The sequence below is a fragment of the Gossypium arboreum genome, chromosome 11, assembly GCF_025698485.1.
Source record: "Gossypium arboreum isolate Shixiya-1 chromosome 11, ASM2569848v2, whole genome shotgun sequence".
In the NCBI taxonomy this organism is placed as follows: Eukaryota; Viridiplantae; Streptophyta; class Magnoliopsida; order Malvales; family Malvaceae; genus Gossypium; species Gossypium arboreum.
The window spans coordinates 128,510,739-128,630,654 of NC_069080.1; the positions used below are offsets into that span (position 1 = coordinate 128,510,739).

At 29.6% G+C, this 119,916-nt stretch overlaps 8 protein-coding genes, 4 long non-coding RNA genes and 1 pseudogene across 16 annotated transcripts; 7 read left to right on the forward strand and 6 right to left on the reverse strand.

Moving 5' to 3' along the window:
• Positions 1-4,392: 4,392 nt before the first annotated feature.
• Positions 4,393-5,340, reverse strand: LOC108472170 (uncharacterized). Its single transcript, XM_017773679.1, has 3 exons — positions 4,894-5,340; positions 4,711-4,842; positions 4,393-4,623 (listed from the first exon to the last, which is right to left on the reverse strand). The coding sequence occupies exons 1-3, from the start codon at positions 5,338-5,340 to the stop codon at positions 4,393-4,395; spliced, it is 810 nt and encodes a 269-aa protein (XP_017629168.1).
• A 3,047-nt stretch (positions 5,341-8,387) lies between these two features.
• On the forward strand, positions 8,388-12,096 carry LOC108472172 (probable disease resistance protein At1g58602; annotated as a pseudogene).
• A 1,768-nt stretch (positions 12,097-13,864) lies between these two features.
• Positions 13,865-14,404, reverse strand: LOC108472173 (putative invertase inhibitor). The gene is made up of 2 exons (XM_017773680.1): positions 14,328-14,404; positions 13,865-14,252 (listed from the first exon to the last, which is right to left on the reverse strand). The coding sequence occupies exons 1-2, from the start codon at positions 14,402-14,404 to the stop codon at positions 13,865-13,867; spliced, it is 465 nt and encodes a 154-aa protein (XP_017629169.1).
• A 4,065-nt stretch (positions 14,405-18,469) lies between these two features.
• Positions 18,470-20,737, forward strand: LOC108472709 (uncharacterized). Its single transcript, XM_017774263.2, has 4 exons — positions 18,470-18,994; positions 19,101-19,313; positions 20,200-20,225; positions 20,300-20,737. The coding sequence occupies exons 1-4, from the start codon at positions 18,641-18,643 to the stop codon at positions 20,523-20,525; spliced, it is 819 nt and encodes a 272-aa protein (XP_017629752.1). The 5' UTR covers positions 18,470-18,640; the 3' UTR covers positions 20,526-20,737.
• Positions 20,738-27,632: 6,895 nt separating this feature from the next.
• LOC128283581 (uncharacterized) lies at positions 27,633-29,058 on the forward strand. The gene is made up of 3 exons (XR_008273962.1): positions 27,633-27,652; positions 28,065-28,146; positions 28,800-29,058. It is a non-coding gene; the product is annotated as an uncharacterized LOC128283581 (long non-coding RNA).
• Positions 29,059-36,912: 7,854 nt separating this feature from the next.
• On the reverse strand, positions 36,913-38,991 carry LOC128283582 (uncharacterized). Its single transcript, XR_008273963.1, has 2 exons — positions 38,869-38,991; positions 36,913-37,189 (listed from the first exon to the last, which is right to left on the reverse strand). It is a non-coding gene; the product is annotated as an uncharacterized LOC128283582 (long non-coding RNA).
• Positions 38,992-45,789: 6,798 nt separating this feature from the next.
• Positions 45,790-49,110, forward strand: LOC108470904 (probable E3 ubiquitin-protein ligase ZFP1). 3 transcript variants are annotated; one of them, XM_053020995.1, is made up of 8 exons: positions 45,838-45,864; positions 45,942-45,989; positions 46,127-46,183; positions 46,753-47,602; positions 47,782-48,146; positions 48,248-48,349; positions 48,440-48,607; positions 48,732-49,110. In XM_053020995.1, exons 4-8 carry the CDS (start codon positions 46,789-46,791, stop codon positions 48,876-48,878), a joined length of 1,596 nt encoding a protein of 531 aa, XP_052876955.1. In that variant the 5' UTR covers positions 45,838-45,864; positions 45,942-45,989; positions 46,127-46,183; positions 46,753-46,788; the 3' UTR covers positions 48,879-49,110. The 3 variants fall into 3 exon arrangements, with proteins under 3 accessions (XP_017627913.1, XP_052876955.1, XP_052876956.1); XM_053020996.1 differs by having other exon boundaries at positions 45,842-45,864; positions 46,756-47,602; XM_017772424.2 differs by having other exon boundaries at positions 45,790-45,989; positions 46,756-47,602.
• A 2,271-nt stretch (positions 49,111-51,381) lies between these two features.
• On the forward strand, positions 51,382-54,084 carry LOC108473184 (basic leucine zipper 61-like). The gene is made up of 4 exons (XM_017774721.2): positions 51,382-51,922; positions 52,071-52,161; positions 53,072-53,198; positions 53,858-54,084. The coding sequence occupies exons 1-4, from the start codon at positions 51,447-51,449 to the stop codon at positions 54,016-54,018; spliced, it is 855 nt and encodes a 284-aa protein (XP_017630210.1). The 5' UTR covers positions 51,382-51,446; the 3' UTR covers positions 54,019-54,084.
• Positions 54,085-75,699: 21,615 nt separating this feature from the next.
• On the forward strand, positions 75,700-79,462 carry LOC108473055 (uncharacterized). The gene is made up of 3 exons (XR_001869638.2): positions 75,700-76,224; positions 76,670-77,397; positions 79,133-79,462. It is a non-coding gene; the product is annotated as an uncharacterized LOC108473055 (long non-coding RNA).
• Positions 79,463-83,979: 4,517 nt separating this feature from the next.
• Positions 83,980-88,010, forward strand: LOC108473810 (sodium/calcium exchanger NCL-like). The gene is made up of 7 exons (XM_017775577.2): positions 83,980-84,536; positions 85,499-85,684; positions 86,149-86,330; positions 86,512-86,657; positions 86,763-87,039; positions 87,120-87,428; positions 87,508-88,010. The coding sequence occupies exons 1-7, from the start codon at positions 84,149-84,151 to the stop codon at positions 87,754-87,756; spliced, it is 1,737 nt and encodes a 578-aa protein (XP_017631066.1). The 5' UTR covers positions 83,980-84,148; the 3' UTR covers positions 87,757-88,010.
• Positions 85,278-86,901, reverse strand: LOC128283583 (uncharacterized). The gene is made up of 2 exons (XR_008273965.1): positions 86,455-86,901; positions 85,278-86,267 (listed from the first exon to the last, which is right to left on the reverse strand). It is a non-coding gene; the product is annotated as an uncharacterized LOC128283583 (long non-coding RNA).
• Positions 88,011-89,525: 1,515 nt separating the features above from the next.
• LOC108470395 (uncharacterized) lies at positions 89,526-93,621 on the reverse strand. 2 transcript variants are annotated; one of them, XM_017771682.2, is made up of 7 exons: positions 93,467-93,621; positions 92,554-92,746; positions 90,957-92,379; positions 90,512-90,666; positions 90,324-90,392; positions 90,043-90,213; positions 89,526-89,809 (listed from the first exon to the last, which is right to left on the reverse strand). In XM_017771682.2, the coding sequence occupies exons 2-7, from the start codon at positions 92,644-92,646 to the stop codon at positions 89,771-89,773; spliced, it is 1,950 nt and encodes a 649-aa protein (XP_017627171.1). In that variant the 5' UTR covers positions 92,647-92,746; positions 93,467-93,621; the 3' UTR covers positions 89,526-89,770. The 2 variants fall into 2 exon arrangements, with proteins under 2 accessions (XP_017627171.1, XP_017627172.1); XM_017771683.2 differs by lacking the exon at positions 90,324-90,392.
• Positions 93,622-95,600: 1,979 nt separating this feature from the next.
• On the reverse strand, positions 95,601-99,864 carry LOC108470807 (cold-responsive protein kinase 1-like). Of its 2 annotated transcripts, XM_017772284.2 has the most exons (8): positions 99,478-99,864; positions 98,884-98,943; positions 98,072-98,203; positions 97,729-97,844; positions 97,379-97,589; positions 97,063-97,300; positions 96,757-96,907; positions 95,601-96,298 (listed from the first exon to the last, which is right to left on the reverse strand). In XM_017772284.2, exons 3-8 carry the CDS (start codon positions 98,145-98,147, stop codon positions 95,930-95,932), a joined length of 1,161 nt encoding a protein of 386 aa, XP_017627773.1. In that variant the 5' UTR covers positions 98,148-98,203; positions 98,884-98,943; positions 99,478-99,864; the 3' UTR covers positions 95,601-95,929. The 2 variants fall into 2 exon arrangements, with proteins under 2 accessions (XP_017627773.1, XP_052876957.1); XM_053020997.1 differs by lacking the exon at positions 98,884-98,943.
• Between the last annotated feature and the right edge of the window lie 20,052 nt (positions 99,865-119,916).

Consider the following 119,916-nt stretch of genomic DNA (forward strand, 5'->3'; position numbering starts at 1 on the left):
CATCCATCAAAGAATTGAAACTGGTTCAAGCTATGTTTATGGTTATTTTCCTCAAATTCAATTAATAGAGGTCTGTGGTCAAATTTTAGTCAATATAAAATGTCTAACCTGAGTATTCGAGAACCTCTCACTCCATTAAAAATTGCAAACCACCCTATTTGGTCTCTCTAACCTAGCTCATTATTTCCATGTAAACTTTGGTCCTATGAATCCCATGTCTATCAGAGTACAATCAAATAAAAATTTCTAAAATCTCTCACCTGACATCTAGGACCCTCATATTCGTCTTCAGATAGTATCGCATTCTGTCACCCGCTAAGATCCACAGATGAGCCATACCCCTTACAATTTCACCTAACTGCTCCTATAGTCCTCTCCTAAAATGTTGACAAGGACTCCCATTGACCACCCTCAAGAAAAACGAATCAAACAGACCTATATCTTTAATCTCCATATGGAGAAATTATGTATTATTAGACACAATATCAACTAAAAATGGTTCATTCCAAAGCAACCAAATCCAACCAGAATAGCCTCTCACTTTAATACAATGGCAATATTCTGTAACACCCCTAACCCGTATCCTTCACCGGAATAGGGTTGCAGAGTATTACCGGCCAACTGATTTAATTCAAACACACATTTTCATATAATCAACATTCATCCATAATCATATTATCCCTGAAATGAGCCTACGAGGCCCCAAACATGCTTTGGAAGTGGTTCAAGACTAAACCGATCAATTGAGAACTATCATGAAATTTAAAAAAAATTCTGCAGGGGTTACACGCCCATGTGCCTGGCCGTGTCTCTCACACGGCCAAGAGATACGCCCATGGCTCAGGCCGTGTGGACATTCGAAATGGAATCACATGGCCATGTCTCAGCCCATGTCTGACCCCGTGTAACTTTCTGACTTGCTCACACGGCTAGACCACATGCCCATGTGTCTAGCCCGTATACCATTTGAAATGGCCTCACACACCTGTATACCAGGCCGTGTGGAAATAGGGCATACATACTGACTTGCACCACATGGCCAACCACACGCCCGTGTGATTAGCCCGTGTGAAAACTGGGTGTTACACGGTCAAGCCACACGCCCGTGTGCCAGGTCGTCTGGACAAAAATAGGCTATTTACCAAGCCAATTTTGCCACCCAATTTGTGCATACCTACACAAGCAAAAATTCAACATTTACAACACAATAAACAACCAATCCACAACATTCATACACCTATAATACCAATTTCAAACATGCCCCAAAACTCATTCATTTTAATAACATAATAGGCATTCCAACCAATTCAAATCAAGTTCAATAATACCCATCAAACACCACACCTATTCATGCATATAATACTTCATTTGGTAACTTCTACCTATACTAATTCACATCCATAAAACATTCATATGCCTATCTAATATCAAGACCACATTAAACACTTGCATATATTCATTTCATCTACTACTTATCAAAACACACCATAATTGAACACTTATACATACCAAGTTAGCCAAATCACATGGCTTCATCATGTATATAATAACATGTATCAAAATCACTAATTTAAGTGACCAAAACTATCATCCTTATACTAGCCTATACATGTCATATTTACATATATCCACAAGTTCAAAAGTACCGATCGGCAACTGGATAATGTGATGTGTAACTCCGACTTTGTCCGAATCGAGCGAGCTATCGAACCTCTATAAAACACAAAAAAGAAACAAAGTAAGATTTATAGCTTAGTAAGCACGTATAATTTAGAATTAAACTTACCATTTATACATAATCAAAGCAAATAACTAAAGTAAACTCCATACACTTTCCAAATGCCTATCACAAGCATTCAACCATAGGTTAGACTTGTCAATACATGAAATCATCCATTATCACAATTCAATAATCAATATAACTAGCATTCAACATTTCATTTTCAATCATAAAACCAGTAATCTATTCAATAATAGTACTCATCCGTATAAGCAGAATTTTATGCCCGTTGAAACTATTAGAACTCCAAAGGATATTCGGGTGATAAACATCATTAATCCATCAATTCATTATCATAAGTGCTCTTACGAGCTATGACCGGTAAGCTCCTCCTGAGCTGATGGACAGTAATCTCTATTAAGCTAAAATGCTAAGCTCTGACGAGCTGAAAACAGTAAGCTCCAATGAGCTAAAAACAGTAAGCTCTTAAGAGATAATATATCGATAAGCTCATACAAGCTGTGGTGAGTCCAAAAAAAATGCAGGAGCTCAACCAAAATGGTAACCCTAGTTACATGTCATTCATATCCTATGAATTCATACAGTCCAAACAGGGCTCGATAACCATTAAACCATGTCAGTAAGGTATTTATATTCAAGTATATCAATTACTCAAACACAACATTCATTTCCAATATTTTCAAATATATAAAAGTTCAATTCTAATTATACGAACTTACCTCGTATTGTTCAGATAAAACTATCGGCTATTCGTCAATCTTCCATTTTCCCCGATCTAAACTCGATCTCGGCTTATCTTGATCATATAATGTCAAATTCAATGCATTTAGCATTCAATATATTCAATTTAGTCCATAATTCATATTTTGGAAAATTTACATATTTACCCCTAAATTTTTCAATTTTTACAATTTAGTCCTTATCACATAAAAATTGCAAATTCATGCAATTAACTATAATCCATGGTTAGCCAAATTTAACACATATTACTAGCAGTCCATAATTTCATTTTATTCACACTTTTAACCACATAATTTCATAATTTCACAAATTAGCCCATATTTTGCATTTTTACTCAAAATCACTTTGTAAAATATGTAAAACTATCATCTAGCTTCCATATTTCACATCAATCATCAAAAAGCATGAATATTTATCACTGGCATCTCACAAAATATCCAACAAACTCAAAAATTAGGGCACGGGCTAGCTAGTACTCAAAGTAACGATTACAAAAACGTAGAAATCATCAAAAACCGAACAAAATTCAACCTTAATCAAGCTTCAAAGGTGCCGAAATTTAAAGCTCCCAAAACCCTTATTTCTTTCTTATTTTCAGTTGAAAAACACAAAGATGGACATGTTTTTCATCTTTTGTTTTATTTAATATACCTTGTTTATTTAATTACTAAATTAACCTTAGTTTAAACATTAATAAAACATATAATGGATGGCTATTTATGTCAATTTCCACTATCCATGGTCTATTCACAACATAAGGACTTCACATTTAATCATTCATATCAAATAAGCACTTAAACAATTAGAATGCAACTTTTGCATTTTACGCGATTTAGTTCTTTTGTCAAATTAAACATCCAATCGATAAAATTAATTTACGAAACTTTCACACATGCATTCTAACATGCCATAAATACTAAAATTACTATAAAAATAATTTTTTGACCTCGGATTTGTGGTTTCAAAACCACTGCTCTGATTTAACGAAAAACGGGTTGTTACATATTCAAATCTCGTTTTCCTAACAACATAATCTGCCTTCAACCTGCTAACCTGAGTTTCCAACAATGCAATCATATTTAAACTGAATTCCCTCGTATATTCTCTTAAATATTTATAAAACCTCGGATGTGCACACCCTTAGCAATTCCAAACAAGAAATTTTGTATCCATAATAAAAGGTACGAAAATACACATACCTCAACCCAAGCCGCTAAACTGAATCGCCATCTTCCTTTCCTTCAACCCTTCCCGATATGCTATCACCTTCAAATTTTGTATTAATGGCAGATGCCATTGCATTTAACATTACACCCACCGAAATCATGGCACCTTTCGTATCTCCCATACTCGTATCCACAATATCTGATGGCAGCGATGTTGAACCCCCACCTAACACCAGACACTCTGCCATGGTGTCTTTATACCCCGATGAGACAACCTCCTTCAGCACCATATCAAGCTCATCCAAAACCACCACCGGTTGCTTTGAATTGTCGAGCATTTCTTTCCCTTTTTTGGATGCCCCTCGTAAAGTTATCCCCTTCAAAATACTAGTACCTTATCTTTCTCTTTTTACTCTCCTTTATCACCACTCCTTTGGAAGCCCATTTTTTGCTAAGCCCAAATTAGTCGAGCTTGACCCTATTCTCTGAAATGGTCCTTTCCAAGTTTGGGCTTAGGTCCATTAACCTTCTCAAGACTCGCCCTATTTTCCTCAACCCATTTAGATCCTCATGCTCTTTTTGAACGTCAATACTTCCTATAACCAACAGTTGTGCTAAATCATCTTCTTCATAAATTGAATTTGCAATCATCGCAAATCTTCATCCCATGCCAACCTTTATCTGATCATTAATCTCATACGGATTCCTTCGTGATTGTCTCCTATAATTACGAGTTACGGTCATCTACTCACCATAGTTTGCCGATTTTGCCTTTCTATCAAACTCCACCGCCGTTGATAGTTTAACCCCTAATGATTTCGGCCATCCCATCTCTTCTTCGTCGTTCTCTTCCATCTCCTTCTGCACATTGAGTTTTGGGCATCCATCCTTAACATGGCCAAACCGACCACATTCATAGCATACATTAGGTAAATTTTCATACTCCTCCCTTTGAATTTTATCCTCAATTCTCAACTAAGGCATTTGGAGATTAACACTCACAGCCATACGTGCAAATCTTCCTTTAGCACCATTTTCAATGTTATCATCCACTTTGACTACCTGCCCAATGGTATTCCCTACTGCTTCCAACAAACATCTTTTAAACCACGCCCCCGGAAAGTTTGGTAACCGTACCCATACCACCACCAGCATTGGATATTCCTCCTGTGTACTGAATGACAATGACCAAGGCTGCACAGTCAAATATTGGCCATAAACCACCCATCACCCTTCCGCTAATACCTTCTTATAATCCATCTTGGCTTCAAATTTTACCACATAATAGTCGTTAACAAGATCCATCAATTGAAACGTACGAGTGGGTTTCCAAATTGCATAAAGTTTACTACACAAGCTATTTAATCCAATTTTCCTTCCCAGAGATTTGATTATCACCGACGTAAACATGCTTTTCAGGACCAAAGTATGCACTCTGTCAGAAAAACGGATGTCCGGCATCCCATCAATAGTGGACATAATGATATCACCCTCATTCAAAACAAAGTCATCATTCTCATAGTCCTCCTTATCTTCACCATTCAAATTTCCATTCGCCAATGCAGTTTTAAACGAATGAAAGCCACCTTCACTTTGCGCTCCTTGATCTCCCACATCCGATGGATCTTCTTCTTGACGCCACACCTTTTTCAGTGCCCATTTCCCGCTTGTTGCCTGTGTCTCTTGCTCCATTTTGTAAACTACTAACAACTAACTACAACGTTTTTTAAAAAAATTTATTTAAACTTTATCTATACATATCTTATATAACTTCATATAATCAAAATTGATAAATTTAAATTTTATCTCAATTCCTCATTTTACGTATTAAATTGCAGGTTGATTCAGATTTATTTCAATTATAAATATTGATATAAGTAATACCATCAACATTCATATAAACTCATTCAGCTTCGGCAAATTCATGGCTACACTTATGGCAAATTCATTGGTCAAAGCATTCATTGCTCTTTTTCCTATATCAACAGCCACAGCCGCTAGCGGCCCCCCATTCATCATCGCTCACCAGACTCAAATCTGACACCGAATGCGTCTCCGTCTCTATCGACATCTACAGTCAAAGGATTCGTTATTGTGGAAGATAAAATATTCGCTGTTAAAGTCGTAGAAATTGATCTTGTTACTAATGCTAATTTTTCGTTACTGTTGTGATTATAAGAGAGTTGAATCAAAGGATTCTTTTGAGTGTAGTTCCCAATCAGACTTGGAAGCGAAAATGGATGGTAAGACGGCGAAGGCAGTTAAATTGTCTAAACAAGCCAATGAAGAGGAAGATGGTTTCAAGGTGTGTGATAGCCAATATTTCTAACCGCCTTATACCAAATTTATAACGTGATGCGATACGAATATTTCTAATTAAATATCAAAAATTTTAACAGCATCTTATTATATATCTGGGTTTTTTAAATTTTAGCTAAATATCAAAATTTCTAATGTGATACCAATATTTTCAATGTGATACCAATATTTCTAACATATAGCGAAATTTTTAACATGATATCAATATTTCTAACGGCATCTCATTAGATATTTTGCCAAATTTTCTAACAAGTATCAAAATTTTTAACAATATCTCATTAGATATTTTTCATATTTATTTGAAATTTTAATATTTGGTTAGAAATATTGAGTATTACAAATTTTGTTATTGACTATTGGGTTACATTGGCGGAAAAATACAACTGTAAAAATAAATTTAAGAAAAACATGCACCAACAAAAACAGTATATTTAAATAATATTTATATATGAATTTAATATATTATATTTTGTTTATCATCTATTAATATAATAATTGCTACAAATATTTGTTAGTCTGAACCACTTCTTCTTCTTTTTTGGTATATTTTATACCAAAATTTGAAAATACTGAAATTTTGAAGGGATACAAAATTTTAACTAATTACCATATCAAAATATCTAATAATATATTTTTAGAAATTTCAGTATTTGATTAAAAATTTTGATATACCAAAACATTTAATAAAATATTTTTAAAATTTTTAATATTTAATTAAAAATATTAGTATGATGGTAAAGATTAGTATTTAAACTATTTTTTGCTAAAAGTGGTACTTAAACTATCAATTTCATCTTATTTTATATCAAAAGTATCTGACGTTCAATAAAAATATGTCATGTGTTATGTTATTATTGGTCGGTATTGTGTTTTGATAGAGTAAGACCAAATTAATAGTTTAAATACCGCTTTTGATAACAAAATTTTACCTAGTTGAGAAAAGTGATATAGTCCGAGGGTCAATTTTACATTTGTCTTTTTCTTTTTACCTTTTCATTTTCTCTATAAAAGTTTATCTTCACTTATTGTCAATTAAGGTTTCATTTATTTTAATGTAAAAGTTTTTACGAAAAATATGTTCAGCTTTTTCTGATATTTGTTTCATGTAAAATAGGATGATCAACATAAAATATTTTTCAATTAACGTAAAATTATCACCCGTAAAATGTCTGACCAAGTTTTTTTTCCATAAGACATTTTCCAGACTGATAAGACTTTATTTACTGTAACACCCCCATACCCGACCTGAACATTTGGTCAAAGCATCAAGATGTTACATTATCTACTACATTCTTCACTTATCAAATATTTTCTTATAAACTTTCATAACTTTCCAATTTAGCCCTTTTTGTCATAAAAGTTCAATATTCACTAATTAATCATATTAAATCAATTTTCTTTCTTCTTACATTTTAATCACATAATTTATCTCAATATTTTATTTCACATATCAAATTTTTATGCATTTCACTTTTTTATTTCATCCATATATTTTCTCAAGTTTAACAATTTAGTCCTTAAAAATTCTATATTTTTCTACATTTTCACTTTTACAATACTTTATGCATATTTCATCATCTCATAACACATTCATTAAATTTTTATCATAATTTCATTATTTACATATTAAATTGTTTAGCACTTAAATTTTTGTACATTTTTCAATTTAGTCCCTATTGCCATGTAATTTATTTTTCACCATATAAACATTTTTTAATCAAATAATTCATTATAATATCTTATTTGACATAACAAATTTTCATACATACCACTTCTCTTGTTTTAATTATAATTTTCACAAAGTTTACAATTTAATCCTTAACATCATGAAGATCCATTATTTATTATAATTTCACCTTAATATCACTTTGTCATCAATTCACTATTTCATTTAAACTCTTTATCATAAATTTCAAATGTATGTTTGTTTTATTGAAAACATCTTTTATGAAATATTTTCAAGAAATCTATCAAATAACAAAAATATTTTACATGATTAATCTAAACATTAGAAAATATTAGTTTTTCAAAAAGAAAATCATTTTACAAAATTATTTTTCAGAAACCATTTTCAATGAAACAAATGGAGCAGAATTAAGTTCAAAGCAAATGAGTAAAGTATGGAATACTAACTTGAAACTACAATGTTGTTTTCCAAGATTTGAACATATATTTATTATTTTTGGAAAATACAACAGCATTGCATCCAAACTAAATATTCGAATTATATTTGAAAGTGCAAACTATTAATAAGCAATTAGAGAGATTAATAAAACCTAAAAAGATAAATCCAACTGATCCAACTATAAAAGGTTAAATAGATAGATAAGTTAAAATAAAACCACTTGGGCTGCTACTTTTCCTTCTTTCCACATTTCACGATAAAGTTCCTTTTCTCTTTCCACGCTTCCCATAACCGAAATTAAATTTGTTCTCCAACAACCATTACATTTTGAGCAATACAAACACTGAGAAATCAGTGCTCAAAATATTGAGAAAATCTATGGAATTGTCAGCTATATCCTCTGTTCTCGAAACAATTGGCATGCTAACTCAACAAGTAACGTCCTTGTTGGGTGTCGATGACCAAGTTGAGAGTTTAGAATGGGAGCTGAGATGGATGCAAAGCTTCTTGAAAGTGGCTGGTTCAAGAAAAGCTGATGATGAGGTGATGCGTAACAAAGTTGCTGATATCAGAGACTTGGCCTACGATGCTGAAGATGTGATAGAGACTTTTGCCCTTCAAGTTGCATCCAAAAGGAAAGCTGGTTTTTCGAATTGCATCAAAAGATCGGCTTGCTGCCTTAAAGAGGGATGCTTGCTCTACCAAACCAAGTCTGAGATAGAGAAAATCACAGTCAGAATCAGTGAATTGACTCGACAACTGAAGACATATGATGTAACAAAGTTGGGGGTTGATGGAGAAGGACCAAGTTCTTCAGCTCGAAGGCGAGAGTCGAGACGGCCTTATCCACATATTGTCGATGATAATATTGTTGGATTGGATGGTGATATCAAGACATTGCTGCACTTTTTATCGATGAAGAAAGTGAATGCAGTGTTGTTGCTATTTGTGGAATGGGTGGTCTTGGTAAGACCACTCTTGCTAAGAAAATATATCAACATGACCAGGTTGTCAGTCATTTTAAATACTTGGCTTGGGTATATGTTTCTCGACAATTCCAAAAAAGAAAAATTTGGGAAGACATCTTATCCAAGCTTTCCTCCACCAACGAAAGAGGTAGTAATCAAAGTGACGACGAATTAGCACAGAAGTTGTTTAAGTTCTTGGAGGATAAAAAATGTCTGGTGATACTTGATGATATTTGGAACATTGAAGCTTGGAATAGTCTAAAACCTGCTTTTCCAATTGAAAGGAATAGCAATAGCAAGATATTGCTCACATCTCGAAGGAAAGAAATAGTTTCCCATGCTAACCCAAGATGTTATCGGTGTGCGCTGCGGTGTCTAAACAATAAGCAAAGTTGGGAATTGCTTCAAAAGATTGCGTTTCCTCGATTAGATTTTGCAGGTAATATAATTATCGAATTAACAACTGCAAAATTATTTGATCTTAATATCTATACATATAGGTATGTATCATACCCATTCACGAATCAAGCTATCACTTAAATTTGAAGCCCCTCTAAATTTGAGAGTGATAAAAAATATTAAGTTTTGAAAAATAAACTTAATTTAAAAATTTTATATGTAGATCATAATTTTCTTTTTTTTCCGTTTTTTTTACAGGATATGGAGTTGATGCGAAATTAAGAGAGTTCGGGAAAGATATGGTTAAACATTGTGCAGGTCTTCCATTAGCCATCATTGTATTGGGAGGAATTTTGGCTACAAAGAATAACTCATTAAATGAATGGCAAAAGGTATCCACAAATGTGAAAGCATACTTGAAGAGGGACACAAGTGATGTAAAGGATGTGTTAGCATTAAGTTATGATGATTTACCTCCCTATCTAAGTACATGTTTCCTTTATTTAAGCCATTTTCCTGAAGACTATGAGATACGTAAGGGTAGATTGATTCAATTATTAATTGCTGAAGGTATTGTTTCACCAAATCAAGAAGAAGATTGTGGGGAACTAGCAGAAGATGTGGCAGAAGGTTATTTGATGGAACTGGTGGAAAGGTGCATGATTCAAGTATGTGAAAGAGACATCTCAACCTTAGAGGTCAAAACATTTCAAATGCATGATCTGATGAGAGATTTCTGCATGTCAAAAGCAAAAAAAGAAAAATTCTTTTACATTGTTGATCAGTCAAATGCATGTTCGTCATCCACAGATCAAGGGTTTCGTAGAATTTCTATGCATGAATACTGTCGGATACAGTGCATTAAAAGTACAAAACTTCGATCACTTCTTTTCTTCAAAGAAATTCCAATAGAAGCGCTTCGGCCCCGATCATTGGTAAGTTACGAAGAAGGCGAGAGTCGTTTTTGCAATCCTCTAGCTTCGATTCTGTTTATTTCAATAATTGGTATATCGCTTCTAAAACTTAAAGGAATTTGGACATACATGCTCAACAATTTCAAGTTCTTAAGAGTGTTAGACTTAGAACCAATCAACGATTTTCTTGGATGCAAGTTACCGACTGATATAGGTAATCAACGATTTTCTTGGATGCAAGTTACCGACTGATATAGGTAATCTTATCCATTTAAGATTCTTGAGTCTAAGGGATCTTAGCTTCGTAAGATCAAAGCTGCCATCGTCTTTGGGTAACTTGAGATGCTTGCAAACCTTGGATTTAAGACTTGAACGTGGATCATGTTCACATTCTAATTCTATTTATGTGCCTAATGTGATATGGAGGATGCTGCAACTAAGACATCTATATCTCCCTTCCAAATGTAAAAGCAGAACTAAGTTGAAGTTGGGTACTTTGAGAAAACTCTTAACACTTGTGAACTTCAACACCAAGAGTTGTTATGTGAAGGATCTTATCAACATGACAAATCTTAGAGAGTTGGTATTGGAACCCACCATTGTTTGAAAAGTCAAATGGGGTGGGCACCAAAAGTAGAAAGTAATATTGGTTGGCAAGTTTTAAAAGTTAGCATGGGATAATTGCAATTTTGGTCCTTAATTGTATAGGGACATTGCAAGTTAATCCTTGAACCTCAACTATAAATAGGCCTAACCATTGCTTACTTTCTTCATCCCATAATTGTCATTCTCTACTTAAGGCATTATTCTCTCTCTCTATTTGTAAATTTTACTTGTAATTTTTGAAGTGAAATATATTTGGTAGTGCCCGAGAACGTAGGCAAAATTTGCTGAACCTCGTTAAAATTCTGGTGTTCTTTATTATTTGTTTTGCATATTTTGTGAATGTGATTGTAGTGATTTATTGTGCTATTAAATTACAATAGAGAGATATTCTGGTTAGGAAAGACTTGGTATTTAAGTGATCTTCGTGATCTACCTCTCTTTCCTGGGAATTGAACTTAATGTGATTTTTCAGTACAATAATTTTACTCTTTCACACGCTTCCGCGCAACAGTTGGAGATTAATGGGCCCTTCAAGATTGAAAATTTTAATGAGTTGGACAAGAATCCACCCATCATCCAAGCTAAATATCTTCATTCCTTGTCTATTATCAGCAATGAAATAGATACAAGGCATTTGACCCACCTCCTTTCGTACTGTGGTAACCTACATAAATTGAGATTAGCTGTGGAGATCAGTAAGTTACCAGAGTACCACTACTTGTCTTCAAATCTCGTTTACATAAAGTTGGTAAGGTGCAAGCTTGAGGAAGATCCAATGCCAACACTAGAGAAGCTGCCTGACTTAAGGGTTCTTGAATTCTATGACAAAGCTTTCAAAGGAAAAGAAATGTTTTGCTCTGCACACGGTTTTCCCAAACTCGAGTCTCTAAGCCTTATGTATCTTGAAAACTTGGAGGAGTTGAAGATGGATGAAAAAGCCATGCCTTCTCTTCGGGGATTGGAGATTGGTTACTGCCCAAATTTGAACATACTTCCAGATGGACGGAGGTTCATTACAACCCTCGAAAAGTTGAAGATTGAATCAATGCCAAAGACATTCATAGCTAAAGTGTTGCAAGGACGAGAGCATGTTCCTTTTATCATAGTTCGAGACTGACATGATCCTTGCTAGGTAATTTCTTAATCAGTCATAGGAAATGTTTATATATTCATAGACATTCTTGCTTTTGTTCTCACACTCTGTTTTTCACTCTAATTTGTATTAAGAAACTGAGTTTGTTTTATTGTTATGTTTCAGAAGAAGAATGGGGTTTATTGCCTAATGGGAATGGATGGCATGGAAAAGGTGATATTCTACTGTTCTCCAACTGCTTTATATTAATTAAACATGATTCAGACTTCGTAGCTGTTGACCTTTTTTTTATATGGATTCGTTCTTAAAACATGCTATGTGTATATATATATATATGTATATATATATATATATGTATATATATCCAAGTTCCATTGGGATCTATCACACAATTTCAACTACTTACTTTTTTTTATTAAGAAAGAGTGTGGAAGTGTGCAATTTGGTGTGTTATTATATTGTAAAATTGGATATTTGGAATTATCTATTGGCATGAAATCCGTTTGCTTTATTTCCTATCTATAGTGATAATTAATGTTGATAAGATAGTTATTGTCATTTTTTCTATTAATCTATTAGATTACATAAAGGGTTTATTTCACCATATGTTTTTAATTTATGTGTCAAATTCTAAATTAGGCTTAAACTTTAAATTTTTAATTTCGTTAGCCATGGCAATGGATGATATGTGCCAACAGACCCGTTCACGGATTGGGTTACCTGCTTAGGCTCGAAGGTACGTCCAAAATTTGGGAGGGTTTCAGTAAAATTATTATGTTTGGAAAATGAGTTTGGACAAAAAAAATTAGACCCGTTTAAAATATGAGTCAGACTTAAGTTTGAACATTCGAGTCCCGTGCCCGGTCCAACCTAATCCATTTTAAGTTTATAATATTTTATATTATATTATTTTTATATATTATGTAATTTGCAACACATTAAAAAAATTAGCATATACTAAATATTTAATATTGCTCTAATATAAACATTAAATAATGTTAAAATGACTATATAAAAATTTCAATAAATAAAAAAATTATTAGTATTAAAAGTAAATTGAATATTTTTAAAAAATTATTTAATAATATGGGTGGGCCTAAAATAGGCTTGAATTAATCTTTTGTAAATATGGGCAAGTTTGAGCAAAATTTTAGGTCAATATTTAGGGTCGGGCTAAGCTTAGACAAACATAAAATATGTTAATATCATATTTAGACCTAACTCAAACACAACTCAAACACAACTCAACTCTACCCACGAGCACCTCTATGTGTACTATCTAATTGCAATATATGTTAGTGTGTTTTTTTTTGTTTTCCTTTTATATTTTATTTTTAAAGTACTCTTTAATTTATTCCTTTTATTTCTAAAAAAATTAATGTTATAAGTAAAGTGGTTTTAAATTTTTATAGATTTTATAAAAATGATTTTTTACTTTATATAAAAATAAATATAGAAAGTAAAACAATAATTTATGTACAAATTTTTCTTTTTTTGAATAAAATAATTCTGTAAAAATAAATTAATTATGAAATATAAAAGTTTTATTTACATAACCTAATTAAGAATTTTTATTTTAAATTTATTTACTTTTCCTGTAATTTATTCTAACTAAAATAATGTTTTTTTTCTTAATTTATGTCTTTTATTTAACACCAATTCAAATAGTATGACTCTTCCCAATATTGCATAAAAAAATTAGGAAAATGCAGAGTCTGTATTGAGTCAATAATATTTATTTATTACAACCACGTTCAAATCTTGTATTTTGCTGCTCTCTTCAGTTCACTACCTAAAAATTACTCAAAATCTCTAATATAATCTGGCAATCATTACTAACAACATTCATCTCATCAATAATATTCTTCGGCACAGCCACTGTTGGGCTCTTCTTGGAAAGGTCCGAGCAATATGTAATCATCGGCATAGCATACCGAGTAATAGCTAGCTTCGCCGCATCCGACCCTTTATCACTAAGCATCCGTCCCGCGCTGTCAATATTATCCCGTGCCCCCAGAAATCTCCACCAGCAGTTATCGAGAAGGTTATGAAGTGCTGGATCCTTCGTGTTCGTGTACAAATTATCCGTATCGGTGTATAGTTTATCGGCGTCACGTGTACCGCACGTAATCGATATCGTTGCCAAGCCCTTAACGTCGGCTGTTGCACTTTTCGGATCACTGTGAAGACATGTTTAGCAAAGACTAGGATTAGGTGTTTTGCTGCAGATATTGATTATCATTGCTTCATCAGACATTACATTAAATGGTTGTAATATGACAGTTAATGTGATGAGGGAAAGAGTGAAAAGACAAAGCCTGAAATTCGCCATTGTTGAAGTTTCTCAAGCTACAACTTTACCGCCTTCTTTGTATTTTGATTTAGTGAATGGTAATTTTCTTGTTTGCAAGAACATATTTATATTACTAGGGTTATATGAATGGTTTTTCTTTTTCTACTATCGTTTTTTATGCGTTTAAGTTTCCTTTACAAGTATTTATTAAATTTTTTGTTATTTAATTATGAAAACTTATAAAATCATTACTCAATTATTTGATTTTTTCCTTTTTTATCAAAGTCATTAAATTATTAACACAAACATACTTGACAAGTTTTAAAATTAATATAACAGCAACTTTAACCCTAAAAAATGATTAAAATGAAACTGTAATTCCACGTCATCCCTATCCATTTCTAATAGAAAAATGACAAATCAAATTTTTCCTCCTGATTTTAAGCTTTTTTAGCTAGATTTGAATTTTGTCAGCAGAAAAATACTGAAAATCAGAAGGAAAAATCTGATTTGTCATTTACTTATTGGAAAGGGATAAGGATGATGTAAAATCACAATTTCACACAATCCCTTCTCATTTATGGGATAGGATTGTATGAAACAGTATATGTATCATTTTTTAATAATTTTATGTCACATCAACATTTTTATTTTAAATTTCAGTATTTTCACCATGTAAAAATTATATCCTAATTAAAATCCTAAAATTCAGGATGAAATTACGATATGACATAAAATTATTAGAAAGGGATAATATTATGTTTCATACAATTCTTGGATGAACAAATAGTTCTCTCTCACTCGAATATACTAACCTAAACAAGTCATTCTATATCCATGTTAAATTATAATGAATGTGAAATATCTAATTTCACAGACATAATCTTAAAATAAATCTTCAATAAAAAGTATACTAGTTTGGCTTATTTATCGGAACTGTAATCACATCTTTAACTTAATTTCTGTTCGAATTATCCTCAGCAATAAACTACTAAAAATCTTCAATTTTGTTCAAAACATACGGGAACAAATCTGATAAATAATATCCAAAAAGCTTTTGAAGCACCTAAAATTGATGTGAACGACAAAAGGAAGGGAGAAGGGAATTAAAGCATATTATTATTATTACAACCATGTTCAAATCTTGTATCTTGCTGCTCTCTCCACATGAATCACACTGCCTAAAAGTTATTCAAAATCCCCAATATAATCTGACAATCAGTACTAACAACATTCGTCTCATCAATTATATATTTCGGCACAGCCACTGCTGGGTTCTTCTTAAAAAGTTCCGAACAAAATGTAATCATCGGAATAACATTCCGAGTAATAGTTAACTTCGTAGCATCGGACCCTTGATCGCGAAGAACCCGTCCGGCACCATCTATACCGTCTCGTGCCCCTATAAATCTCGTCCAGCAGTTATCGAGAAGCTTATGAAGTGCAGTATCATTCGTTCTCGTGTACAGATTATGTACGTATCGTTGTATAGTTTATCGGCATCGCGTGTCCCGCATGTGATCGAAATCATTGCCAAGCCCCTAACGTCGGCTGTTTTACTTTTCGGATCACTATTAAGACATGTCTTGCAAAGACTAGGGTCGGGTGTTTTATCGCAGACATTGATTATCATTGCTTCATCTGACAGTACATGAAATGGTTGCAATGTGAAGGTTAAGGTAATGAAGGAAATAGTGAAAAGACAAAGCCTGAAATTCACCATTGTTGAAGTTTCCCAAGCTACAACTTTGCCTTTCTCTTTGTGTTCTGATTGACTGAATGGTGATTTTCTTGTTTGCAACAACTTATTTATACTGCTAGCTAGGGTTTATTGATTTATATTTTATGCCCTGAAAGTGTTGAATTTTATATATATCAAATATAGTTAATTAAATCGTACATCCCTAAATTATAACATTAATTTTAGATTGGGCCCAAAGTTATAAAATATTATAATTACGTATTAAATTATCAATATTATATTAATAAAAAATTTTATTTCTAAAATCATTAATTTAATTATTACATAAGATATCAAATCGTATGTAAAATGAAAATTATAAGGAAAAATAAATATTATAAAGATGAAATCGTATGTAAAATGAAAATTATAAGGAAAAATAAATATTATAAAGATGAATGTGGTAAAAAATATTATGCGATTAAAGTTGCCATATAACCACATACATGAACATTAATAGAAAGAGCTGTAGATTACTGCCTAAGTAATAGTACAGCTCATGTTATGAATTAGACACTTGTTAAACCAGCACATTTATTTGTTTCCCTTTCAAATCAAGGGTTGGTGCATATTTTCTAATAAGTAGATGACACGTACAATGAATGCTTATTTTCAAAATAATAAATATATTTAAACGATATATAATAACTAGTTTTTATATTCGTATATTGCACGTAGGAGTGAGTATTTGATCGAGTCGAGTTGAATCGAGTTAAAAATTTTCGAGTTAGTCGAGTTGACAAATTCTATTTTAGCAACCGAACTCAATTTGAATTTTTTCGAATCGAATAGAATCGAGTCAAAATATTTCGAGTTAAGTTGAGTCGAGTTAACGAATTCTATTATTTATATTTAATGTTGCTTTTAGATGGACCAATTATTTAACTAGTAGATGAATCACAAGATTATTTAACTACATGAAAAATATAATGATTTAGTCTTTTAACTTAATGGGTAAACATTTATTAAAACGACGTAGTTTTACCTTTTAATTTAATTATTTTGAATTTTAACTTTTAAAAAAATAAACATTTATCAAAATGACGTAGTTTTATCTTTTCTTATTCGGATTTTCGGATAACTCAAATTGTGTAATTCATATTCGAGTTAAACCGAAAAACTTAATTTTTTATTCGAGTTGATCCAAATAACTGGATTAACTCAAATAACTCGAACTATTTAATTCAAGTTTTAAATTTTTATCGAGTTATTTGAATCAAATCAATTTTGCTCACCTCTAATTGCGGGTTAATAGTGTTTATTGATATAATTGTTTCTAAAAATAATATAAATTTAATCCTAACATAAAAAAACTAATAATACATTTCAATTATATATATAATTAATATTTTTATTATGAAATTTGAAATATAATATTAAATAAAGATGTTAATTGTTAAATAAATTGAAAAAATTTGGATTTTAAATATTATATTAAAATGTTTATAATAATATTAGATAAGTCCATGTTTTATTATAAATATTTTGTACTAACAAATAAATTAAATTATAAAAATTATATTTTTGTGAAAAATAATTATAATTAATAGTAAAAAATAATTTTATTATAAAAATAATAAAATAAGATTAATTTTAAAAAATCTTATAAACTACAATATAATAGAATAATGGGATAATGTTACATTTGATTCATATACTTTCATAAAATGTCTAATGTGATTAATAAAAAAATATTAAACATATATAAGTAAAAATGTCATTTTTCCGTTTAAATAAATGATTATTTTCTCCAAAGAACTTTTCATTTTAATAATGTTTTAATTTTTTACATAATATTTTGTTATTATCCTTGAAAGTAAACTTAAGTTTATTAAATTATTAATAAATTTATATTTTGACTACTTAATTTTAAAAGTTATAAAATAGTTATTAAATTATTTAAAATTTTCATTCAAGTCACTTGAACTATTCAAAAGTTTTTTATTTAAGTCACAAAGCTATTAAATTTTAAAAAAATTTAACTAGTAAGCTCCAAACAATAATTCAATAATCCATACGGTGGAGTAATACCCATTAATAAATAGATTCATGATATTTAAAGTTATTTCATGAAATAAAATTGAATTGTTAAAGAAAATGAAAAGAAGAATTTTTAATTGATGTAAACTATATAAATAGAAAAAAAAATCATACAACAGAAATTTTAATAGTTAGTGAGCATTTTATATTTTTTTTAAAAAAAAAAAGTTAACTGAGCAAAATATAAACGTACGTAAAATAGATATTTTCTATAAAAAAATGCATGTCAGAGAACAGAACACCTTCAAGCAGTTGGGACCTAACAGTGACAACAACGATAATATCCAACAGATATTTTGCAAACTTCAAACCATTCAGATTTATTTCACTTTCAATTCAGAAGAAGAAGGGAGAAAAAATCCATAAAAGATTTTTGATGACAAACAAATCAAATCAAAACCCATCACAAAAAAAAGGAAAAAGGATTCATCCTTTTTCTTCTTCTTCTTCTTCTTCTTCTTCTTCTTCTCTGAAACTCAAACACTTTGCTGCAAATGCTTCAATCTCTCCTTTCCCTTTCTTCTCCTTCCCCTCTCTCTCTCCCTCCCTTCCATAACCCATCTTGTTCCCCACTCCTCCAAAAATCCACTTTTTTCTCCCCTTTATTTCCCCATTCCAATGTCCATCTTCGCCCATTATTAGCTCTACCTCGAGAAGAACCTGTCACTACCCCCATAGCTGAAGAAAAAGAACAAGAAGAAGAGGTTCCAATTGAGTTACCTACATCTTATTCTTCCTTTTCTTCTTCTTCTCCTCTCCAAACTGCCACCACCGTTTTGCTCTCCGGTGCCATTGCTGCCTTCTTGTTTCGATCCATTAGACGCCGTGCTAAGCGTGCTAAAGAGTTTGTGAGAATCCTATTTAGCTTGTGTTAAATTGGGGTTTTTTTCCCCTTATCTGCCATATTTCAATTTGGTTTCTCTGTTTTTTTTTTTTTTTTTTTGGTGTATGTAGAGACTGAGGTCGAAATCATTGAAGGAAAAGTCATTGAATAGGTTGAAAGCAATGGGATCTGCTTCGATTAAAAACAAAAAATTATCCACACCATCACCTGTTGATGCATTGTTGGGAAGCTTAATTGCTGGTGTTATTGCTGTTTTTCTGTATAAGTTCACTACTACTATAGAGGCTGCTCTTAATCGCCAAACAGTCTCTGATAATTTCTCGGTTTGTTCTTTTTAATTGCCCTGCTTTTAATCATTTCTTGTTACTTTCAGTTGCTTAATTATTTCAGTGATTCATTTGTATTGAAAACTCCATGTGTCTATGTTGGTATGTTGATAGAAAAGGGTTTTGGTTGTCCATAGGCATTATGTGGTGTTGTCCCACAATATTCTTTATTGAATGGAAAAACTGTTGGTAAAAGCTACTCAAAAAAGGCAAATTAGTTACCCTAACATAGATTAAAGATAAATTGGTCTTTCCGTTAATGATTTTATCCCATTCTGCTATTAAAAATTGGTTATTGTATAATAACATAAGGTACACATCACACAAGCATATCTGACTTCTAGTGTAAATCCTTCCATGATACTAAATGACGTAGGCTTCATGTGGGACAATAAGAATATCTTTAAATCTGTTTGATGTACCTTTTGATCATTGGGAGAAGAGGAAAAGGATGTAAAGATTTGAACCTGTGTGTGTTAGGTGCTAAACAAGAGCTTTAACTAATACTCCAAGTTAGTCTTGGCCTTTACAGATGACTATCAGTACCATATATTTACTATATATTCTACATGATAAAGTAAGGTCAAATCATTCACTTTGCCAATTGAGCCTTAACTCGGTTGGCATCATTATTATTGCAGCGGTTAAGAAAATGTGGGTTCGAATGTGCTTAAACATGTTTACAATGATATATAAAATGGAATGAGCTTATGCTTATCAAATTATGGAGTGTAAGTTCATAACCATAGCCTATTACCATTTTGATTTTTGACAAAAAAACCAGAATGGACAATAGAAGACCTCATATAGTACAGGATGCCATTGTTATTTACTTAAAGCATTGTCATTCTTCTCAAACATTTTTCATCTCCATGCTTTGCAGGTTCGTCAGATAACAATAACTATCAGGTAATTCCTTATTATTACTTCTCTTGTCCGTAAATGATTGTTGTTCTTATCCCTTAAACATGTTTTATTTGTAGGACTATTGTGAATGGATTGTGCTACCTTGCAACATTTGTTTATGGCTTCAATTCTCTTGGCTTATTCCTTTATTCTGGTCAACTTGCCTTAAATCCAATCATGGAAGGTTCCATGATTAGTGAAAATAAGAATAAAGATGAAGAGAATGTAGGGTCAGTAAGTTCAGTGAAACAAAATGCTATAGAAGGGAGTGAATTGAGCAGTAGCAGGGAGAGGGAGGATTAGAGTCGAAATGATGAACAAGAATGACAATGTATATTTTCATATATGGTTTATTCATGTTTTACTAGTTTTTTATAGTGTTCAAAATTACTAGATCTAAATATAATCAATTGTAAAGTACAGGACATAGGCTTTTGTATTGTAAACCCATTTACACAGCAGAAAATATTCACAATATTTATTGTAATTATGCAATAGACGGTCCATTGTTACAATTTGATTCTCTTGTTAAGGCTTATAAACTATAGTTTTAGTTAATCTCAGAAAGGCAAATGATATAATCCATGTAACGAAACTTTTAACTGTTCATGGGTTGAGCAGGTAGGCTCGGTTTGATTTGGACTGGATTTGGATTAAGATTTTTATGTTTCGAATTGGTTTCAATCCTAACTCAACCAAAGCTAAATTTATTTTAAATAATAAAAAATATTAAATTTTGAATAGTGAAAGTGAGCCTTTGGGCCAGTTGACCCAAAAATAGACTTGGGCTTGAAACTTTTTAGATTCGAGCAACACTTCGACCTATGAATAGCTTTAACTGAAACTTTTGTTTATAATTTTTAGGGTTTGGAAATCATAAAACAATCGTGAATATATGTTTGAACAATGGGGTGTCATAAAAGGGGAATATATCGTTTGTAAGTTCCCCTAATTTCACTCTCTTTTGAGAATTGAGACAAGTGTCCCAATTACAATCACTTCAATGAGATATGTCACCCTCAAAAAGAAAAATAAAATCCATTAATTACAATAATTATATAATCAATTACACTAAATTTGGTCATTAAGTGACCTTCACGTAAACTTAATTTATACAAATTATCCTTTTGTTATATTTAAATTTGAGATTTTTCAAATAAATAATTTTTTAAAATAAGTATGAGAAAGTTAGTTCTTAAGAGGGGGCTCCATATCGTGTCATCTTATCTTATTGAAGTAATTATATTTTAAGTCATAAATAAAACTTGGAAAAGGATGTTTTCAAAAAGGAAGAAAACAAGGTTTAGAACACCCACCCATAGCACTGGAAGGAATTACAACATAAGTTATACAGAATTAAAGTCTCATCGTCCTTGTTTTTTAAACAATATGAGATATGTGTTTTATATAAACTCATAATTATTTATTTTTTGTTTCTAGTCAATGTATAATTCATTCTGTCTTGACAAAATATTTAAAACATTTATACACAAGTTAAATTTATACAATATAAATAATTAACAAAATATATTTTTTGCAGATTGGTGTTGATACTCAACATAATGCTTACCATATTAAAGGAATATTAGATTAAATCACATATAAAAAATAAATGAAAAAGATAAAATATATATAAAGAAGAAGTTGAAGATAATGGTATAGGGTAGCCTTCAAAATAGACAAAAGACAGCATAATTATCCAACCTTATTTTATGGAACTATAAGAAAGTAAAAAGAAAAGATTGAAGGTCATGTAATGACATAATGTATGATGATGAAGATAGGAGATGGGATATAGTATTGTTAAATATGTTATTCAACCTAAGACACAATATAAAAAGTATAAACCCACTAATTATACCAAATCAAATAAAGAGGGTATGATTCTCTCAATTATTTTTTTTATTTTTATTTAATATATTTAGGGTGAAATTTTTCTATACAGATAACTTTAAAACATTTATCTTTTTTATTTTTATTTTTATAAATATCAATTAAGGAAATGTAACGATTTTTAATTTTATTTGTGGAGTTAGAAAAACATTACTATTATCATATCTAGACCTATTTATAGGCTGAGTTAAGGGCGAAGCAAGAAAATTTTTTGGGAGGCCAATATTAAATTGTATATATTTATCTTTATAATTTGTAAATGATTAAATCATTTTTTTTATCATTTTGGGGACAAAGTGTAATTTTATCATTATTAATTTAAAATTTTACAAATTATAAAGAGGCCTCAATGAAAATTTTCTATCTTAAGGGGCTACTAGGTTGAGCAACTTGTTTATGCCAATAATTAGGTTAGGTTTAGACAAGAATTTTTGTGGGTCGGACCAACTATTTGAATTTAATTTAAATAATTTAAAATATATTTAAAATAAAAATTAATTATAAAATATATTTTTAATTTTTTATTAATTTTTAACAATAAAATGTCCCTAGGCTTTTAAAAAAATAGAGTCAAATCTCATCCCGATCCAATCTATAAACAACACTAATTATATCAAATAATTAGTTTATAAACTCGTGATTCTTGAATTTAATTGTATGTATTAATTAAAATATATTAGGTATATTTATTATTGTTTTAAATGATTGAAAAATAAAAATAATATAATATAAGTGTTTTATACTTGATAATAAAATATCAACCGATTTATTAAATGATTGCATTAAATTTTGGAATGTGTGTGCCTTTTAAACCATTATTTAAGCATCAGTAAAGCTAAAACAATTTTTAGGGGCGAATGAAATTTTAATTTTTATAGTCTATATTTTTGTAAATTTTAAAAGATTAAATTGAATTTTTATAATTTTAAGGAGACCAAAGTACAATTTTACCTTTACTAATTTAAATTTTTTAAAAAATTTAATGGCCTAAATAGTAATTTTTTATTTTAGGGGACCAGGGCCCCTGCCAAATTTCCCTAGATTCGCCTTTATATTTAAGCAAAATAATTGTATTTAATGTTTGGGATAAATCCTAAAATTATACATGAACTATGGTTTAATGTGCAATTATATATATACATGAATTTTAATTTTGTGTAATTTTATATATGAAATTTTAATTTGATCCAATTCTTATAAACTATTAACACAATTATTGATATAACATCATTTTATATTTATATATTGCATACATAAATAATTATATTTATTGAATATAAAAAATTGATATATTTATTTCTTTAAATGTGCATGATTAAATCGAATTAAAGTTTCAAATATACATTTGAATTATAATTAAAATTTCATGTGTATAATTACACCAAATTAAAATTCATATAATTTTGAGATTTATCTCTTAATATTTAAAGATTAACTTTAAAATTGTTACATTTATAAATATCAAATAATTAGTCATTAATCCAGAGAACCCAGCAAATAGTGTGTTACAAATATTAATTAATAATAGTGGTATTTCTAATTTTTAGCTTTTATATTTAATCGTTTTGAAAATATTTTATCCAATTTTACAAGTAAATTTAATAATTAATAATTTTAAAAATATTTAATAATTTAATTGATATATTTTAATTTTAAAATATTTCACCATAAAAAATAATTAATTGATATACTTTTAATCAAAAATAGAACCTAGAATGGGTGAGAAATCTCTTAGAAGTAAAATTATAAACATATACAATATCTTCTTGAATGTAATGTGTAGTATTTTTTTTTGGTTTTTTTAAAATTAATATTTTGAATGTATTTTGTGGGGTGTGCCTCGTATTTTCAGTTAAATAGATAGCGACGTCACAATAAGAAGTGTAACTGCCTAATTTTCAGTGGTGTAGAAAATGGTGATTTGAGATCACTAAATCCGACAAGGTAAGATTAAACAAGATAGCAATTTAATATTTATGAGTCAAGTAAGAATTTAGAAGAATTTTTGAATTGGTGAATTTGGTGAATTAAAAGAATTTATTAGGTCAAACAGGTCAAAAATGAGGTATCGAGACCTCGAATTTGAAAACCAAGCTATAAATATTTTTATAAATATTTATGGAGTGTCATTTAGTTAGTATTAAAGTTTGGTTGAGAAATTTTAACGTTCGGGTAGTCAATTAAATAAAAAGAACTAAATTGTAACAAAAATAAAATTTGCAAGAAGGATTAAATAGCTCAAGTGTTAAAAGAAAGAGGATTTAAAGGGAAATTAAACCTAAAAGTGAATAGGCTGGACAGCAAGGGCAAGAAAATCAGCAGAAAAATAAGGGAAATAAGGGCAAAATTGGAAATTTAACAATTTTAACATATAAGAAAAGAACAAAATTGAAAAATCTAGAGTTCTCTTCATATTTTCTCAGCCAAAACGCCATAGAAGATCTGGAGAAAGCTGGTTTTTCATATTTTTAGATCATGTGAGTTTAATTCTTGCTTTTTCTTGATAATTTTTATGTTTTTATGACTTTTACAATTAGGTCCACTTATAGAATTCATTAGTTTTTTATTTTATGGGTGAAATTGGAAGTTACCCTGGATGGGTAAGAAAATTTTGTGATGAATTATTATGAAATTTAAGTTCTAATTTCATATTAATGTGGTTTTATTAAGTGATTTTGATAGAAAATGGTATTTAGGACCTAATTGTGAAAAAGTTGTGAATTTAAGGTTGGTATTGAAATTCAGGATATCCAAGGTTTTGTAATAGTTTATAATGATAAAATAAAGTGTTAATTGAGAAAAATTAGTTCAATTATGGGTGAATTGAGTAGGGACTAAATTGTAAAAATTGTAAATTTAGGGGTAAAAGTATAATTTTGAAAGTTGATGTAATGACCCGAACTTTAATGTTATAGGAAAAGTGTATTTTCGGGTCTCTGTTTCTGAAAAATGGATTAGAAAATATTTATTAAAAATAATTACGAAGTTAATTGAATAATTAACTAGGCTTTAATTAAGTGAATTTAGCTTAATTAAGAGAAATTAGGAAAAATAATTAAATTGAATAAAGGATGAAAGTTGAATTGTAGATTAAAAAAGTAAAAAGGATTAAAATGGAATTAAGCCATTGACAATAGATGAGGTTTGCAAATGGAAGAAAAATCAAGATTTTTCTTGAATTATGTATATTAAATGTTATAATTGTTATTATTATGGTTTTATATTAAATTATTATTATTATTTAATAGGTGTTATTATTAAATAAATTAAAAGAAAGACAAGTGTATGGCAAAAATAAAATACATGTGTAATAAATATTGTACATACATTTGTAAAATATGTATGTATTTACTTATTATTTAAGTAAATAATTAATGTATTTATTATCATTAAATTAATATTATATGATGAATAAATTAAATAAAGACAAATGTGTGGAAATGATTTGATACAAGTGTATAAATGAAAATATATACATTTGTAATACATGTATTTAATCATTAATAGATATTTATTGTTTATAAAATATATTTACTAATTAATATGATCATATTATAAGATTTTTATGAAATAAATATACTAAATTATGACAAATGTATGGTTATAAATGGATACAAATGTATTAATAATATACACATGAATAAATAAATAATACTTACTATTTAAGTATAAATATATATATAACAAAGTCAATAAAAGAATAGAAAAGAGAATAGAAGGAGACGAAACAGAGAGCAGGGGAAAGAAAGAAAGAAAAAGAGAAAAGAAAGATGAAAAGGGAAAATTCAAGGTTTGAAGCTTGAAGTTTTAATAGGTAAGTCAATTTAGCCCTTTTTACTTAATTTTGATGTTTTGGAAGCTTTGGGACAAGGTTTTGATGAAATTAAGTGAATATTTTGAAAGTTATTAGATTTCTAAATATTGTTCATGTCGAATAAAAAGATGAATTAGCGGTTAGATTGATAGGAATTCAAGTTAGAAATGAAATAAGGATTAAATTGTAAAGTAATTCATAAGTTTTATGTTGTAGGGACTAAATTGATAAAATTTCAAAATTAGGAAAATATGCTGGAAATTTAATAGTTAAGTATGAGTTTGGACAAAATTTGAATAGAAATGAAGTATGAATTGAGGTAGAAAAAGTACGTGAATTTAGTTAAGATTAAATTGAAATTGAATAGAAATTGTATTAATTAGATATAAGTTAGTAGTGAATTAACGAATATGAATTGTTTTAATTCCCATAGCTAACGTTGTCTCGGGAAATCTCGCCTAAGCAAGGAAAAATGGCAAAGACAACAGGAGTTAGCTCGAGAAAATACGATTTGTATTTTTAGAATCCGAACTTAATACTTAAATTGTTGGATTTATTATTTAATATATATATGTAGTAGGTATTTTGAGATAATTATTTGAATTGGATTGAATATTGATTATATTGAATTGATTTATGAATATATGTGAATGTTTGAATTGAAATGAATATTGATGTGGAAATTGAATAATAAATATTTGTTATATTAGAAAATATATGTAGTGGAAGTGTGATGAAATTGATAGAAAATGTGATTATTGTGAAATTAAATATTTATTAGTGAAAAGTGAATGAAACTATATTGAATTGAAAATATATAGTTAGTTAATTAAAATATGAATTAATTGAAAAGTGAAAAGTGAATTAAATACCCTATTAACTAGTCAGGCTAGTCGAATATAGTTGGCATGCCATAGGATGTGGAAGAGTACAGGTTTTGCCGACTTACTAATCAGGCACTTATGTGCCAACTACTATTATCTTACCGTTACTGTTACCAATTCAGCACTTTGTGTGTCGGATATTATTCTTTATTACCAAGTTCTTATTTTGAATTTATTCGATGAGGTACTCTGTGCAACCGTCTTTATTCTTTATTCTTTTTTGGATTTATTCAATGAGGTACTCGTGTACCGTCTTTGCTCTTATTACTATTCTTTATTCTTGTTAAACCGGTAGATGAGATACTACGTGCCGTACTGGTGTGTTGGTTGGATCCGTGTATCCGTTTAGGTCCGAGTCATGTTAATAAGGGTAAATAAAGGAACTGAAAAGATCGATTATTACTGAATAATTTAATTGTTCTTGTATATCGATTTTCTTGAATAATTGATTGTTCTTGGATAACCGATCAATTGATTGATCTTGAATAATTGATTATTATTGAATAATTGATTGTTACCAAATAACGATTATTACTAAATAAATAATTGTTCGATTGACTGATCATTAATAAATATTCTTGATTGATTAATTGCTATTGAAAATAATAAATGATTTTGAATTTAAAGTAAACCAAAACATTGGTTGGAAACCAATGTTTGAATACTCATTAAGTTTGAAAAATTCAATATATATAAATTAATATGTTTTATAATTGCTTAAGTGTTCGATTATAGAAATACCATTGGTATACCTATACTCAACGTCGGTTTGTTTCTCTGCTGAGTTAAGTAAAGATAGAGCGTTGAATCGACATCCAGCCGATCCCGAATTCAATAAGGTAAAGTGTGTTCATTATTGGTAAAGGCATGTACCTAGGGTGTCTTATGTGTGTGTCATTTTGAAATTGTAAATGTAAGGATGAAATAAATAGATTTAAGTTTTGTTATGATATATAATAGAATTTGGTTAATTTGGTATGAAATTGATTTATTTGATGATATTTGATATTTGAATAAAATTAAATATTGAATAATATGTAAATGTTTAAATTTGGAAAATTATGAGTGTATCTGGTTGTGTTGGTATTTATGTGTATATTAATTATAAATGTTCGATAGGTCCGGTAATGTTTCGTAACCCTGTTCTGGGGACGATTTGGGGTTAGGGGGTGTTACAGTTGAAGAGCATAAATTGTGAAGTGAAATAGAAATCAAATAAATGCTAATGAGTGAAAATATTTTATATTATAGATCAAGAATCCAAAGAATAACGAGGAAAAGAAAAAGTTGTGGAATAGTACCTAAATTTCAATATCTTCTACAAATCAGCCGGGTAAGTTCATATGGTTGAATTTAGATGTTTATTCGTGAATGCTTGAATGATGTAATGTGTTATTATATATGAATTTGTTGTGGGATTGTGAAAATTTTATTAATGAAAGAATAAATGTGGAAATGCAAATTAGGAAAAACGTAGGATTGAGTACGTTCGTATCGTGACATGTGATGAATTGACGGATAAGACCATAGTTGTTCCATGGCAAAGTGTGAACTGTAGGTATGGTATCATCCATACTAAGTTGTGAAATGTAGGTATGGTATTATCAAATCCATACTGAGTTAAGAAACGTAGGTATGGCATTTCCCATACCGAGTTGTAAAATGTAGGTATGGTATTTCAATGAGGAAAACCATACTGAGTTATGAATCGTGGCACTGAACAACGACGTACTCAATTTCGTAAGCTGTTTCCTAATTTGATAATAAGTAATACAAGAGAAGTGAACCAAATGTAAAAGATTGAGTAGTTGTTAATGTTGTGCTCAACTATGTGAAGTATTATAACAGTGGTTATGAATGGCAGGAAACTTTAGTAAATGTTTTGGTATTGTTTGGAATTAGTATGTTTGGTAAGTATTACTTTTAACCTATGAACTTACTAAGCTTCAGTAAGCTTACTTGTGTGTGTGTGATATTTTTATGTAGATTGAATTAAAGTGAATTTGGTAGATCGGATCAACACAACAAGGCACACTATCCAGATCAATTCCGGTAGCTTTTGTTTTATGTTTGAAGATTTATATGGCATGTATAGAGTTTAAATGAATTGAAGTAAAGCTGTTATAAACTAGTTAACAAATTTTTGTACTAAAATAGTTTTTGGTTAGTAGCAGTAGTTTGACTTTGAAAATTTACCATAAATTATGAAAATATAATTAGAGGTCGAATAAGATATGAAATTAAAGCCTATTGCATCTAGTTTCACATAGAAGAAATGGTGTAAGCGAAAGACTTTCATATCAGGAGATATTTGAAATTTTGTGAGATAAGGTCAGAGTGATTTTGAGCTCCCCTTTTCTGACTTTTAAAAATTATTAAAAATTTTAAAAAATAATTATGTGACATAATTTGTATGGCTAGATTTCTTAATGAGTCTATTTTCAGGAAAAATAACCGATAACATTATTTGAATTCTGTACAAAGAGAGAATTAAATTTTAGTGAAGAGTGGTCAGAACTGTCGAGCAGTGAAACAGGGGAGACTGAATAAACTGTACTTATTGGCAAAACCAAAAATTCTAAAAATTTTATGTTAGGAAGATACGTGAGTTTAGTTTCAAGGAAAATTAGCGGATCTTAATTTGGAGTTCCGTAGCTCCATATATAAATAATTTAGTAACTCTGACTCAAGTGGACAGCTTTGATGTGAATATAGGTAAATAATGGTTTTTTTGTATAATTGTTTCGTAAACTTCGGTAACATTTTATAACCCTGTTACGATGATGAATGTGGGTTAGGGGTGTTACATTTATTGCTATCAGAGCTTTGGTTTAGTCGATTCTCCGAACGAATGTGATGTGTAAAGTGTTTAGAAATACATGCCATATAAATTTGTGATAGTGTGATGTGAATGATCCGATCTAACTACTAATTTTTGTTATAGATTGTAAAGACGTCTGATAGACCCGAGGGTACTAGTCAAGAATAGGAAATTAATAGTAGAATACAAACTTCTGAGTAGGGAACAAGTGGTAATGTTCCGATTTCTTTGATGAGAGAGGAAGAACTTAAAAATATGATTTACGGGTTAATGAATCAGTGGTATCATGAAACAATACAAAGAAGAAGTTAGGCACAACAACCTCCTTCTCCCCCTACTGTACCACCAGTTACAACCTCGGTTGCTCCTCCTTTAATAGATGAATCTAGTAAAAGAACACCGATTGAGAAACTCAAAAAGTTCGGAGTTAAAGAATTTCGAGGTAGATCGGACGATGATCCAGTTAAAGCAAAGTATTGGTTAAAGAGTTTGGAGAGAGTTTTTAAACAGATGATGTGTTCTCTAGAGGACTATCTGAGGTGTGCGATTTCACTATTGAAAGACAAAGCGTATAATTGGTGGGAAACCATTGAGGCAGTGGTACCTGCAGATAAACTTACTTGGTAATTCTTCCAAAACGAGTTTAAAAAGAAGTATGTGGGAAAAAGATATTTAGATAAGAAGAAGAGGGAATTTCTTGATCTTCGACAAGGGAATAAAACAGTGGCCGAATATGAAAGAGAATTTGTGTATCTCAGTAGATATGCTCGGGATGTTGTACTGACAGAGGAAGAAATGTGTACTAGATTTGAAGAAGGGCTTAATGATGAAATCAGAATGATGATTGGAGGCACAGAGATTCAAGAATTTGTGGTTCTGTCTGATCGAGCTCAAAAGATGGAAGAAGTGTATAACAGAAAGATGCAAAGAGAAAGAAGAGGTAAAAAAGTATACAAAAAAAGTTTCTCTAGACCAATTTCGACTTTTCCAGCTAAAAAGTTCAGAGATGATTCTAGTCGACTTGTTACAATTCCGAAATGATCGAATAAAAGTAAAATAGCTCAACGAGATGTCGGAGTAACTAATAAACCAGCAGCTAGTGCTAGTAGTGTGCAAAATATTTCGAGACCTAGATGCAAAAAATTGTGGGAGATTTCATATTGGTGAATGTTGGGGAAGAACAGGAGCTTGCTATAAATGTGGTGGAACTGATCATTTTATTCGGGACTGTCCTCAATTGTTAAAAGAAGATACAAAATAAGGGGAGATGCAAGTAAATATTCCTCAGAAAAATAAACGTTCGGGTCAAAGCAATGTCTTTGGGAATGTTCTTTTTCGAACGAGAATCTTGGCCTTCGATCGAAACAAGACACTGCAGCGTACATGTGCTATCCGAGCAAGGGAAGAAGCTTCTGCTCCAGATGTGATAGCTGGTAATTTCTATCTTTTTGATGATTCTGTGTATGCTTTAATTGATCCTGGATCTACACATTTATATATTTGCACTACACTAGTGTTAGAAAAGAAAATGATTGTTGAGTCCACTGACCTTGATGTACAAGTCACTAATCCACTAGGGTAAAGTGTGTTAGTTAATTTAATATGTCGGAATTGTCCACTGAAAATACACGGCTGTGAATTCTCTGCTGATTTAATGTTGTTACCTTTCCGAGAATTGATGTTATTATTGGAATGGATTGGTTGATTAAACACGATGCCATAATGAATTGTAGAGAAAAACAGATTGATTTAAAATGTCAGACAGGGGAAATAGTTTCAGCTGAGTTTGGAGAAAAAAAGAATGATGTCAAAATTATTTCAGCCTTTACAGCTCGAAAATTGATTCGGAAAGGTAATAAAGCATTTATGTTCTGAATTGAAGATGGAACCAATTGTTAATGAGTTTACTGATGTTTTTCCTGAGGAATTACCTGGTTTACCCCCAGATCGTGAGGTAGAATTCGTAATTGATGTGATTCCGGGTACAACTCCGATATCAATAACACGGTATAGAATGGCACCGGCTGAGTTAACAGAGTTGAAGACACAGTTGCAAGAGTTATTGGATAAAGGGTTCGTCAAACAGAGTACATCACCTTGGGGCACACCTGTCTTATTTGTGAAAAAGAAAGATGGCTCGTTGCGATTGTGTATTGATTACAGGCAGTTGAAAAAGGTAACAATTAAAAATAAATATCCATTACCTCGTATCGATGATTTGTTTGATCAACTGAAAGGTGCTGCAGTGTTCTCAAAGATAGATATTAGATCTGAGTATTATCAGTTGAAGGTTAAAGAGTGTAATGTGCCAAAGACTGCTTTTCGAACTCGGTATAATCACTACGAATTTTTAGTAATGTCTTTTAGTTTAACAAATGCCCCTGCTACATTTATGGATTAAATGAATCGAATTTTTCTATCTTATTTGTATAGATTTTTGGTGGTATTTATTGATGATATATTGGTCTATTCAAAGATAGAATCCGAACATGCACAGCACTTTAGAATTGTACTACAGACTTTGAGAGAAAAGCAGTTATATGCAAAATTTAGTAAATGTGAGTTTTGGCTTCATGAAGTTGGATTTCTGGGTCATATTGTATCAGCTAAAGGGATTCGTGTGGATTCAAGTAAAGTTTCAGCAGTGGTGAATTGGAAAACACTGAAGAATATAACTGAAGTGCGAAGTTTTCTGGGATTTCTGACACTTGATGCTCTGCTTTAACTTGCTGACAGATCAAACATTTTGGAAAAATTCTTTACAAAACAGCGGTAGTATTCTGCTAATCCCAGAAAACTTCACACTTCAGTTATATTCTTCGGTGTTTTCCAATTCACCACTGCTGAAACTTTACTTGGATCCACACGAATCCCTTTAGCTGATACAATATGACCCAGAAATCCAATTTCATGAAGCCAAAACTCATATTTACTAAATTTTGCATATAACTGCTTTTCTCTCAAAGTCTGTAGTACAATTCTCAAGTGCTGTGCATGTTCGGATTCTGTCTTTGAATAGACAATATGTCATCAATAAATACCACTACAAATCTATCCAAATAAGACTGAAAAATTCGATTCATTTAATCCATAAATGCAGCAGGGGCATTTGTTAAACCAAAAAGCATTACTAAAAATTCGTAGTAACCATATCGAGTTCGAAAAGCAGTCTTTGGCACATCACACTCTTTAACCTTCAACTGATAATACTCAGATCTAAGATCTATCTTTGAGAACACTGCAGCACCTTTGAGTTGATCAAATAAATCATCGATACGAGGTAATGGATATTTATTTTTAAGTGTTACCTTGTGTAACTGTCTGTAATCAATACACAATAGCAACGAGCCATTTTTCTTTTTCACAAATAAGACAGGTGCACCCTAAGGTGATGTACTCGGTCTGATGAACCCTTTATCAAATAACTCTTGCAACTGTGTCTTCAAATCTTTTAACTCAGCCGGTGCCATTCTATACGGTGTTATTGATATCGGAGCTGTACCCGAAATCACATCACTTACGAATTCAACCTCACGATCTGGGGGGTAAACTAGGTAATTCCTTAGGAAACACATCAGTAAACTTGTTAACAACTAGAAATTGTTCCATCTTCAATTCAGAACCACGAGTATCAAGAATATAAGCTAAAAATGCTTCATTACCCTTCCAAATCAATTTCTGAGCTGTAAAGGCCGAAATAATTCTGACATTATTCTTTTTATCTCCAAACTCAGCTGAAACTATTTCCCCTGTTTGATATTTTAAATCAATTCGTTTTTCTCTACAATTCACTATGGCATCGTGTTTAATCAACCAATCCATTTCAAGAATAACATAAATTCTCGGAAAGATAACAATATTAAATCAGTAGAGAATTCACAGCCGTGTATTTTCAGTGGACAATTCTGACGTATTAAATTAACTAACACACTTTGCCCTAGTGGATTAGTGACTTGCACATCAAGGTCAGTGGACTCAACAATCATTTTCTTTTCTAACACTAGTGCAGTGCAAATATATGAATACATAGATCCAGGATCAATTAATGCATACACAAAATCATCAAAAAGATAGAAATTACCAGCTATCACATCTGGAGCAAAAGCTTCTTCCCTTGCTCGAATAGCATATGTACGTGCAGGTGCTCTTGTTTCTAATCGGGCTGCAGTATCACTCATTCCCGAACGAACAGTCCCAGCAGCACTGCTTTGACCCGAATGTTTACTTTTCTGAGGAGTATTTGCTTGCTTCTCCCATTGTTCTCTATCTTCTTTTAATAATTGAGGACAGTTTCGAATAAAATGATCAGTTCCACCACATTTATAGCAAGCTCCGGTTCTTCCCCAACATTCACCAATATGAAACCTACCACAATTTTTTGCATCTAGGTCTCGGAATATTTTGCACACTACTAGCACTAGCTGCTGATTTATTAGTTACTTCGACATCTCGTTGAGCTGTTTTACTTTTATTCAATCGTTCTGGAATTGTAACAGGTCGACTAGAATCATCTCTGAACTTTTTAGCCGGAAAAGACGAAATTAGTCTAGAGAAACTTCTTTTGTATACTTCTTTACCTCTTCTTTCTCTTTGCATCTTTCTGCTATACACTTCTTCCATCTTTTGAGCTCGATCAGACAGAACCACAAATTCTCTAATCTCTGTGCCTCCAATCATCATTCTGATTTCATCATTAAGCCCTTCTTCAAATCTAATGCATATTTTTTCCTCTGTCGGTACAACATCCTGAGCATATCTACTGAGATACACAAATTCTCTTTCATATTCGGCCACTATTTTATTCTCTTGTCGAAGATCAAGAAAATCCCTCTTCTTCTTATCTAAATATCTCTTTCCCACATACTTCTTTTTAAACTCATTTTGGAAGAATTACCAAGTAAGTTTATCTACAAGTACCACTGCCTCAATGGTTTCCCACCAATTATACGCTTCTTCTTTCAATAGCGAAACCGCAAACCTCAGATAGTCATCTGGAGAACACATCATCTGTTTAAAAACTTTCTCCAAACTCTTTAACGAATACTTTGCTTTAACTGGATCATCGTCCGATCTCCCTCGAAATTCTTCAACTCTGAACTTTCTGAGTTTCTCAATCTGTGTTCTTTTCCTAGATTCATCTATTAAAGGAGGAGCAACCGGGGTTGTAACTGGTGGTATAGTAGGGGAAGAAGGAGGTTGTTGTGCCTGACTTCTTCCTTGTATTGTTTCATGATACCACTGATTCATTAACCCGTAAATCATATTTTTAAGTTCTTCCTCTCTCATCAAAGAAATCGGAACATTACCACTTGTTCCCTGCTCAGAAGTCTGTATTCTACTATTAACTTCCTCTTCTTGACTAGCACCCTCGGGTCTATCAGACGTCTTTACAATCTATAACAAAAATTAGTAGTTAGATCGGATCATTCACATCACACTATCACAGATTTATATGTCATGTATTTCTAAACACTTTACACATCACATTCGTTCGGAGAATCGACTAAACCAAAGCTCTAATAGCAATAAATGTAACATCCCTAACCCACATTCATTATCAGAACAGGGTTATAAGATTTTACAGAAGTTTACGAAACAATTATACAAAAAAACCATTATTTACCTATATTCACATCAAAGCTGTCCACTTGAGTTATAGTTACTAAATTATTTACATCTGGAGCTATGGAACTTCAAATTAAGATCCGCTAATTTTCCCTGAAACTAGACTTACGTATCTTCCTAACATAAAATTTTCAAAATTTTTGGTTTAGCCAATAAGTACAGTTTATTCAGTCTCCCCTGTTTCACTGCTCGACAGTTCTGTCCACTCTTCAGTAAAATTTAATTCTCTCTCTGTACAGAATTCAAATAATGTTATCGGTTGTTTTTACTGAAAATAGGCTCATTAAGGAATCTAGCCATAGAAATTATGTCCCATAATTATTTTTTTTAAATTTGTAATAATTATTAAAAATCAGAACAAGGGAGCTCAAAATCACTCTGATCTTATCTCACAAAAATTCAAATATCTCCTGATATGAAAGTCTTTCGCTTACACCATTTCTTCTAAATGAAACTAGATTCAATAGGCTTTAATTTCATATCTTTCGACCTCTAATTAGATTTTCATAATTTATGGTGAATTTTCAAAATCAAACTACTGCTACTAACCAAAAACCGTTTTAGTACAAAATATTGTTAACTAGTTTATAACATCTTTACTTCAATTCATTTAAACTCTATACATGTCATATAAATCTTCAAACATAAAACAAAAGCTACCAGAATTGATCTGGATAATGTACCTTGTTGTGTTGATCCGATCTACCAAATTCACTTCAATTCAATCTACATAAAAATATCACACACACACAAGTAAGCTTACTGAAGCTTAGTAAGTTCATAGGTTAAAAGTAATACTTACCAAACATAATAATTCCAAACAATACCAAAACATTTACTAAAGTTTCCTACCATTCATAACCACTATTATAATTCTTCATATAGTTGAGCACAACATTAACAACTACTCAATCTCTTACATTTGGTTCACTTCTCTTGTATTACTTATTATCAAATTAAGAAACGGCTTACGAAATTGAGTATGTCATTGTTCAGTGCCACGATTCATAACTCAGTATGGTTTTCCTCATTGAAATACCACACCTACATTTTACAACTCGGTATAGGAAATGTCATACCTACGTTTCTTAACTCAGTATGGATTTGATAATACCATACCTACATTTCACAACTCAGTATGGATGATACCATACCTACATTTCACACTTTGCCATGGAACAACCATGGTCTTATCCGTCAATTCATCACATGTCACGATACGAACGTACTCAATCCTGCGTTTTTCCTAATTTGCATTTCCACATTTATTCTTTCATTAATAAAATTTTCACAATCCCACAACAAATTCATATATAATAACACATTACATCATTCAAGCATTCACAAATAAACATCTAAATTCAACCATATGAACTTACCCGGCTGATTTGTAGAAGATATTGAAATTTAGGGACTATTCCACAACTTTTTCTTTTCCTTGTTCTTCTTTAGATTCTTGATCTATAATATAAAATATTTCCACTCATTAGCATTTATTTGATTTCTATTTCACTTCACAATTAATGCTCTTCAACTGTAACACCCCCTAACCCCAAATCGTCCCCAGAACAGGGTTATGAAACATTACCGGACCTATCGAACATTTACAATTAATATACACATAAATACCAACACAACCAGATACACTCATAATTTTCCAAATTTAAACATTTACATATTATTCAATATTTAATTTTATTCAAATATCAAATATCATCAAATAAATCAATTTCATACCAAATTAACCAAATTCTATTATATATCATAACAAAACTTAAATCTATTTATTTCATCCTTACATTTACAATTTCAAAATGACACACACATAAGACACCCTAGGTACATGCCTTTACCAATAATGAACACACTTTACCTTATTGAATTCGGGATCGGCCTGGGATGCTGATTAAACGTTCTATCTTTACTTAACCTGCGCAGAGAAACAAACCGTACGTTGAGTATAGGTATACTCAGTGGTATTTCTATAATCTGAACACTTAAGCAATTATAAAACATATTAATTTATATATATTGAATTTTTCAAACTTAATGAGTATTCAAACATTCAGTTTCCAACCAATGTTTTGGTTTACTTTAAATTCAAAATCATTTATTATTTTTCAATAGCAATTAATCAATCAGTAATATTCATTAACGATCAGTCAATCAGAACAATTATTTATTTAGTAATAACCAGTTATTTGGTAACAATCAATTATTCAATAATAATCAATTATTCAATATCAATCAATTGATCGGTTATCCAGTAACAATCAATTATTCAAGAAAATCGATATCAAGAAACAATTAAATTATTCAGTAATAATCGATCTTTTCAGTTCCTTTATTTACCCCTATTAACATGACTCGGACCTAAATGGATACACGGATCCAACCAACACACCAAGACAAAGACGTAGTATCTCATCGGCGAAGCGAACAATAATAAAGAATAAAGATAAGAGATGAGCGATGCGGTACACGAGTACCTCATTGGAATAAATCCAAACGAGAATAAAGAATAAAGATGCAGTACGAGTACCTCATCAGAATAAATTCGAATCAGTAACGGTAACAATAACAATATCCGACACACAAAGTGCTGAATTGGTAACAGTAACGGTAACATAATAGTAGTTGGCACATAAGTGCCTGATCAGTAAGTTGGCAAAACCTGTACTCTTCCACATCCTATGGCATGCCAACTATATTCGACTAGCCCGACTAGTTAATAGGGTATTTAATTCACTTTTCACTTTTCAATTAATTCATATTTTAATTAACTAACTATATATTTTCAATTCAATATAGTTTCATTCACTTTTCACTAATAAATATTTAATTTCACAATAATCACATTTTCTATCAATTTCATCACACTTCCAAATACATATATTTTCTAATATAACAAATATTTATTATTCAATTTCCACATCAATATTCATTTCAATTCAAACATTCACATATATTCATAAATCAATTCAATATAATCAATATTCAATCCAATTCAAATAATTATCTCAAAATACCTACTACATATATATATTAAATAATAAATTCAACAATTTAAGTATTAAGTTCGGATTCTAAAAATACAAATCGTATTTTCTCGAGCTAACTCCTGTTATCTTTGCCATTTTTCCTTACTTAGACGAGATTTCCCGAGACAACGTTAGCTATGGGAATTAAAACAATTCATATTCGTTAATTCACTACTAACTTATATCTAATTAATACAATTTCTATTCAATTTCAATTTAATCTTAACTAAATTCACTTACTTTTTCTACCTCAAATCATACTTCATTTCTATTCAAATTTTGTCCAAACTCATACTTAACTATTAAATTTCCATCATATTTTCCTAATTTTGAAATTTTATCAATTTAGTCCCTACAACATAAAACTTATGAATTACTTTACAATTCAATCCTTATTTCATTTCTAACTTGAATTCCTATCAATCTAACCGCTAATTCATCTTTTTATTCGACATGAACAATATTTAGAAATCTAATAACTTTCAAAATATTCACTTAATTTCATCAAAACCTTGTCCCAAAGCTTCCAAAACATCAAAATTAAGTAAAAAGGGCTAAATTGACTTACCTATTAAAACTTCAAGCTTCAAACCTTGAATTTTCCCTTTTCATCTTTCTTTTCTCTTTTTCTTTCTTTCTTTCCCCTGCTCTCTGTTTTGTCTCTTTCTATTCTCTTTTCTATTCTTTTATTTACTTTGTTATATATATATATATATATATATATATATATATATATTTATTTATTTATACTTAAATAGTAAGTATTATTTATTTATTCATGTGTATATTATTAATACATTTGTATCCATTTATAACCATACATTTGTCATAATTTAGTATATTTATTTCATAAAAATCTTATAATATGATCATATTAATTAGTAAATATATTTTATAAACAATAAATATCTATTAATGATTAAATACATGTATTACAAATGTATATATTTTCATTTATACACTTGTATCAAATCATTTCCACACATTTGTCTTTATTTAATTTATTCATCATATAATATTAATTTAATGATAATAAATACATTAATTATTTACTTAAATAATAAGTAAATACATACATATTTTACAAATGTATGTACAATATTTATTACACATGTATTTTATTTTTGCCATACACTTGTCTTTCTTTTAATTTATTTAATAATAACACCTATTAAATAATAATAATAATTTAATATAAAACCATAATAATAACAATTATAACATTTAATATACATAATTCAAGAAAAATCTTGATTTTTCTTCCATTTGCAACCTCATCTACTGTCAATGGCTTAATTGCTATTTTAATCCTTTTTACTTTCTTTTAATCTACAATTCAACTTTCATCCTTTATTCAATTTAATTATTTTCCTAATTCCTCTTAATTGAGCTAAATTCACTTAATTAAAGCCTAGTTAATTACTCAATTAACTTTGTAATTATTTTTAATAAATATTTTCTAATCTATTTTTCAGAAACAGAGACCCAAAAATACACTTTTCCTATAACATTAAAGTTCGGGTCGATACATCAACTATCAAAATTATACTTTTACCCCAAAATTTACAATTTTTACAATTTAGTCCCTGCTCAATTCACCCATCAATTGAACTAAATTTTCTCAATTAACACTTTATTTTATCATTATAAACTATTTCAAAACCTTGGATATTCTGAATTTCAACACCAACCTTCAATTCAAAACTTTTTCACAATTAGGTCCTAAATACCATTTTATATCAAAATTACTTAATAAAACCACCTTAATATGAAATTAGAACTTAAATTTCATAATAATTCATCATAAACTTCCCTTACCCATCCAGGGTAACTTCCAATTTCACCCATAAAATAAATAACTAATGAATTCTATAAGTGGACCTAATTGTGAAAGTCATAAAAATATAAAAATTATCAAGAAAAAGCAAGAATTAAACTCACATGATGTAAAAATATGGAAAACCAGCTTTCTCCAGACCTTCTATGGCTTTTTGGCTGAGAAAATATGAAGAGATCTCTAGATTTTTAAATTTTGTCCTTTTTTTATATGTTAAAATTGTTAAATTTCTAATTTTGCCCTTATTTCCCTTATTTTTCTGCTGATTTTCTTACCCTTGCCGTCCAGCCTATTCACTTTTAGGCTTAATTTCCCTTTAAATCCTCTTTCTTTTAACGCTTGAGCTATTTAATCGTTCTAGCAAATTTTATTTTTATTACAATTTAGTTCTTTTTATTTAATTGACTACCCGAACGTTAAAATTTCTCAACCAAACTTTAATACTAACTAAATGACACTCCATAAATATTTATAAAAATATTTATAGCTTGATTTTCAAATCCGAGGACTCGATACCTCGTTTTTGACCCGTTTGACCTAATAAATTCTTTTAATTCACCAAATTCACCAATTCACAAATTCTTCTAAATTCTTACTTGACTCATAAATATTAAATTACTATCTTGTTTAATCTTACTTGTCGGATTTAGTGATCTCAAATCACCATTCCGACACCACTAAAAATTATGCCGTTACAAGAAGCTTCCTGACATTGCGGCGATGGGAGACATCGTGATGACACAAATGGGGATGTTGCGATGTGTTCCTCACATAAATTGGGTTTCTTCTCCTAATTAAACTTTGATTATTTCGGTGATATTTTTGTATGATTAGGACTCTAATGTAAAGCTATTTAAAGGGACAATTGTATCCCTGTTTTGATATGCCAATTAGCAAGGGCTTTTCTTGAAGGCGGCAAGATGTAGTCGCATATGAGTTTTTGTTAGAGTTTCTTGGTAACTATGTAGAGAATTTAATTTGTTCCCGAGTTAGGGCCTTGTTTTCAAGGTTTAGTATTGTACGTTTAGTACATTTATGATTATTTTTTTCCCATATTGTACTCACCTTTATTTACTCATTTAGTGAAAAATCGAAGCCTCCTTTATCCATAATTTCTATTTTCTTCAAAATAATTCTAGATAATATATAAAAATATATTATCATATATCTTTATCTTTATTTTGATACATTACTAACCCTCTTAGAAAAAGCTGAATCATAAACTCTTAAAAAAATATTTATTCCATGGGAAATTGGTTAGTTTAGGTAAATATGAAACTATTGAAATTTGATAGACATCTAGGAAGAAAGGTGGAAATGAAATGATGAAGATAATGTATAAACATTTTTCACATCATGTGGGAGTTCTTACTTTATATTTTTAGGAAAGAAAAAAGATGGCCACTTCATCATTTCCTCAAATGGCCTAACTTTCAACCTTTAATTAAATTAATAATTACTCAACATTCAACAAATATTGAGTAAAGGGCTTCACATAATTAATTTACCAATCTAGTTAGTGATTAGTGGTCCAATCATTTTTCCCTTTTCCCCTCTCTTTTAATGATTCAATGTATTATGACATAAAGGATTACCTATACCATGCATATAAAAATTAAGGTGGTATTTATTGTAGTGATAGAGGTAATAGTATTTTAAAAGATTTTATATTAAGAGTCGAATTGTATTTTATTATTTTTATTAAAAAATAAATTAGTTATTGTATGTTAGATCAAAGAGTAAATTGATTATTTATGTTAAATATTTCATTCATTTTACGTGTAACATGAACTAATTTTAACAATAAAAATAGATGTAATTTTTAATAGAAGGACCAACTTACTATTTAATCTAATGAGCATGTATCTATTTATCTATTTTTAGTAGAGAATGCAAAATACAATCCAGCTCCTAATACAAAGAACTTTACGGTACTTTTACCATTTATAGATGTATTATTTTTATTTGTATTGATGCGTATTGATATCAATATCATTGTTTTCCAAAAATATTTAATATTTATAAAATTAAATAAATTGTAAATATAAAATATTAATTAATTATATAAAATATTATACATCATTAATATATATGTTAATATTAATTTTATTTGAGGTACATGTTTTAAATAAATTTAATATATATCTATATATATATCTTAAAGTAAAATATGCTACCTAATTTATTACCAAAATTATTAATTAGCAACTGTGTATATTAAATGAACTCATCTTTTAGGTTTCAAAAATGAGTGAAATTTATAAGTTTTGATAAATACCTATAATTATTCATAGCCCTTTTTAACTCATAAATAAAAGGGTAATGTACTCGAATCTACATTCTTTTATATCAATAATAATACTCATATCAATCGAATTAAGACTCAATTAATTATATCAAAATAAATTTTAAATACTTTTTATTTCGGTTTACAAATATTTCGACTGATATAAATAATATCGGTATGAAACTAACATACATAAGAAAATAAATATCCCTTTTTAATTGTGTCCGTGTTATCTCTCTTCCTTTGATTTTTCTTTTTTCTTTTCTTCTTTTTGTGTGTGTTTGTGCGGCTAGGAATTTGAGGACCCACATACCAAAATGTGTTGAAAATTGCATGCTTTAAGCCCTTTGTTTTGGCATGGCATGGGAATGGATGAATAAGGCATGTGAAAAATTTAATTGGATTTTGAAAAATTTAAAAAGAATTTGAATTTCGAGTTAATCGAATTGAGTTTTTTAATTTTTTTGAGTCAAATTAAATAAGTAATTCGAGTTTCGAGTTCAAGTCGAGTTGAATTTTATAATTAAAATTACTCAAATAATTTGAATAACAGATTGGTGTAAATACCACTTTGATCCTTATCAATTTTGAAAATGAACAAAATTAGTCTCTTTCAATAAAAATTACAAAAAAAATTAAAATATTTATAAAAATTTTAAATTTTACATTTTTTAAAAATTATAAAAACAGAAAATCCTAAAGAATATATAGAGAAAGTTAAAAAATAAAAAAATCTAAATTAATAATTTTAGGACCTAAATAATTTCATTGACGATTCAAGTTTATCATACTAAAATATTTTTTTTCTTATTTTTCTTTGAAAAGAATTCAAATATACATGGTTTCAAATTTATGTGTACTAACATGAAATTAGTTATATTCTACAATCTCTTAATTTGACATGCTTAATTTTTAATTTAACTCGAACAATTTTATTAGATTTGACTCGACTTAAATTTCATTTCACTCAACTCAATACAAAAATTTTTTAAATCGAATTAGGATGATAAAATAATACTCCTCAACTCAATTAATTTAAACTTTTTTACTCAATTCGATCGAATACTTATCTTTACACGACATTGGTATTTATCACATCCAATATTAAAAGCCTTTTGTTAGGCCCCTAATTTCTTTGTACCTTCCCTTCACTCTACGCCAATTCTTCCCCCAAACCCAACCCTTTTAGTAGCCAAATCCTAATGGCCAATAGCTTTTGCTTAGGAGTTCGATTTTAGTTAGGTATCACATTGTACGAAACTGAAAGATGTAGATTCAATCTTTAATTTATTTGCCATTATTGCTATTAATGTAATAAGCACGTTTAAACGTATCTTTTGCTGAAAATGGTGGGGGAATACACCTATGATTACCTAAATTTCCATCACCTTTTTCTAAAAAAAAAAAAAAAAGAACTGTACATGCATTTTATACAATCCTTAGTTTTTGTTATTTTTCAGGATGTAAAGCAAATTTTACAAATACTCTTTTCAATCTTCTTTTCGAACTATGAGAATAAAAAATTTTGTACGATCACTTCAATTTTCTTTCAAATTTGAGTGACAAGATTTTTTTTTTCTCTTATTTTTCAACACTATTAAGTAATACAAAAAATAAAAATGTTGATTTTTCAATTTTTCTTACCAAACACAACTATAAAAAAAAAATTATATTTTCCTAACGAGCAAAACCGACAAGACTTATGTATTGGACGGTCACACTTCGACATTTGATAAACACTTAATTCTATTCCAAGACTATAATGGTGATGTTAGGCCAAGTGATGATACTTTTGATAATGCTTCCTTTTGGGTGAGGGTTTATGGGATGCCGCTGAAATGGCTGACAAAAGATATGCACATCGGAGTTTTTGAGATATCTATGGGTGGCTAGAGGAGGTTAGTTGGGGGAGGCTGTTGCGCATACAAGTGGAAATTTAAGTCCCCAAACTGCCACTTTGGTGAAGGGGATGATCAAATACAAGCATCTCCCGATCTTTTGTTATTGTTGTGGAATACTCGGACATGCAGAAACAAAGGGCTAGTTCTTGTTGACAAGATAATACTACGTACTTTTAAAAAATGTGGTCGAAAAGGGTTGGGAAAAAACGTGATTTATTAATTTTTAATGTTTGTTGTTGCAAAAATTTGCGGTTTAAGGTTAATATATATTGTTTGGACGTGATAATGAAAAGTTAAAAATTAATAAGATGTCGATTAAGTCTTAATTAGATTGGTATTAGTATTTTTGCCACGGCAGGAAAACGTAAATTCGAGTGTACTTAAACGTATTATCCTCCTATTTAAGGGTTAGAGAGAGGTTATGGGTAGTTCTAACCATTGTATCAAAAAGAGTAGAAATGTTAAAAGAACTTATAATAAGATTAATGTTAAAAAAATTAATTAAGTTATATGATAGTTAAATAATTTAATTTAATGGTACATAAATTATAAGCTTTAAATACCTTTGAAGTAATTAATATAAATTATTTATAAAATTAATTATACATATTTTAAAAAATTAAAAATAATAATAAATGATATTTAAATAATTTAATATAATGATACAAAATATAATTTAATCTAATTTTTTATACCTTTTAAATAGTTAACATAAATAAAGGTATTTTGACAATTTTTACTTCCAAACACAAAAGTAAAAACTATTAAATCTCAATTTTGTGTTTGGGTGGAAAAATACTTTTGAAACTCTAAATGTAACGAAAAACAATGTCAAAATATGATAATTGAGTGAAAATCCGATGATGAATTCCAAAATGATTTTTTCAATATTTATTTTAAAAAATATGTTTAGTAATCTTATTAAATTTTAATCGATACAAATTTTTAATAAAAGTGTTGAATAAGGTAAATACAAGTTATAAGGTTGAAAAATGTTAGGTTGAGTTTCTTTTAAATGTTAAAAAGTGAGATATCCAAATTATTAATTTATTTTATTTAATTTTTATGAAAAATTATTAATAATAAAATAAAATAATATATTTATATGATTAAATTGAAGAAATAAATAATTTTGAAAAACAAAATTAATTTTATCAAATAACATAAATATAATTTGTATGTTAAAATTTTTAATATAAATTTAATATTTGTAACCAATTGAGGTTTAAGTTGTTTGATATTGGTATTATTATCCATATAAGAGAACATAACATATAATAAAATTAATTTTTATAATTTAAAATCGAACCAATTTACTTATATAAAAATTAACAAATTACCGCTTTAATTATACATTTTCTATTTTAATGACTTCATATATGATTTATTATACAAATTAAAAATCATCTTTTCTTTAATCTTTTCGTTTTATACCGAAAAGATAATGATTAATAAAAACAAATTTATTAAAATTCAAACAAAAAACCATTAAACGAAATTTTATTTAAAAAAAACCAAAGAACTATGGGCTAGATAAAAGTAGGAATGTCTTTCTCTTTTTCTCTCTATTTTCAATTTTTTTCTCCCTGTTTTAAATAATTTTCAATCTTTTTCAGATCTCTCGATCTCATTTCTCTTCTTTTCCCTAATTTCGCATCAATTAGGTTCGTCTTTCTTTATTTTTCATGAGATTTTAGCGGTTAATCTTTGAATCCTTCGATATACATTGTCTGGATTCTGATTAATCCGTTTCCAAGTAACAGGAAAAAAAAATTCATCTTTTTTCTTTGGGTTTTTTCAGGTTGTGAAGCAGGTGTTCTCTTTGTTTCTGGGCTGTGATTTTGTTTATGAATATAAGGTACGGCTGAGATAAAAATGAAACCAAACCATTTTTTTTTTCATTTCCCATGCTTTGAATTTGCATGCCTTGATAATTGTTCTATAAATAATGGGTATTTAACAATTTTGATGAAATTAAGATATACTTTTGAAAAGTTCTGTTCTTTTTAAACTTATTTTTTGTGGGTTCTATCCAAGCTTCATTTGTGTTGGATTCTTTAGGATTGAGGATAATTAGGAATAAAAAGTTGAAATCCTTTTTGGGTTTCTTTTTCAATTAAATCAGCATATTTAGTATAGTATTACTGCTGGATATTGGAAATTCCCCCCATTGATGTAAGCTTGATATATTCAATTCTGTTGAAGTTTTTAATGATGGGTTTGCCAGTAAAGATGGTTCTTTTAGCTTCTTCTTTTTTCCGAGGGAAAATTAAAGGTTAAATGTTGTTTATGGTGTCTTATTGTATGGTTGATGATAAGATAGGAGATGAATGACAGTATCATATTTATGGGGAATATTAACCTTTAGAAATTTAGAATTGAGATGATCTTAGAAAGAAACTGATAACATGATTTATAATTTTGAAGTAGGGATAAATTGCAACTACAATTTATTTGATCACCATGGGCCAAAGAAATATGCTATGCCCTAGCCAAATGATTGATTTAGAAATGGATCAGCAAGGCCATGGCTATCTACGTCACGAGCCTTGCACCTTTTTGGGCAATATCACGAACTACCCGCCACCTGATATCCCGATGACAGTGATAGCTCCTGGAAACACAACTAGTCTCGATGCTCATCCCTTGCCTGAGCATTATGAAAATGGTATGTTCTATGGGATGCCCCAGTACCCTGTTCCTGGTGTTCAACATTGTCATCATCCTCCAAACCTTGATCTTGGTATCGGAAATGCTTCCAACTTTTATATTCCCTATGTGGCTACCCCTTCGTCTGGTGTTCCTATGAATCATGGACCTTTAGATCAGATGCCATCTTCTCGCAATTATGGTCCCCTTGGAGTTTCTGCTGATGAATATGCTAGGAATTTCCATTTCATGAATAATGTTAGAGGCTCGTATAAGAGAAAGACTTCTGAAGGGATTCCAGGAAACTTTCAGCATTTTAATGCCTCATCAAGCTCGAGTTCCTCAGTTACACAGCTAAATACCAGGCATCCTGATGGGGTTGTCCCAGTTGATCCTGCATCCTTCACCATTCCTCAGTATAGGGGGAACGACCCTCCACCAATTAGAGATGCAGGGTCTCAAAGAAGTGTGAGGAACAGATTAGGCGCGACCGCCGTGGATCCTGTTTTGATGCATGGTGCTAACCATTTCTTGCAAGGAAATTACATGGCTCAGCCCTTTCAGCCAGCAATAACAGAAGGAGGTGCCTCAGCTTGGACTCAAGCTCCTGGTGTTCCTTATATGCATGGTAGTTTCTCAAACCTTATATTATTTCCTCCAAGGTTATTATATATTTTATTAATTTTTTGTTTGTCATGGATTTATATTTTCCATTTTTTGCGGCTTCCTTGTACTTGAGGTCTTTTGAGTCTGTTTTTACCTTGAAGCTCATTGCCATGGACACGTTATTAACTTGTATTTATCCAGGTGGTAACATTGGTGGACCTATCGAGACTAGGTATAGAAGTTCCACAAACTTTTCACATTCTTCTTCTCTTGACCTTCGGAACCATAACCACCATCACCCTGCACCACCTATTGAGGGTGTAAGAAGCCATGGATTTAATCTTCACCCACAAGTAGCAACAGCTCCTTATCGCTTTCCGGCAAATTATGCCTCACAGAGCACCATGAATCCTTCACAAGATAATTTGGAGATGGGGCGCAGGAATCGTCGGCCGGTTCCACCTACTGGCTTTATGACATATCATTCTCGCCGAGAAGGTGGGGCTGTACCTGAGACAAGTTTGAGATACCACAATCTTCCTCATTTGAGAGTTATTCCACCAGATGTAAGTACCAATTTTTTATTTATTAAATGTTATTTCTCATTGTTTTCTGTTTATTTTTACTTCTGAATCTATAGTGATATCTTTTGGTCAATTTGATACAGGGTGTTGCTATGCTGGAGTTCCCGGAATTCTATAACGAACTCGGGAATTTGATCGATCATCATAGGGATATGCGGTTGGATATAGAAGACATGTCTTATGAGGTAAGTCAAGTTGATTAATGTCATTCTTTCTGCATGGTTTGGTTTTATGTTTACCGAACGTTTTCTGGAAAATTTGCTAAATGGCCACAGGAGCTACTTGCTCTGGGAGAGCGGATTGGCAAAGTTAACACCGGATTATCAGAGGAAACCATTAGAAGTAAATTGAAAACAAGAACATATTCTACATTTGTAACTAACATTAATCTGGAAGAGGTGGCACCCATCAATCAAGAACCGGATTCTTGCATTATTTGCCAGGTAATTCAGTGTGCTTATAGCTACCATACTGTTCTTTCGTTCTTCAAGTTCGAAGCACACATTTTCATCACGCATCACCATTCGCTCCTAACATGTCATTTGCCATTTCTCATGGAATTCGCAGGAGGATTACAAGAACCAAGAGAAAATCGGAACTCTAGATTGTGGTCACGAGTATCATGCAGGTTGCTTAAGTAAGTGGCTGTTTGTGAAGAACGTTTGCCCCATCTGCAAATCCGAGGCATTAACCACCAAGTCCAAGGATGTCTAAAAGTAATAAATTACATAAAAAGAGTTGATGGCGGAGAAAACTTTCTGGAAGTCTTATGACTAATCTGTTTGCTATGAACCAGATTGATAATTTGTCCAAGTATTTTGTACATGAACTTGCAGATATCTAACAGTCAAATCATTTATTTGTAGGCTCTGTAATTATCAAATAATTGTACAGACTCAAATTTTATGCAGTCTCTTGTGTAATATTAACTTGCAGGGCTACATAATGGGTTTTCACTGTTTCTTCCTTTCTTTAATTTTTATTAATGCTGTCTCATTATGTAATAGGGATATATGGTAAATATACCTTTTTTGTGTACGTAAGTTTGGCTTCAAGGTTCGAATATACCTCGACACCCGAATCTCCGATCCAACACCACCTTGAACAATTAATCGTAGTCGTCATCTGCTCTATAAGCCCCCATTTTGGCCCCGTTTTTGGCTCTGTTCTTTTATCCAATTTAGGGTGAGTTTGGATGGGCGATGTGTTTATTTGTGGTTAGTGTAAAAATAGCGGTGGTGGTAAAATTATATATTGTAGCGATACTGTAGCGTGAGACAAAAAGTAAGCATTGCAACGTTGTCCCAAACCCACCCTTAAAAAATAAAATAAATTGAGGAAATTGTATCCAATGAAAAAGATCAGTGGCATTAGAGGAAGATTTTCAATTGTGAATTGTGAAAAAGAAAATGAAAATTGGGAGAAATGGGGGTTAGATTAAGGAGGGTATAAGGGGTTCGCCCCCAATTATGAGTAGAGTTGATAATGGGATGAGTCAATTGTACACGTTCCGAAATTCCATCTCAAAAATAGATTTAATAAAAAATAATATCCATTATTTACATAGGTCGATTATCAAGTAATATTACATTTTAAATTTTATTTTTATATAAAAATTTTATTACAATTACATTCAATTTAATTTTTTTAATATAAACGAGCTTGAATAAAATTTTAAATTTAATTTTCAAATTAAACTTAGAAAACGAATCTAAAATTTTGTATTATTTCTGTCAATTAGGCCTGACCCGATAAAAATATACTCATAGTTAAAGAAATAGTTGGCTAAAAAGATTAATTAAGGAAATTCAAACAAAATGTAGATTTGGAACACTATATAACATGCAACATATGAATAAAAAAACATGACTCAAAATCTAAGTAATTTCAACTTATATGAATTTTAATAAAATATATAATACAAATTATTAATTATTAAATTTTATATAAATGTTTGTATCAACAAAATTATATAAAATTATTTTTCCAACTCTCGATTCATGACAAAAATTGCTAAGCACTTTCTGAATGGGCTTAACTATCTTTTTTACAGTCTTAGCAAAGAGAATAATATCATTCGCAAAGAGATGGGTCAAGTTAGAGCTCCTTTTGGAGATCTTAATCGGTTTTCAATACTTATTATCACAAGCTCTCTCAATACTTAAAAAGTGAGATATTGCATATTGTCGAGTGTTTTAGTACGTGTTTAAAAGGTGTTGGTTTCTCTATTTATAAGACACAGTTCCTAAATGATATGACGTCGTAGGTAGATTTCCTTACATGTCAACATATACCCTATTTTAAGATTAACATGTGTTTTTTATGTGTGAGTTCGCGTGCACGGTAGTTCGAACCCACCCCATGCGAGCTCATGAAAGGATGTGAACACCTCACATGCAAATATTATATGATACAGTTTGTAGATGATGTGACGTCGTAGGTAAGTCCATATGCATGTCAACACATATCATATTTTAAGATTAACATGTGTTTTCTACATGTAGGTTCGCGTGTATGATGGTACGAACCCACCTCGTATGAGCTAGCTCATTAAAAAATACAAACACCTCACGTATAAATCCTAAAAGCGAACTATATACAAATTGGGTTAAGATCCAATCGGAAAACCGAATAACACATAAAGAGAATGAAAATATATGGTAACAAGGAGCCCTCGTCTAATACCCCTAGAAGGAATAACACTCTCAAGCCCATTCACCAACACCGATAGGGTGGAAGAAAAAATACCATCCATAATAAGAGTAATCCAATAAATCGGGAACACAAAATAAGTAAGCACTTTATGAATGAAACCTCAACATTATTATATGCCTTTCCCATATCAAGTTTAATCACCATAGAATCATCTTCCTGTACAATCACAAGTTATCTGATGAGTGATGACCATGCACAAATCTACCCTAGCAAAGGGGAAATGAGCTTCTGAGAGGCCAAATTCTCTGGACCATGATTTTGGTGTAGTTGGTGTTTCATAAGCTGATACTTATGAAAGGAAGCATGGTTATTTTAATATTGAATAATTGAACATTAATTAATTTAATATTACATTAAATAAAAGAGTTTTTTTATAGAAAAGTTAGTATTAAATTGAATAGATGTTATTTTTAAAATATTTATTTATTATTAAAAATTATTGATTCGACCTTTAATCTAGATATTTTATCTTTAACATATACATACATAGAATGGCAAAAATGTACCTCAAAAAATACCCTATTTTATTAACCCAAAATTGGCTTTATTTTAGGCATCAAAAGAAATATGCCCACAATGGCAAACTTCATTTCCTCCTCCACCACCAGCACCATGATGAAAGACTCTAACCATCAAAACCACCACCAGCCGTCATGGGCCGACGAGTTCCTCGACTTCTCGTCGATGCGTCGCGGAGCCCAGCGCCGTTCTATGAGCGACTTCATAGCATTCATTGACCAACCGTTGGAGGAAGAAAATAGGGCCGGTAATGCCATGATGATGGAACCGAACATGTTTGACCGCCTAGACGACGAGCAGCTCAAGTCAATGTTCTCCAACGATGTCTCCTTGACAATGCCGGCTGCGACAATGGGTTCTTCGTCATCGACGCCGCTAATGTCTGATCAAAATAGCAACAATGACGAGAAGCCAACACCAGGAGAGGTGGAAAGCTCATATAAATTACATGAAACACAAGGTTCGGAGCCTCCATCAACCTCCAACGGCGGCGATCCTATCACTGATCCAAAGAGGGTCAAAAGGTAAAAAAATTAAAACCCATTATAATTAAACAGCTTAAATATTAATCTTTCAACAAATGAATTGTTTAATCTGCAGGCATTAGCTAACAATTCTTTGATTATATTAATAATAAAATAAATAAATAATTTATTTTGAGTGATAAACCAGAATTCTGGCAAACCGGCAATCAGCTCAAAGATCAAGAGTGAGAAAGCTGCAATATATTTCAGAGCTTGAAAGAAGCGTAACAACATTACAGGTATATATACATCTTAATCAATAAAAAGAGCTGTAATTTTTATTTTTATTTTCCTCCAAATTTTTCTGTTAATTTTTTTTTTGTGGACCAAAATTTTTGTCGAAAATGTAAAACTCATAAAATATATTTGACTGTACCAGCCTATCAATTGTACCAAAAATCGACTTATATATCCGTCTAAATTAAAGGATTGAACCGATTATGAATAAATCTCTTGGAATCAGAGAAAAAATGAAAGCGACAATAATTTTTAAAAAAATTATTTTTTCATAATTTTATAATTATTTATTTAATTATTGTACCAACTATTAAATTAATTGAATGACAAATTAAACTACCAATTACCGGCTTATTAAAACATATTTTTCCGTGAAAATAAAAATTTCATTAAGACAAATCTTCATTATTTAAAATACTTGTGTAATCCCTAGAAAATTAGAAATATTGGGTTTATTTTAAAAATAAATTTCAATGTCAATTGTATTATCCCAACGAGATTAAAATAATAAGTAGATTGAGTCTTAATTTAATTGGGATGGATATTGTCCCTAATATAGGAGAACGTGGGTTCGAGTGCACTGAAGCGTATTATCCTCTTATTTAGGACTTGGGAGGAACTATGAGTAGTTCCAGCCATTCCGTAAAAAAAAAAAAACAGATATGATCAGAACCTATAATGGAATTGTTTAAAATAATAATAATAAATAGAAAGTTTTAATAACATTAATAATACATAATTAATTATATAAATTATACTAATTACTATTTGTAATCTTTAAATTTTTTGGAATCATTGTATACATTAATTTTGATTATTATTTTGCGTACATAGTTTATTTACAACAATTTTTGTTGTTTTAATTAGTTTTAATTTTAATTTAATTTGCTTTTATATGTTGGGAAAATGGAGACTGAAGTATCAACATTATCACCAAGAGTTGCATTTCTGGATCATCAAAGAGTGGTTCTTACTGTTGAAAATGGTGCTTTAAAGCAAAGGATTGCAGCTCTGGCTCAAGACAAGATTTTTAAAGATGGTACGACTCCTCCTTCCTTAATTATTCTTTATTATTATTATTAATTGATGGGTAAATTTCAGATTTAGTCCTTATTCTAATTTGGTCAATTTTAATTTATTGTACTTTACAAATTTTGAAATTTTAATATTGAAAACTATGTTAGTTAAATGAAAATAAAAATATAGAAATACATTTATTATATAGCTTCTCATAATAAAAACATAATAAATAAAAATAAAATAATTCTTACATTTTTATGGACTTCAACCTAAACTAGTGATTTAATATTTAAAAGTTGTTATCAAATTAGTCCCTATACTATTAAAAAATTAAATAAGGCCAAATTAAAAAAGTTAACATTTATTTTTAAAATATATCATTTATTGCTTAATAGAGTTAATTTTTTAAAATTTTTATAATTTTATAAATGAAATCTTTTATTTAAAATTAAATTGCATTTAAAAAAAATCAAAATATTTTTATACGGCAAATTTTAACTCTATTACAATTTCAACATATTATTTCTTTTTAATAGTATGGGGACTAAATTGATATATTTAACAATAGATAGATTCATTTTGATTTAATCCCTATCAAACCCACTCTAAGTTTTTATTTCTCTTATACATGGAATGCATGTAAACTCCATTATAAAAAATGTTTAAAACCTTGATCAGCTCACCAAGAAGCATTGAAGAAGGAAATTGAGAGACTAACACAAGTTTATCAACAACAACAAAGCCTCAAGAATATGAACGACAACCCTCTTCCACCACCACCGCAGCAGCAGCAACCACTGCCGCCACCGCCACCGAACGAAGGACAACTTATAAGTTGATTCAAAGAAAGGAGGAGCGAGAGATCAAAGGAAACAGCAATGCAAAGTTGTGGCTAAGAAAAAAGGGGGAAATGTGAAATGCTTTGGATTTTTTTTTTTTTGAAAAAATTGATTATTTAACATTTTTGGATGTGGTTTAATTTTTTTTACTAAGATAATAAAGATCTTTTTGGATTTTGTTATTTTATTTTTGTAATATATTTTATATAAATTTATTATGAAATATTAATATAATTGGGTTTAAGATATCTTTTAATATAAATTTAATGGCTTTATATAACATTTGGTTCCTGGATTTGACACATTTTTCTATTTATTGACCCAATTTGGTACCAGAAGTTGATACTTTTTTTAATTTGGTATCTAAATTTTTTTGGCTCAATTTGGTACTTGAACTTGACATTTTTTTCTAATTTGTTACCTAAGCCTTTTTTAGGTTCAATTTGGTACCTAAATTTATTAAATATTATACAAATTATGCAAAACACTAATAGTGTTAAAAAATTTTGTTATGCTACAAAAATATTGTCAATATTAGAAAAATTTATGTTAAAAAATAGGTATTGACCTATGCCTAATGAATTAATATTAAATAAGAATTTTTTAAATCCCAAATTAAAAATCATTATTTTCAATTAATTAAATAAATAAAATTAAAATTAATTGAACATATAAAATAAAAAATCATATCATTTATCACATGCCGCCATGATATATTGATTATTTTTGCTATTTTATAAAAATAACATTATTAATATTAAAATAATTTGTAAAATATTTAACAAGTACCAAATCGAATAAGATACCTTTATTTTGTCACTATATTTATTCATTTAACAAATTACTAGATTCAAACACATAAATTCTAATAAAATATTTAATTTAAAGATTAATATATATATATAGCTTTTGCTCCTTACAAGCTTTGTCTGTCTTTGTGAGTAATGTTATACCACTTTTCTAATTTTCAACAATTTGATATTAGAGTGAGGTTATTTTTTAAAAACTTTGATTGTACATTTGTAAAAGTTTTGTTGTCGACATAATGATGAACCTACAAGCTATCGACTGAATGAAAAAGCTAAACTACTACTAATACCATGTGGTTAACATGATGTCTTACATGCAAAGACAATATCTATTGGAGATAGTCAACGGTAGCGAGGTGACGCAGTCGAAAGCAGAAGGCGTTGTGAAAGTGGAAAATAAAAGCAAGAAGGCAATGTTTCTTTTGAAGTCGACGGTTGAAGAGGATGTGCTAGAGCACATTCGAGATGCCACAACCCCGAAGAAGGCTTGGGACACACTCACCATGCAATTTTTGAGCAAGAATGTTTCAAATCGTGTATTCCGACATGAGAGTCCTCAGTGGCAAACCTTAGAGATTAAATTTTGGAGTTCTAGTAAAATTTTTAAATTTTTTAAGAATTTTTGAATTTTTGTTAAAAAAGATTTAATTAACTTTTTTTATTTTTTATTAGATTAATGAGAATTTATAAAAAAAATTTAAGAGCACTTAATTAAAAATTGAAAAAAAAGTGTCCACACCAATTTTTGCCCAGGCCCCAGTTAGCCTAAAACCAAATAAAACCCAAACAACTAAACTCAAAACCCAAATTTTCAACCTAACCCTAGCCCACTATATTTTCAGAAAACAACCAAAACCCTAGCCTCTAATCCAAGTGGCTGCCACCCATACTTTCTGACCACCTACTACCACTACTTGTCAGCCACCGCCCATGTCATGTCTCCACTTGCTCCACCAAATGGTAGATCTAATGGAATGCTTATCCTTAACAGTTAAATATCTTGAAAGTAATTATCTCAATTGCAACCCAAAAAGTGAAGAGTAATAATGGCTTACAAGTTTGAAACAAATGTTTAAAAATGGTCATACTTAAGATATTCATAATTGAGTAATTCCTTTTTTGGCTGAATCAGACTAGCAATCTATTAATTGTCAAAGATGATTTTGAATTGATTTCAACTTTTATTGAATATAAATACTGATTTAATCTTTAATAGTTTGATGCATCGATAGTTCATGATATCTCTCATTCAATCATCTTACAATATTTATCTTAACTCATATGCTAATATTCAATGATTGATAAGTAACTCAATCATACGATTATAACTTTGCGAATAATGGCCAAGGATCTAATGATTTGCAAGTTGACTAGCACATTGACGTGAGTGACTCTCTGTTTAAGATGGTATAAGATCAATATTTCTCTTACAAAAATGTGATATTGCTAAAGAAATTTGGCTAAATAGTCTCTCACCAAAGTAAGCCTGAACTTTATGACGTCTATATCGAAGATATTTAAGATTTTTGCGCTATCCAAGATCTCTGACGTATAGCACAGATTTCTAGGTTTTCATAAGTGGAACTATGTTCGAGCATTCACATTTGTCTACGGTTATGAACGAAAGTGTCAAATGTAATGTATATGAGATTAAAGTACCATATTCCTTATTCTGTCAATTGAATTTATCGCGAGTTAGTCAACGCTAAACTTCAATGGCATAATACTTCAAGAGATTTTTCAGCTCCATCTTCAACGAAAGAGATAAAATAGAAAATAAAAAGCCAATAAAATACTAATATTAAAGATGTATAAACATCATTACCTAATCTCATAACTTGTATATGCTTAGAAATATTTATAGATCATGATAATAGCTTTGAAGCAATATTGTTATTTCTATAAGTTATTAGATATGATAAGATGTTCAATTGATAACGTTGAATGAAATGTTGAAACTATTATGGTTATTCCAATGATGTCACTTAAATAACAAGTTCCAGATGATCAATGAACTTTAAAAGACTAATTTAGCAATGATTTATGGAGGACTAAATTAGGAGAAGATTTTCTGAATTATATTACAATGTGAAAAACTGACAATTCTGAATTATTCAAAAAAGCAAGAAATAGAAGAAAAGTAAGACATTTAAGCAAATGGTTACAAAGATGACTTAAATGTAAAGTCTGATCAAAGTTGGATTCCATATGACAAAGAATACTATTTGGCATCATAAGTATCGTCCCTAAATATGAGCTAAGAATGTATAGAAGCTACTATTGGCATTAGTTCCATTTGCCATTTGAATTGTTACTTTATTTTTAAATTCGATAATTACTTTTATAGCTATATGCATAAATTTTCATTTTAAGTTAATACTTATCATGATATTCATTTGACTTAATATCTCATTGAAGCATTGATAATTCTTATGTTCAAGTTTGATATTTTAAATAGATTGATACGATAGCCTTAAGTTTAAATTTTGATGTACTGATATTCTAATAATAAGTACAATTAGCAGTAGTTAAACTCATAGCTTAAGTTGAATATTTTTACATGATGGACTTAGCTTTAATTGTTACCAAGCAATATTCAGTGACATGTTAACTAATGACAGTTTAATCATAATGTAAGTAGTCATGTTAGAAAATATTTGAATAGACTGTTTCATACTTACAACATTAGATCAAATGATATTAGATACCATCATGCTTGAGTTAAGTTGGATTGAAACATGAATTGATCTCAAATTTACACAAACACTTAGTCCAAATATTACTGTGCTACAGAGAACCAATAAAGGCAGTAGTCAGCAAACTATGTATTAATATCTAAACGGATTCAACCGACAAGTCAGTTAATAAAGATAAATTCAACATACACCAATGATACTAAGATTAGATAAGCTAGCATTCTAATAGCATATACACTATAGAGCTTTGATTCATTCAAACAATTTTGATACAAGCATCAATTAATTGTATTGCAATACATATCGATCATAGCTCTAACTTGAAAAGATGTGAACGTCTCGGTATGTCCTAGATCTGATTCACAACCTAACCAAGTAAGGAACATCAATTATGATTAACCCCAAAGTAGGAATGATCAAAGATAGCTTTAACTCCAACTAGGGTACAAGATTAAGCTTATCCTAAGCACGACAGTAAATTTAACTAACCTCAAGTATGAAATGATAACGAAGGCTTACCCAAGAAGGAACTTTAATTTAGCTCCAAAGTGGAGTAGATCAACAAGCTTGCCCACTAGCATCAGTACATAGGCTGAAATTACAGATCTGTACCCTGAAGGTTACGAAAAATTGCCAAATGGGACTATCTTATGCATGAACGATTAACGATTTACAAATTTACCAGCAAAGCGAACATCACTAACGAGTTAACCCAAGAAGGTTATAAGATTTGCAGATCTTAACCCAAGCAGAGGAAACAGTCGAAGCGATGGACCTTAAACCCCTTAACTAAGGGTAGTTGAAATAGATTAGCCAGCGACAAGCTCAACAATTAACCCAAAAATAATTACATATTACATGATCAATTTAATAATATATAATTACAATTATCATATTATAATTACGTGGATTATCTTCTTATTATGCAGTATTCTACACATTCTAGTGTTATTACACGTATAATGTACTTAAATGACATAGTAAATTTCAGAAAACACAAGTTACACTAAAAATCTTCAAAAGTATCGTGGAAAGAATGCAATTAGTCCTTAATATAAGGAGAAACCTTTTGTATAAGCTTAAAGGGTAGTTGATTACAAGTGTTACCTAAATTTAGATCATTAAAACTTCTATAAGATATTGTGAATTTGAACAGCAAGTAGGTTCATTTCTCATACCTGATCAAGCTAAACATAAGTTAAAAGTTTAATTCAAGCAGATCAAATTCGAACACTAATGAACATGTACCTCAGACTATAAAGTTAAAGTGATTAGAAGTTTAATTTATAAAGACCATGAAGATCAATGACCAACATGTAATAAGTCGACTAATCATCTTTTCAACACCGATTTCAGTAATTTATAGAAAATGTTATGATACAAGTAACAATGATCAACTGCAATTGAATCGAAAGAGGTTCTCAAGAATTTTATCTATTCATAACCAAAAAAATCAATATACAATATTACTTCTATAAATTAATTTGTCAAAAAAAATACATTCATATATTTCAATAATACTAAAGATTCATTAAAAAGGTAAGTTACACTATTACACAAGTTGATCATAACCTACAAGTGAATGTACTTCTTACTTAATCCTCAAGACTTTGTAAGTTAACATTTAGGAAATTTAATATGCCAAATACAATGTGAAAAAATTATTGCCTAATCAACACAAAGTCAAAAGGAAACATCAAGAGTAATTACACAGGATTGTTAACTATTAAATGATTATTTTTATCATATCCTATCTTTATAGTTATCATAATCAATCAAAATTTTTAGATATTTCTTTTAAATTAATAACTCTTATAGCAATAACTGAAAAGGATACTAGATTTCTGACCGAATAAAAAGCTATACGCTTTTTTCTATGAATCAGAATGTTAAAATTTAAATCTAAGAGTTCAAGAGCTTTTAAATCACAATCTAAACCAAAATGAAATTTGCTGTAAGCTGCTTTTATTGTTTTTCAAGTTTTGTCACTTCTTGCATTTAATTAATCCGTTCTTAATCTTAATTTATAGCTTGTTTATTCTTGATTCTAAACCATTCTTTAATTAACCCTAAAGCCTTTATAGCAGATCGTATTTTGTTATACATTATTTGTCAATTTCATACTTTTTATTATTTATATTTCCATAAGATATAAATTTAATTATTTACCTTTTAATCCAAGATATATCTTAATTAATTTTAGTTATATTTTTAAAATTATATTTGAAATGACTATTTTATTTTCATTAGATAATTCATTACTATTTTATTTATAATTATTTATTATAATATTATATTTATTTATATAATTACTTAATATATATATTTTTATTATTTTTATTTAAATTAATATATTATTATTATTTTTAAATTTAACTTTTAATATTTTAATTCATATCAATATTATCATTTATATTTTTATATATTTAATATACTTGAATATTTAATATTAATTATTCTTATATATATATTATTGTATTATATTATTCATTTATATTTTTATATATTTACATTTAATATTCATTATTTTATATTAATATATAATATTATTTATAATTTTATTTATTGTATTTATTTATATTTAATTATATATATATTTTTATTTATATTTTATTTTATTTAATTTATTAATTTCTAACTTTTATTATTTTTTATATTATATTATATTTATCTATAATATTTATTATATTATTATAATATTTTTAATATTATGTATTTTTATTTTAGTTTTTAAGTATTTTATTTTATTTTATATTTTATTTATTTTTATATATTATTTTTATTTATTTGCTTTTCTTTTTTTATACTTGACCCTTTATTTATTTTTATCTTTTACTCTTTTGTATTGATTTATTGCATGTATTTTTATTATTTATATAATCTTATAATTTAATGTATATTGTAAATTTATATTATATGGTTTCAATTTCTACTACTTCAAATTTTATTTATAAATTATAATTTTAATTTAGTTTAAAATGATTTTTTCAATCTGGTTATAATTGTGTATTTAATTTTTAATTAAATTAGTTTGAAAGTTTGATTTAGATTATTATTTTTCAATTTAATTTCTTAAACTAATAATATTTGTAATTACTTATTTATTATTACCTATTTTTAATTTTTAGAATTTTCAATTATTTTTAATAATTTTTTAAATTCTTAATTTAATTTATAAACGTATTCAAATTTAATTCTATTTACTTTTCGAAATATCATTTAATTATCAATATTACTTCAAATATATTTCATTAAATATGGTTAATTCAGTCTCGATAAATTGTAACTACATCCGACTTTTAGAGATTGAATGGATCTTAAATTTGAAAACAAGTTAATTTTAATCATTTTAATTAAAGGATCAAAGTTTTTTACTTATGATTGAAAAGTTAAGTCATTTTAAAGCAAGTACCTTACACAGGTATGAGGTTTTATGAATCTAAAGTTTAAAGATTTTTCAATATATGTTGCTTCTCATGAAGTTGTGTTTAATGTATCTAAATGTTTTGAAGAAATATGTCCTTCTTTTCAATTTGTCATGGAAAGGTTTGTAATTGCAATGAGGAATTAATTACCTTCCAAGATTTAAGTTTTTATTGCAAGATAGTCCAAAAGAAAAAAATGTAAATAATAGACAATACTTGCAAAGGGTGAAGTAATAATGAAGTTACAAAAAGTACATTTACCTAGTACAAGCAAAGACTTAGGGACATGAAAATCAAGTTTGTAAAATTTTAGGACATATTTTTTTCATCTTATTGTAAGTTGGCAAGCGGAATGATTCATTGTAGGATCTAAATTTGAAGATTAATTTTAATGGAAGTAAAAAGAATGATGAAAGATACAAGAAGTTCATACAGATTGATGGAAGAGGTGAATAAATACCTTCTAATTTCAATGAAATGGACTATATAGAGGCTTATTGGAATGCAAGTCGTTTAATTAAATGAGTGAGTTTAAGAACTGGATCTAATGGAATCCAATTAAGAGAAAAAAAAGAATTGAAAAGGGATTATAAAGATGAGGCAAAACTGAAGCTGAGTCAAAGATTATTAAAACTAAAAGGATTAAATTGGAAAAGGGGGACTAGCAAGCGAATTTAGACAAAGGATTTTAATTGGGATGACAATTATGGATCCAATATATGTCAGCAAGGTTAAAATTGGAGAATCTATCTGGAATACAAAGAATCTGATCCAATTGCCATTGAATTGATAATTTCTTTAAAATTCGATAATTTTTTTATAAAGTCATTAATTCTTTTCATTTGAATTTGTTTCTTATTCATTTAATTGATAATTAATTCTTTATGCTCCAATCAATTTCCTCTTTCATGATTAATTTTTAAGCATTTTATAAATAACGATTAATGATCATAGCTTTCCCATAAGAATTCTTTGTCAGTTTTATTTTACAAGATTGAAATAAGATATTTTTAGACCACAACATTAGGTTGAAATTTATCTTTGCTTTTTTGATACCAAAAGACAAGAATTTTGATATTTAACCACAATAAGTTTGTCAACTAAGCTTAAGAGTTTATTTGATAAAGAAAGATTTTGATTAATACTCTAAACTGGTATAGTGTAACCAATGTTAATGAGGTACAAAACAAATGATATTTATTCAAATGATGGAATCAAATTTATTTGAATTGTAAAGGACAAATTTATGCAAGTCCGTGATATGAATGTGAAGTACCAAGTTGTTGACAAAATATTATATATTTGACTTTTCTCACAAGATACCGGAAATCCAAATAATGGATAAATGTCTAAGAAAAGATATCCTTAGCCTTTTTATAAAGAATCATGAATTCAAATTCCATAAAATACATCTGTAAGCATTATTAATTTCAATGTAATGTACTTAAATAAGTGTAGTTCAGAAATTGATCATTTCATTAGTCTTATCATTTCATAACATCAATAATGACATAATGTCCAGAATAGAATTCATCCTTAACCCATAAGTCAACATTAAGTTAATCATGAACCCCTATAGGAATGTAAATTATGGGCTTTAACTCAAATCGTTGGTAAAGTAAATTTAACTTTATTCTTCCTAGATGAACTAAATAAAGATGATTACCCATAGTAGGGTAATAGATCGATCAAGCCTTAACCCCTAAGGAAAGGGCTAATTTCAGATTTAACCCCTAATAGTAGGAATAGATAAGAGAAGGCTTTACCCCAAGAGGGTAAAGGAAATTAAGATCTTGTCTCCCTAAGCAGTGAGAAATCAAATCATTCTTCCAAGTTGAGGCTGAAATTAAAGATCTTACCCCAACAAGGAAGAAGATCAGTAATTTCTACCTAACCAAGGTAAAGAATTCAAGATCGTTTACCCAGCAAGAGGAAGAAATCGATCTTAACCCCAAGAGGGTAAAGTCAAATTTATCTTATACCCCAAGGAGGAAAGATCGAAGCAAGAATTTAACCCCTAAGCGTAGGAACAGTGAATTAGTTAACCCTACAAGAGGGAAAAGGAATACACAGCTTAACTGCTCGGGAATGCAATGAAGGATCTTAACCCCAAGCTTAGCCCAAGTATAGGAACCAGGTGAATTTCTACAACCAAGATTAGATTCAAGACAAGCTTTAACCCCTAAGTAAGAGATCCAAAGAATTCAACCTAACCCGCGTAGGCAAAGGAAAGTTCAATCCACTCAAGTAACCCTAAAGTGGGAAATCAAATTTACCTCAAGAGGGAAAGTAAAAAAATGGTTCAACCCCTAAGAGTAGAGGTAACAAGCTTATTCCCAGCGTAACGAAGCATTCAAGAAGGGTAACTTAATCCTAAAGTAACCCTAGATTCGGAAAAGGGTCAAGACAATCCCCAAGAAGTGGGTAACAAGTAAGATTAATCTTAACCCCTAAGCGTAGGAACAACGAGATGAGCCTTAACCCCTAAACAGAGGGTAACAGTAAGATTATAGCTTAACCCTCAGTAGGGAAACGACGAATGGGCACCTTAAACCCCTAAGAAAGGTAAAGTAGAAATTAAAATCTCTCCCTGAATGGCATCAGGGTAGACCAAACCAACATGGTTCAAGGAGTAATTAATCCTTCCTACAAGGATGAAGGTAAGCCAAAACCCCTACTAAGTTAAAGAAAGATGAATAATGTCTCTCAAAGAGAATGAGAAGTCAAGACTACAGAAGGCAAATGATCTTTAAGTCTTATCCTCAAGTAGGACAAAGAAGTAGAGTAATAGCAACAAATTGGTCCTGAATAAGCCAACAAAAAACCAACAAAAAGCAAACCCATTTAACCAATTGCCCCATTTTGCCAAACAAAAAACCCAGCAAAGCAAGGCAAACCCAAATTTTCACCCCACTACATACTGTAAACCAACGCAACTAGCCCAATTCCAATTCCACCAAACCTAAAGAATCATACAAAAACAATTGTAACCTGGCCTATACCACTGTCCTTGAACGATGTGTCCTATTTATTTGTAAAACAAGTACAAATGCATACAAAGCAAACAATCAAAAAAGGTAATTACTAAACAATTGAAAAAATAAAGCCAAACAAAGTACTTGCAATTTATCTTTAAACTTTTCTTATTATTCATAAAAACATTAAAGCAAAATCAGTTAAATTTAATTAAATAAATACAATTTTACCTTTTTGAAGCAATATCTAATTAAAATTTACTGTATTACTTACAATAAAACTTAAAGTGTATTCTTGGGTTGACGGTTCAAGAAGAAAATCATTTTTCCTTTTTTCCAAAGGGTAGAATAAATTAAAAAATTTGGCCTTAGGCCTGGAGAAAGCCTTTTTCGGTCCTTTCCTCAGAGAAAGAGCATTTTAAATTGCCTCAAAGACCAACGAGATTCAGGATCGCTTATTAGCCAAGCTTTCCTTGGGCCTTTCACCTTAAACGATCCGATGGGCTTTTCTTTTTATTTACCAGAGGCTTGTTTCTCTTGCATTTACCTCATCATCCTAGCCTTTTTACTTAATTGCCTAATGGATGTTTATTGTCTTAGCCTCCATGTTTTTCAAACCCCCCTTTTAATTATGTAATTGCTCAGATTCTTCATCCAGTTTTCAATCCTTTATTTATCTTATCTTCAATCCTTTATTATTTTAATTCAAGTTCTTCTTTAATATTTTCTTATTTATTCATTGATATTATAATTGCAATATATAGTTTTTTATATTATTTTTTTATCCTTTTAGTATTATAATATATTTTAACTTATATTTACATATATTTTATTTTTCAATATTTATTTATATATATTTTAATATATTATGTATATTTTATATTTTATATTTTTATAAAATTTATTATATAGTTATATATTATATTATTTTAAATTATTATCATTTTAAATGTATTAATGTAATATTTTAAATATCATTATTATTATTAAATATGATATTTTTTTAATTATTCTTTTAATATTTTAAATATTATATTTTATTTTATTATATAATATATTATTTAATTTTTTAATATTTATTATATATATTTTAATATATTTTATTTAATATATCTATATTTTCATATGTTTTATTATTATTTATTATTAAATATCTTATATATATCTTTATATTTTTATTTTTTATTTAATATATATTAATATATTTTAATATCATATATTATATTTTTATTATTATGTGTTTATTTACATATTATTCTATATATATTTTAATTTATATATATTTTATTTCTTTATTCGTTATTTTTATACCATATTTTTATCATTTTTTTTATTTTTATATTCATTTTTTTTTTTATTCATTGCTTTGTTATTGTTTTTTATTTTTATTTTGCCTTTTTATTTTTTTATATTCGTATTTGCCTTATTTGTTTTGTTTTTATTTGCTAGCCTTGTTTGTTTTTTTAATTAATCATCATTATTATTTCTCATTACTTTATAATTTCCTAATTTGGTTTTAGTTTTAATAAATCAATCATTTTTTCACTTACTTAAAATTAATTTTTCATTAATTATTAATTGGTATTTGAGATAATCTGCTCTAAACGGTTTTTTTCTCTTATTTAATAACTAACTCTGTATAATTTGATATCTAATAAATGCTTATTTTGAATATGGTTGGTTCCCAATTACGGGTTCATTTTATACTGAATTAAGATTTTTGCAAATAAAGGAATTCGGTTGAAATTTAGAAGTTAATATTTCGATTTTAATAAAGACATTCTAAATCTAACGAATATCTTTTAAAAGAGGTTAAAATACATCGATTTTAATAAGCGAGAGTTTTACAATTTAGATTTTCAAAAAGTTAATCATGTTGCATTTTTTTTTTCGTTTAAGAATTATTAACAATAGTTTCAAATTTTGGTTTTTTTCCTGTTAATTTAATCCAAGCTATTTTTACGAGGTTACAACCTTGATTTATCGATTTGTAATCTTCTCTATAACATGATTACTTTGAATTTAACCTTATTAAATTTTTAACTAACCTTATTAAACAATGTTCCTTTTCCTCAAATGATTAACAATTGGCATTCGGGCTTTAGATCATACAATTTCTTTTTCTTTATGCGAAAATATATTGTTTGCGATTACTTTTTTTTATTTATCATTAATTTGTTTTAATTGATTTTCGATCTTTAAATATTTTATTTTATTGACCTTATGTTTATCATATATTGAATTCTTTGAGTTTACTGGTAGGATCTTGAAATACTCCACTTTCTTAGATATCTCCGTTCATTGGTCTGATTCATTTTGATTTTATCTTGCATATGATGATCGAATTGTCGGTTCTACTTACATGGGAAGATCATAATAGCAGACTTACTGAAACATTAACCCTAGGGTCCCGTGTACTGTTCGTTTTTCACCTTGTAACTTTTTTTTTAGTTTTTCTCATTACCATAGATGTTTGTTCTATTTGTCAATCATTATTCATAGTAAAGAATTCTTGTTAATTGATTGAACAGTTTTCAAATAATCATAAATGAGAAGTACTTTCCATAAGATCAAACTCTATAAACGTGATCACTAGAAAGTTATTCAGACTTCATTCTAGCAATAATACATCGTAAAGGCTTCATTTATCTAAGATTAAGAGTTTAAAAGACAATTCTTGGATCAAGCACACGTAACATGTTTTAAAATAAAGAGTAATCGATAAAGAGAAGACTTTCTATGAAGGATTGTAATAGAAAGTGATGTAATGACTTATTAAAAAGCTTCTTCAGTTTTCATCATAATTGATTTCATGCATTTTCATTGATCTTATTAACATTGCATTCTTTATTTCATTATTCATTATAGATTTCAAAACACAATAGGTACTTATTTTACGTAACTGAAAGAAAATCAGTTATAAAATTTTACTAACTGAAAGTTAAAAGATTGATCAAGCATTGAAATTAATAGTCAAAGATAATGATAGAAATAGATCCAAAGCATAAACATTAGACAATCTTGATCGGGAAAGGAAGAAAAGCCCATCAATAGGATTAGAACAAGGAAAAGCCCAGGTCTACTAGGAGAAAAAGCATCTATTCAAGTTACACAAAGGTACAGCCAAGAATACATGTAGTCCAACAGACAGTCATAATATACACACACAAGGCAGAAAGAAAAAAGTTGCACAATAATGGATAAAAAGGTTGAACTAACATAATGATAAAGAAGTTGAACGCAAACTGAAATGATTGGAGATCTTATACTATGAATTAAGATCCAGTTAGTCAATTAGGCAAAATCAGATCCTCAATTTAAATAAATGGACATTGAAAACCAATAATGTTATAATGTCAAGTATCATTGGTAACCAAAACGTAAATATTATGTCCAAATTCATTGGCCAAATGGTTACCATTAGCGTTCAAAATTCTAAGGTTAACTAATTACAATATATTAGGCAATGGAAAGACAAGTGACACTGGAAATTGCCAAATAGGAAAGACAGAAGTCAACTATCAAAAATGGAAGAGCTTCAACAAACCCAAAGCAATTCATACCATTCGTTGCACAAACTCCATATTCCATACTTGAGACACATACGTTGGAATATGCAGAAAGCGCAAAGGTCAACAAAATGAAAAAAGTAAATAGAGCAAAGACCCAAATGAACAAATGAGTAATGTAAACAAGGCCAAATTGGTAATGCAGTGGAGAATCCATTAGGTCAATGAGAATCATCGATGTCAGTCCGTACTAAACGTCAATCTACCAAATGGTATTAATGTCAAATCTATACCAGTGGTAAGAGACTCAATGCAATACCAGGTAGAAGAATCGAAGGTCATAAAATGCGGCTAATTTACATTCGTAAAGCCATCTGAAAATGGTAAAGTGATTTAAATGGGGCAGAATTGCAATCCGAAATTTAAAGAAGGATTAATGACTTGAAGAGAAAGATTGGAATTCAAACTTCATAAAAAGGATTAAATTCAACTGAAATTCCTATTGAGTTCTAACAATGTTAAAAGATTCTTTTAAGACTAGAGAATTAAATCCTTTGTTAAGCTGAGCAAATTAAATCATTTTGAATCCTTTGAGCCAAATATTATTTATAATGCTTTTGACAATTCTTGATTATTGATTTGACTTAAATTTTTATTATTTCTTAATTATTCAAAATTATATCTTAATATGATTCTTTGAACATATGATGTCTCGAATCATTATTAATAACTCTCCCAATATTTTTGAACTCATTGGCCAGTTACGAACTTAGATCAATGATTAACTACTTAATTTTTAGAATCTGTAAAGGATGTAAGATTGAAAAGTTGATCTTTAACATTAAGGAAAGCAAGCAGAAAAGTACTACAAAGTCGAGATAATACCCTGCAAGAATTAAAGTCATTGCAATTAAGAGATGTTCATAACAGAGGATGTGAGATTAAATGAATTTAGGTTTAAATGACTACGAATTGGTTTAGGTTTGAAAGATGTGATCGTTTACTAAAGCCAGATTTAATACGAAAATCAATGTTCAAAATTCTTTCATTTTCATTCATTGCTATGGGGGGAGGTTATTGGTCTTAATCTTTCAATTTCTTCAGAGGTATTTCAATGTGATATTCTTCCAAAATGAATAATTGAACAAAAGAGAGAAATAAATGATCAGAAAGAAACAAGGTTAAAATATAAGCTAAAGGCTCTAAAGTACAAGATTAGCCTGCACGAATTTCATAGACTTGGATAATTTTTGAAACAATATATTTTTTTAAGAAAATTTAATTGGAAAGAGAAGCTGAAGTTGATATCGAATGAATTTAAGATTGATTGATTCAAATTACAATGTGGCAACTTCAAAAAGGTATGCAAATTAGGGAAAGTTCTAAAAAATTGATCTGAATTTATAGAAAAGAAAATTGGAGGACTTTAGGGAGAGCATTTCTGGCTAATTTAAGAGTGAAAGCATATCTGTGTGATGAAGAAGTGCAATAAATTAAAAATTAAAAGAAAGAAAAAGTAAAAGAAAAGGCAGAAAAAATGAGTAAAACGGAATTAGGGAAAATTCCAAAGCGTTAATTCAAGATTGCTGCAATAACAATATGCAAATTTGGGTGACAAGAAGATCAAGCCAATAGTAATAGGCCTCGAGTGACAGAAGGTCATTAATCGGACTACTTCTGCAGTTCCAATTTGTATTTGAATTTTTCATATGTTTAAATTTTCATTTTCTTTTATCATAACTATTCATATTAGTAATTCTTCTTATTGATTTCAATTGATTAATTAATTTGATAATTTTCCATTATTCTTCTTGCCATCTTCTTATTTACTTTGATTTTTTAAATTTGATAATGGATTAAATTGCACCAATAATTTTACATAGATTGTTAATTATATTTAATAAATGACTAATTTAACAACAGTTTAAGATCCCAAATTACTTTTGGACTTTATGTTTGCCAAATTATTGATTATAAGAAATACATTTAAAATGATATTAATTTAACCAAGTTCAAGTAATTTAAGAAATATATGATATATTTCATCATTCACAGGGTATTACAATAACTTTAAGTTGATAATCAAGCTTGGTTAGTAAATGGTGGAAGAAACCAAATGTTATATCAAATTGTGTAGAGCACAAACTTTATGTCCCAAAAGGTACGTGAAGAACTGAAATTAATGGATTGAAGGAAAAATATGATTAAATTTTTATTTCATTCAAGAAACCAACGAAGAAATAATCTTATTCTAATGAAAACGAAACTATTTTCAAAAAGGGATGATAATTCAATTACAATCAATCGTAGAGCATTTGATTATTCATATCTATTCATTACATAAACTACATCATCATTTAGTTAGGAGCATTTGATTATTTCGACATAGATCACATTTTAAAAGATGATACATGACGATTCTATGTATTACAACTTAATCAGTGATCTAAATAAGTTCTGAATTTACCCATTAGAGAGATAGTCAGATATAATATGGGTTTAACTCCAAGCAATAAATAATCTAAGCCTTACCCATAAGATTTAAGCTTAAACTTTACTTAACCCAAGTAGTGAATGATTAACCCAGGTAGCAAAGTGAATAGATCAAGATCTGCTCTAGAAGATGATAGGAATTTACTGGCCTAGCCCGTAAGAGGGTGAAATTAGATCTTACCCCAAGTTGCTTAAAGTAATGACAATTCTCTTAATTGCGAAGGCAGTAATTCAAATCTTATCTCAAGTAAGGGATTAAGCAATTACTAAGCCAGCGAGGGTAAAAGCTAACTTCAGATCTGTAACAGCGATTGAACATCGAGACTTAACCTATACCTAAGAGTTAAGATTACTATCTCCCAGGAAAAGTGAAATTAAGCTTAACCCCTAAGTAGGGTAACAGAGAAATTTTAAATCTTATCACCCTAAGCGGGGAACAAGGATTAAAGATTAACTCCCCTAGGTAAAGAAGTGATTCAAACTTAACCCCTAAGCCAAGTGAAACAGAACTTAACACCCACTAGCAGGTAGGGAAAGAGTCAACTTTATCCCAAGCGAAGGAAGGATCAAGCGATGAACTTGACCTCCCTGAAGGGTAGTAAATAATTTAACCTTAACGCGGAGCAGGGAAAGTAATTACAAGTATCTACCCAAGCGAGGGAGCAGATCAAAATAATGCCTAAAGCCAAGTAAAGATGGGTTACCCCAAGAGGAAGGTAAGTTTCCCCAAGAGTAGAAGGTGAATTTCACATCTTAACTCTAAGGTAGTAAAGATCAAATGAAGCTTAACCCCAGCGAGGGAACAGTGAAGCTCAATCTACCCCAAGGGAAGTTAGCAATCCTCACATAGGTTCCAAAAGAAAAATCCTTTTTCCCTTTTTTTTTCTCAAACGCAGGAAGAATGAAATTTTAAAAAAAATTTGGCCTTTATAGGCCTCTGAAACGGCAGCGTTTTGGGGAACCCTCCCCAGACGCAAAACGACGTCGTTTTGGGGAGGGAACCCGACAAACCGACCCGAGATGGCCTGGGATCCGCGTGTTTTTTTACCAAGGGTCTATTTGCACCCTTGGTCCTTTCACTCTTTGAGGCTATTCCAATGCGGTCCTTTTTTTACTTCTTTAATTTAGCCACGACTTGTTTATTCTATTGCAATTTAACCTCGAACCCCATAATCGATTTAACCAACGAACGGCGCCGCTTAGAAAGGATGGATTATTTGCTCCTTCAGGCTCTTCTGTTTGCTCGCTTGTTCAAATCAGTCCCCTTCTCCTTTTATTTATTTTAAAATTCGCCTCTAAGATTCTGCTTTCAATCCAATTTCGTCCTACCTTTATTTAATGCTTATGTATATATCGTATACTGATATTATTAATAGTTTAATATTATTGTTTTTTTATTAATGTATTTTTATGTTATATATATATTCATTTGATGTATATACATTGCACTACACAAATACGTATTAGCATTATTATGTACATTTGTTCCTTTTAAGTATTATAAATATGTATATATGTATACTTTATGTATATTATGTATATATTTTTATATTTTTATAAATATTATATGTATATATATTTTAATATATTATGTATATTGTGTACATACTATCATGTACTCATTTTAACATAAATGTATATATCTAGGTAATATCATTAATATTTATTTTTAAACATTGTTATCATTTTTAACATGTATATACTATGTAAATATTTTAAATATTGCATTTTATTATGTATACATATACGGATATATTTTTTATATATTATGTATATACATATTTTAATATTATATTTTTATTGTTATACGTATACTAATACTATATCATTTATATGTTTTCATTTCTCATGTTATCTTACGTTTATGTTTTAAACTATATCTTGTATATTAATATCATGCACATCATTTTTCATTATGTTTTATATATATATATATATATATATATATATTGTAAATATCATATTATTCATATTTTTATAACTATTATGTGTTTATTTCACATATGTATTCCGTATATATATTTTTAATGTTATATATACTTTTATTTCTATTATTACGTATATATTTTAATACCATATATATTATTATCATTCTATGCTATTATTATTTATATTATTATTTTTGTTATCGTTTTCGTTTTCGTTTTCGTTATCATTGTCATTTTATTTTATTTTGCCATGTTTTATTTATTTCTTATTCGATCATTTGCCTTATGCTCGTGTTTTATGTTTTTATATTGCTAGCCTTGTTTTCATCTTTTATAATCGCTTATATCATTGTTATTGATACTATCGCACTTATTATTGTGTATTAGCACCATGATTTGGTTTTATGTTTTACAATAAATCACATCATATTTTTCACTCAATACCTTAAAATAATTCTTTCATAAAAGTGATATTCGTATTTGGTAATTCGAGATAATCGTGCCCTAACTTCTGGGTTTCGATTTTTCTCATTTAATTTAAATAACGGAATACTCTTTTAAATTGCTATACGAGTCTAAAAATGCTTATTTTCGGAGCTTCGAGGTGTGGTACCCTAACTTACCGGGTATGACATTTTGATATCTCGAAATAAGATCTTTTGCAAATAAAGGCAATGTTCGGGGTTCGGAAATTTGAGGAAACGTGTCCTAACTTACTGGGTTTCGATTTTCCTCGTCTACCCTAACTAACCGAATATCCTTTTAAAAGAGGTTAAAATACATCGATTTTAAATAAAGGCGAGCTCATTCTCAAAAGTTCGAGATGCCGTATCCTAACTCACTGGATATGACGTATCGTTGCCTCGAGACGAGAATGTCTTTAACATTTTAATGTTTTACAAAAAAGGATCGTATTTCAAAGTCTTTCAAGTTTTTTTATTTTCGACACTAAGACGCTAATTAATCAACTAGGTACCAATTTTTGGGCGTATCGAGGGTGCTAATCCTTCCTCGTGCGTAATCGACTCCCGAACTCATTTTCTGATTTTCGTAGACCAGATATTATCGTTTTAGTAAATCTTAACTCTTATTAAAATGATTAATTTGAGGTGACCCGATCACACCTCATCAAAAAAGATTGGTGGCGACTCTCGTTTTTTCGTTTTCATTTTCAAACCAAAGTCGATCCCCGTTTTCCACAAAAAATGGTTACGACAAAAAGTATAATGAGAATTTTTAAAAAATTTGAGTCTTAATTAATATTTTTTAAAAACTTCAAGAAAGAAATAATTTTTTTTAAAACTTTTTAGAGGGCAAGACCCTCCTATACCCCTTCTACGATCCGCCTTTGACAATCGCATCATACTTCCATAAATGTTAAAAAAGTTTTTTGTCATGTCACAACTTAACAAACCATTAAGGCTTGAATGAAAAAAATTAATTTAAAAGGCTTAGTTGATTGCTAACTTTTTATTAAGACCCTAATTGAGTATAATTTTTTTACCAGGATTTCTTTTACATTTAAACATAATTTTTAATTATTATATATATGTTACGGGCCACAAATTAAAGTTCATGATTAATGCGCACAAAATCACCCAATGAGGTCAAATAACTAAATTGGGCTCAAAATTAGGCTGATTCATAGAACAAAGGAAGAAACCAATCTACTTGAAGCATTGATTGTTCTGGGTAAACACTCCAGTAATTTAAACTTACCATGATAAATATTTGTAATCCTAATAGATAACATTATATAGTGTTTAAATCCCTTAGAACTGTCATTTTTAGATAGGTATTAATTTTAGTTGTCGATGTGATTTAAATGGTACTATTAGATCTAGGGAACTCAACTATAAATAAAGACATTCCTCTCATTTGTAATCACTCAATTGTATACTTCATTCAAAGTAATTGAATACTTTTTAGAGCATTTACCCGAATACTTTGTGTGCATTGTTTTCTTGTGATATTTTCTATCATTCATCCGTCTCTTCTTTGCTTGAGAGTTTATTTCCATTAAGCTACGGTATAGCTAACTTAGGTGGATTTGAAGCAACGTAATCACCTAAGACAACGCGATTTATCTTACTAAAATTCTAACCCCATAACATATACACATTAAAATATAATACAAGTGATCATTTTTCATTTCAAACTCAATATCAATATTACTTTTAAATTTAGACACATGTTTCGCCATTAATTTAATTTTACCATTACAATAAATAATCTCTAACACCATTATTTTTAATTTTATTATAAAATCCTTCGACGTCAAGAAACCTTCATGTTTGCTCTTTTTGATATAATGCTTACTCATAGTCTCACTCCAACCCTTAAATAAGAAAATAATGCACATTCAAACTCATGTCCTCCTGCACTATCAACAATATCAACGTTAATCAAACTAAAACTCAATTTACAATCTTCATAACATTTTATTTGTTCACCTAAAAGGTTAAAAAAATAAAAGAGTATATTCTTCATTGTAATTTTCATAACACCTCACGTAATATCATTTTTAATGAATTATCAATAAAAATTATATTTATTCTACGACCAAGTTTATTATAAGATAAATCAATCTTAATAAAAAATAATACCATTGAATTTTATTTTTTTATGAAATTCCATAATATATAGGATAATTAATCACCAAACCTTGTACTAATGATATATAATAATTAAAACATTGAATTTTAGATGGTGAATCTACTTGATATGTCTCTTTATTATAAATTAGTCCTTTTAGTATTAAATGAATTAATTTAGTCCTTGTACTATTAAAAAGAATCAAATAAGACCAAATTAAAATAAAATTAATATTTATTATTTAAAAAATTATTTAAAAATTATTTATTGCTTAACAAAGTTAATATTTTTAAAGATGATTCGTAAATGAAATTGAACTAAAATTAAAAAAATTAAAATATTTTTTATACAATAAATATTATATTTATTAATTTAAAGAATAAATAGATTCATTTAATAATAGAATGATTAATTTTATACTTTAACCCAATATTAAGTTAACATGGAGTATAAATTCACACAAACTTCAACGTGAGAGCTACACTATTTTTTTTCCTTCAATTTAACCCCAAAAAATGAGAAATTTTGCGAAAACCATTACATTTCTTGGTAACCAAAAAAACAAAAAAACTAGGGAAAGAAATTGGGTGCCATTAACGTAAATGGGAAAGAAGTGATGTGGCCACATATAATGATGCGACACGTCAGAAGAAATATTTTTTTAAAATTTTTATAATTAAAAATTGACATACGAAAATATCATGTGGTGCCATGTGTCAAAAATATTTTTTATAATTTTAAAGTAAAATACACGTGGCAAGCTTTTATAATGGCATGCGATATTCTGTATGATGCCATATTTCAATTAAAATAATTATTTAAAAAGAACCAGTGACATCATGAAATGGCGCCATGTGGCACATTTGTATGTTGCCGTATTTCAAATAAAAAAATAATTAGTTTGATATCATAATTTTTCTTTAAAAAGTTTTGACACATGGCACCAAAAATGATGACATGTATCAATGATGGTGCCATAAATTCTATTAATTTATTTTTCTTTTAAAAATGAAAGAGATATGTTAATGATGACATGTGTTACACTTATTTAAAGGTGTTAATAATAGGTACAATTTAGTAGATGAAATGATATTTAAGATATCAAAATAAACATTTTTAAAGAATATATATTATATTGAAAGATTTGCTATTGTTTAGGGGGTCATTCGTGCTATTAACCCTATTTAGAATAAATTCAGACATGATCATATATAGATAAGAAGGTGTAGATATCTGAGGTTAATTTTAAAAAAAAAGAAAAGATAATTATAGATCAAGTAGAAACAAACATTAGAATCATAAATCAAATTTTGACCATCATTCTTTATTTGATCAGCAATTCTTGAAAGGAAGGCCAAAAAATGTGGGAGCTAAAAGCGAAATCTTTCGTCAATCCAACCAAAGTGTGAGCAACGGTATTTACCTCCTTCGAGAGCTACTGAATTCTCACCTTCCAATCTCTCCTACAAAGTTTTTTAATTCTCATAACTAAATTCCTATTCATTTGTCCTTCGAGCCTATCATTAAGAGCTTCAACAGTTAGAGCATAATCAATTTCGACAATTATATTAGATAGTGTATTTATTATTGAAATAGGTTACTGGAAACAAGTGATAAAGATGGGGATAATTGCATATCAGAACAAGACATCCAAATCAGACAGTTGCCAAAGTAATTGAAGATCTTGACACAAGTGGAGACGATTTCATCAATGGGATTTCAAAGTGGCTTAAAACATCTCAAAAAGAAATTCAGCCTCAACATGATTTCTACCAAGTAAGTCCTCATTTTCCTTTTTAGGGAGGTCTTTCAGTCCTTTTCTAGGTCTAATTTTCTTTCCAAACAAACATCATTTCTCATACTGAGTTACTAAATTCAAGATTTTACTTTCTAACTCCAACCAAACCTTTATCCGAAGAAAATTAACAGAGTCGAAGTCGTAAGATAGATTTACAACCCCTACTACTAAAGGGTTGAATATAGAAAGATTGAAAATTAAAAATGAGCGAGGACAAAAAAATTATATTTTCTTTTTCTATACATCAGTAGAACACTTCCTTGACCGTTTCTAAGGTCTGTTTTTCAGTTTTTCCCACTCATTTTTTAATGATATTTTAATCTATTCCTAAGATTGTTCTAGTCATCTTGAGAACTAGAGAGAGGTTTTGACTTTGTTAAGGCAACACAAGTTATTTTCTAAGAGAAGTAAATGTTCTTTTAGGGCCACAATAGTTGAGTATCCGAGGTATATCATCTCTAAAGGTAGTGTGGCAATGGATCAGTCAAAGGTTCGGTCTATGTTGCATTGGCCTACTCCCCAATCTGTCAAAGATTTAAAAGCTTCGTTGGGGTTATCAAGGTATTGCAGACTTTTTGTGAAGCACTATGGGTTATTAGCCAAACCGCTAACTGACCTTTTGAAGAAGGATCAGTGGCATGGTCTGAGTCTGCTGGAGCAGCTTTTCAACAGTTGAAGCAGGCCTTATGTTCAGCCCCTATTCTGTCTTTACTAGATTTCACTCAAGACTTTGAGGTGAAAATTGATGTTTCTGGTCTGGGGGTGAGTGTTGTGCTGCAACAATGGGGCAGGCCATTGGCCTACTTCAGTAAGGCATCAAGCCTTATCCATCTATGATAAGGAGGTGCTAGTTGTGTTGTTTGTTGTGAAGAAATGGAGTCCCTATTTAGTAGGAAAACATTTTAAAATCTATACTGATCATCGGGCTAGTTGTGTTGTTTGTTGTGAAGAAATGGAGTCCCTATTTAGTAGGAAAACATTTTAAAATCTATACTGATCATCGGAGTTTGAGATTTATCACTGCTAATCAGGCTGTAACCCCTTTCAACAACAGCGGGTTGGTAAAATGCTCGGTTATGACTTTTAGATTTGCTACATGAAAGGTGCTACCGATATGGTGGCTAATGCATTGTCCAGAAGGCCTATTAAGGGTAAGGCTATCTTATCTTCTTTGGTTGTAGTATGTAGCTTCTGACTTGGTGCCTCACATACGTTATTTTATCAATCAAACTCAAAAAAATTTAATATTTATAAAAATACTATTTTATCAATCTAACTTAAAAAAATTTAATATCTATAAAAATAATTCTGGTTCAAAAATATTCATTAAAATTACCTGAAATAAACAGTAAAATTAGGTTATGAAAAATAGATGGCCTTCACCACTTTTTTTCTATTAAAAAATTAATTTTTTGGGTTTTTAACATTAGATGGCCGGTATTATATTTTTTTTTTCAAAAAATTTTTTTTGGGGGTGTTAGCACACTGATGACTGGCACTCTTTTATCTGATTAAAAAATATTTTTTTGGATAGTGGAGCCGGCCAACAAAGAGCCAAAATCATCCAACAAAAAAGAATTGGGAATATTGCAACATAACCTCTCATTGTTTTCCCATCTTTTTTATTTCTTAAGTTAGTTACATATATTTTATTTTAAAACAATATTGAACTACTTATCATATTTTTAATTATTATTGCATTACTCACATTATTATTAAATTTAAAATTTAATTTAAAATATATTGAACTACATATTTTATAAAATTTAAAATTTTCATGATTGAATTTTCCCATCATATTTGAACTTTCATGATTTCTTTAAATTTTTGTTTTTATTTTGTTAAATGTAATTTGATTGTTGATAAACTCAAGTATAAATAATAAATTAAGCCTAAAAATTATATTTATTTTTAAATATAATGATAATTTCTTGGAGGTGGTTTTGATAAAAAGTTGTTAAAGTTATCTTATTTTAATATATTATTTAAGAACTTCAAACGAAAGTATTTTAAAACTATTCATTAATTTTAATATTGAATTTTATAATTGTGAAAATATATTAAAATGCTAAATATAGTATCTAAAATGACAGTAATTAATACTAAACTAGTTAATTTTCAAATCAAAAGTAGTTAATTTAAAATTAGTTTAAATTTAATATGCACAATTAAATTATATATTTTTGATAAAATTAGAATTTGCTTTAATGATTTTCATCTTTTATAATAATTCAAATAAACATTGCTAAATTATTATTTTTATTTTAAAAATAACAAGTTATATATTTATAAAATAAAAATTAAAGAAATCATGAAAATTCAAATATAATGGGAAAATTCAATCATGAAAATTTTAAATTTTATAAAATATGTAGTTCAATATATTTTAAATTAAATTTTAAATTTAATAATAATGTGAGTAATACAATAATAATTAAAAATATGATAAGTAGTTCAATATTGTTTTAAAATAAAATATATGTAATTAACTTGAGAAATAAAAAGATGGGAAAATAAGGAGGGGTTATGTTGCAATATTCTTAATTTTTTTGTTGGGTGATTTTGGCCCTTTGTAGGCAGGCACCACTATCTCCAAAAAAAAATATTTTTCTAATCAGATAAAGGGCTGCCGGTCATCAGTGTGCCAGCACTTCAAAAAATATTTTGAAAAAAAATACATGGTGCCAGCTATCTAGTGTTCAAAACTCTAAAAATTATTTTTTTAATAGAAAAAAAAGTGGTGCCGACCATTTATTTCTCGTAACCCAATTTTATTGTTCATTTCAAGTCATTGTGATGAATGTTTTTGAACTAGAATTATTTTTGTAAATATTAAATTTTTTAGGTTAAATTGGTAAAATAGCCCCTCAAATACAAGCTTTTCAGGACATGATGATAAGCTGAAGAAACTCATTGAAGAGCTTGTTAGGAATCCTAGAAGCAATGCTAAATATACATCGGATGGTTGTTTTTTGAGGAGAAGGAGGAAGTTTAGTTGTGGGGGCAAATGTGGATCTCAAGAGGGAATTGTTTGGTCATTTTCATAGCAGTGCTTTAGGGGGACATTCTGGGGTTCATGCCACAAATAAGAGGTTGTCAAGCCATGTTTGTGCCCCTTTATATTCACTTCCAATCATTTTATCGATACATAGATTATGTATTTCTATAATTCATTAATCCTTATCCTCACAAATAAAGATATGAATTTCATGAAAAGTTTAATTTGCACAGTTTTTGACATCAATAAATGTCAAGATAATCTTAAAAGACATATTTCTTTTAATAAATAAGTTTAAGCAATTTTATAATATTTTAAAAAAACCCACAATATTGAGAAAATAGTAAATTTAAAAGGATTTTTTTATAGATTTTCGATAAAACAAAAGAAAATAAGTGAAGTATTTAAAGTGGGGAGGTCCTTGTATTATATGGGTTAGTTGAACCTATTGCCTATTAGGGTCAAGGTTCTGTTATTGTATTTTATTGATACTTCTCTTGATAAATAAAAATAAATTTTATAAATAATTTAATTCTTATAAACTTTTTATTTAATTAAAAGAAAGCAATCGGATTTCTTTAATCAACTGCTTATTATAAAAGTATTTTAAATTTATCGTCTAATAATAATCTCTTGGTATAGGAATCAGGAAATTCAATAATTTTTAAATTAATATTAGTACAAGGCAATTTCTAGCTAGCCAATCAACTACCATATTACCTTCTCTTAGTGCATATTAGAATTTAACCATCTGAAGTTACTGTCTTGCTTGTCAATCTTTTAAATGAGGGCCATAGAAGGAACGTTCATGAGGATGTCCTTGATCAACTCTACAGCCGTCAAGCAATCGCTTTCAACAACCACCTTGCTGAAATTCATTCACTTTACCTTCTTTAGACACGATGAATCGCCCACAATTTAGCGTTAATCGTAAAACTCCTCTCAATAAATCGTCTGAATTCTACTATTCATTTCCCATGAAAGTTCCGCATAACACCTCCTATCGAAAACCAATACTCAATCCTACTTGAGGCACCATCTATATTAATTTTAATGCAGCCATGGTTGGGTGATAGTCATTTAATTTGCACATCTCGTCTACTCTTGCGAGAATTAATCTCCATTATTACATCGCAGATTTTGACAGTTATAAATATCAAAATAATCTTAAAAACTATTTTTTTTTCTAATTTAAAAAATAAACTTAAATAATTTTTTATAAATATTGTAATAAAGAAAAATCCACAATGATTGTCCTTATCTAATGAGAGTAATGAATGGGATTTGTGTTAGGTGGCGAAAATTCCCAAAATTTGATGAAATGAAAATCAAAGCCATGATAATAACGTGTCGCCGCGTGTAACATCAGTTAGCTAAAAGGCCACGTAATATCCACACAAATAAACTTTGACCACCAGAATAAAATATTCTAAAATCGAGGAATAAATGGAATTTAATTATTTTTTTATGATCCTTGTTATATAATAATTTTAGCTTGTGTCCTACCTGAGTGGTTTTTTGTCTATTTTTATTTTTATTAAATAAATTTACCCTTTACATAATTATTTTATAAATTGTCTATCCTTCAAACTTTCATTCATTACATTTTGTTAGTCATTGTAGTAATTATTTTCTTTAATAATTATACCAACAATTTTAAGAATTAAATAATTAATTAAATTAATATTTCAATTCAAAATAATTAAAAAGAATTCACATAATCAGTATTACCAACACAATCAAAGTCTCCATCTTCAATTTTTATGGCTTTTACCTTCTTTTTTTTTGGCAAGTTCATGGGCAATTTCTTTAGCAACTCTTCCACTTTTTCTTATTTCATTACATGCCCTTTGAAAACTAAAATAGTTTATTACTAGTACGGTTCCTCGCTTCGTGTTGAACTGATTATTCATTTGTGTTAAATTTTAAAGAAAAAATTTAAGGTTAAAATATGCTTTTTTAAGTCTCTATACGTACATCTAGAATTTAGTCTCCTACTTTTATTTTCAAAAATTTAGTCATTTACTTATCGAATTTAAAAATTCATATTGAATTATTAGCTCTATTAAAATTATTCTATTAAATTTACTAAAGTAACATTTTAAAATTAAAATTAGATATCGCTAGGTAGTCATGTAACAATAAAAATAATGTTGAAAATACTGATTAGTGTTTGTCCTAAAACACTCATTCAAATTTATCATAATAATTTTTTTTTGTCGTCATGTTTTAAATAAAAATCAGTTTCAACATTGTGATTGAAATAATTAATAATATTAACTATTTAGACTAACTAATGATATTATAAAGTAGAGGACCAAATTATATAAAAATTAAAGTATATAAATTAACTCTCAAGTTTCAGCATAACATAGGAGCCAAAACTAAAATCTGACCATTCTCTTTAGGTTAAAAATTAAAACATAGAGATTAAATCGTAAATTAAGACATAATAGAAAGGCCAAAACTAAAATTTGGCCATGAATCTATAATAAAAGAAACACCACAGCATGAGGTGCCATGTGCCAACAGAGGGAAGGTCCTTTAGACCTTCTATATAATTAATTAGTAAATGGAAACTTTTGGGGTAGGTTTATTATCATTTAATCATGTTTTCCATAATTGAAAAAATGATTAATAATTATATCATTTGTGGGTAATATATGTGGAAATTTTAATTTTAGTTTTAATGATCAAATTTTAATTTACAATAATTTTAAATAGTAAAAAAATTCTAAATAAATTTTAAAGACTCACTTATAAAATTCCAAGAAAGTAATTTTTTTCTTAAAAATAGTGAAAATAAATAAACAAATGGAAGTTGTAATAAATTATCATAGAAGGTATTTAAAAGTTATTAAATTTAATATATATATATAACAAATATATTTAATAAAATTGATTAAATAAATAAATAAATTTTAGTTAAAATGATAAAGTTGAGATATTAAAAATCATGTTAAGTTCAAATTTTATCATGTAATTATTTTTAGATTTTATATAAAATATAAATAGATATAAACACCTTCATACTTATACTTTTTACTTTATAAAAAATACTTTTTAGTAATTTCACAAATAACTTAAACCTAAATAATGAATGACATCAATTCAATCGAATATTTATCATTACAAATTTGAGATAAGTGATATAAACTCTGAAATTTGGTGTCCACGTCCAATATTTTTAAATATTTCATAAATCTCTATATTTTTAAAATTTAAAATTTAATCTCTATATTTTTATTTTCAAGAATTTAATTTTATTGGCACTATTAATTTTTTAATTACATATCTACAAAGTGAATATTTCTTCTATTTCAAAATGCCATATTGATAAATTTAACCAAAAAATCAACAATGTTAAAAATTGGACCCAAATTTTAAAATATGAAAAAGTAGAGAGATTGAATTCTGAAAATAAAAGAAAATATAAAGACTAAATTTCAAAATTTTGAAAAATAGAGGGACTTATGGCACAATTTTAACCTTTTAAAAGTACATTTGCAAACATAGTCTAGTATTTCTTACAGATCGAGAATCTTGATGGACTAAAAAGTAATAATAAATAAAAACATCAGATCTGGATTTAGTTACCAAAACTATATAAAATAAATATATTTCCTTTTCTGTTCCTCTACCCTTTAATTTCACACTCTCTAGCTTTGTTAATTTTGAAAAGAAAAAGGTTACCTCAAATTAAAATTAAATTTACATTAATTATGATGTAAATAAATTATATAAATATATATAATATGTTAAAATTTATAATAAAAAATTATTAAGGAGAGATTCATGAGAATAAAACTAAAATGATTTTATAATATTTTGGATTTATCAAGTCAATTTCAGTTTTTTTAATATAAACAAATACAACATCTATTTATACTTTCCTAATATGCTTAATTAAGTTGGATCTCGATTAAGAAAATTATTTAAAATTTGGTTTTCAATAAAATAATGAATATTACCGATTAGGTATTAACTTGATTGGTATCGGCATTATTGTTAATGTAGGAAAACGTGAATTTGAGTGCGTTGAAGCGCATTATCCTTCTATTTAAGGGTTGAGGAGTTTATGGGTAGTTATAAACATTATATTAAAAAGAGCAAATATTTCTAAAATATGTTTTGATTAGGGGTGAACAGAGAACTCAATTCGATTCGAATAATATTTCGAATATCGAGTTGATCAAATCGAGTTATTCGAGTCAATTAGGATGAATAATTCGAGTTCGATTTGAGTTTAATTTTACAATTCGAATAATTTGAATAACAGATTGGTGTAAATATCCATTTGGCCTTTGTCAATTTTAAAATGAGTAAATTAATATCTCTTAACAAAATTACAAAAAAATTCAAAATAATTTTCAAAAATTCAAAATGTTTATTAAAAATTTCCAAAATTTATATTTTAAAAAATTAATTTTTAAAAAAATCTAAAGTATATATAAAAAGTTAAAATCGTAAAATAATAATATCGGTGATAAATTAATAAGTTAATTAATAATTCAAGTTTATTATATGAAGTATTATAACAATATTTTAATTTAAAATATTTAATTTTTAATTTAACTCGAACAATTTCACTCAATGATAAAATAAAACTCATTAATCCAATTAACTTAAAAAATTTTCTTCGATTCGACTTGACTCAATTAAACACTCACCCCTATTTTTAATAATACAATATAATTATAAAAATATGATCATAATATCTAATCAATATAATATATTACATTTAACCTGAAGTTGGACCTTTGTCAACGGTGTTAAGTAATAGTATTGGCAATAAGATTGCAACGGTGCCAAGTTTCGTGTGTATGCATAGATAAATGCTTCAATCTTCCACTTAAAAAGTCTCAAATCATTTCTCCCATGTCCTAGAATTCCCTCAGAAAGCCATGGCACCACAGCGTTTATTGCTCCTTTTCATCTTCCTCTTTTATTTCTCTTCTTTCCCATCTACTGCCCGTTTTATCACCGGTCCTTCATCCCCCACCGATCTCTTTTCGGATGGAATCTCCACCGTCAAAAACCCACCTTTCCTCTCACTCAAGCCCCTGTTTTCAGCAGAGGAATCGTGTGAACAAACCTATGGGTTCTTACCCTGTACCACCACAGTTCTCGGCAACTTGTTTTTGATCATTGTTTATGGATACCTTATGTTTTTAGCTGCTACTTACTTGTCTAATGGAAGTGAGCTTTTGCTTGAGATCCTCGGTCCTGGTATTGTCGGAGGATTGTTCTTGCCTATTCTTGGAGCTCTTCCCGATGCAATGCTTATTCTTGGTAAGTTTCAAGTCTTTTTATTCTTTTGTTTGAATTATGTTTTATTATATTTGTTTGGCTGAGGAGAAAATAGGTGTTACTGCTCTGTATCTTTAGTTTTCATTGGTTGATTGATCAGAAAATTGATCAGGAAAGTCGAAAAATTTTAGATCTTGTCTTTTCCCTAGGGAGAATCTTTGAACACCCCAGATCTTAAATATTCAGATTTTAAGATTCCCGGAACATTAGCAAATTTTGGGTTGAATTTTCTGTTTACTTGTTACCCTCTTTCCTTCTTTTTTTTTTTTTTAAACTTGAAGGGTTATTATTCTAGAAAATTTTATTCTTAGTGTAAGTTTTTTTTATATAAAATTATGCTTTTGGATCTTATGTTTAAACATATTCATATGATTCATAGTGCACAGAATAATTTATTGCTGCCATTGCCAAATGTCTCTTTTCGATAGACCTTTTAGCAACCCCTTTTTGACTCTTTCAAGAAATGGATTTTATCCCCACAATAATAAATAAAAATGGGTTTTTGAAGTGAAAGTAAACTCTATCCAGTATTTTTTTTTCTTTTTCCAGCAAGATTTTAGTCTTACAGAATGAAATATAATTAATAAGCTAATGATATATTATATATAAATATTTTTGTTACAAAGAAAATAGATATTATATGAAGGAGGAAAATAATTTTGTTTTACTTTCCTTTTCCCTTATCAAGCATGCCATTACTACTCACTAAAATGAGCTACAACATATTAACAATCACACTACTAATTTCTATATAAAAACAGTTACATAAATGAAAAAAAATGAAATTAAGAGATAAAAACTCAATGAGGTCTAAAGCATGTTGCTTATATTACTAGTAATTGATTCATAGAAGCAATTAGTTTTAAATGATTATCAGGCCATCATTTGGCCTCACTTAGTAGTTTTACATCTAGTGCGGTTTTAATTTGCTTTGTTCTTGCCAGTATCTGGACTTTCTGGAACAGCAGAAACAGCTCAAGATCAGGTCTCAGTAGGAATGGGGTTGCTAGCAGGGTCAACTGTCATGCTTCTCACTGTGATATGGGGTTCCTGTGTTGTTGTTGGCCGCTGTGATATTCGTGACTCAGTTGCGGTTGATGGAACTATTACAAAAGGATTTCACCTAACAGGTGCACAACTCTGCTTTACATCATTCTTAGATAGTTTACTATGACTGGTTGCGAAGTTATTATTTTCTATACTTGGACTCGGGAGTACTTTAGGGAATCCTACTACTATACCCATATTTGAATATGTCAAATACAAGTGGCAGACATGAGTACTTTAGAGAAAAAATGAGTTGAAGCAACATAGATTGTTATAGCAAGCATTATACAGTTACCAAGTCTGTTTGACTGAGTTCTATATAACTGACTTGAGTGCAAGTGTTAGGTACGAGTAAATGTCAAATATGAGTATGCCATATCCCTATAAACATGTCTTTATATGTGTCAAATACAAGTAGTTCAAGAAAAAATGAAAAATCAAAGTAACACAGTCAAAATAACTTCAGAAAGTGGGCTGGAAAACTAGGCGCGACTCTAATCTTCAATGGCAAAATATTTGCTAATCTAAATTGTGTACAATATTGCAGAGACTGGTGTGAGTACCGATATTTGGACTTGCTATGCTGCAAGTATAATGGCTATATCAGTTATCCCCTTTGTTATTGTTCAACTACCCCAAGTTCTCAATTCAACTTCAGGAAGACACCTAGCAGTTTTGATTGCACTGATCATATCAGTATCAATGTTGGTTTCTTATTGTGTTTATCAGGTAATAAAATTTTTCAAGAAGGAATTCCATCATCACATGTTTCAATATCTTATTTCGGGTATGCATTAGATACGGGTATTAAATATGAGTGCTTAAAGAAAAACGAAGCGTTAGAGCGACATACCTTCATGACACTTCTACTCTTCTAGTAGTTGTATCTTATGATATATGTAATTTGCAGGTATTTCAGCCATGGATCCAGAGAAGAAGACTAGCTTTTGTGAAGCACAAACATGTTATATCGGGAATCTTAAGACACTTGAAAAAGCAAGCTTTTGGAAAGCTTCTTACCGAGGATGGTGAACCTAATACAGAGATCATAAGAAAGTTAGTTTTGAACCTTTAACATTAAAGCAAAAGCTTCCAATTTCTCCTGGTACTTCCTTCCGGTTACTCTTAACATTTACAAACTTTCTAAACAACATTGGACAGGTTGTTCGAGACAATCGATGAGAACGGTGACGGTCGTCTTTCACCTTCCGAATTGAAAGCATTGATTATAGGAATCAGATTTGAAGAGATAGACTTCGACAAGGATGACGCTGTGATGAAAGTAATGGCAGATTTTGATACCTCCCTCGACTCTTATATTCAAAAAGAAGAGTTTGTAAGAGGAATCACAAAGTGGATTAATGAAGCAAAGCAAACTGGGGGTGCTTATCTTGAACCTAATGCTGGAACGTTTAAGTTTATTGACCAATTTCACCAGGTAAGTCGACCCTTGACAACTTCTCTACAGATTATAAGTAACACAAACTGAATTCTTCGAATTATCGTGCAAATCTGCAGCAAACCAAGAGAGAACATGCTTTGTTGGGGTCAGAGGAACAAAGTGATGAGGTTGTTGAACATGTTGAAAACCCAAGGTGGATCTCCTTCAAAGCAGTACTAATGCTACTACTAGGCACCTTGATTGCAGCTGCATTTGCTGATCCACTCGTAGATGCCGTCGATAACTTTTCAACCGCAACAAGTATTCCATCGTTCTTCATCTCATTTATCGCATTGCCATTGGCTACCAACTCTAGTGAAGCCGTATCAGCCATTATCTTCGCTACCCGCAAAAAGCAGAGAACTGCATCATTAACATTTTCCGAGGTTAGTTTCTTGTTACCCCACTAGTTGATCATCAAGCTACCGTATAAATAAATCCTAATCTTCGAGTTCCTCAATGCAGCTTTACGGAGCAGTAACCATGAATAACGTTCTCTGCCTGTCGGTTTTCTTGGCACTCGTTTACGTCCGGGGATTGACATGGGACTTCTCATCCGAAGTGCTGGTGATTCTCATTGTTTGCATCGTGATGGGCGCTTTCGCTAGTTTCCGAACTACCTTCCCTCTTTGGACATGTTCAATCGCTTACATCCTTTATCCTTTCTCGTTGGCGCTCGTTTATGTTCTCGATTATGTCTTCGGCTGGTCGTAGGTTCAATGAATAGAGATGGTAGTTTAGGAGGGTAAAGCCATTTGTTTGTGAGCTTTCATGGTTTTTCCCAACGTATGAACTTGTCACTCTTTTTCCTTTAGACATTGGTTTTCAGAGAAGACTATTCCGGATTTGTTGTTATGTTGTTTATAATTTGGAGCAGTATATACCTCAGTTTATATTAGCTCCATTTATGTCAGTTTTCTGTTTTCCTTTTTAAGCAACAATAATAGAAAAAAATTATTTTTATGATAGTCCCAACTCTCCATTGCCATCTTTAAAGAATTCATAGCTATTCGAAAAATGAATAATTTTTAAATGTTAAAAGGGGGTTTTAGATCGAACCCATCTTAAAGAAGCGAAGTAAAAAGAAAACTAAACCCAACCCAGTCTTCCAAAGAGAGCAGCAATGACGGATTTCAGTTGAAAAAGAGAACAGTACCTGGAACATCATTATTGACATGCTAAGACAGTCGAATTGAAGGCAGCCTCGGCCTGCATGTGATGTAACAAGAAAGAAATTGCAGTCAGAATCTGAGACAATTGCTGTGATGTCGAAAAAGAAGAGCATGCAAGTTTACTCTCAGAAGCTCTTACACATATGGGAAGCAAGAAGAGTTGATGAAGGTAGCTTAGGCCTAGGGAGTTGAAAGGAATTGCAGAGAGAGAAAAGAAGCTGCTGCAGCCTGCAGTGGAAAACATCTGGCTTAGTTATCATCTTAAAGAAGATAGTATAATGTTGACTTGACTTAAAATGCTAGTCTTTGTTTAATCAAACCATTTGGTATCTGATGTAATTTACTATAAATGACTTTGCACTCACTTTCTTCCATCCATTTTAGTCACTTTCCCAGCTGCAGTGTTTGGTACTTTGCTTCCCTAAAGATTTATCCGAGATGGGTTGGGCAGCCAACTCGGTCAGTTCTCATCTCAGCCCGTTTTATTGCTTAAAAATAATAAAAAATGATTTTAGAGTAATATTAATATATTTTTTATAATTAAATTTAAATACAAATATTTTTATTAATTTGGAAGGGTTTTAAACAAAAATATTAGAGCTGAAAAATGAGCTAAAACAAAAATTAGACCCAAAAGATGGACTTAAATATGAACCAGGCTCGGACTTAAATATTCAAGGCCCAAGTCGACATAATCTATTTTTAAGTTTGTAATACATTATATTATGTTATTTTTATATATCATGTAATTTATAACCTATTAGAAAAATAAAGATATACTAAATATACAATAATACTCTAATGTAAATATTAAAATAATTATATAAAAATTTTAACAAATAAAAAATATATTAAATATTAAATTAAAATAATATAATTTTTTTAAAAAATAAGAATAATATAAAGAAGCCTAAAATGAATTTAGATTGGTCTTTTACAAATATGAGTAAACTTGGACAAGATTTTAGGCACATATTTGGAGTCAAACTTAGATAAACATAAAATATATTAGTATCATGCTTAAGCTCAACCCGGACCCAACCCAACCCATAAATATCAATAATAAATATTAGCTTAAACATAACGATTTTTGTTACAGGTAAGGGAACTCATTTTATTATTACTTAATTTTTTTTTAAAGAAAAATGGATATTTTTTGAGAGCAACCTGACCTTTTAAGAATCCCTTTTAAGAGGGACCAATCTTTATTTTTAAGAAGAATCAATACTTTTGAGTAAAAATAAGGTGGGATTGGGATTTTTTTTTTCATTACTTTTTTTCCTTTTTTTCAAATTATCTTTTATTTCAAAATTTATTTTTTATAACAAAAAGTTACATGATAAATTTTAAGAACCCTCAAGTAGCAACATCCTATATTAACCAGACCCGAATGAATGCATAGTTAAAGGTGAGTTATCGAACTCATGACTAAGTCCAGTTGATTCATACAATCATTCCTAAAAGAAGGTATTTAGCAAGTTCAGGTTCAAATCTCGAACAAAATAACCATTCCCCTCATCCCAAACTATGGCCTTTTTGTCTCAAAAAGAGAGCTCTCAAAGCTTTAATTGTGAAGAATAACTGGCTCCTGCCCTCTGCATATACATATAAGAAATGTATATACTATCAAGAGTTGAAATGTTGAGCCACTTACGGTAAGGTAAACTACTTGATGTACAAGACAGATTGATTAAACATGCTTATTCACAGAAGGTGAAACTTTTGAACATGATTATTCACACTGAAACTCATTCTAATGGCACAAGCAAAAGGTTCGAGGAAAACCGAGTTTCTTTACTTAGAGGAGTTCCCACTCGGAATCACTTACAACTTCTGTCTGTATATTTTTGCTCTCTGAGGTCGCACTCGAGCAAGATGGCCGTACAGTTTGTAAACGTTCGTGGTTTAATCCCGTGTCCGTGTCTCCGAACCAAATTGCTAGCTGCTCATACTCCTTTGCCAACCTCTTTTTTGAAGTTAAAACATCCTGGATCCTTTTCTATTGAAAGAGAACAACAAAGTAAGCAACTCGAATTAGCAAGATCAATATTACTCAGACTCAAGATGGTTATCATTTATCGAAGACAACTGTCTGACAGACCGACAGACCGGCGCAACAAAGTAGTAGGCAATTTGTGTACTTGAAGTACAGTGTCTGCACCCATGTTCGACGTATACCTATATTATCTGTGTTAGAAACATAACCATATCCTACATTTCCACCCAAGTCCAACTAACAGTGTGTGTGTGTGTGTGTGTGTGTGTGTGTGAGAGAGAGAGAGAGAGAGGAGAGAAACCTTGTATGATCTGTGCTTTCTTATTATACGAGAGGCGGCATAGAGTGCAGTGCCGTCAACGATTACACAGCTATCCTCAAGCTTCACCTCGTCAAGTAATTGAATGGTATACATGGAAGATATACTGACATCATCAATGGAATCATCTATTGATCCTGTTTATGGTTTTCAAAATTAGAGAGAAGGTAATGAACTAGATAAAGCTTTCGAGTCAAAAAGTTCTTTCATTCACTCCAACGAAAAATATCAAAAGCTACTGTAAAACAGATCATTTTATTGTATGGTTCAAATCGAGTCCTCAAAAAATGTATAACATTTAAGGGAACCATTCATCATCGGCAAAGACTAGTGACATCAGCTTCTGCCAAATTAATAATGAGATGAAAACCAATTATATAAAGAAGCAAAATAAATCTTTATCATTACATAAGAAAAGGTTACCAACCAAGTGATTCCAAGGACAGTTCATTGCTAGACACAATGGATAATGCCCCAGTCAACTTCTTCTCATTCGATAAAAGTGGGGTCAACAAGGAAGATAACGCATCAATGGAGTCATGATAAAGATGTTTGTATGCAGGTAAGTTTTCTGGTGGATTCTGAGGCAAACAGAAGTCCTTAATGCTTGAAGCACAAGAAGAACCAACTCTGACCTCGGCCATATTTTCCTGACAACGTATGGCTGAAGAAGACATTTGCAAAGAAGTAATACCAGATGAAGCATCCGAGACACAGTCAGAGTCATTTGCAAGGTCATTCTTAACCGTTCTTGTGTTTTGGTCATCGTGAACTGAAGTTGCACAACAAACATCAGTGCAAACCACACATGCACTTTTATCATTACAGTCAACAAACTCATGAACCATCGATGCTCCAAAAGATGCTTCCTCGCTAGGAGAGATCAACTCCAAAACATCAGATGCATAGGGCTTTCTCACATAACGAACTGTAGTAGCAGGCGACACCTCAGTTTCAACCTGCCATGGTTCTTTATCATTACAATCAATGAATTCACTCAACAATGAAGCACCACAGAATTCCTTGTCAACAGGAGAGATCAACTCCGACACCTCAGATGCTGAAGACTTTTCCATTGTGGCAGTTTCCATATTCACTTCAGGTTTTGTATCTTTCAAAACATCGACTTGTTTTGAAGTTCCGTGTTCTTTCCCCAAAACGGAATCCACAGAATTAGAATTACCTGGTTGGTCTACAAGGCAAAGCTCACCAAAAACACAACAAAGCTGTTTTTGGACCACATCGACTGCGATGCTACCATTAACTGTTCCCTCTTTTTCAGGGGTTAGAAACTCTGTATCATGCACTGAAATAGTATGAAAAACTTCACCCACAACCGCACATGTATTTTTATCTTTACAATCAATACATTCATTCACCAATGAAGCCCCAAAGGATTCTTCCTCACTAGGAGATATCAACTCTACAACATCAGACCCAGATGTTTTTTCCATTAGGCCATTTTTTTCTATGTTTACATCGGAACAAGTATTCTTCAAACCATCGCTAGTTTGTCCTGGCATCATGTCTGACTCTGCCCCATCAATAAATGTCGGAGTACAGAGTTGATCTGAAAGGCAAAGTTCATTAGAAGCATGACCAAGCTGCATTTCAATGGGATCTACTGCAACAGCCTCAACATGAAATAGCTTATCAACAGTGTATATGTGATCCTCCTCAATAGCCGCCATGGATTTAACATCGGATTCGATTGTAGCACTTCTTTTTAAAGCCGCCCTTTCTTTTTCGTGTTTTAAAGGAGGCAATATATCATGTATGACATCAGAATAAAATCTCTTCATGCTTTTACCCACACTCTGTGCCTGATTTTCAACATATTTGACAGTGTCCTGCAGATAAGTTATTTACGAAATTACTAAAGTATTTCAAACCAAGCAATGCAAATTCTTAGGTCATAAACACTACCAATCACCCATAATTTCATTCAGCCAAGTCATAACAGCAAGGTTGATGAAGATGGAAGGGAAAGTGGGGAAGCAGTTCCCTGGTCAATGAATTAATACCTGATTCACAATATTATCCACCTCATGGCACAGCGTTTCAAACGTCTGATAAACGTCCCCTAACCAGCCTATGCCTTTATATTTAAAACCCATCACTGAGATATATCAAACTGGCAAAGCCAATATCACATACATCTCTGTAATAGTAAAAAGGTATATGCCATTATTCATGCTTCGGGATCTTTAATTTAGCCTGAAAAATTCACAAAAATTTTAGTGATCACTCAGAGAACTTGAAGAAAAGCAAGCAATCCTAAATAAATGATACCATCAACATCAGAGCTCAAAAGAGCTTCATAGGAGGTAAGCTCAATGCCAATTAAGAAGTGCAAATAGATTGTAAGTAATGAAAATAGCATTTCATCACTTCTTCTTCAAATTGACAGTTCAAATTGTAGCATTCAAATTATAACACCCTACATGGCTAACAATCTCAGAGAAACAATTTTCAAGAAAACTAATAACTTTTTTTTTGGTTATATACTCAATTTATTGAGTTTTTACTTCCCAAAAAACTGTTTCCCCTTTTATATTGCTTTCAAACATTTCAAAAAAGAAGTAATTTTTCATTTTACTACATTTACTTTCCAGTGGGAAAGGGAGTGATAATGTGCATCACTTTTTCATATACATAAATGCATGTATCATGCATATACATAGAATAAAAAGCATGTAAATCATCCAAAAACTGAATCTTTTACAGAATTCTCAACTCTTCTTTTTTTTTATAAATAAACTTTTACTTTACATCAATATATAGGTATAAAAAAATTGATAAGCATAGGAAGAGAACCCAAATTCATGAAAAGTAACCATCTTTAGATGAATTTTTACTCATGAAAAACAAAAAGACTGAGGAATATAAGAAAAACCCAGATAGTGAACAGAAGACAAAGAAGGTACGGTGACATACCGCTGGCCGGAGCAGGTGGTGGACGGCAGATGCCATTGGTTTTCTTTGGCCAACAAAGTTTGGAGTGAGAGAGAGAGAAGTGGTTTTATGAGAAAAAGCGGAAGGGTTTTAGTAGTAATTTATTGCTTCAAAATGAGTAAAACGGCACCGTGTTTTCCTTCTTTTATTTCTAATTCTAATTTAGGGATAAATATCAAAATTACACGTTACCTTTGATTCAATGTGTAATTTGATACATTAACTTTAATTTAGTGCATTTATACTCATAAAACTTTGATTGTTGTTTAAACATTTATATGAAACGCTATTTTTATTCAATCAAGCATATTTAATAAATAAATACGTCAATTTATTTTTATGGAATTAATCTAATGATTTCGGATGAAATAGACAAATATAAAATGATGTAATATCAACAATAATGTTAATAATTTGTAAGAATTGAATTAAATAAAAATTCATGTATATAATTACACATTAAACCAAAATTTGTATATAATTTTGATATTTATCCCTTTAATTTATCACTTATTGACAAAAACATTATGTTATAGACATGAATTTTAGGTTCGATCCCAAATAACCCCATTCTCCTCCCTCGATTATCAAAAAAATTTATTGTGTTTTTGGTATTATACAATAATGTTTTAGAAGAGTTATTTATACTTAATCATTTGCATAATACATCTTTGGCTTAATTTTCAGTGCTCCACCAGATTCCATCTTTTATCTCTGGTGTTGCTTTTACCCTCCCTCTCTCAGTGTTCCACATCAATTGTACAAAAAGAAAAAGTGAAGATACCATTGAAAGTTAAGCTTAAAAACAGAGCATCTATTCCACCCACCACCATCACAAACATGTCACACTTTCAACTTTCCTACCCACCAATATTTTATATGTGTGTGTATATATATATATATTCCATTTAACATCTAAGAGAAGACATTTAAGATTAACAAAAGAATCATATGGTAAAAGGGTTTCTAAACAATAAATTAAAACCATCAGTTGCAACAAAACCTTCTTTTGGAGGGGTTCTGCCAAAAGGACTTGGACAGGTGCAGTTGTCGAAATTGGCGACCGAGCATGTCACACGTTGTGACGTTGAACCTATCAAGGCAGGCACCTAAGTTACAATGCATGCAGACCGTACGATTCGTTATTCCACCTTACACAACAATTATCGAATAACAAAGACAGTCACCAAAGATGGGGAAAGCTACTCTTTCATGTGTTGCCAATGAAACGGTAAGAGATCACAGCAAGGGCTCATTTTTGGTATTATGAACATCAACACTCAACAACTAGTACCACCACATCAAGAAGCAACCGACCAATCACGGGCACACTAAACGAAGTAGTTGCTGCTCCTATACATTGTATTATTTTGCACGAAACTTCTCAAAAAATCCTATCTTATGTAGGCATCCACCAAGTTCATACACATTAAGGAAACCGGAAATACCTCCACTGTGAACAAAGGAACATTGTATCAGAAGAATACTGGTAAAACTCCTGCCAACGCAACTACTTTAACACATAATAATGCCAGGTAGAGCAACAGTTGTAACACGAATGCTATAAATAACATCAGATGGAACAAACGAAGCTTGAAAAGAAGAAAAAGTTTCAAGCAATCAGACAAAGAACAATATCAACAATAAAGCACACAAGCAAGCATAAACACATTCCACCAGGTGGAACTCTTGCTAAAGGGGATGCCACAGCCCCTTGGTGATGCTGACCAGGAAAAGCAGCTGAAGAATACATGCTATAATGAGTACTCTCCGGATACCCCATCAGATGGCATCCTGACAGAACTCGGCGGCAACCTATGCAGCACCAGCACCAGTCAACCCACTACCTACACCAGCACCACTCAACCTACCATATCGAGTTGAACCTGGTCCACCATATGGACCACCAAGTCCAGAACCATGCCAACCAGCACCCCCTACATTGCCACCCAAAACACCCACCCCAACTCCTGATGAATTCAAGTGATGAGGGTGATTCATTTATAGGAATATTATTTTGTTTTCATTTTCTTTAAGATAGTCGTATTAAATATTTATATTTGACGCACAAGACATGAAAAAACATTGATCAATATTTGTATAAGATGAGTCAAAGTAAAAGATGAAAAATTTACCATAGCATTTTTATTCACATGAAGTAACCAAGTATAGAAATGCAATCAGGCTTTGCAGTACATTTTTCTTGCTCTTACTCCTCCTAACTTAAGTGAGTTCACAAAAAAAAAAAATCAAAATTTTAGGGTTCAATTGATTACAATTTACATAAATTTCCGCCATTGCTAATCGAAGAAACCGAAAGGGCGAAAAAGGTATGCTTTGGCCAATGATTTCCGGAGGCCTGAAATTTTACTAAGAAAAAAAACTACCAAGAAAAAAAAAATCAGAACACTAGCCAAAGAATACCAAAAGATTAATCACGCAAACCTAATTGCTTCGATCGTATATCGAGTTGAATGTCATTGTAGCGAACGACATGGTAACATTTTCCGTTGATGAAGATAAAATCCCTTCTTTGCTTGTGCCTTCTGAAGTCGGGTCGGACTTCTCTTTGTGAGCTCTTAAATTCATGAATTCCGAAAGTAGGCGAGGTCTTGATATATTCTGTTCATCCACTGGTTCCTCACCGGCTATCATCTTCACCACTTTGGACATGGATGGTCTTTGCTTTGGCATGTCTTGGGTGCAAAGTAAGCTGATCTTTAGGAACTTATGAGCTTCTTCATTGTTATAGTCTCCACCCATTGACACATCAACTAATTCCGCAAGTTGTTTTTGGTCATGCAAGTCCCATGCCTGCAGTTATAAATTGACTTAGCAACCAAGAAACTGAATTCAAACCTACGAAGCTCAAAAATACACAAAAACGCAACACACATTTGGGTTAATGAGGAAAGTGTTGGATACGGGTTTTACAAGTTTTTCTATATTTGAATGATCATGCCGGATACTTGTGTCCGCATATGTGTTGGACATAGGCAATGGTCTCGGATACTTCAAGGAAAATGAAGCAGAGTAACATAAGGACACACTTCCGCATTACACAATTTATCCACACACAAATGTTTCAATGTTTGTTTAAGCCAAAAACTGTAAGATCAATGGAGATTGAATACGAAAGCTCAAAGTGAGAAATCCATATGTTTCAGCATTTAAAGACTACTCGAGCTATGTGTAATGCAGACAACATATTAAGACTCGAATGACACTAGCAAGGCAGGCTACAACGATGAGAACATATGGGAAATTCATACCCTTTCGAGTAGATATTGATCTGACAGAGGTAATCTCCTATTCGTGTTGCATCTACCACTCACAATCTCCAATAGCAAAACACCAAAACTGTAAATATCGGCTTTTCTCGTTAGCTGACCGCGTATTGCATACTCGGGTGCTAGATAACCTCTACATAAACCACAAAAAAAGATAAAACCAAATTAATAATGCTGAATGGAAGTCCTAGATTAAAGGTACTTATGCATCTAATCTATGTTACTCTAACTCAAATCTAAGCATGAGAGATAGAATAGACAAGCATATTCAGCAATTTAAGAACTTACGTTGTTCCGGCAACACGTGTACTAATATGAGTCAAGTTGTCAGGGAAAAGCTTAGCCAGACCAAAATCTGAAATTTTGGGCATGAGGTTTTTATCAAGGAGGATATTGCTGGCTTTGATGTCCCTGTGAACAATATAAGGTCGAACTTCCTCGTGAAGAAAAGCAAGCCCCTTCGCAACACCGAGGCAAATGTTACGCCTCATAGACCAGCTGAACTGCATACTGCTATTGCTTCCACCTAAAACGAGAAAAAAATGCCTAAGCTTAGTATTGTTCGAGTGGTTAACAGAGACAAATCTGGAATAGAAGAAATTACCGAGAAGAGTTTGTGCGAGGCTGTTATTCTCGAGATAGCCATATACCAAAATTCTGTGGTTTCCTTCCACGCAACAACCATGCAGCTTAACCAGATTTTCATGCTCTATGTTGGCGATCACATTTATTTCAGTCAAGAATTCTCGCACCCCTTGCCTTGAGTCTGCTGACAGAACTTTTATAGCAGCCACAGTACCATCTCTAAAAGTTCCCTATTCAAACAAAAACCATTGCTAAGAAGTTAGCATTGGATGTTAAAAGAATAAAACAGGCTTAGTTTATTTAAGAATTTACTAAAGCCTTCGTTTGAAAAAAAAAAAAAAAGGGAAAAAGAACGAACTTTGCAATCACCTTGTAGACAACACCGAAACCTCCCTCTCCGATTTTATTGGAGTAATGAAAATTTCCAGTTGCCATTTTCAGCTCCTTGTAAGGAAAGAGTTTAGTGTTTTGAATGCCTGAAACCTCTGTAATATGTGTATGAATTAGGAACATTTGCAAGCAAATAATACACATGGAAGGAACTTGGAAGCATTTTCCGGGACGGGAGGCGGATTTCATCTAGCTCGGGGCCCAATAATTCTAAAAGAAGTCAAAACCTAATATGTCGAATTCACTTAAACTTCAGTGAATTCAGTATCCTCAGCCAAGCCGGATTTTATAGTCAAGACATTAAGAAAGATTAGCAGCATACCATCATCAATTTCTGTTGTATGTTCAGCTGAACAAGCTGTCTTCTTTCGTGAAAAGAAGAACGAGCAACAAGTCATCACCAGCTGCTGTTCAGCCTGAATGCCTAAACACAAATGGGAACTCTACCAAGCCACTGTAAAGCACCAAACAGGAGTCATCATCCTCTATGTCCATTATAAAGAGTATATAATGGCCTTATCATATACTAAATAACCGTTAAACTGTTTCTATAAGAAAAGAAAAACAATAAATAAAAAGGTCAATCTATCTCTGCGAGTAATGTATGATGATGATCAACATCCTTTTAATATAAGCTCTGTGTTAAGATCAAATATAACTTTTTTCCATAGATTACACTCGTAGAAGCATTGGGGAAGACAATTTATGCATGCGATACGACTTTTTAGGTATCTTAAGCAATAAAAAGGAGAAACTACCTCTTAAAGAACTCGTAAACAGAGACAATAGCAAGAATACAACATTAGCAAGACTTTGGTGACGGGTGAAAAGTTCAATACAAGACTTGTAAGAGTTCTTCACAATAATATATGATCATTGAACAATTTCAAGATAGTATTACAAATGTGTACATGATTATTATATGAAAGAAAATATGATGGAACTGAATGAAGGATAAAGTAGTAAAGGTGTTAATTTAAGTTCAAACAAAAGGAAATCAAAAGAAATCCTAAATAACTCAACGAATAAACCGATAAAAATTCCTACTCAAAAATCGATTCAGGCGAATCTAAAGAGGATTTTGAGCACAATTACATTAACAAAATCACTAATTGAATTATTTTAGAAACATACCAAATTTGCTTGAAAGTTGAAAGGTATATAAGACCTAAAAGAGACTCCAGGAAAGTCCCCCTGTGAGATCAAAATCCAAAAACAGGTCAAATTTTGAGCTGAACAATAAATTATAACCTGACCTAAAATCATTATAACTACAAATAAAAACATGTTTTGAAAAGGCATAAAAAAGATGGCTAACCATTGTAAAATCTTCCATTACACAAAACTTGAAGAACTTGTAAAAGTCCTTTTCACCAGAATTCAAAGCTAAAAACACTATAACATTAGCCCAAAATAACAAAAAAAAAAAAAAAAACAACATTCATTTTTTTTGTGTTTTGTTAAGAACATACAGAAAAATTGAATCTTGAATTTCTGCTTTTGAGTAACAAAGAATCCAAGAAAGGAAAACAAAAACAAACACCCATAAAGACCAAGCATCAGAATTTTGCCAAGTAAGCTACTTTTTTAGCATAATCAAGTAAACCAACCAAAGATGAAGAGGTTAAACTCTTAAAAATGACATTTTTTTAGGATAAATGATTGTAAGAAGCATAAGCATAACCCAGATTTTCTTGGCCACCAAACAAAACCCAGAAGGAAACTCACCTTAGATACTCTTGCAAAAGCTACACCAATGATTTAAACAAGCTTAGGATCATGTAATAAACTAAACAATATAGTTTGCAGTCAATGCTGGTCCTTTTCTCAAGTTGGCATTAATGAATAAAATTGGACGAGGCATATGATATAAGTACAAGCGCAAAATTCTGAGACATCCCCAAAAGTTTTACAAAAAAACCCAATTTCGTCCCTGAAACTTCTTGGAAACAATCAATTTGTATGATTTATTACGCCATTTTATATGATTTGTTGATATAAAAAATTTTAAGAAAAGTAAGTTGCTACCTCCATGTGAAAATCTTTATCGTGTCCAAGAAATTCTGATTTTGAAAAGTCAAATCCGCCTTATCTCTCCTTTGATAAGACTTGCTTGTAAAGATGATTTGTTCTTTTATATATGAATACTTTTTTGAATGATTTGAGTACATTATACAAAATTTCACGAATACCAATAATATAAGGTATCTATAATTAATGATATATTTCTTGACGTACCATAAACATCTGTCTATAATCTATAAACTCTCCTACGTCAACAAGTGCTCACTATCCCCCCATCTTTTTTTCTTTTTCATTTTTTTTTCTTGCATTATAGGAAAGTGGTAAATTTCAGTTTTGGTCCATTTATTATGATTAAAATTAAGATTAAATATTTAATATTATGATTTGTAACAATTTTGGTTCTATATTGGGTTGCAAATATCCGTCAATGTAACGGTAGTTTGGGCTTTAACGATAGTTTATTCGAACGGATTGTGGAACAAAATTATTCTCTAAGTGAAGTTTCACATAGTAGGATTAGTAAATCCGAATTACATTAACAAACATTAAGTGTTATTTCTCTCGTTACTTTTGCTCCTTGCTTTACTTTGCATTTAATTTGTTACAGGGGGAAGTCAATAAATTTTTTTAGGGGGTCGAAATTAAATTATAATTTTTACAATAGTAAAAATACAATTTTACTATTTTAATAGCCTATATATTTATAATTTTTGAAGTATTAAATCAAATTTTTATCATTTTTAGAGGGCTAAAGTACAATTTTACCTTGACAAATTTTATATTTAAATTTTTTAAATGCCCTAAATAGAAATTTTTTTAGTTTAGGGGAGTCAGGGCCCTTGCTAGCCCTCCTAGCTATGCCCCTAATCTGTTATATTTGATTCTATTATAATAAACATTAGAATGGAATTATTTTTTAATTGTAAATCAAGTTATTTATTTCAATAATATTTCGATTATCAGAGTTAAAATGAAGTGCAAATCAAAACATTTTTTAGTGTTGAGAAGGTGAAATGGGTTCGAAACCCTCAAATTCTTGCAAGATGAATGTGAACTTAGGCGGCATTATTTGATGCTTAAGTTAGCAAGCAATGTATCTCATGAATAGTGCAAAGAGCTTGGGCTAGTAAAGAATATGAAGGTAATGAAAGAGTCTCTCGTGACCAGATAATACCTATGAATATATCTTTGGTCCAACAATTACCCTTTATTTTTTTTAACGGTGCCTGACAAAATAGATTGATTTTGTATTAGGGTCGATATCTCCTTTTAATATAATAAAATACTAAGACCTAGTTTGATAAAATGTTAAAATTTAATCAATTGAAATTTAATATTTTCAACAACTAAATTTTTAAACACGTCTTATAATCCAAAATGAAAATTGCTAGATAGATTTTTTTAACAAAAAATTGTAAAAATTACAAGTAGATAGAAACCTACTTATCACTTAATAGAGAGCAAATTTAATTATTTTTATTTTATTTTATTTTATTTCATTTCATTTAAGATTATATTATCATTTATCAAACAATCTAATTATATTCACTATTTAATTTTAAATAATATATCAAACATATTTTATAACTTAAATTATAATACTTAGTTTTCAATTTTTTCTATACTTAATTTTAACACATTGCCAAGATTCATTAATATACTATTCAGAGCAAACCCCATGTGTTGACCTGATGATTAGAGTGTTCAACACTCCAAATATGGTCTGGATTAGAGTCGCGCTAATTATATTACTATTAGAGCTTTATTCTCCTCTTATAATTCACCAAAAATATACCATTTAGAATAAACATTTTCATCAATTTGTAATAATATTGGGTGATATTATGATCTAATAAGTAACCTTAAAATAATCCTTTTGAAGTACATGTTAGCAATATTTTTTAATCAATTCTCAAAATAAAAATTAATCAAATTACAATTCTATCCTCCTTAGACTTTTTTCTTTTTTCTTTTAACGAAACCTAACTTTTGAATTGTCATAAATTTAATTTAGTTATTTATTTTGAAAGAATGACTTTTCTATAAATGTTTTGTCATCAAATATTAAACAAGAAAATAAGATGCATAAAAAATTAGAAGAATGATGATGAAATTGACTTTTAAGTTGTAATTCACTATTACAATATTATCAACGAAGTTTATTAATTACAAATACCAAGATAGTGTCAAATAGTCAACTAATAATTAATGTCATGGTTAATTTTTTAAAAAATTTGAATGACAAAATTTAGAATTAATCCTTGATACTTCTTTAAATTTTAATATTAGTACTTCATATGATTTTTATTGAAATCAATTAAAACCTTAATTGATAAATATTACATCCCGTGGCAGAAAAGAAGTGACAACATTATTATCATTGGAATTTATTTTGTGTTGAATAAAAATATAATTATAAATAAAATGCAATTCTCCAAGTAAATTAAATTATTTTAATCATTTTCATTCGAATGAAGTTTAACATGTAAATATTCGATCAACAATTTCGTTAAAAAATATGTAATTTAACCGAACTCACCATTATGTTATTATTTACTCGAATGAATTTATGCTTTTGGTTATTATTAGGTAAAATTTTAAATTATCTTTTAAAATATTTCTAAAAATAAAATTCCAAATAAATAAAAATAATCAATAACTTATATATATTTAAATTATATAGAAATTTTAAAATATTTTTTGTTATTTTTAATATAAAATATTTATTTTACATCATAAAATTTAAAGTTAATTAAAATTAAATAAAATAATATTCTATTTGAGTAACCATGGTTTGTAGTTTGTATTTCACAAACCATTTAAACACTTTAATTTCGATGAATGTTTAGTTTCTCGATTTTTCTTACTCGATTTTAATATAACAACAAAAACAATAGTACAAGGTTGAAGTTGGCATACATAGAAAAAAGAAAGGCCAAATTGATTGAGTTTGCATAATTGAATACTAAATCTATATTTATACAAAAAATGTGTTGAAATTATTTTAAAATGAATTTTTTATCCAAAACATGTCTAGAAATACCATATGATAAAATTGAATCTATATTTCATATAAATATTAATTTGATTATTATTTATATGATGTCTAGAACTATCTTAACTCTTCTCAATCTTTAAATAAGAGAATAAACATGTTTCAACAAGCTTAAGGTCACATTTTCCTTACCAATCAAGTTAAAACTCAATTGATTTAATTTGATTAATATTTTCATTAAACTAATAATATATTTGGATAGTATGAGTATAAATAAAATACAATAGCTTATATAATAAACGGACTTAAACATTAACAACAACACATAACATATTACCAACCATGCATGGCAAACAAGCATATGCACATCACCAATATCAGACATAACATAAATAGCTAGATTTATAAGTCAAAATCATTAGCTCACTAAAGACTTATATATTTGGCCAAATTATAATAACACATGTTATAAAACTAGGTCCCTATACATGCCACTCACTTGATAATTCTAGCATATGTGTTTATATTTTCAAGGTGTTGGCTTGATAGTGTGATGCTGCCTTCAATGATCTCCAACCCTGAGCTAACCTGACAACACTAAAAGAAATGGAAAGGAGGGGGTAAGCTTTACGCTTAGTAAGCTCGCATGAAATAATAATAAGCAATTTACTAACATGCTTTCCATACTAAAACTAATCCAATTGTACATTTACACATATTCTGGTTAAGAGGTTTTCTTGAGTCACAGTCACTAAATCATTTATATCTGGAGTTACGGAACTCCAAATTAAGATCCATAAATTTTTCCAGAAACTAGACTCATATATCTTTCCACCATAAAATTTTCAGAATTTTTGGTCCAGTCAATAAGTACAGTTTATTATTCAAAGTCTCCCCTGTTTTGCTGTTTGACAGCTTCGACCTTTCTTCACTAAAATTTATTTATCTCATAGTAAGAGACTCGGATAATGTTCCGTTTATTTCTATTAAAAGTAGACTCATCAAATATTCTAAGAATATAAATTATAACCCATAATTATTTTTATACAATTTTTAAAAAAAAATTCAAGTCAGAACAGGGGATCTCAAATTCATTCTGACACTATCTCACAAAAATTAGAATATCACATAATATACAACTCTTTTGCTCCCCCTGTTTCTTTTATATGAAAATAGACTCATTAAGCTTTGATTTCATAATTTATTTGAAATTTAATTCAGCTTACACAATTTTTTGTGAATTTTCAAATTCACATAACTGCTGCTGTCCAACACTGTTTTACTACTAAAATTCACTCTTACATAATTTCACTTAATCTATTTTGTCTTATCGAAGTTCACTCAAATATCGAGCATATTGCTCAAAATTTTCTTAAACATATACCTGCACTTATTCATCATATAATCATGTTCACATGTATTTTTACTTAATCGATTTTCCCGTTGAACTCTTCGGAATAATAACTGATACTTAGTTGCCTGCACATATTTTCACACTTGTAGCCAAAGCTATCTAGTACGCATAGTAGCCTGCACTTAGTACTACACACGTAACCTAACCATCTGATACACGTAGTAGCCTGCATTTAGTACTACACACGTGATCGAAGTTATTAGGCACGCATAGTAGCTTGCACTTAGTACTACACATGCGACCAATAATCCGGTACACGTAGTAGCCTGCACTTAGTACTACACACATGACCTCACAATAGATCATTTGTATCGTTTCTATTCCGAAGGCTCAACTGGGAAATTCTTCACTTTCCAACATGTTACAATTTATTCATAGCCCTTTTTCAATTTGCAATTTACAACAAATAATCATTCTATAAGCAGCCACATTTCATATGATAACAAAATATAATAAAATAAAAAGAATCGATAAATTATTTACGTACAAACTTACCTCGAATCCAAAAATGGTAATTTACCATTCTAATCCATAACCTTATTTTTTCCCGATTTAAGCCCAAATCTCGATTTCCTTGATTACTAAGCTTGGAAGCTTGGCCAAATCCTAATTATGGCTGCTCTTGGTACATTCTGCTGTAGCAAGAAGAAAGGGGCACATTTGGAGTTTAAAATTTATCTTTTAATTCATTTTACCCCTAAATGACCAAAATGCCCTTGTTATAGGCCAATTTTTGGGCCACTTACATTTCCAAACCCAAACCCAGGAGCCCAATTAACCTACCCAAACCCATTTACAACCAGACCCAAACCCACCGGACCCACTAACCTAAACCTAGCCCACTTACAACCCCAAACCCAAACAGAAACCCTAATCAACCAAACCCCCCACTTGCCCCCTACTTGCGCCGCAATGTCCCATCGGCCACTTACCCCTCTACCATACTGTCTGTCACCACCAGCACCGGCCATGCCTGCAAAAACAATAGACAAGCAAAGCAGAAGCAATAATAGCAAAAAATAATAATAAAGTATGTAACAAAACAGGCTATAAAAGCCGAATAGAAAATTGAAATGAGGGGTCTTTTTCCCTTTCCTTTTTTTCTTTGTAAACATCAACCAAAAAAAGAGTTTATAGATTTCAATAAACATATAAGTTGTTATTCAAGCAAACAGGAGAAAATCCAAGAATCGAAACAGATCAGTGACAAAGAATGTGACTTTTTTTCATTTTTAGGCATTTAAATACAGAAAAATAAAAGGAAAATAAAAAATATATAAATAGCAAAAAAAAAGAAAATTTTTACCTTCTCGCGGTGGTCGACGCCGGTGCCGGCGACGGTCTGGCGGTCGACCGGTGACCGGCCCCCCTGGCCGGCAGCCCCCCTCTCTCCTTTCCCTTCTCCCTTCTCTCTCTTCCTCTCCTTTCTTCTTTTTTTTTTCTTTTCTCCCTTCAAATGATTTTTTTTTCTAAAAATGGGCCTATTTATAGCCCTCCAAAACGACGTCGTTTTGGGGGCAACACTTAAGCCCCAAAACGACGTCGTTTAAGCCTTACCCGACCCGCTCCGGACAAGGATCCGCTCGTTTTTGCTCTTAAGGGTTATTTGTGTAATAGGTCCTTCCGCATTTTTGATGTTTTAAATCAGGTTTATATGTATTTATGAATTGGCCCTGAACTTTGTCGCGCTTCTCAATTTAGTCCCTGGCCAAGAGCAGCGTTTTAAAGGCTTGGGAAAATTGCTTTTTTGGCCCCCCACTGTTTGCAAGCGCATTCAAATAGATCCTCTGATTTATCTTTTATTTTAAAATTCGCCCAAAACTTTGTTTTTAATTCGAATTTAGTCCTTTTTGTCATTTTGCTCTCAAATTAAATTTGTAATATTAATTTTATTTAATATTAATATTATGTTTACTATTATTATTTTTAAATATTAGTGTACTTTGTATGTATATATTATTATTATGTATATTTTAGTAATGTATATATATTTATGAAGTATTATTACTAGTTGTTTATAACATTATTATTCTTTAATATATTATGCATATATTTTAATACTATATTATATATATACATTTTTTTATATACATACTTTTAATATTATATTCCATATGTATATTCTTAACATTATATTATTATATATATCATGTACAAATTTTTAATACTTTATTACATATATATTCTTATATATTATATGTATATTATAGTACTATGCTTTATATATCTATGTTTTTTCATACCATACTATGTATATATTATTTATATTTATTATTAATATTAGTACATATATTTCATTACACGTATATATATACTTTTTATTAGTATTATTTTTGTATATCGTATTATTTATTATTATACATGTATATATATAGATAGATATTTTTAGTACTTATTATAATATTTTTCTTATTATTTATATATGTTCTTTTAAAATATCATAGTATTCATGTATTTTATTATATATGTATATCGTATATGTTCATTTTAAATATATTATGTATATATATATTAATACTTATATTTAGTATTATTATGTAAACATCTTTCATCCCTATGTATATTTACGTAATAGGATTTTATATATATATCATTATTCCCAATATGTGTATATTATGTCAATATTATATATGTTTTGAATAACTATGTTATCTTTTTGCATATTATATTATGTATATATATATATATTTCTTATATACGCTATGTACATACATCTTTCAACATTTATTATTATGTATATATTTTAACATTACTAGTTATATATTTTATCATTTCATATATAGTTCAAATAATATATATAGTATCTTTCTAACATTATTACTACTTATATATAGGTGTGTACAAAAATATATTACGTACATACTCTTAATATCATTTTATATATATATATATATACATGTATATTCATTGTTTTCTCGTATTTGATGCTATTATTACATTTAATCTTGCATGTATTGTTATTGTTTTCTTATATTACTGTCATACTCGTTATTTGCTTCAATGTATTTCTGGTTCCTTTATTTATTTTTATTTCACATCAATTTGCTTAGCATTATTTCGAAAATCTTATTCTTGTTTTAATAAGTGAGGCAATGTATCGATTTAACATTAGGCCGTAAGTTTCATCGCTATGTTGGATGGAATTTTTAGGCTCGTGTTTAAATGGTATATCCTTCTCAAAAAACCGAAAAAAACTAAAGTTCCTTGTCTTTTCAATTGAATCATGACTAAATATTACATTGAACTCGTATTTTTGAAAATCCAGACAATACATGTTTATGAGATACCAATTTTGGGCGTCGCGAGGGTGCTAATACCTTCCTCGCGCGTAACCGACTCCCGAACCCCACTTTTCCTCTGGATTTTGACGTGGACCCAAACTCAGCCTTCTTTTGTTTTTAAAAACATAAATCTAATAGGTGTCCGATCACACCTAAAAAAAGGATCGGTGGCGACTCCTTGTTTATTTTAAAATCAAACCTCAGTTTTCAAGTTTTCAATAGATTGCCACAATTAGCGACCAAGCTAAAATTTTTACGTCGCTACAGCCCTTTTTACTATTCTTTCAAATTTTACCCAATTAAGGCCATTTTTGTCCAACAAGTTATACAATGGTTTAATTATCATTTAAGGACCTCCCATACCTCTAACATGTAGAACTCAACTTTTGAACTTTTTACAATTTAGTCCTTTTTACTAAATTGAGCTCCCAACCGTCGAAATTTTCGAACGAAATTTTCACGAAATCATGTTGTGAAATTGTAGACCATAAAAATATAATAAAAATGAAATTTTCGTTATCGAATTTGTGGTTCCGAAACTATTATTCTGATTAAACCTAAAATCAGGATGTTACAAAATTTGATTATATTAATATTCCTATTCTAAAATATATAATGTTAGGCTTAGCTTTCACATTATGCCCAACCTTAAATTTTTATTATCGACTTTATGGGAGAAGAAAAAAAAGGGAAGTTTACAATGTGTGAACACATTCATCAATGGGCTTAGGGATTGGCCATCAATGACTTTGAAATTTCTAGTCAACATTATAAAAGCAAATTATTCAATTAAAATTCAAATATTAATTAATGTTTTTATAAAATAAAAAGGACAACATTATGCTTACAGTCCGTAAGTCTTAAAGACCCACAGGCATTCTTCACCAGAAAGAAAAGAAGACCCACAGGCATTTTTTCTTTCCTTTTTTCTATTTTGTTTAAGATAATGCTGATATTTTTTAATTTTTTTAAGAGGGTGTTTTTCGAGTAATAAAAGTGAAAACGCGTCCTGTAAAATATGTCTTCACTGAAAACACGTCTTACAGAGTGTGCTTTCAGTACAGAATGTGCTTTCAATCACATTAGATGAAAATGCGTCCTATAAGATGTTTTTTCATTGAAATTTGACAATATAATTATTTTGATTAAATGGTTAAATGTTAGTAACTTTGTCTAACTTTGAGTTATGGATTCGATTTCTCTTGTACCAGCATTTGTATTTTTTATTTTATATTGTTTTAAGCTTTTTTATTTTTAATTAATATTTTTAATACATTAGTTTTTTATTTTTGTCAAATAGTTAGATAATTGTGATTTTATCTTTGAGTCTTAGATTCAATTTCTCCTAGAAATATTTTAATATATTTTTTATTTCATGTTGTTTTAAGCTTTTTATTTTTAATCAATGTTTATAATTAATAAATATATTGTTTTCAAGTTTTTATTATTTTTATTTCATCTTTTAATTAATAACTCTTTTATTTATAAAATCAAATAATTATTGCAAATATCATTATTTTTAGTAAATATAATTTTTATATGTGTAATATTTATTTTTCAATCCATATTAGAAATCACCATACTCATAATATAGGCGGAGAAATTAAAATTTTGACATATGAATATTATATATAATATATATATATATATAAGAATTTGTTGATGTTTTTAAAAACAATTACATATTTGTTACTTGATTTTATAAATAAAAGAGTTATTAATTAAAAATAAAATAAAATAAAATAAAGTAACTTGAAAATAATATATTTATTAATTATAAACATTAATTAAAAAGTTTGAAACAATATGAAATAAAAATAGATATTAAAAAGCTTATAAGAGGAATTGAACTTGAGACTTAAAAGATGAAACCACAATTATCTAACCATCTAACCAAAAAACCTAATGTGTTAAAAAAAGAAGAAGCTTGAAACAACATGAAATAAAAAGTACAAATGTGAGTAAGAGAGAGATTGAACCTGGAACTCAAAGATAAAAACACTAACATTTAACTATCAAACCAAAAAAATAAATTATTAATTTTTAGTGAAACATGTTCTATAGTACGCTTTTTTAACTTAAGTATCCACTTTTCTATCCCAAAAGGCATATACTAATAAATTAAAAAAAAACAACCTAATTTCTTAAGCTCTATAAAAAACGACATATTTCTTTAATTTACACACGTTTTTTCACTTATAAGTTACATATTTTATTATTAAATTTTAAATCTTAAACCAAAATTATAAATTTATATATTTAAATAATTTATAAAAAAATTATATTTAAAAAATGAAGGGTGAAGATTTATCCGAGTCAAAAAGGAACTCATGGACTACGAGTTAACCTTTTTCCAAGAAAAAAAAGAATTAAAATTATTTAAAAATCAGTCAAAATTAAGAAGCTTTTTCTGCTTCATTACCTACTTAAATTTAACCTTTAAATTGTTATTATAATATTTCTCAATGAAAGCTTCAAACATTTATTTTTCATCCATTGAAGTTTTTTGTGGATAGAAATTAGTCAAATGTGCAATTTTTGTCATATCAAGAGTACAAAGTTCAATTTAGTGAAATCATAAGTTTTGTAGGTTTCATCAAGTGCGATCAGATAAGGATAATTTTAATGAAATTTTGCTCTCTTTTTTTATATTTATTTAGAATATCATCTATTTGCGCAATTGAATAAATTTAATTTGTTTTATTTGAGAAAAGAATTTTGTGAGTAAATAACGAACTTAAAAGATAAATAGATTATGGAGCCAGAACGAAAAGTAATTAAATTAAATTAATATTATATTTCAAATTTAAATTATGAAGATTTAATCAATATCCATTTGAATGGAAAGATGCTAATTAAATTGTATTTTATTGACTAATAATAGATATTTCTATAAAAAAAGTAAAAGTCCAACCTATACTAATTTACTTGTAACAGTAAATGATTGAATATAATAATAAAAAATTATATTTTTAGAAAAAGACATAAATTTAAACTTTAAAATGATATCTTTACGCTGAATTAACATCACTTGTGAGAAAAAAAAAAGTAGAGTAGTGGAGGAATCCTTTAATAGTTGCGTAATGAATTTTTATGGGATAAAAAGACCACAATTGATGAATCACTTGTACTAACAATTCATGCCTTATTCGAGGTTGACTAGGTAGATCACAAAGTTGACCACACTTTCATCGATGCTTATATGACCTATATTGGTCGTACTCTAATCTCATGGAGTTCCAAAAACCAGAGAGTCATGGTTCATCCCTCCACTGAAACGGACTACCAACTTCGTTGCTTCCATTGTTACCGAGCTGTGTTGGATCAATAACCTCTTATGTGAACTTTTAGTTCCTCTTTGTGAGTTTCAGTCATTTGTTATGACTCGATTATTTACTGTAATAGTTTTCGTGCAACTTACTTTTTTGTCGATTTTTATTTTCATTTTTGCATGAAACATGTCAAAAATTATATAATTTTCTTATAAAATTATTGAACCTCTTACAACATTGTTAAGTTTTAGTAAATTATTGAATTTCTTACAACATTAATTACTAAAATTATTATTGAATTACTGAATCTATAACAAAATTATTAAGTTTCTTACAATTTACCTAATTTCTCACAAATTTGTTTCTCGCTAAATTTCTTATAACATTGACATTGTAAATTTTGAATCTCTTACAAAAGTATTGATTTTCTTATAAAATTACGAATGCTTACTTGATTTCTTATAATTTTGTAACTTATTGAATCTCTTACCAAATTACTGAAAATTTTACATCTTTGTAATGTTCATCTAACTTCTTACAACTTTGTAAATAATTGAATTTCTTACAAAATTATAAATCTCTTCTAAAACTACTAAATCTATCATAAATTTATTGAATATTTACAAAATTACTATGTTTACTTTGTAAATTACCAAATTTTTACAAATTTACTAAACTTTTTATCTTTGAAATGTTTAACTAACTTCTTGTAACTTTGTAATTTATTATTTTCTTTAACAAAATTATTATCTCTTATAAAGTAACCAAATTTTAATACGTTAACCAATAAAGCAGGTTTTTTAGTGAGGCATTAATATTGTTGGATTTTGAATATCCAAAATTGAGTGTCATTATGCACATTTACTAATGAGTTCTCAATCTAGATTTCGTAGGATATATTCCAATTATCAGTCAAGTAGTTAGTCAGTCAATCTGCATGTACTTTTAATGATGCATTGATATTGTTGCAAAGGTTAAGGTATGGGAATTTTGAATATCTAAATTTGAGTTTTACTATGCGTATTTACGCATGTATGAGTTCTTAATTTAAATTTTATTTTGATTTTAAATGTCATTACATGTAAATTATATCTAAATTTATTCTAATCCAGATTAATTATATTTTAATTACCAGTCGATAATCCATCCGCTTGTACTTTTTAATAGTTTGATTCTAATTATAATCATATAATGTATTGAATTAAATGATTCCTAATATTATCGTACATATGCATTATTTGTAATTATGAATTGTAATTTTAAGTTCAGAAAAATAGGTTGGTTTGAATTATAAGTTAATATTTTGTTTTCTCAACCATCGATCTCATTGCTTTTTAGTCTAATGGTACATATTCTTTTAGCCTCAATAAGCACTTTTTAGATTTTTCCAAAAACATTTCCTTGTTGGAAGGTTTTAGCCTCTTGGCATGCTATGGGACAGATTCCAAACAGTCTATTTATAGAATTAAAAGAATACATTATTAATATAGGAATAAATCTTAAAATTATACATAAATTTTGGTTTAATATGTAATTATATATACAATTTTGATTTTATGCAATTTTATGCATAAATTTTTAATTTGATTAAATTCTCAAAATTTATTAATATAGTATCATTTTATATTTATATATTACATAAAAATAATTATATATAGATCAAATATAAAAATAAATTAAAATATTTATTTTTTAAATGCATATGATTGAATCAAAGCTAAAGTTTATTGCATATATTTGAGCCACAATCAAAGTTTTATGTATATAATTACACTAAGTTAAAGTTTATGCATATAATTACACATTAAACGAGAGTTCATGTATAATTTTGTGATTCAACCCTATTAATATACTAAATACTATGCATTAGTAAATTATTAACTAGTAGATCTTGATAATTAATTTTGTAATTATTCACACCTTGATATTCCTATTATATCAGGTTTTCTACCATATTATATTGTGTTTAAATTTTGTAATACTAATTTTCTTTCATTTTGTCATAATTGAGAAACTAAACCAATTTTCATACTTTAAAAAGAAATTGAATTTTAGTTTTCAACTTATAATATTTAAAATCAACCAATAGAAAAAGACTTCTAGAAAAATTGTACTTTTTTTGGTAAACATAATAAAATAAAAATATATATATAATCAACGTCTAATGTCCGAATTTTATTAACCACACAAATTAAAGATTATCTTATAATATTCTGTAAAAAGGAGACTCAATCTGTAAAATATATAATTTTCAATTATTAATAAGATAGTGTTATATCATCAACTTTTAAATATATAAAAAATATTATTATACACTTATCTATATATTATATATTTTCTAACTTATTGTAACTTTTAAATTACTTTAAATCAGTTAAAACTTCTATAATGGTTTAATTTTTTAAATTTAATCATCAACCATTTTTAATTATTTTAAATTTTAGGTAGTCAAATTTTTTCATTTTCTATTTTAACTTTATTTAATTTTTAATCAAATATTAAAGTTTGATAACACCAATGGTAGTTATAATTTTTCAATTTTCAATTTTTGCTAAAGGTTTTTAGTTTTTCTTAAATTCTTTTTAGTTGTTGATTTCAATTTTTGCTTATGATTTTTATCAATTTTTTTATTTTTAATTATTGATTTCAGTATTTTCAATTTTTAATTGTTTTGCTCATGATTTATTCTTGCATATTAGTTTTAATGTGTCTGTCTTTTTATAATAAAAAACAATTGTTTTAAAATAAATAAATTAAAATTAAATTAAAATATATAAATAAATGTATAATCATATTTATATATCTTTAAAATTGATGATATCCCACTATTTTATTGATGCTTAATATAAATTATTCCATAAAACTAAAATATAAGTAATATATTTATATACTCCTAACTGAAAAGATCCTAAAATCCATTCTAACCTGGCAAACCAGCCTGGTATTGACTTCAATTATTTTAATTTTAAAAGTTAAAACATCGAGATGGATCTAAAATCATATATCTTTCCCAATAAAAATGGTCAAAAGCAGTGGTGGAGCAGGCTGGGGTAGGTAATAACTTTGTATTTAGGTATTGACAAAATTTTAGATCTGTTCAGTAAGTTTATATTCGGTGATTTAAAATTTATCAAAATTCAATCTAAATAAAGATGTTAAAATTTAGATATGGTGTAATTCGACCGTATTAAATTTTTATATATATACATCAAAATATAATATATTAAAAATATTAAAATATTAAAATAAATATTTTTAATAAATTAAAAAAATTTAAAAAATCTTTATACTTAAATAACACTTAATATATGTGCAACTTAACAATTAAATACCTCTAAAATAGTAGTAAAATTAGCAATAAAATAAAAATTATACGATATCCAAATAATAACAACAAAACAGTAACAACATAATAGTGAAATGACAAAAAAAACACTTAGAAAATAGAAAGAAAACAACATTTTTTTCTTTTTGTAAATTTGGGTCAGGCCAAGTCTGGTCAAAAAAGCCTTACCCGGAGTCTGACCCGTTTTCTAAATGGGCACTAATTTTTTGCCTAAACCCTTTTTCCGAGCTTATATTTTTACTTACATCCTCACTTTTCAAGCAGCTCGACCCATGAATAGGTCTAGTATGTACCCAATTCCCCTAAAATAAAATGTTTTTCATTCAGACCTCTTTATAATTTATAAATTTTAAAATTAATAATAATAAAATTACATTTTAACTTTTTAAAAATAATAAAATTTTAATTTATCTTTTAAAATAATAAAATTATATTTTTACTATCATACAAATATATAATTTAATTCTAACTTTTCAAAAATTATCTGACTTCGATCATGATGAAAAGTGGTGTTTGGAATATTATTATTCATTGTGGTTTGCTTTATTAGGTAAAATTAGTTAATCTCGAGCAGTTAACCAATTAAGTATTTATTTTCGGAGGAGCGTGGATTATTTGTAATAAAAAAGTTTGTTTTGGGTATTTAATAAAATTTATCATTATTTTAATTTTTTTAAAAAAATTAAGATATCCTATATCTATACACCTATATATGAGGTCAGAGGATATTCCTTCTGCTGCCACGCCGCAAGCTCATTGCCCTTTTTTATTTTTTTTTTATTTTATAAAAATGGTTAAATATCGGATTTGGTCCCTCTAATATACTTAATATTGAGATTTAACCTATATACTTTATTTTTAACATTATTTGATATCTATACTTTTATAATGTTTTTAATTAGTCTAAATAATTAATATCATTAACTCTCCGGTTAAAACATTACGTGGCTATATACAACTTGAATGCCGTAAGAGTTTTAGAGATTAACACTTGGCTTTCCATTTCTTTTGGGTTTGCAATTGTTTTTTATATATTATAAGACAATTGTCAAATTTCAATTTTGACATTTAATAATGGTAAAACTTGAGATTTAATCATGATAATTTAATTTTTGACATAAATTTACTTTTATAATGTCATTAGTTAGTCTAATAATTAATATTGTTAACTATTTCAATAAAATGTTTAGGTCATTTTTCTCAAGAACACTATTTTAATAAGAAAAAATATTTTATCATGATGATTTCAAATGGATGTTTTAAGAAAAAATTATAATAAGTATTTTAAACAATATTTTTATTGTTATATGGCTCTCAAGTAAATATTTTAAAAAAATCTAATGGTGGTAACAACTGCACTTTTAAATTCGAAAAGTAGAAATTATATTTCGAAATAAAAGTAATTGACTAAATTTCAAGTGTAAAAAGTATATAAAATTTAGAACATATTTTAACCTTCAAATTTTTATTTTATAATTTGACACAAATAAATAATCAACCCAACATAAGGTGTGAATCGAAAACCATACTAGTTTATATATATATATGTAATGTACATAATTGTTCTCCATTTGCCATGTGTCTTCGTTGGCTTTCTATTTTTTAACAATATAAATAAATTGTTAAATTTTAGTTTTGAGCCCTGTTATGCTTAATTTCTACACTTTAATTTATAATATAATTTGATCTTTATATTTTTATAAGACCATTTTATTAATAAAGGCCTATTTCTTACTTTATTTATGAAAATGAGCCACTTTTTTTCATTATTTATCGGAATGGGCCGAAGACACTAAAATGCGTTCACGTAGGAGCGCTTTAAGGGGAAATTTCATAAAAACGCGTCCCTGAGCAAGCGCTTTGCCATGTCAGCACAAAACTCTCTTACGTGGACGCGCTTTGCTGACGTGACAAAACGCTCCCTCAGGGACACATTTTAGCCCATTTTTTTCTAGGGTTAGGACTATTTGCATGTTTAGTTCATAGAGTTAATGGGTTTAAGGTTTTAAGGTTTTAGATTTTGCCACATCAGCGTGTTTTGTGTTGACATGGAAAAATGCTCCCCAGGGACGCATTTTTCTGGAATTTCCCCTTAAAACGCTCCTATGTGGATGCATTTTAGTATTTTTGGCTCATTCCGATAAATAATGAAAAAAGTGGTCCATTTCCGTAAATAAAGTAGGAAATGGGCTTTTATTGGTAAAATGATCTTTTTATAATGATATTAATTATTTATTAATTAGTCTAAATAATTAATATCATTAACTTTTTTTTAAAATATATTACATGATTATATATAATTTAAATGTTTTGAGAGCCTTAGTGAGATGTGGCTTCCCATTAATCGAATTTCAAAATTTTACCTATAACACCCCTTACCCGTATTCATTGCTGGAATAGGATACGAGGCATTACCGGAGTTTACTGAACATTTTCAGATAATTTTGAGTCATTTATTATTCATATTTTGAAATAATCATAACGTGTAGCAACCCAAACCCGGCCCAGAAGTTATGGCCAGATCCGGCATGCCACATCAAAAACGTTAAAAAAAAATTTCATTCTAAGTCCAGAAAATCGTACTTGATGTTCAAAAGAATAATTCATTGAGGGTTAAAGTGAATGGAAGTCATGCACCGTAGGAAACCGGAAAGAGGTGGTGAGTCCATCGGACTGCTTAAGTACCAAGCTCCATTCGGATCCAATCCTAGACATGCATACCGCCATTGCCACACCTTAACGTCATGGATATTTCTAGGAAACCGATTTGATTAAGTCATTTTTAGGAAAAGTGATTAATTTTGGAAAATACTTTCATTGCGGAAGCTTTGCTTGTTGTCGTGTTATTTTGAAATCAATTGTTGTTTTTGAAAACGCGCCCTAAAGCTATCCAATTTCAACAGTTAAAATAAGTAATACCTATCTTAGTAATACATATTAAAACCATTAAAAATAATTAAGCGGCCTTATTACATTTAAAAACCCAAAACTTCAAACGTAAATAAAAGGATATCCAGTTCACTAGAAGAAAATCAAACTTTCAGAACAGGTGGCCACTTCGAATTCCCTCACAGCTCCAAGCCCACTATGGTTGGGGATTACTGCGTGGATGAAAATAAAAGGGGTGAGTTTGGGGAAACTCGATGTGTAAAATAACCCAACCATAGTCTAAATCACTCAACCCATAGAAATGAATAAGTTGGCCTTAGCCTGAGCGAATTCGAATAAAGCCCATAGGCCCATAACGAACGAGCAGATATTACATGTTTATGCGAAACCCAACCCAGATTCATCTATAACACCCCGTATCACCTTTACACCATGTGGGAGACTACTCGACCCACCCAACCGCTACACACTACGAAATCGCAGCGAGGTGCCGGATATTGTGACGAAGTCACCAGATACAGATATTGTGGCAGAGCCACCAGAACAGATATATGTGGCAGAGCCACTAGATCAGATAATCGTGGCATAGCCACCAGAACAAATATATGTGGCAGAGCCACCAGATCAGATAATTGTGGCGTAGCCACCAGGACGCTTCCTCCATAATATAACTCATGTCCCCATGCAACAGATATATAATCATGGCATACATCATACGTAATCGATCGTCATGCTTTTCACCAAAATTAACCCTAGGGGTATAACGGTAATTTTGCACCTAAGGGTATAACAATAATTTTCCATACATAGGGTATTATAGTAATTTAGCTACTTTTAGGGTTTTCATGCATATCCTAACTATTTACGTACTATCGAACACTTACCGCATACTTATCGAATTGGGCCGTTGGCCCATGAACTCGATCTTTGGCCCATTAAGCCCAAATTATCAAAATGTACTGAAATCGCGTCTTCGCAGTTTATTACTTTAGATTACCAAATATACAAACCCAACTATCTTACGAGCATTCGACACTCGCAAATTCCCAAAATACTGACTTTTCGGCATTTCGGCTTTTCGCTTTTCGCTTTTGCCAATCTAGTCTATGAGAGGGTGTCGATTACACACATTGCTTTGCGACGATATCTTGACGAGATCCACACACGAACCGCCTACAATTGGATTACTAACACGTTAATCTAACTATTCAAATACAAACTACGATTAACCCTTACAATATTCGCCAACCACACCTACAGATCATAGTAAGCTTATAAGAAATCAATAAGCAACTTATTAACAAATTTTTGTCAATGTTTACCACATAATCATAATTTCACTGCAAGCTGTCTTCCTGAGCAATAGTTACTAAATTATTTATAACTGGAGCTACGAAACTCCAAATCAAGTGCCGTTAATTTTCCCTGAAAATAGACTCATATATCTTTTATCCATAAAATTTTCAGAATTTTTGGTGTGGCCAATCAATACCAGATTTTTCTTAAAGTTTCCCATGTTTCACTGTTTGACTAATCTGACCACTCTTCATTACGAATCAAATTTCTCATTGTACAGAATTCAAAATATGTTCTCGTTTATTCCATTTGAAACTAGACTCATTAAGATTTAATTACATAATTTATGCAGCTTCTAACTCATCTCCCACAATTTATGGTGATTTTCCAATGTCACGTTACTGCTGCTATCCCAAGCAGATTTATTACCAAATCACTCTTTCACACCTAACTTGCATGCTTGTTATTTAAACATGTATATCACCAATCAATCATCACATATCTATGATTTTACTTAAGTATAATCTCCATTTCATCATTTTAAAGCACAACATGTTAGCCGATTTTTCCCTTTAGCATCTAAGGCACATGCATGCTCATTTGTTTGGCTCAACTTCACCTATCTTCCATTTTTCATAAAAGAACATGAAACAACAACCATTTCCTTCATTTTAATTCATGACTAAATGCTCACAACACAACTAAAAATCAAAATATACTTCAAGAGTTAAGGTAGAATCAAGAAGAACTCATGAACCTCAAAATAGAAGCAAGGTACCAAGAACTTACCTTCAATTTTCCTCCTCCTAATGACCGAATACTCAAGAGCTTTCTCCTCTCCTTTCTCTTCTCTAACTTTCAGCTATGATGAACAAAGATGGACAAAACTTTGTTCTTTTCACCCCTTTTTCTTTTAATAAAATTTCATAATTCATTCATTTAATTCTTTAATACAAAAGACATGAAATTCTTATCATGAAACATTTACCTAACCCATTATCATGAAACATTTACCTAACCCATTATCATAGAACATTTACCTAACCTATTATCATGAAACATTTACCTAACCCATTATCATGGAACATTTACCTAACCTATTATCATGGAACATTTACCTAACCTATTATCAATTTGTATCAATTTGTACCATAAATTATGGATATCAAGTGTACATTTTGTCTACAACAACATGATGGCTGGCCACTTCATGTAAAATGGGAGGTTTGTCATGCAAATCCTCCTATTTTGCACTCCTATTTATTTGGCCACTTTAATTTAGCCTATAGCATTTTCAAACATTTTCACATAGGTCCTATTTCATAATTTCACTCTCTTTTTCTTATGGAACAAAAATTAACTAAAATTATCTGGTTCTATCTTAAGCTTGGGCCTTCTAGAGGCCCACTAACATAATTAAACCTATGCCAACATTCACAGGATTCCCGAAAATTGGGGCGTTACATAACGTCTCTCTATTGGGCTCTCGAAGCCCAAAACATACATTAGAAACCAACTGGAATAAAATCGAGATCATAAAAATTTTCGCAAAATCTTAAATTATATTTTCATCTAAGTACTTACCATTTCAATGCTCATTATAATTAAACATGTTACCATTCAATCAATAGCTTGGCACTTGTCTAAGC

Coding starts and splice junctions, on each gene's coding strand:
- LOC108472170 (XM_017773679.1), bottom strand. CDS start 5,340: ATGGAGCAAGAGACACAGGCAACAAGCGGGAAATGGGCACTGAAAAAG. Junction 4,843..4,893: donor CCAAGATGGATTATAAGAAG/GTATTAGCGGAA, acceptor TTGACTGTGCAG/CCTTGGTCATTGTCATTCAG. Junction 4,624..4,710: donor TAGGGAATACCATTGGGCAG/GTAGTCAAAGTG, acceptor CAAATGCCTTAG/TTGAGAATTGAGGATAAAAT.
- LOC108472173 (XM_017773680.1), bottom strand. CDS start 14,404: ATGGCGAATTTCAGGCTTTGTCTTTTCACTCTTTCCCTCATCACATTA. Junction 14,253..14,327: donor TTACAACCATTTAATGTAAT/GTCTGATGAAGC, acceptor ATGTCTTCACAG/TGATCCGAAAAGTGCAACAG.
- LOC108472709 (XM_017774263.2), top strand. CDS start 18,641: ATGCTTCAATCTCTCCTTTCCCTTTCTTCTCCTTCCCCTCTCTCTCTC. Junction 19,314..20,199: donor CAGTCTCTGATAATTTCTCG/GTTTGTTCTTTT, acceptor CATGCTTTGCAG/GTTCGTCAGATAACAATAAC. Junction 20,226..20,299: donor CAGATAACAATAACTATCAG/GTAATTCCTTAT, acceptor TTTTATTTGTAG/GACTATTGTGAATGGATTGT.
- LOC108470904 (XM_017772424.2), top strand. CDS start 46,789: ATGGGCCAAAGAAATATGCTATGCCCTAGCCAAATGATTGATTTAGAA. Junction 47,603..47,781: donor TGGTGTTCCTTATATGCATG/GTAGTTTCTCAA, acceptor GTATTTATCCAG/GTGGTAACATTGGTGGACCT. Junction 48,147..48,247: donor TGAGAGTTATTCCACCAGAT/GTAAGTACCAAT, acceptor AATTTGATACAG/GGTGTTGCTATGCTGGAGTT.
- LOC108473184 (XM_017774721.2), top strand. CDS start 51,447: ATGCCCACAATGGCAAACTTCATTTCCTCCTCCACCACCAGCACCATG. Junction 51,923..52,070: donor GATCCAAAGAGGGTCAAAAG/GTAAAAAAATTA, acceptor GTGATAAACCAG/AATTCTGGCAAACCGGCAAT. Junction 52,162..53,071: donor GAAGCGTAACAACATTACAG/GTATATATACAT, acceptor GGGAAAATGGAG/ACTGAAGTATCAACATTATC.
- LOC108473810 (XM_017775577.2), top strand. CDS start 84,149: ATGGCACCACAGCGTTTATTGCTCCTTTTCATCTTCCTCTTTTATTTC. Junction 84,537..85,498: donor CGATGCAATGCTTATTCTTG/GTAAGTTTCAAG, acceptor TGTTCTTGCCAG/TATCTGGACTTTCTGGAACA. Junction 87,429..87,507: donor CATCATTAACATTTTCCGAG/GTTAGTTTCTTG, acceptor TCCTCAATGCAG/CTTTACGGAGCAGTAACCAT.
- LOC108470395 (XM_017771682.2), bottom strand. CDS start 92,646: ATGGGTTTTAAATATAAAGGCATAGGCTGGTTAGGGGACGTTTATCAG. Junction 92,380..92,553: donor TGGATAATATTGTGAATCAG/GTATTAATTCAT, acceptor ACTTATCTGCAG/GACACTGTCAAATATGTTGA. Junction 89,810..90,042: donor AAAATATACAGACAGAAGTT/GTAAGTGATTCC, acceptor ATGTATATGCAG/AGGGCAGGAGCCAGTTATTC.
- LOC108470807 (XM_053020997.1), bottom strand. CDS start 98,147: ATGACTTGTTGCTCGTTCTTCTTTTCACGAAAGAAGACAGCTTGTTCA. Junction 97,845..98,071: donor TACAACAGAAATTGATGATG/GTATGCTGCTAA, acceptor CACATATTACAG/AGGTTTCAGGCATTCAAAAC. Junction 96,908..97,062: donor ACACGTGTTGCCGGAACAAC/GTAAGTTCTTAA, acceptor TGGTTTATGTAG/AGGTTATCTAGCACCCGAGT.